Source organism: Myiozetetes cayanensis, unplaced genomic scaffold (assembly GCF_022539395.1).
Source record: "Myiozetetes cayanensis isolate MyiCay16 unplaced genomic scaffold, myiCay2020 scf2-11, whole genome shotgun sequence".
NCBI classification, from domain to species: Eukaryota; Metazoa; Chordata; class Aves; order Passeriformes; family Tyrannidae; genus Myiozetetes; species Myiozetetes cayanensis.
This window is the reverse complement of record NW_026087411.1, coordinates 25,586,565-25,730,743: the sequence shown is the minus strand read 5'-3', so window position 1 is coordinate 25,730,743 and position 144,179 is coordinate 25,586,565. Positions and strand designations below refer to the sequence as shown.

General features: G+C 37.1%; 1 protein-coding gene across 2 annotated transcripts; it reads left to right on the top strand.

Moving 5' to 3' along the window:
• The first annotated feature begins 56,910 nt into the window (after positions 1 to 56,910).
• Positions 56,911 to 143,595, top strand: LRPPRC (leucine rich pentatricopeptide repeat containing). 2 transcript variants are annotated; one of them, XM_050315299.1, is made up of 38 exons: positions 56,911 to 57,047; positions 66,546 to 66,748; positions 68,962 to 69,084; positions 69,761 to 69,882; positions 69,973 to 70,031; positions 70,740 to 70,826; positions 71,293 to 71,419; positions 72,483 to 72,627; positions 73,402 to 73,544; positions 73,829 to 73,934; positions 74,017 to 74,124; positions 79,909 to 80,027; positions 80,661 to 80,754; positions 84,032 to 84,101; positions 87,237 to 87,264; positions 89,447 to 89,504; positions 90,617 to 90,723; positions 90,937 to 91,014; positions 91,340 to 91,393; positions 92,109 to 92,222; positions 93,415 to 93,545; positions 94,855 to 94,940; positions 96,570 to 96,777; positions 104,523 to 104,647; positions 105,205 to 105,311; positions 117,141 to 117,209; positions 117,489 to 117,579; positions 120,115 to 120,257; positions 120,369 to 120,456; positions 124,324 to 124,447; positions 128,084 to 128,172; positions 131,400 to 131,604; positions 133,558 to 133,697; positions 133,860 to 133,975; positions 136,800 to 136,874; positions 138,422 to 138,506; positions 141,639 to 141,781; positions 143,090 to 143,595. In XM_050315299.1, exons 1-38 carry the CDS (start codon positions 56,923 to 56,925, stop codon positions 143,144 to 143,146), a joined length of 4,152 nt encoding a protein of 1,383 aa, XP_050171256.1. In that variant the 5' UTR covers positions 56,911 to 56,922; the 3' UTR covers positions 143,147 to 143,595. The 2 variants fall into 2 exon arrangements, with proteins under 2 accessions (XP_050171256.1, XP_050171255.1); XM_050315298.1 differs by having other exon boundaries at positions 66,543 to 66,748.
• Positions 143,596 to 144,179: the final 584 nt, after the last annotated feature.

Sequence of the window (144,179 nt, the reverse complement as noted above, 5' to 3'; positions counted from 1 at the left end):
TCATTTAATGTAATTTAGGGCATCTTCTCCCATGGCTGTAGCATTTAGGTAATCATTAGCTAAGAGTTGCTGATAGCATCAAACATTGAGCGGTGCCATGCAGACCTACTGCTACATTTTCCAGCTTTGATAAACTGGATGTCAAGATCAGGCACAAGTGCTGATATTTAAATAAAAAAGAAAGAGAGAATTAATAGAAAAAGGAAAGGAAAGAATGAAGCAAGCAAGCTCCAGAGGAAATTATAGGGGTAAAGTTTTTAATTAATTAATTTGTTATGTATAATAACTTATCAAGCACACAAATATGTTAAATTATTTTTCAGCATTCTTTGATTTTCCTACTTCATTGGAAAAAGTCAAATAAAATTTCTAAAAATAAAACTGAAGCATGACAGACTCAAACTAAGCTTGTGACACATGCTTCAGCAACATTCAATACTACTTCAAGGTTTTTGCACAAACATAATGAGACTGTGACTATTTTATAGGTGTATATGTAATTTGTTGACTATATGAATATACACATATTTATGTAATTCTGATATATATAAATATATATATATAAAAATATATATATAAAAATATAATACATTTGAGTTAAACCCAGTCAGTGCTACCTGAGTTAATTTCTATGCATAAATTTCTCCCTTAAACCTATGAAAGTAGCCACTGCCTAGATCAGGCCACTGCAGCAACAGGCAGCAACAGTGGAGGACTGGAGTTGTCAGGGCAGCAGAGATTCAGACATGAGAGACAGAAAGGCTAGAGACACGTGGGTGATGATGAGGTCCACAGACCAGAGCTGTAAATCAAAAATAGCTAAATAAATGCCAGTTGTTTCAGTTTCTTTTTCTGCACACCAATATATAGACTGACTGTGGGCAGTGCTAGTATCTGAGAAAAACCCTATGCAAGTGGCTGAGCAGCTTTTATTTGGTGGGAAAGTGGGAGGCAGTGAAGAGGCAGCAGCACAAATTGTGGATTTTACATGCTTTGGAAATAATCACATCAAACGTGCACGTGAAAGCTGCTGGGTGTCACAGTGCACAGTGCTGAGCTAACATTGTTCTGCTCTCTGAACTGACTGATGAGCAGATTTGACATCTAGCAATGCCAGTCATGGAACATGGTGAGCAATTCCAGAGCAAAAATAAATCCAGCAGGGGCAGGGGAAGGGGGAATACTGGCTACTCAGCATGGTCAAGATAAGGCTAGCTGTGGCTTAGTCAAAGCCACATCTCTGTTCTTTTCCCAGTGGGAGTCTGACAGGGAATTACTCTGTGGTGTAAGGACCATCCTTCCTCAGATGTTACTAATGGCTCAAACCAGCTAATGAAAGGCTAGCGTGTGCTGCAATGTTTGCTTGGAAAGTGCAAGGGCACAGGAAAACAGAGCGAGAAGATGTCTATGCTGCTTTTGGGCAATGGTCAAACTGGGACAACGAGGTGTGTAGGATGGCAGAACTACCTGCAGGACTGTCCTGCACCACGCTACTGGAGCTGAGCAACCCTGAGGCTCCCACTGAGTGAGCAGATGCAAAAGCTCTCCTGCTGACAGCTGCTTTGCTTGGAGGCCAGGACAGGGTGGGCAACCATGGAGCGGACCTGGGGATAAAGACTCTTAAGGAAGTGCTGCCAAAAAAAAGTGCAGTGGAAATCAATGCATGTAAAACTGCTTAATTATACAGTGCTTAATTATATATATTATATCTAAATGTAGAGAACAATGAGTAGGAGTAGCCCATATAAGCTGCTTGCCTGCAAAGTAAAAAAACCCTAGGTACTGCAGTTGGGTAAGAGAATTTCATCTTACATGTTTGTTTCTTCTTTTTCTTTTTCTGGAAACCTGAAAAGCTTCTCTTGTGAATTTGCATAGCCGTCAAGTTGCTGAGGGTAATGCTACTAACTATGTTGCCGAGAGAAGTCCTCCCAAAAGACTAAAACCTGTGGGCTTTATTTCTTTTCACATTACTGATTCATCGCTTGCTCTCCTCCCTGAAGACTTACAGTACGTCACAACCTGACTGGAGGAGCTGCCTGTCATACTTCCAGTTAATCAATGACCTACTTTATTATTACAGTTAAAGCATGGGCTCAAAGAGAGGCTTTTGCATCGAGTGAAAATCTGATCAATAACTGACATGAAGGACATGGCGGGGAACAGGGCTGTGGAAGAGTGAATAGCTTTTGCTAAATGTCATTTCATGGCACCTCCCCTTGGTAGTCCTGTCTATTTTAGGTACAACAGGATGTCATCATTCTGGTTACTCTTTCAAATACAGATGTGCAGATTGTGGAAATATACTGATCACCAAACTGGAAACCTCTCATACAAATATTAGCACATTAGAAGGAAACACAGCAAATTTTGCTTTCATTCTATGACATTTAATTTTACGCATCTTCTTTGATATATTGGCAAGGACAATCCAACTCAGCTGGCCTCAGAAACTTAAGTGGAACAGTGTGTGAAAAAAAAATATTCTACTGGGCAACTCTGTTATAAAACTTGTTTTGTAGGACTGCTATCGTTTGTGGGGACAGACCTGTTCATTTGTGTCTTCTGTATCACAAACACTTAATTTCATTACAAAAATAACCTCCTGTTACTTTTTTAAGAACCTCCGCAAAACTGCCAACATGAAATGAGGGAAATGAATTGGGTTCTCCTGTGTCTCCTGTATCACCAAGAGGATTACTATTACATTTCTATTACTTATACTATATATACACAGTCATGCTTCTGAAACCTCATTTAGTCAGTGGAGTCAGTGAATTTATATTGGTCTCACCAAAGACCAAAACCACCCAGGCACAGACACAGCTAAAGAATGATTTGACATTTGTGTTGTCACTGCCAGGACAAGAGTTGAAAAGGTCTTGAGTTTGACATCTGGGCTGAGTTTGCATAAGTTTCATAACTGAATAATGTCTTAGGTCTTGATTCATCTCATTTGGATGTAAGCAAATGTTTGAGATGATCAGAAGAGTAAGTACTAACATTCAAGTCTGCATAGGGTTAGTCACAAGTGATGGACTGAGTCAGTGCACCTAAAAAGATGCACTTCCTGAAGTCTTTCTCCTAATATCATCTGTCTTTCTCCTAACATCAATATTTAGGCAGGGTAACGTGCAGTACTATCACAGGTGACAGAAAAATACAGGTAATGCCTTTAAAACAGAGCAGTAGTAAGATTAAGGTCACGACTGCTTTCTCTGCTCTTTGGACAGATTTTTGGAGAGAAGAATTGCTGTCATGGTGTCAAAAGCTTTGTATATTAAGACAAATGCCAGCACCTTAGGCTCAGATCCTAAAGAAGCACCTCAATTTCAAATTCTTGCCAATGACGTGGCATTTTGCAAAATAATATTTCACAAAAAATGTACTGGTGTATAAGCAAACCGTGGTTTAAAAATGCACATTAGCTAAGTGATAGCAGGAAAACATAGGAGTAAAGTGTTGGAGTGGTTAAAATGGGTTGCTAGGATGTTACAAGGGTGACTGAGATTGTTCAAAAGTGTCTCCTCTCGAAACTGTAAACATGCAGTTGGGCTGAAGGGTCAAAAGCAGGTAGAAGTTAGCTACATGGCCCTCTGGTGTGACAGAAGTTGGTATTATCTTAACTGTTACGGCTCAAAGGGCTCCAAAGATCAGACAGGCCAAGAATGCCGATTACAATTAAATTTATAGGATAAGATTATGCAGAAAGAAAGACTATTTATTTAGTTGCACACTGAATAATTAGATATGGAAATTAGTAGCCATGGGTCACATATTACCATCATTTTGAGAATAAACTCGTTGTAAGAGCTGATCTAAACTGAAAAACACAAGGAACTGCTGAACAGAGCATAACACATTTAACGAAGAAATAAAATTATATTGAAATGACCACATTCCAGGGAAATTAAAATCTGCTCCTAAACTCTCTTTGTTCAGACTCTCATATGATAAATCTCCCTGAAGAGTGGTTTTCCTGTATGTTTAAGACAGATGAACTTCCATATTGCAAGCTTCTCTCCTATCCCTGCTGCGCAGAGCAGAGCTCCTGATGGCCTGCTTCACCCTAAGTGAGGGGATACTTGTTAGAAATACACAGCTGCTTCCAAAGAAAGCAAACTTATTAGTTGGTTCCTTAATTAAGTGCAACCTAATGGGTCTTTCGGCCCCCTTTTTGTTATTTCTTAAAAAAACTGTCCTGTTCTGTGAATGAGATGTTTTGCACTGAAGTCATGCAAGCAATAAAAAGTGATGTGTTGTTTCTTGTTCCTATTCCCTGTCTCAGTGTGACACAGACTCTGCAACCCCAAGCCCCTCTGAAGCCTTTAAATTTGATGTTGGTAGAGCGTGGTCTCCAGCAGGCTGTCCCTGAATCTCAGCTTCCTCCTTCTTGCACTTCTTGCTCTTTAAATGATTCTCACTTCTGCAAGCACAAGTAGAGAACGTGCCTGAAAAGTCCTGTTTTAGCGACCAAACATTCAAGTTTTTAACAGCTCCTAAAGCTGAGCAGTCACTGGAAATTGAAGCCCCTCTGCATTTCTCCAGCCAGCACCCGTGAGCACCACAGGGAACTGAGATCTACACCTCACCTTCCATGTGGAAGAGGGAAGAATGGAACTGCCTTCTGCACTGATGGTGGCTGAGGACAGGATTTTTTAGCTTTCTCAGACCCAAGTTGCCTTCCCTATACAAAAAGCCTCCATGACCAGTTCAGAACAAGGATAGCATGGCTGGTGGATAATTCACTTGTGCACAAGGAACAGCAAGAACAGGTAGCCCTGGAGCAATGGGGAAGACATTCTGTAAGAGTGAGGAGTATGAGGTGATTCTGGGACTGCTGTTCACATGCTTGGGGTATCTCACAGCCCTTGACAGTGCTTTTCTGGACCACGGCATCCAGAATCCCACACCAGAGATGTGTCTACAGCCGCAGACTCCAAGCTGAAACCCTGTCAAAGATTTAGAAAAGACACGACCTTTTCCTGGTGCTTGTGTCAGATCCTGCATGAGCCAAGGGCTGAACCTCCACCCCGAGGAATTGCCTCCATTTTCTGTGCCAGTGATATTAAACCAAATGGTTACTTTGGTTCACACAAAGCTGTGGAGTTACTCTGTCGTAATGAAGTAAAAAGATCCACTGGAAACGCACCAATGAAAATTACAACAAAGGCCAATTAGGTTCTTTTTTTCTCTTATTCACACAAAGAACATTTTAAAAGGTGAATTGCTGACTGAGGCACCACTCCAGCTGGGATGAGGATAATTTGGGGTTGGTAGCTGTAATAGCTTCTAAGTGAAATTCATTTGCTGCCAGTAGTGCAGCTCTAACTGATTTTCATCTGCACTTTTAATAAGGCAATTACAAAACAGCATAGTCTTTGGCATGCGAAAGTGTCCAAGGCTGGGACAGGAATTAATAATGTAATAGGGTAAGGTACCTAGGGTCTGGATAAAGTGTCCTGGAATTAGAAGTGCTAATGGATTGTCTCACAGATAACTGGGTTGGTATAACAGCGGCCTGCCACAAAGTCCACTCTGCACTTAGGTCACTCCAGAGCCTGGGAGCCAGCCCTAACCTACACCCACACTACTCCAGAAATGCCAGAAGTAGGACTGCTGCAGCCATTTCCCAATGCCAATACTCCTGATGTATCTCACAAAAAAGACGAGGGTTGTGATAAGGAAAACTTTCTGTCTGCTTTTGACAGGATTTGGTGACCTAACATTTGAGCTGAGACTTCCAGTGTTTCAGAAAGGCTGAAAAATCTGATTACAGCTGACGTGAATGCAGAAAGATGTCAAAAAGCCTTGCAAATTTCACGAGTGTTTTGTTGATCAGAAAGAGCTATTCAGCCATCCACAATTCCATACAAGATAGTAACTTACAAGGAGGAAGAATAGGTCAGAAGGAAGGCAGAAATGAATTGTCACTTCGGAAGTTTCTGCTGTGACTAAACATTTCTGGAGAGATCTTTAACTTTACTTCTGATAAACTTAAGGTCTTGGAATACCCTTCCACTGTCATAGAATATACATTCACATAGCATTATAGAATGGTTTGGGTTGGAAGGGACCTTAAAGATCACCTTTTTCCAACAACCCTGCCATAGGCAGGGACACTTTCCACTAGACCAGGCAGCCCAAAGCTCCATCCAACCTGGCTTTGAACACTCTCTTGTGTTTCCCTTTCAGTGGTGGAAGGCTACTATAAGGTCTCCCTGGAGCCTTCTCTTCTGCAGGCTGAACAACACCAACTCTCTCAGCCTGTCTTCATTACAGGTGTTCTCCAGTATTGAGAAATTCTGCTGTGCTATAAAGTAATTATTTATACAAGCATCCTACTTGTGTTACGTGAAGTTTGCAAGTAAAAACACCGGTAGTTGCAGAGCATTTAAAATACTTGGATGTCAGTGAATCAGAAAGACTGTTGGTGTTAGTTATATCCTACGTTCTTTTCTACATATTTTAGTCATATAATATACATGTAGAAGAAAAAAAAGCAACTAGCACTGCTTTCTTTAAGACTTGTAAGTCTTCTTTCCAGCAGCTCACAGTCTAGCCCTCCAGCTTTGGCTGTTTGCCAGACAAGTTAGAGCTGGTATCATGTAGGCTAATGTAACTCTTGAATCACTCACCTATATTTAGATGCTTCTCTCAGAATTGCCTCCAAACATTTAAATAGACCTCACAAAGATGCTTTTCAGGTTTTGTGGCATTTTGTTCTTTAAATCAGACATACGCTTTTGATTAGGCTTTTCAAATCTCTTCAGTAAAAATAAATTAGTATTCATGGTTGCTCATTCAAAAATATTAATTCTAAATAATGCAGAGGCGCTTTCCTAGCATGGTGTGCATTCAGCAACATGGATGCTTGAGTGGCTGGGTGCAGGACCAACATGCAGAGCAGCTAGTTTGTTTTCTCCCCTGGCAGAAACACACACAGCAAAAACCGTGCAACTCAGCATTATATAACCCCGAACACAATGGCTGTGGCAGTATTGTCTCTGCAGGGAACGTGTCCGGAGCTTATCATCGAGAAAGTCACTTCAGACTCTAAGGGAAATGAAAGAGACCTGTCTCTGTTATCTTCTGTCTTTCCTTCCCTGAAGGTGCAGGAGGTGTGGGAAGGGGGAAGAGTCCAGCAAAGCAGGTTTGCAGTCCCATCTCACCACCCTCTTTGAGTGACCCCACACTTGGTCTTTGAGTTGCCTTTCTGAGTAGCTGATGGTATGGTTGTGTTATTGTGAACTATAATCTGAGTGGATCTCTAGCAGAAATGTGCCAATTCACTTTCAGGTGGCAGTCAGGTCAAGTGGCACATCTGACAATCGAAGATTGAAGCTTGGTTGTTCAAAGATTGAAGCTTGGTTGTCAAGACTCACTCACTGTTGTGAAACTGTACGCTCACAGAAAGTCCAGTAGTCTCACATGAACCACCAGGGAAAGGACATGACTCTAGGGCATTTCTGAGCCTCTGGGAAGGAAATCCCATTTTCTGAGTTAAGTCTCATACCAGTAATTTTTCTTTAGGGGATATTAAAACAAAGCTGTCCAAGAGAGGCTAAGCTCATGGATGTTTTGGAGTCCATTATACACTGTACATATTGGTATCTGGTTGTCAGTGTATAGAAACTTTCCTGCTGTAGAGCTTCAGAAACTGAAAGCAAAGGCTATAACTGGTGTGTTTGAGAAACACCACAGAGAAGAATTGTGTAAGCAACCAGTCGAACAAGATATATGAGAATATATATGAATGCTTCGGTTGTAAACAGCCGAGACAAACAGCTCCACAGTTTAATTAGTGACAGGGATGTGCAGTCCCTGCTGCCATACTGAGGGAGACTATATGTTTGTGTGAGAAGCAGAAAATCTGAAGTGAGCTGGAGAGTGTGTTGACCTCCTCACACTCCATATATCACTCTGGGTAGTAACAGCTGACTCCACTCATGTTTTGTCTTCTTACAATGGATGGTTAATATTCACTCACTAAGTGTGGCAGCTACACTGGTTTATTCTATATAATTAACGAGTTTATTCCAGAAATACATACTTTACCATCCCTTAAATTTTTCTCTGAAGCATCTGATATTGGCCAGGGTCAGATCCTAGATTTTTTTGGAAATTCTTCCTTGTTTTATTAAACAAAGTCGTAACATTTTCCTTGCATATGGCAAATAGCCACACTTGAAGCTTAGAAAATAGTATGTTAGCAGCATTTACCCCAAAAGAATCTGAACAAGCTGGAACATGTATTTCTACGTATACATACAGATGTGTATATAGATAAATATATACATATCGGTATGTACATATATATATCTATAGAAAGCACTGTCTGAAATAGTGCATGAGATCCCTAAGGAAAAGCATAGCAATCAGCTAGTGCTGAACTCACCCCATAGCAGCAGAAGGAAGGGGAATTTTGGCAAACTCCTATATAAATGGGGTTTACATCAGTAGCTTCCATGCACAGCATCTCCACTGTGCCAGGCCTCACCTCAGAGTGTGCAGCACTCTGTAGAGCAGCACTCCTAAGTCAGTGCCTTGGAGTTGTGAAGGGCTGAATTTGCACCAGAAGACTGAAGTGTTCATTCATAGCCAGAAGCCCCAGAAAGCTTGCAGTGAAAGGCATGCAGTGGAAGGCGCGGCTGGAGAAGCAAGGAATTAGTGACTCTGAAAGGACAAAACTAAGCCCAGAGTTGTCTGAGAAACTGATTTCTCAGGTCTGCTGAGTTCCATCAGTGTAGCACCTGTGCTTTCTGGGTAGTGACGAAGTCTCAGTGACATGGTGTGTTTGGGAAAAGAGAGGTGAAATGGATTGCCTAGGATGAAGCACTGGGTTTGTCAGTGACCAAAGGATACAAGCATCTTCTGTGAAAACAGCCAGAACCCCAAAAACAGTCATTGTCTGCCTCTGTTTTATTAATTCTTTAATTTTGTAATTCACTATCTTCCTTCTTTCAAGAAGAGAAGCTTCATTATTTAGCTAGAGTTGAATGTGAACTTGGACTTCCTTTTGAACATACATGTTTTACTGAAAAATGTTAATTTCAATTTGGATCTGAATTTTACTTCTGATCACTTTAGCACTTACAAATACTAACCTGGATGAAAGACCTTTACAACTGGCAGCATTTACCCGTGCATCTGAATTTAAAACTACAGTTGACATAAATCCATAGTCTATATCCACACTTTTAGAGATGTAGACTTCCATTTCCCCATGTGGCCTGTGGCCCAAACTACAGCATAATGTTTTCCACATGCCAGAACTGAATTGTCAGCTTTAATAGTAATTTCAGCATCAAAACCATCAAAATGGCCAATGTTGTTCATGGTTACTTCTTACCATGACATTTTGTCTCAGATGGAATTTGATTACTTTAAGCTTTATTGACAAAGTAAAAAAACCTCACTCATTAATTAATACTGCAAGCTGAATGCCAGCTGAAGCATGGTCATTTTTTGTTCTGTTCGTAAAGGCCATTTCTTTTAGTACAATAATATCCTTATAGCATGGTTTGAGATTATTTGTATCAGCTGAAGTCACTATTGAAATTATCCTTTATTCAGTCAGTTTCAGGGGCATTCAATTCTAATTTTAATACCCTTCATCTTTATGCCACAGAGAGGGACAAAAGAGTCCAAAGGAAGACCTAAAAATCCTTGTTCCAGAACTGAGGAGGATTCCTGCTGAGCAAGAACTGGAGAGACAACTGTAGGGTGTTATTTGATGACCTTTGACAAAGTCAGTAGTAGAAGGCATAGAAAGGCACTGCTGATGATTGGAAACAGGCATACCGGGCTAATTAAGCATTGCTGGCAGCAGCCCAAAGTTAGGAGGGCATAAAGTTAGAATTTCTGCAAGAAAAGGTAGAAATGAGGCAAAAAATCCTTTATGATATATCTACCATTTAAGAACAATTGCAATTAACTAAAGATGAGAGCAAAGGACTAAATATAATCTTTAAATTTGAGTGAATTTTCTCACACTATTTTTTCTATTGAACTCCATTCTCCACTATTCATAAGTCGGGAGGCACCACTCTCCTTATAGTTCTTTCTTAGTATCAGTTTCCAGGTAGCGGCTCAGCATATGAGCTATTATTCACCTCTGCACTGCCATTTGCTGCCCTTTCCTTGAAGATTAGTCAAAACATCTGCCCTAGCAGTTTGAATTACCTGACTATGGAAGATACTGCTGTGTATACAGAATCAAGTATGCCCATACCCTTTACAGAGCACATGGAGAAAGAACAACTCACTATTTCGCTTGCAGAATATGATGCACAAGCCAGTTATTGTTGGTGAAGAGATCTCACAATTTTTCTTTTCAATGGCAAAGTGCTTTAAGGGAAGATTGAAAGAAATGAATGGTCCTTATAATCTGCAAAGTAGTGGCCTGTTCTCAGTAGAAGTTTGATATGAAAAGAAGTGCAAGTCACAAGTGGGAGAGGATGACAAAAGAAGTAGGCAGCAGAAAATGCATGGAACAGATCAGGATTGACTCATACAGCTTTCAAGTCTGTGTATTTCTTTGGAGGACTACTAGAAATCTATTTGCCTCATGGACAATTGACTGCTGAACACAGCCTTGCTTTCTGTTTTTCTGCCATTCTCTAGGCACAGACCTCCTTTCTCCTACACAGGCCCTATGAACAAGCTGGGAATGTGCAAAGAAGGAGGAGGGTATTTTGTTACTTTCCTGATCTGCAGGAAATTGGAATTAACCACTCCATCCTTGTGCTTCTCTATCCTTGAACCACATGGATGATCTCCTCACCTTTACAATATTTCTTTGCTACTGAGAATGAAATCCCTAGAGCAGCCAGTGCTGGCCAGATTCACATACAAGAAGCAGGGAAATGATGATCCTCTGCATTTCATAGCCTTTCAGGGACAATTCCTCATCAACCACATGCTGGGAAACCAGACAATTCAGATGCCTTTAAGATATCACATGGAGAGAGTGTGGGTAGAGTTCAGGACTTAGGTAGCCAAAAACAAGAAGAGCTTTCAAGAGAGCACTTAGACTAAACTTTTTACAGCCTGGAAACTTTGACATCTGCAGAATGCAATGCTTAGTTATTCAGCCTCTGTTTACATCTCCTTCAGATCTAGCCATCTGCTACACTTCAGCTGTTGTGTTTTGATGCCAACCTTCCTGTAAGCAGGCTTGCATTGATTAGATTCCATCTAGCAGTGTAGCTGCTTCTCTGAGAAAGCCAGGCTTAGTAGTTCCTTTCTTACTTCTCCTTGGACATGAGAATATTGCTTTCTCATCAGAATCAAACTGACATATCATACATCTACTAGTTGCCCACATCCATTCTTCTAAGTCCATTCATTCGCCAGAAATTCCTACCATGTTACTTCGTGTTGCACTGATGCAGAGTACGAAAGTAGAAGCATTCCATACATGACTGGATATGACAGATTTAGCAATTAGAAGTTCACTTTCTTGTACCTTTTGCTGGCATTTATTATATTCTAAGCAAAATTAGGAGTGGGTCATTTTTAGAGGCTGTACCCATGGGCCTGTGTTGGCTGAGGTACAAAGATTTAGTTAGACTTTATTTTTGCTCTGCTTTTTTACTTTTTATTATCCTTAAATCTGGGAATAAGCAATATTTACCAAATGCATGGATAGTTGAGGAATCATTCAGTAAGCTACTAAATCATAGCCATGCAATGAAGTTTGAGGAGTGGGAAGAGGAAGGGTAGAAAACTTGAAAAAAAATGCAGACAAGTACAATAGATACAGATCGGTGAGAGTAAAAATTTTGTCATTCTAAGATAGTAATGATGTCTTCAGAAAGTAATTTTTAAAGCTAAAGTCTTGAGTTTCTTCTTGCATACCTTGAAATTGTTATTCGTTCATACAGTCAGAAACGTTGTGGAATATATTCCCTGTTTGCCTGAGCAAAAGGAACATCAGGTATTGAAAGACTGGAAGTGTGTCTAGCTTTATTTTCACATTTTATCTCCCTCCCATACCCTTCATCCCTTGTTTCATACTTTTCCCAACCATTACACTTTGTAGGAGTGGCTGTGCCTTCTAAGGACAACACTTAGGGCACTGTGAGCACATCAATAACATAAGCAATCAATAATAATTCTACTGTTGAGCAGTTAATCAGCAAAGTATGTCCTGCAGCTCATCCACAGTAGATGCAGGATCTTAATTCTGAAAACATTTCCACAAGGTTGTTTTCCAAAAATCAGTCAGAAGGGCCATGTTGCGAAGTGTAGCACTTGCATATGTGCTTTTGGGACTAAGGCCCAATAAGCAACAGTTTATTTTAAGCCTGTTCATTGCATTCAGCAAGTAGCAAGACACCATGATTTTATTTTGCTTTGCTTTTGTCATCACAGCAGCTTTCAAGAGTTCTGGAGTGAACTGCTAGTGCTGTTGAATAAACTGCAAGCTTTTATTGACTTCAACTGGACCTTTTAATCATAGTGTTTCTTACCATTATTTTTCAGAAATACTGAAATTTTCAACAGAAGGAAGAAGATGGAAGGATTTATTTAGGCAAATTCCTTTACCGAAAAAATGCCCAGGAATTATAATGTGTATTTTTAATACTGTGATTTGAGTCTGGGCTTCTGTTATAAATCAAATGCACTTCAATATGCACTTCTTCTTCCATCCTCCAAAACCTGGTTACATGTACCAATCAACCTTTCTGTTGAACAAACAATGCATAATACCCACTTGTTCACAAATAACCTCATCAGAGTCTGAAAATACCATTTTTTATTACATGGAGAGTGAAAACCATAATATTAATTTGAGGATTTGTAGTATACAGTCAGTGATTCTCAGTGATTACAGAACTTTACCACCAGCATTCTGGGGAGCAGTCCCTTCTCATGGATTCCCACAGGTATTATTGTTCAAGGCACAGGTCCCACATGCTGTCTTTGTATTGCCTCCTTCAGCTGTTCTGTCACAGCTCATGCTAAAGTATTATTTTCCAGCATGACATCACGAGGAGAGGCTGAGGGAGCTGGGGTTGTTTAGCCTGGAGAAGAGGAGGCTCAGGGGAGACCTCATCGCTCTCTACAACTACCTGAGAAGAGGTTGTAGCCAGGTGGGGGTCGGTCTCTTTTCCCAGGCAACTATCAGTAAGACAAGAGGGCATGGTCTCAAGCTCTGCCAGGGGAGGTTTAGATTGGATATTAGGAAGAAATTCTTTACAGAGAGGGTAATCAGGCACTGGAATGGGCTGCCCAGGAAGTGGTGGATTCTCCATCCCTGGAGGTTTTTAAGATGAGATCGGATGTGGTACTTAGTGCCATGGTCTACTAACCACAGTGGTAGTGGATCACGGATTGGACTTGATGATCTCAGAGGTCCTTTCCAACTCAACTGATTCTATGTTCATTTGCAAATATATCCAAGGTTGTTGACGGAACTTTTATTTACCTTGGCCATTCCAGCTCAGAGTATGCTAGGCAAAATTGGTCCCTATTCACCTGCAGTGAAGAGTTTCAGCCATCTCTTGTTGTAACATTGCATGCAGACATGAAGCTCCTTTCACAGTAATTTGAGATCTCTGCAACTGCACCTATGGGAACGCAACATTTTTGAGGGAGAGGTGATATACCTTATCAAATCAAACAGACAAGGTTTTGGTTCCACAGAGTCTGATCCCAGAAGTCTCATATGGATAGAATAAATTTTGTGCTAGCATAGACTGACCTGTGTCAGTGCCACATAAAGGGAGGGCTCACACAAGTCTGTACCTTTCTTGCAGACTGCTACAGCTTAAAAAAAATAAAAACCTAGTAAACTTTATTAAGCATAAAAATCTATATTTCAGATGTCCTTAAAGCATGGAGGAGACATTTAACAGTTACAAAACATTAGGTATTTTGAACAGAATATGTGCTTATGATGCTACACATTTTTCACAATGTAAACCTCTTTTCCTAGTTCTGTGTTGTTCAGGTTGTTTCACATTATTCACAGGTCCACAGATGAGGTTTCACTATGATGAATCAGTTACTCAAGGCATAGCATAGTTTTGGCACAGCACAGCAAGGTTCTTTAGTCCTGCGATGAGGATAATTTCATTTAATCACTTGAATGAAGTATAACCAGATTCTTTCCAGTGGTTTATAAAGTGATTGCTAATGCAAATGATATTATCTCAGTTTCTTCCTACAGTTCATTGATATTCTCAGTTTCTTTCTACAGTTCATTGATACAGATCAGCAAGGTGTTCCTTGATGTCTTATCCTAAAGTATGAAGAAATTCCTTAGAGAACTCCCTGCAGAAACATATTGCTTTACAACATTATCAAGAATACCTGCCTCTCAGAGAGAAGGATTTTGAGGATAAATGTGGAAAGTCAAAAGAGGAAACACCAGAAAAGACATTTGTTTTCTAAGGACTGCCTCTGCTGATCATAGTCCATATTTTCTTTGCAATGAAGCTTCCAGTCTGGAAGTCTGTGTGCATGTGCAAAGGTCAGGACAGAATGGGGAAGGTTTGGGGTGTATTTCTTGCAGAGCTTATGATGAGAGAAGAAGTAATGACAATGCTCCAGACCTTTCACCTCTAGCTGCTGTATGACCTCTGATTTCTACACTTTCAGGAGCCTCTGGTAGGGTGGTAGAAAGGCAAGTTTTCCACCTTAAGACTGGAGATAGACAGCTACGTGCAGGGACTCCCTCTATTCTCAGCTTCTGGAAATAGAAATCCTTCCCATTCTCATCCTTACTTTGTACCATCCTTCTTAATTCAGATGTTAAGGCAAAGATCCAGAGCCTCAGAAAACAGGAAAAGAGGCCTGTAAATCTCATGTACACAAATCTGTGTAGCAGATTTCACAGGGGTTCATGGTTTCTAAGGCAAATCAAAAAGTATAAACCTGGCTATTTTTGACCAAGTGTTCCCTGACTACAAGTCTATTGACAGAGCCTGCACAAAAATATTGCCTTTAAATGCCTGTGCCTAGACATAAAGAAGGCATTTTGCCACAATGAAAATGAAAATCACTGGCCAAATTAGCATCGTGTGATCTTAGCTTTAAAATGACCCTCATGCTGTATAAACAAGATTACATAAGGGTTCAGAGGTAAGTGAAGCGGTTCAGTAGTGCCATCTTGAGGGAAGCTCCTAGATGTTATGTACAATTCCAGATTTCAGATCACCAGCATTTGCCTGTTTTATTAGCTGGAAGTAAGTCAATGAACTACCTCAGAAGAACGAGGTACAGTAGATTCTGAAATGCATTAAAACATGCCCTTATTAGCAAAAGAGAAGTCAAAGCCAGGACTAATGCATTTCTATTGCTGCAGAAAATTATAGTCTGGGAAATAGAGTTGTAATGTTTTCCACTTTTAGCTGTTTATTGCAAAGCCACTTAGTAATACGAATTAAGCCGTGCAAAACATTAACACTAATTTAGACCATAAATACTTTTGTGTCAGAAGGGAACCAGTGGAAGCAAGGACCTGATGCCTGAGTCTCACAGAACCCTGTTTACTTTTTGTATTCTTTATTTTCATCTGAGGTGCAGACCAGGATCTGTTTATCCTAGTCTGACTTTCAGTAGAATTATAACCATACATCGGAAATCAAATTGATTAATTTATGAAGTGGCAAATGGTCAGAATTATAAAACAGGATGCTTACAATTACGATCTGCTTTGTTTTCCATCCATTCCTATCTTCCCCATCACGTTGGTCTGGAAGTGCCATGCACCATCTGGTAGACTAAAATCAGTAAATGTCAAAAGTGGTTTTCATTTTTCAGATCTGTCAGCTGGTGACAAGTAGGGCAGTTTAGAGATCATGCAGATCTTTCTTTTTTTGTTTACTTGAGAGGGCTCTGCCCTTATCCATGAATATTTTTTCATTTTCTGACCAGAGTCAGAAATGGCAGCAAATGATGGCTCATGGAATTTCTTTTTTTTCCCCCTCCTGTTTCCTCCTTTTAGCGAGAACAGATTTACAGCACAAAAATAGGGCACCATCTTTAATAGCTTAGATGCTGACGACTTGTCACTTGACATGCACAATCACCAGAGCTGACGTATGATTTATTGATTATCTATGAAAGGACAGACAGCTGCGAACTTTGATGCTTCTGTAAATATCACCATCACCCTTGTGCGAATGCATGCAGTGTGTGATCTTACAGCACACACAATTCCTCTGGGCCCTCCGGCTGGAACTAAACACACAAATTCAAGTCACCTCTTCACAAGATCCAAGCACATTCATTTATTGCTGAGCTTACCAGGATCAAGGGTATATTGTGCCTTTAGAAGCTCTGACAACTCCAAGACTGTCACTGGAAGATGCAGGAATGGAGAGGGAAAGAAAACACCTTTCCTTTCAAGGAAAAGTTAAAGGGAGAAGTGAACATCCCCTTGAATGTAAGTGTAGATGACTTCAGAGCAACTGCAGACTGAGATCCTGGTACACTACTGTGATATTCACAGATAAAAGTTGTGGTAAATGCCATCATACTGTACTGATAAGATGCCATGCTGTGACTTTTTGGTATCCTGTCATTATTCAGGGCTGGCAGAATGCTCAGTCCCTGTAGGACACTTTATGTAATGATGTTTTATCCACGTTATGATATTAAGTATGTAAAATACTGATGTTGAACAGTGTGGCCAGTGGGACCAGGGAAGTGACTGTCCCTCTGTACTCAGCATTGGTGAGGCTGCACCTTGAATCCAATGTTCAGTTTGGGCCCCTCACTACAGGAAAAGTTACTGAGGTGATGGAGCATGTCCAGAAAAGGGCAACAAAGCTGGGAAAGGGTCTAGAGAGTCATTTATACAAGAAGTGGCTGAGGCAGCTGCGGTTGTTTGGGCTGGAGAAGAGGAGGCTCAGGGGAGACCTTATTGCTCTCTACAATTGCCTGAAAGGAGATTGAAGCAAGGTGGGGGTCAGCCTCTTCTCCCAACCAGCTCGTGACAGGAGAGAGTGACAAAGCCTCCAGTTGTGCCAGGGGAGGTTCAAGTTGGACATGAGGAGGAATTTCTTCACAGAAAGGGTCATTAAGCATTGGAATGGGCTGCCCAGGGAGGTAGTGGAATCACCATATCTGGAGGCATTCAGAAGTGACTGGACATGGCACTTAGTGCCATGGTCTATTTGAAGTAGTAGTGCTTGGTCAAAGGGTGTACTTGATCTTAGAGGTATTTTCCAACCTAAACAATTCTGTTATTCTGTAAGCAAATTGTTAATCAGCTCAAAAAATAGCAAAGACATAGAAACAAGCTGTTCATAAGTCTCCTTGAATCAATTCCTGAAAATGTTCTGAAGAAGAACACTTTTGCTTGTATCCTTTTGAAGTGTAATTTGCTTGAAAAATATGCAGAAATTGCATACTTTTGATTCAATGTGAACTAAATATTGACTGTGCTCAGTGTATCAATATGTGCCTTCTTTTTTTTTTTTTTTTTTTTTTTTGGTTTGGTTTGTTTGTTTGGTTTGCTTCTTTCTCCTGACTTACATCCTTTTCACTCTTCACCCTGAGTCAGATTCTTAGGAATAAAATTAAATTGGTATCCTCTGAACTACAGCCATTTATGAAGGTGAGTGCCTGTCTTCTGCCTTCATTGTCTTTTATACCTTATTGTTAATCATTCTAGTGTTTGAGGTTAATTTTTCAAATCAATATTACTATAACAGTGTGAAAATGAAACTTCAGTGAAAGAAATACAAGTGCTAGTGCTTATTAGAAGTAGATAAATTTTTCATTGAGAAATATTTTTCTCATTTTCTGAATTTGTTAATAAGTCTAATTTTCTTTACTCACTGTTTCTCTGGGAAACTGTCAGGAAATGTGAAAGGACTCTGACTGTGAAAAATATCTAGGATTATGTTTCTAAGCACTTGGTATGTGATGATTGCGTAGATGTATCAAATTATTATGAACTAAATAAGTAAGAACATTTTTGCTAGGTTTGAAATAATACTTAACTCTTTTTCTCTGTGGAATTAAAAATTATTTCCACCACACATTTCTCCATCAGTACACGATGCAGATAAACAACTACCAAAATTATGATGTAATGTTGCTCTTTCACGTGGTCCTCACTATAATTAAAAGCTCTACTTGATCCTGCTCTGGGAGGAAGGCTTAAGTACATATATCCACACACATATGAAAGGAGGAAATTTGTGAGAAGGCTGCCTTGAAAATATTTGAAAATTTCCATTTTTGATTTATCCTTTCCACAGAAATTACCATAAAAAAGCAAAGCTTAGACAGTGGAAATGGCACTAAATGCAACAAAAACACTTAAGAAAAATACACAGAAAAAAGAAGGAGCTTTTCTTCAGTTAAGTGTTTTTACGAGTATCCCTCACTGCCCTTCCTATTATACGCTATCCAAATAGACTGCTAGAAAATTGATATCGACAAAACATTTGTATCATCTGAGTTTCCTTTAGAATATCCTTTCTCTTCTGTTTCCAAATAACTGATTTGCAATTTGGCAGTTTCATTTAACTATAGCTCTTAAGCTCGCCAGCCAAGTTAGTATGTGAAGTGATTTTTCTAAAGTATAAAACACAACATTCCAGTTGCAGGGAGTTCCCTTGATGCATCTCTTGCCATTTATTTTTAATCCTAAATGTCCACCCTCACAGGAATCGTGTGAAGGATGAATGTGCCACTGTGTTGCCCTGACCCGCAGTCCACTGCCTCAAAACTGAGAATCACCTGCTTTACAGTGTTAGTTGCTCCTACCAGAGCACTGTTTCCCCACAGCAAATTCTGTTCACAGGTTTACTGTTTCGGGCACAGCAGGTGTGGTATTGCACGAGTATAATGATACATGGTGGTGATATCTATTTTGTTGGTATCAAGGTATGACTTTTCCCTTCAAGGAAGAAGCTATTTCCCCTACAAAGGATCCTATTCCATATTCCAGCAAATTTACTGCGCCAATATGGTGCTTTGCAGCCATTCAGAAAAGTTGCTGAACAATGGGAAAAGGAAGAGAGAAAGAACACTCATGGACAAGAAAATACTGAGAGCACATTTTAAAAGTACAGAATGATAAACACTCAGTTTTTCTCAGTGAAGTTCACAGATTTTGAATAATTCAGAAAACTCCTTAGGACTTTGTTTATATTTGACTGTATCTGCAAAACATAAAATTCAAGATTTCCTTTACCAAATGGCACGATACAAACAGGCACCACTGATTCACTGCAGGGAACAGTCTACAAAGCTGTACATAATTCTGAACAATAAAATTACACACATGTTTAAATGAAGACTTAATTAGACATAATGTTTTAACTGTCTCCATGAAATACTGTATTTGATTTGCCATTGCATTTTAACATCAGTTATTTCTGACTCTACATACATTAAAGACTTATTCATTCATGACTGGTTGCAAACAATAATCTGATAAATACCAGCTTTAACCCCTTGCATGACAGCCTAAGAAAATAAGACCCCGATCTTGACTAAGGTCTTAGTAGGCTATAATAAGACAAAATGATACAAGTTTCTCCTATAATTTCTGTCAGAGGTCATCAATCTGTATTCAACAAAACCATTATTGATATTTGATGCCGATGAGTTCCTAGTTCACTGTCTGAAAAAAATCATATGACACATTAGGCCTATTCTTTTTCTTACATGAGACCCATAATTAATAGGGCCAAATCATTCTCCACAGATAATTAATTCTCATATAATTCCACAGGGTGACTGACATTTCATGTAAATACTTCTTTGGATAGGAGGATGCAAAGAAAAAGGGCTTAACCACCAAACACAGTATATTTTGAATCCAGCTGAAGCTCTACATCAGTGTGCTGTTGCAGAGCTGCATCAACACGCTTCCCTACTGCATCCTCCCCCTGTCCCTTTGAAAATGGCTGGAGAAGCAGTCTGTAATTTGAAAGGGAAAGGGAATAACAAGTAATAATCAGAAATGAAATAATCAGAATGATCAAAATCCAAGATTATTGCAGTTTTGAAACCATGTTGCAAAGTGTAATGTCTGTGCAACCCTCCTGCTGTGATAACATCTCCATGCAGTCTGTTGGTGTTTTTAAGCAAGCTGGCTGAGCCAACCCTATACACCAGTGCTACCAAAATGTGCAATCCCATTCCCTCTTCCTCTTCTCTGGAGAGTAGCTCTTCACTGAGCTGACTTCATCCACCAAAATTATAAAAAGTATCAAAAGCCACCTAAAATGCATGATAATCCATTAGAACAGTCCACTGCAGGAGGAGTACTGGGGTTTGCCACAGACATGGTGAGTGTGAGAAGGGGACAAGGGCTTCCCCTACTGCCAGCCGCGACCTGGCTGCAGAGTCCGCCTCCTCCAAACCTATCCCTTGGAGTCTAATACCCACAAAACACCCTGACAACCTCATTTCCCAGCCAAGGACTGAAAAAAATGGAGGGCACAGAGGACAAAAAGCACTCACATGCTTTCTTGTCCCATCTATCTTAGGAAGCAGATGGCAGCACTTTGCATGCCCTTGCAGAGCAGGCAGCTGTGCAATTAGGCATCTGCTTTCTCCTCACAGCAGCTTCAAGCTGAAGCCCTAAAAAACTTCAGGAACATCCTCTGTGAGGCAGTTTGTATTGGCTACTCTTGCAGAGGAAGAGAAAGATACCCTCCTGCCTTATTTCCTAGTCATGTGGGGACAGACACCTTGCAAGTGAAAATTGCTTTTGTTACAGGACCAGCAATGAAACCAGCACATAAAAGCTAACAATCCAAACCCAGCCTTTTCTCCTGGTGACATCACACAGTATGTGTGCCTGCACACCTATCTGTATTTTTAATTACTTTTTTAACCACTTCCAACCACATTTAGGCAAGGGATGGAGGTCTCAGGGATGTTAAGTTCCCATGACCTCTGGCTAGCAAGAAGAGACAGTGTTGCTGTAGTCCAAAGGAAGGGCTGGAGTGAACTAACTGGCTGAGGCTGCGTGAAAGCTCAGTCTCAACATACACGTGTAAAATCAAGCGTCTACTGGCCCCACAGAACCATTATCAGTATGGTTTGATAGAGGCTGGCTATATAAGGCTGAGTGCAATATAAGTCAGCTTTTCTGCTCTGCAGACCAAGAACATTACTTCCCGTCTTACAGGAAGACAGGAAAACAAAGTAATAAATTATCATTTTTTTGCACCTTTGCAAACAGGTTCTTTCTTGTCCCATAAGATATATGAATCAAATACCTCACAGATAAAATACAAAAGCTTTATCTCAACTGTATTTTTATAGAGACCCCAGGATTCATGCAACATTATAGAAAAATCCAAGCATAAATCACAGTTTTTGTGATAATGCTACCTGATACTTAACATGAGGATTTTGGGGAACAAAGAATGCTGGATTTAGCACCATGCTAGTCAACAGAGAGCTCTGTGGTTTCACACTAAGTTTTACTCACTGTCTTTTGGAAACTATTTAAAAATTGATGTGAAGGCATGGGAATAAAAATGTGAAAATACAACAGATCTGTTAGGTCACTAAATCCATCTACATGCCAGACCAGAACAGTTCTCTGTGACAAATCCACCCAGCTGAATTTAGCAGTCTTAGGCAATTGGACAACTAGCACTTTCCCTTACATTATAATTTTTTCAGACCGTATGTTGTGTGCTCCATTTCATTAATTCAACCATATTTTTTCCTCTTCCTTTTAAATAAAGATTGCAGCACTCACATGTCAAGCTGAAGAAGACATTATTCTAACAGTAACATCTAACATCTGTTTTTGGCAGGCACTATGGGCAGTTGGCAGCAGCTCTGCAGTTCCCTCCTTATGTAAATGATCATGTGCTGGTGGCTGTCTAAGCGAACATCGCTGGAAGACAAAGGAAGAAAAAGTCCTTTTCCTTTTACTTGATGCTTACTGTTAGCTAGAACATAAGGAGGTTTGCATGTTGAGCAGACAGCCTCATTTTCACTGTATGTGGGCCAGATCTGGCTTCAGGGGAACCAAAGAGAGCCCTGTACAAGCAGGAATATTCACTAAAATATTTATCAAAGAGAAATGATTTTGGGTCTTATTTATGCACAGAGTTATTTACTGTAAAAAAAAAAGGAATGCTAGGGAATGCTGCCTGACACAGAGGTAGCAAAGAAATTATGATTTGTACGCTCCAGTCCACATAGGACATGTATAAACCTTTTCAAGACTGGAATACATTTCTAAAAGGCAGATTCATTCGATGTAAGTGATTGTTCAGACCTTTTCGATATGCTTGTAGAAGATAGCAAATACAGAGTCCTACTTACTGGGGAAATCTGGCCTTTGCTGGGCATCACATAGGAAGTACATTATGTAAAATTCTCCCTCTCATTTTGTGTGTTGGCTGTTTGATGTATGGAATAAAACGAGGATAACTGGAGAAATTCTGCTCTGTGCTGTAAAAGAAGACAAACCAGAGGTTCCTTTCAGCTTATCTGTATAGATCGCTGACACACAGCTTGTGAGATCTCAGCACTTTTAGCTGCTGCAGAGATAGATACAGTTTTGGAAGACACCACTGCTCTGAGGTGTTTTGGAGATTCTCACAATGCCTCTACTGCCAGACTTTAGGACAGTACTGCCCAGTCTTAATTCAACTGAAATACTATTGGTGGTTGCAGTGAGAGCATGAGCAGACCTAAGGGACAGTGAAGTTGTAAATGAGGTCTTCAACTCCAAGGACCAGGTACTGACCTGATAGCAGTTTCATATTAATTAGCCCAAGGTGTTTTGAGATGATACTTCCATCATCCTGCCTTCCCCTCTCTCTTGTTGCATCCTACCACCTTGTATTTTTGTACTTTCACTGGCACATCAGGTGCTTTTTAAACTGTGGCAGGTAGCTCAGGTGGCCAAACATTGATTCTACAAGAAACATGGGCTCTTACGTCAGGGCAAAGCTCTGTGCTACTGTGCTGCTGGTCCTTAAGCCATTTTAGCAGCTCACACTTCTTGCCTCAGAACTGCCATGCTGATAACTCCTCACATGTACTGAGGAATATACTTTGCAGCTTCAAACTCCGACTGAATACCTCTAATCAAGACTGCATTGCCAGCTACAAATGCTTTTCCCCAACTCTCAGCATACAGAAGATCTCAAAACTGTTAGAATCGTGGCTATGGGTAGCTACATTTAAGTGCTGCCATGCAATTCAACCAGTTGTTTTAAACAAGATCAAATAATCCTAGTGTTTGACATCTGAGTGACATAAACATCAGTATGAGAGGCCAGTTGTGATGCTATGTGGCAGTAAAAGCCCCAAAAGAAAAAGAAAATCATGGAGCTTGAAGTAGTGGATGAAGATCAGTTTACACTTGAGCCTTCCTGTGACGCTGCTCTTGGTAAAAAGCTAATCAAATCATTTTACAATCTACAAAATGCAAAGTTCATGCTTCACCATGTTATATGTGGAAATTTGATCGTTAAAAGGATAAATTTGACATAGATTTGGAGCTGAGGTCTGGGTTCTGTTTTGGCCCAATTCTAAGCTACAGGTTTATTTTCAGCTCCAAATTTTCTACATAGCAGGAAACAGCTTCTTTGGTTAAATGGTAAAATTTAAGACATACAGCTGCTGAGTATGCTCTCTTCCCTCAAACTTCCCTGGTATAGTAAGAATCCCCAGCCAACTCTAGGACTGGCCTTCAACCTGTTTGCAGCAACTATTTTGCCTCTTCAGTAAAATGCTGATAATTTCTCCATTTTCTTCAGGGACATTGGGAAGCTGCTGCTGTGTGTGCACAGGAGAAGCATAGAAATTCCACTGGGAACTTTTTCCACATGTTTACACCAACCTTTCTATCTTAATGCCATCTTAAACTATGCTGAACAATGGTGGGGACCTGCTGTGCATAATGCTGCGAGAAGAGAGAAAAGAATGAGCAGAAGGACAGTAGGAAGCCGAATGGTGTGTGAAAACGAGAATGGTGTGTGAAAACGAGAATATGACTAAGTGACTTACCATTCAAAGTGCCTTTCACCAAATGCGTGTAATCAATTCCAGCGCAGTAGGGCTGGTTAACATTACAAAGGCTCTAATCACGGATTTGCCCAATATCATCTTTCCCAAGAAGCAGCCCCAGATGCCTGAAAAGCATATTCATGAGGTCAGTAACAAAGACTTGAGGTTGGACTACTTCACCTTTATAAAATTATTTGTATTCCAGATTTTAGGTGTCCCTGCTGCAGTGATTGTATCCTCCAGAAGCAAGTAACTTCTTAGTACTTGCAAAACTACTCCTACAAATTTGACTGATTTGACTGTACTTTGCAATAACTGAAATAACAGTACTAAAGGAATTTTGTGTATTTTATTGCATTTGAGTTTTATACAGAATGTAAAGCAATAACATTCACAAGTATGCCTCAAGGAAATAAAACTGTACTTAGAAAAATCACCAAAAAATTATCTATTGCTTTCCAAATTAATTCATATACTCTGAAAGCACAGAAAACAGTAACTTTAGATATTTTAGTAAAGAGGTAAATCCGTGTATTCCAGGTTGCACTAAAAACAATTGTGGCTTTTATGTTCAATTTAACAGGTCCAGAAAATCTGTGAAATTCTCACCAGAACTACTCTAAAATACATTAAATTTGTAACTTTTATTCCTTTATAATTTTACAACTATGCATTCTCCCTTCTATGGAATTTCATGCTCCTTCAGAAACCCAGTTCTCCATTATTTGTTTCCGAAGAAAAATTCCCACCAGCTCTAATTCACATCCAGAAATCGCAAACCAGTTATGAATCTCTAAAATAGGAAGCCTTTTAGTAATTTCTCATTAAATGTATTTGCATTTCTATCTTGAACTGGAGAAAAACCAGAGAAAAACGCCTCGAGGACATTTGATCTGTCCTAGCTTGTTCCAAGCAAGCAGAAGATCTATATGAGCCTTTGGCTTGCATATAAAATAGTCTGTAGAAATGAAAGATGCTTAGAAAATATGCTAGTTTTCTGAAAACCTGAAGCTCTGAACATTGACCAACTGTAGGTATTTTATAACAATCTATAACAATTCCTTTGATATTGAGTTTCTGTTTATTACACTACAAAGTAACATCCGAACTTGGCCTAATTTCTGAAGTTACTTCCAGTACTCATTGCAGAGACAAAAATCTGTCATTAGAAATCTGGTAAATAAGTTCAGTACAATTACATCACGACCATAATAGCATGTGTCTCAATAATTTTCAAGATTAGTGAAAAACACGAGACACAAAAAACCAAACCTGAGCTTCCTTACATAACTCTTCTATTGCCATTTTTTCTATTGTCATAAGGAGCTGCTTTTCCTTGCTGCACTACAAAAGAAACCTCTTCAGATAGTTTTCTGCTGACTACTTCTTTTATCTGTAAATGCTTTCAGTGACGAGTTCAGATATCTATTTTTTTTCTCCAAGCAAAATAATCTTCTGTAGCCTCAATGAACTTGACAGTGAAAAGCACTAAAGTTGGACTACACAGGGTCATATCACAGCTTACTGAGACACATGGGGCCACCAAAAGGAGATAACTGCAGGCAGCACAAGGGTACAGAATGGCTCCTGCCTCAGTCCTGCCTCAAGGTAGCATCTCATGAGTACCCACTTTCCATTTCAATAATCCATCTTTGTATAATATACTTATTGTTTATGGCCATCAAGTAAGGCAGGCAGCCCTCATCCCATTACTATTTTAGCTCCAGGGTAAGGCTTATTTTTCTTATCTACAAAGAGGATATTAAGGAGTGGAATACATACACATAGTTCTCCATAGGCTTATTGTGTTCAGCCTACTACCCTGTCAATCATGCCATTTTTGTTTTGTTATCACTTTTCTTAGTTCAGTGCCATAACCTCAGGCTCTGATCTCATCAGATCTCACAAGCTAAATAGGGTCAGGCCAGGTCAATATTCAGGCAGGGAACTTCCAAGAAAACTCAAATGTTTGCAGGAAGGAGTACTTTTCCACCCATGATGTATTTTTCAGTCTCAGTCAGTACCCAGCAGTACTGAATCAACACCAGTCAATGAAGTTAGAAAGTTACAATAAAAGAATTCAAGACATTTTCAGTGTTGACAGACTTCATGCCTGGAATGAAACTCAGCTTGAGTACATTCTGTCTAAAATAACAATAACATTATTTCAGTGAGATCATTCATTTTTCACCTGCCCTACAAGTCTGTGGTCGCCCTTACTACCTGTCTGCAGATCTTTTTGCCAATAGTGTATTTTTCCCTTAACTGACAAATGGTCACTGAGAGCTCCTAGTTCGGACCTAGTATTATCCCTCTTTCTTCTCTAGGTCTACCACAACTCATAGTGCCACAGGGTCAGGTTTCAACTACCTTATCAATGACTGCCTGCCTCACAACATTGGCGTTTCACTCTATTTACTATACACATCCTTATTAAATTAGCATATTTTAGTTCTCATTTTATGTCATTTGCCAGTGTTGTGTTACTCTGAACAGCCGGAAGCTTTCTGTCCCATTTCTGAGTCAGGTAGATTTATGTGGCAAATAAAATCATTTTCACATAAGTAATTGTTAAACTAAATTGAGACCATTCCGAATAGAAGTAAACTACTTTAGTTATTAGTTTAATTGTAGATCTTCTTATTGTTAATAGTTGTTTAATCAGCTTCACGTTTTATTAGATTAGGCCATCATCCCATGACAATCTATGGTTAGTAAAGTCACTACAAGATAGAACATATGAAGCAATGTCATCTGTCTTTGTGTCGCTCATTGTCTTTCACTGCCATTCTGTATTTTAATCCCTACATTTTGTGATCCTGGTTATAATCTTTCCACTTCATCAGCACTACTGTTTCTCTTATTACCACGTAAGATTTTAATTTTTTTCCCCACTAAATGAGAACTGTAAGTCAGGAACAAGCAGTCAAACTCCTTATGACTTGTTGAGGAAACTTCTACATCTCAGTGTGTTTCCTCCACCTTTATTCACAAAAGGTAGCACCCTCTTCCATGTGGGAGTCATGGGAATATTCAGTAAAATACACTTAACCATGTAATAGTAATAGAACCTGTGCTTCTGATACCATGCCATTACACTAGTTATAAACATTATTCTCAGCTTGTGTTTTCAAAGCATAAATAGATGCATGAGAACTTTATTTTTTTTTTTTTGTTGGAGGCAACATGATCTCATAACCAGGACAGGAAACAGAGAATTGGGATATTTGGGTAATTTATCTTGATTTTGCCACAGCTGTCACTGTTATCTTGAACAAATCACTGTTTCAGACTGTGAGTTCCAGCTTCCAGAGCTTCAATTACTCACAAATAGATAGTCATAGAGTTGAGGAAACAAACAGGCTCACAGGCACATCAGCCTCAGCCAACATCTTCACAACCTTCCTTTGATTACATTTAGACCACCACAAGAGAAGAAGTTACGTAGTGACATTGCCTGCCCCCAGTTTTTATGTCACTCAGTGCCCCTTCTATTAAATGAAGCTAAATATACTAGATATATACATTTCTGAAAATTTTTTTCATACCTTAAATCAACAATTCTGTGTAATGCCATTTGCAAGCACCCAGTGTATCCTTCATAGATAGATGTGACATGTATACGTGCTTATTAACATCTTCCTCTTTGGAAAGCACTGCTGACCAAAAATAGGAGAGCGAAGACAGATACAGAGAAAAGTCCTTCTTAAACAGCTCTAAATTTGGATGACAGAGGCCAAACAATATTCCAAGAATTGAAATAATTTTCAGAAAGGAAGAAGGACTGCATTAATTTCTTTTAAAGTTCATTCTTTGCTTGATTCAGATTCTTTCTCCTGAGTGCACAGTAAAACCATGAGATCAAAATGTTACACAAATTTAGAATTTTCTGGAATTGTAAACAACGAATGGTGAGCTTATTATTTGAAAACAGAGAGGAAAAATTAACAAAGTACAAAAGGCTTTGTAAAATTTTTTCAGAGACACTATGCAACATGTGCCTAAAAGAAGCTGTGTGTCATTTGTTTTCTTAATTCAAGTTTTCTCAGTATATAAATCCTGCTAGAGAGCTTATTGCTTGTTTACATCAAACTTTTGACCCACTAATGGAACTTTACAAAATGCCACAAACAGAAAGAGTACTGAAAGGCTTGAAAAGAATGGGTCCATTGGGATTTCTATTTATTCTAAACAGTTTTATATGTCAACATCAGTCTAAAGTTACCAGTTTTTATCCATTAATAACCACTGACTGTTCAAATGTGTCACAGATTCTGTTAGCTTCCACACTACAAACATGCTGCCTTCTTTGTCAAGAACCACTTTTAGATAAGGGCATGTGGCAGATTACTCTTTCTACTGTTCCTTCCTTGCCATTATGAATCTCAGCATGTTGTCCTCATGCTTTACAGAATTTCACAAGATCCTCTATGTGATGCAAAATTTTCACTTTACATGGACTAAAGTACCCCACGACAATTCCCAAGGGACAAACCCTCATCAACTGACAACACTTAAATGTGAGATACAGAATGGAGAAAACTAATACAGCTCCCATCTTATTTTCACAGCTGGACTCTTATGAATTTTTGACCCCAGCGTGTTAGACATTAACAGGACTGATTTTTGATTCAGCGTTTAAGCTTCACTTTGACTTTTTATTCCCACTGCCAGATGATTACTATCTCTGATCCCACTATGAAAGTTTACCAGTCATAAATCCCTATAATGTATAACCTTTATAGTGCCTTGATTTAGGTTTAATCAGATCTACCAACAAATGGACTCATCTGTTTCATTCTGACAAAGTTGATTTATGTTGACATGTTGACTTTTGTACTTTCCAGTGCCGCATTCCCTTTATTAGGTTTCTGTGTTTGTGTCAGTTAAGACAGGGCTGTCTTTCCTGCATTTTTTTATCCAGCTGAAATATATTTCAGTGCTTCTAAAAATTAGGATGCTGAACTACTCAAAGCAATGCATTTGTTACTAGTGTGGACAGTAAAATAAGGTTTTTTTCACTTCCTGAGGTTTCCATGGTTAGATTTCCTTCTCCCTTTGGTTGATGTAAATCGTCAACTACGCAGGTAAAATTTAAATTACAGAGGTGAAACAGAGTTTAGAAGTAATTGATGCCTAATTATTTTCAAACATTTAGAGCAAATGCTGATACCAAGAGGTACCAGAGTGCAAAAACTACCTCCACACTCTGTTCAATGCCTGCATTTGCCAGGCCAGTGCTCCCAGCTTCCGACAGAAAGCCATGCTTTGTGTCTTGTTTCCACTGCTTCAGCAAGTAGAAACATCTGAACCAAGGTTCTCACTGGGAGTTCATACTCCTATAATAACCCCAGCTGAGTAGAGAAGGTCTGTAACAGAACAGCAGAGGTCTGTAATTGGATAGTAGCAGTGCAGCATCAGTATTTTGTGGCCAGACCTCCTACAATGGAAAAGGATGAGGCAGAAATACCACAGCATTTTCACATGCATTTTCATATAAAACTGAGGTAAAGAACAGCTAAAAATACTTCAGTGAGATGAGGACTTCATGAAAGCTTCTATTCCTGGTGACTAAGTAAAATGCCTTTTTCCACAGCTCAGTGGAGATGGAGAGAAGTACAGAGAAACCCAGTCTGTCTGCACAATGCGTTGATGGCATCAAAAACAATAATTTCATTTCTAAGAACTTCTAAGTACTATACATATAAAGGGCAGTATGTGTTTTTCAGGCATAACCAAAACATGGTTTGAAGGAGATTTTGTAATACCATGGAAAGCTCTCTCTCAAGAGATCATAGAAACATAGAATTGTTTGGGTTGAAAAAGACCTTTAAGATCGCTGAGTCCAGCCATTAATCCAGCACTGCCAAATCCACCACTAAACCATGGCCCTGAGTGCCACATCTCTACACAGCTTTTAAATACCCCCAGGGATGGGTACTCCATCACTACCCAGACTAGTCTGTTCCAGTCCTCGCCAACCCATTCCATGAAGAAATTTTTCCTAACATCCAATCTAAACCTCCTCTGGCACAACTAGAGACCATTTTCTTTCATCCTATTGTTTGCTACCTGGGAGAAGAGGCTGACCCCCACCTGGATACAACCTTCTTTTGGGCAGCTGTATAGAGCAGTAAAGTCCCCCCAGCCTCCTTTTCTCCAGACTGAACAACTCCAGCTCTCTCAACTGCTCCTTGTAAGATTTGTGCTCCAGACCCTCCACCAGCTCCACTGCCCTTCTCTGAACATGTTCCAGCATCTCAATGTCTTTCTTGTGGTGATGGGCCACTTTCCAAACAGACTGTCCCTAGCCCGTAGCACTGCATGGTGTTGTGACCCAAGGGCAGGACCCAGCACTTGGCCTTGTTGAACCATCGATCCAGCCTTTCCAGATCCCTCTGCAGAGCTTTCCCACTCTCCAGCAGATCAACACTCACACCCAACTTGGTGTCAGCTGCAAATTGACTGAGGGGGCACTCGATCATCTTGCCCAGGTCAACGATGAAGATATTAAACAGGACCTCACCAATTCTGAGCCTAGGGGAACCCCACTTGTGACCAGCTGCCAACTGGATGTAAATCCATTGACCACCACTCCCTGGGCCTGGCTACCCAGCCAGTTTTTAACACAGCAAAGAGTGCACCTGTCCAAGTCATAAGCAGCCAGTTTCTCCAGGAGAATGCTGTGAGGAATGGTGTCAAAGACTTTACTGATAGACAACATCCACAGCCTTTCCTTCATCTGCTATGTGGGTTACCTTGTCATACAAGGAGATCAAGTTACACAGGGAGGACCTGCCTTTCATAAACCCACACTGGCAGTGTTTTGCCCCACATCCAATAAAGGATGGAGATTCTCCTTAGTCCTCCTTTTATTAATAATATATTTATAGAAACATTTTTTTATTGTCTTTCACGATAGTAGCAAGACTAAATTCTAGTTGGGCTTTGGCCGTCATCAAGGCCAGTGCAATTAAATCAGAGCTGAGCTCCAAGACCTCACTAGATGTTCAGCCCACAGGACCAGATTAGAGCTAGTCAAATATTCCTGAATCTCATTTTGTGTGCACACTGGAACATTAGCTCCATTCACTTTGCTCTTTAATCCCAATCCCATTCTGTCCCACTATTTCCTGACACAGGCAGAGGCACTTCTTGACACATTTTCAATGTCCTTAAAGCAAAGTGAAACACTTAGCCTCTGCCTAGAGGCAAAGTGTATCACTTTGCTTTAGGAACATGAAAATCTGGATTTTTGGTTCAATGATCAAATCAAAAATCGTAATAAAATAAAGTAAAATTTTGACTTGGATCAAACTGACATAAAGTAATTTTATTTTTAGTTTATGTAATCATTTTCAATCTGCAAGTATAAAGAAAAATAGATGATGGAGATGGAATAGAGAAGGAGGAAAATGTTGAAAATAGTTTTGCATGCCCCTTCTCCTTTTTTTTATATGAATTACCGTTTGCTTAAAAAACTCTACCATTTGCACTCCAATTTCTCCTATTTTCTTTCTACTCAGTGATTTTCAAAATCTGCAGAAAGAAGTAGTTTCAAAATTAGTCTACTAGGTAAGGCGCTCGGACAGGCACAAGTGGCTGTGATCCTGAGGCCAAGTGTGCCATCTAGTGTTGGATATTATTTGTCAAAGGGAAAGCGTCAGTTAATCTCCGCAATGTTTATAATACCCGTAATATATCCTTCAGTCACTTATTGGACAGGCTGCTGATACCACGCTTGGGTATTAAATGTAAGGCTTAAGAATAAGAATAACTTTTCACATCCATGACGTTTGGGTGGTACGCGTGAATAATTTGAGAACGTGTTTTATGTGAAAGCTGCTGATCAACATCCAACGAGCACATTCAAAAAGTAATGAGTCTTCTGAAGAAGAGCTGCACAACGTTATGATAAAATACCTTGAATATACTTTGGCATTTCGATGGTCACTTACTTCAGTAAACTGCTGGAACCGATAGCCTAGTGTGATGTGCAACAGATAGTAACAACATACTTCATACTTTTCCTAAATTTCCAGTAAGGAGGACAATATAACCCAATTACCACCCTCATAGGACAGAAAAACAGTTAATGAAGGTTGAAGACATGCAGACTGCCATGTTTTGTTCTTTTGATTCTTTTCAGCTACTCCATATTCAGATATCAGCTGTCAAATCCACAGCACCATTGACATTCCAGCAGCTCTCTTAGCACAAATACTCTGTTATCACTGAGGAGCACAGACTTCCAACACACATTACCACAGAGTCCAAAACAATTGCTAAAACCTCTCATGGCACAATAAAAACAAGTATGAACACCTGAAATTCGGTGCATTCCCACAAATATCGAAGTGTGAATTCCTTGGGGTAAGGTGTCGTCATTTCTTCAGTTGTTCCATTTCAGGCCCCTCAAATACAGATGCCAGAAAACATTGTGTGTGAGCAGACTTCTTGACAAGAAGTTGTATTTCAGTCAGACATGTGGAAAAGACTGTGACAATACAGGAAAACAATTTAAGCAACTTTCCTCTTCTTGATATACTGCTAAAATAAAGGCTGATGTGAATGCAGGCAATACAGTGGTAGTCAGAGTAAGGGGAGAAAAAGGAGGGTAATTCAGAGGTATTGAGTCACAATTTCCAGTTCGTTTAGTGTAATAAAACAGCACTGTTAACAACTCCAAAGTGATTTTATGATATTTCTTATTCTGTGTAACTTCGACTGATGCCAAAAATGTTGCCCAGATTGCCCTTCTGCGGTGCTGTGCTCCCACCACTCTCCTCATGTCAGGTCCAGTGATCCCATAGCATCAGATTTCACCAGGTCAGAGAGTTCATCCAAATGTAAACCAACTGGGGGTGGAAAAAATTTTCTATCAGATAGCCACCAAAAATTATGCCAAAGTTAAAATATGTGTTTCTTCTCAACACACAGTTTTTAACTTCATTACGTGCCTAAAGATTTTCTTGATTGCAAAAATGCATAGAATATTGAAAAGATGGAAAATTAGAAGATTTCTTCAGTGTGAGTCATTACATTTGTTATCTTCAGTTCAATGTTGTTCATAAATAACCACTGAAGACTCTGAAGTCTGAAACTGAAAGCAAGCAGAAACACTGGGAGGCAGTGAATTAGTAGCAAACTTCCCTGATTAAAAAAACCATTCCTCCATACAGCTAGAAGAGCACCCACACTAACAGCAGCCTTATTCTTCTTCAGGAGTAGGCTGCAAGTCCAAATTGCTCCCTGAGTAGGTTGGAAGTTTCTGTGTACCTTTGGCCAGCAGTGAGCCAGTTTGGAGTTACTGCTTGCATGCCAAGGTCAAGTAGGTAATGCACAGCAATTTGTAATGTTCCTCCCAGCAACTATTTTTGAAGCATGTTACAGCAGCACAACTCTTGAGAGCAGCACATCTCCTGAAGGACATACTACTATTTCAGACTTTGATGTGCAGCACAGATATAAGAGAAATATCATATCCTTTCTCAATTTCAGCACTGATGATCACAGTAGTAATTCAAAGACCAAATCGAGGACTCATTTGCACTGAATATTAATGCAGGTGTAATAGATAAAAAAACTGGCAGGAGTAGTTTTCAGAACAATGCATCTGTCAGCCACAATCTTTGAAACAAATCCAAGTCTAACAGAGCAGATTCTTTCCTTTTCTTGAAAAAGGGACTTAACATGATCAGCTATATCTTCTCAAAAGAAAACATTTGGACTCTTTTTCTTTAATAGACTTTGATTCAACATCAGAATGGCAGTGAATTCAGTGGAGGTAAGATCTTAAATAAGGTTTGGGCATTTAGCTGTCTTTGAAGCTAGGTGTTCGCTTTTGTCAAGGGACTTACTTGACAGCCTGAAGACGAAAGCCTCTTTTCATGCCAAAAATAGAATAAACGCGCCATTTTGGAAAACTGTTCTCCTGGTTTGCCTTGACATTTTGTCACAGAAATCACCGTGAGTTTCACAAAAAAGCTATTTCCCATGTTGTTTGTCTCCTCATCTCTGCTCAAAAGGCCAGTGCAGGTGCTTAACTTATAGTGGGGGTGAGGGCTGCTTCAGATCTAAGTTAACCATTTGTTAAATACCACCGGTCCCTATTGGTTTATATCCAGATCCTGCACAGCAGTAACTCAACTGAACTAAATGGAGTTCTGCAAGCAGAACATTTGACCTGAGGACTGATTTCATCAATGATCATAAAGTAGTCTATCTAGTACTAGTCTTGCTAGTCATTCCATCCACCTGCAAAAAACTGCTTTTAACTGAACAAAACTATGGAACTAAACCTGCTCACAACTTCAATATTCATGTGAACATACATTTCAAAAGCTACAAGGTTAAAATGTGATATTTCAATCGTAAAATAGTGAGAATTAAATAGCCACTTTTATGCATGGATCCTTTAATATGACCCTTTTAGCAAAACCAGACACCTTTTCCTGTCAATCTCCTGAAGTACCCTTTCTCTCTCCTGCTATATTTTGGTGAAAGAATACTTCATGTCATCTCCATTACTTTCATGTTTAATGGCATTGCAATGAAAGAAATGACACCTTGCAGAATTAGGACCCAGAGTAGCATCCCTCGGAGGCTGAGTTTCAGATCATTATTTCTGCTGACACTGTGCAGCTGTTGCAGAGGGGGTTTTTTCTAGGAGCAACTTCGGGTGTTTTTTCATCTTTTTTTTCTTTCTTTCTTTTTTTTTGCCACAGAAATCTTTAGCGGGAAGAGGAAGGCACGGCTTGTTGGATCAGTGATGTAACACCAGCTGACAGGTGGGTTTCAGGGAACTCTCTGGGGCCATGGCCTCTTTAGTGGTTTTACCACTCTAAACTCAATTACAGTGGAGTTTCACGCTCCACAGCAAACTCCAGTCCTTTTTTGATAAAAACTCTACAAAGTAAATAAGTCATGATGATGATATGGGTCTACCATTTAATATTCATTGAAGTACATATGTTTGAAAATTGGAAGCAGAGTTTAATCCATTTTCATATTTATATCAACATGAAGCTTTAAAAAGGATATCTTTCCTTTTCTCAGAGAATCTTGACAATTTGTGGTCTGACAAGATAAATAAAGATGTAAAAAAATCACTTTGAATATAAAAAGACCCAAGGAGATTTAAAATGCAAATCTTAAAATATATATCCTGAATCTATTCACTTTCAAGGGGGAGCATGTCTTCCTTCTGTGGGATTTTCAGTTTGATTGAAATTATATAAAATACTTTAAAGGATCCATAATTATTGATGATATATCCATAATTTGATCACAGTCTATACCTTATTGTAAAGTGCACTGATAGTATAACAGGTAATATATTTTATAAAGGGACTTTCAGATTTATGAGCAATTTTTCCCTTATTTAGCTATATTAGCTTGATGTAACTTTTCTGCCTTTGATATATTTAAAGTCATAGCAATCATCAGAATTTGGTTGCACATAGGTATGACCATTAAGTCAAAACACACACGGTAGTCTCTATGAGAACCACACATAAAACTAGCAAAATAAACAACACATTGGTCTCAAAGAACTTAAAAATTATGATTTGCAGAACTCTATCTCATATAGCATTAAGTTTAATCATTATTTTGTAACATCAGACAGGTTTTACTGCCCACATTTACACACTTCTGAGAGAAATTAAAAGAAAGAGGTAGCAAACATTTCTTTGTCTTAAGTGTTTCATTTTAGATCACCGAAAGATAAATGAGGCTGGTGAAAAAAGAGTTAACCTAATGATGTCGTCTTTTATTTGACTGAATGTTTAAGCCTGGTGCTACGGCTGATGGCACCTTGTTTAATAATGCAGTGCATAGCTTCCTAAGGGGACAGGGCTTGATCTGAAAACTGAATATGGTGCACTCTAAATTCTCTTCCCTGAGGAAGGCTGACTAACTGATAAGTGCCATGAGCTAGCGCAGGGACTGATTCTGTCAAATCAAGCTCAAATGGAAGGCACAATGTAGACTCTTCTCAAGTCTTTGTGAAGTAATTTGAGCAGACATTTGTGACATTAGACAGTGCATCAACTATGGAATGCTGTAAAAGTTCACTGTCTTACTACAAGGTGGTCTTTAGATGACAGGATAAAGAAATCAGTGCAAATTTGTTAATGTAACAACTTGGAAAAGCATGCTAAAAATGTCACTCTATTGGGATATGTGATAAAATGTATAGGGAAGTGACTGCCAGTTGGGTTTCCTTGTGAATCCTTCATTAGAACTCATGTAGAAGGCATAAAAATAGGGAAAGGCAATAAATACAAAATTTGTATTAGGTGCTATCAGCTAAACTTCTGCTTTTCCTGAGCTAACGAATTCCAATTAACAACTAAAACAAGAAAATTCATTGTTCAGCTGTTTGTTTCTCACTTTGGGATTAGTCATTCAATTCAAACTTCCCATACTGAAGTCCTTGAACATCTTTTCTAAATGGGGACTGAAAAACAACAGTTTTTAAAGTCAGGAAGAAAATTGTACAGGTTAAGAAGGAGATAAAGCCTGTTAATCACACGTAAATAATATACTTGTATACAAGGAATAACTTTGAGAGAATCAGCAAGAAAGACTGGAAACCAGAGGAAATTCCTCAATAAATAGAATGGAAAATAGCAGGAAAAAAAGGATATTTCCACTAATAATTCATGTTTATCTAACCCTGTTTTTTTCTTCAAGTAAACAATGGTTTCTTTTCATAAGAAATGAGGAAAATCTCTGCCAGGTTTCCAGTGAAAAATCTGACAAAATGCTAGCTGTGACAATTGGAGATGAAATTAATAAAGGAAATCATCGTACATAAGGAACTGATCTAAGAGCACAGAATAATAAATAATGTTGAAAATAATCATTTCAAGTCTGAGAGAGTTATTAGTGGGTATATTCCAGGATAATTTTAAAAATAAACTTTGTCAAAAGTTCTGTGACCTTCACAGAAAAATGACGAGATGGGTTGACAGTGCTCAGCATATCCCAGAGAAAGACCTGATGACTGGAATAATAAAACTATGAAGAAATGTTTATCATACAACACAAGACTGTGCATTTGGAGACCAATAACAAAATCTATATTGTAAGCTGGGAATCCCTCAGCTGGATAAGGAGCAAGATTCTGGTGTAATGAGTGATGACAGAAGGAGTTGCAGATGACAATCTGATGACAGTGTGAGAAAGGCAAATGATACCAAACTGATTCCAGATTAGACTTTTATGTTGAAGATCTACTAATATCAATGTACAACACAGCTGGGAAGACCCTTTAGGTGACACCTTACAGTGAAGCTTTCAGGTCACCTAGTTCAGGAAAGAATTCCTCGAACTGAAATGATCCTGCAAGAAGATGCTATCTGATGGCATAATATGAGAAGAGAGTGATCTGTTGAGGCTGGCGATTTCTTTTAAGAAATATAAGAAATAAGAATTTTCATTTAACCACCATGACAGGCAAATGAATGACTGTCTGTAGGTGGGCCAAAGGGCTGCTAAAGGAAGCTCCTGTGGAGCTTCTGGAAAGCAACTTCTCATCTGAGTGATGAAAGCAAAAAGGCTGCTGCCCAGCACAGTGATTTTTGACAAGGTTAGGAAGAGAGTTACGAGATGTGCTATATGTGGTCATGTTTAGTGTGAAGACCTAGGAGGTCCTCTGCTTACATTATCTCAGGCTGTAAGAAGCTCTCTGACTCCATTTTTATCAGTACTCAAAGGTACAATTTAGGTCAGTGTCTGAGAAGTGTCCTCAGCCCAAAGTACTATCCAAGTAAATACATTAATAATCTTGTATTAATGGACCATGGGGAGAATTTTCAAAGGCATTTAGAGCCTGCAGAACTTTACAACCAGTGATGTTAATGACATTAAAAAAAAAAAAATTTGAAAGAGGGATCCTCAGCCACCTTGTTCTGCAGAGACAAAGTAAAGATCCAAGCATATTTCCAGTTCAGGTGACACTGATAACTATGAGGAGCAAACTCATGTTCAAGCTTTATATCTTGTAATTCTACATCCCTGGTGTGCAAAAATGTCTGGTTTTCACAGGATTTCTGTAGATTCACCAGGTAGTACGACCAGATTAGTCTGACTAATCTTTTGAAGGGAGTTGTCCTACAAAAACTTTAAATCATTATTTTCAGAATAAGTATTTATATTAAAATTGATCAAGTTTCCAATTGCACTCAAAGCGTTCCCATCAATGAGTCTTAAGAACAAATATTGAAACCCAACAGCCTTTAAAAAAACCCACCAAAACTCTTCTATCAAGTATTTCTGCAAACAGCTGAAAACAAATTTAGTTAAGTAACTTTACTATAGGGCTCAACTCTGTTGCTCAGCTTTTAATTTAATGCCTTCCCCTTCTTAGACTGCCAGCCCAGAGGAACTGAGTCCCATCCAACCAAAAAGGAGGATTAGAAAGTAATGGGGAAAAACCCAGAAGGATCTTTCTAGTTTAGAAGGAAAAAATGAGAAAATCGCAATACTCTCCAATCCAAGGAACAACAAGGGTAAAAAAATACATTTTGATTTTTCAGGGACTGAGGTGGTCTGTCTGTGAAGCAATATGAACCAGTTGTTATTCCACATCTTGAGGTTATAAAGCAGGATTCACTGATTTCAATGTTTCATGAGTAACATCTATCCTGCAAGCCCCACTAGCATTACAGCACTGTCTCAATATGGAAAGAAAGAATAGTCCTTAGAGACCTAATATTTAAGTTAGCAAGATTTCCTTCCCTGAAAAGCTGACAGAGCAACTAATTACATTGACACAGAGCTATTTTTAAGAACACTGATAGAGATGAGATTCAAATAAATCAGGACTGGTTGTACATAGACTCTTGCTTTCTATTTTCTTTAGCTCATTTACTTACTTACTTGTGTTAATTCCTTGAGATACAGCATATCAGTGCTAATGCTCAACTCAAAAGTAAATGCTCATTTTCAGGTAGAGCATTCTGACATACCTGCAGTAAGGAGCTCTAGAGTCCTGCAAAATAAAGTGTAAGTTACCCTGCTTCCTGTGTCAGGGTTTCCAAGGTAATTACATTTGGAAGTAGCTACATAGCAACTGGTATTAGCTAGGGTCCCATTTTGGAATCTGATGTGTGATCATTCTACTGCCAATTAATTTATTTAACTAACTTAGTAATAAATGGTGAAGTAGCTGAAATAAGGAGCATATTATAAATAATGAAACGACACAAATTACTAGATGATAAAATAAGTACATGATGGACAAGAATGATATATTTGTAAAGAACAGTTTCTCAAGTTTGAAATAATTTATGAATCATTATACATGTAATTTTCCTTTGTTGTTTTGCTGCAAAGGAGGTTGTGGATCACAGGAAGAATTCTAAAGAAGTAAGTCTATAAATACTAAGTGATGCTATATATGAGAAACCTGAAGTTTTCTACAATAAGGACATAAGGCAGGGTACCTTTTATAAATAGTGTCAATTGTACACTGATATGTAACTATGCCACATATACTTTCACTAAGGGAGGCCTTCAGGCCTGACTAATGTTGATATCCATTCTGACATTTTCTGTAGCTCGTCCTCAGATCTTTCAGTACAAAGAATTGCAGAGGCTTTGTAGAACTGTCAATAAACTCCATCAAGAATTTCTTCCATAGCTGATTGAAGCAAAAGCCAAAAAACTCAAGACAGCTAGTATAATCAACTTATAACAATCCTGTTTAAAACCAAAGGAACTCTACATTATTGTAAAGATCCATCAGTTTTGATTACCTTTCTCATATCCGTGGAGCAGAGATCAAATACTGGATGCACCTCTGGGCTACAGTCATAATGGTGTCTAGTGTGTGAATAATAAGCTTACTGAGTACTGCAAGTCTGAAAAATCTTTTTAAGATGTCATGCAATATCTCTCCCTTAGTTTTTTAAGACTTCCTGTTGCACTAGTAAGACTGAATATCTGCAAAAATGGAGAGAATTTTTCTATACCTTTCTGTTTGTAATACTATGTTGGAATACTACAGTATAATACTATAAGAATATTGACATTTTAAAATATTTCTCTGCCCATTTAAGACAAATGTTTTTAAATGCATATCTAGAAAATCTGGAATGGGTTTATCATCAAAACATAAAATGTTCACAATTTATTTTAGAAAGTCATTTAAAAGTCACGTTCACACACAATTGTACATTAATCACAAATTAGAAGGGTCACAATATTTAATGCACTGCCTTATGCAAAAGGTCTGATGATGTTCACAACAGACCTTTCCAGCTAATCTAAAGTGATTCTCTTTAAAAACATGAACATCCTCCTAGATTACCACTCATTTTCCTAGGACAAACAGTGCAGAAGTGATGACAGCATCATAAAACTTTTTCCTTACACTTTCCCCAATTTGATAATGTATTGTTTGATAATGTAGTGTCATTTTCTTTCACTGACAGAAAATGGAAGCATCCCAAAGTAAGGCCAGTGGCTACCTTTGAGGCATTTTGCTTTAATATCTCTATGCCTCAGTTTTCCTATTTTAAAAAAATGTTCACAATATTCATTCACACCAGCAGGGTGTTGTAAAGTTAAATTTATTATTGCTTGTAAGATGCTTTTAGAGCATCCAACTGGAAGAATGATAGATATGCAAAACAGAACCTCTTGTAGCTATTATTCTCAGACAATTTCTGTTGAATTTATATAAAAGGAATACTGACTATTCTCAGACAATTATTCTCAAACAATTTATGTTGAATTTCTATAAAATGGAATGCTATTTTTTGAACAATATAATGAAAACTTGGCCATTAATCATGAAAATATGTTTTTGCAAATAAACAGTAATAAATTAAATTGAAAATACATCAGATCACTCAGCCTGATAAGATAATCTGTTAGGATGCAGAAGCACTGGAGATCTACGTCCTATGGACATGTGCTAAATGAACACAAGGCCACAGTCATCCTTGTCTCTTCTTGTCAGTAGAACACGTACAAAGCTTTCTGTGTTTGCTTTTGATGTGCAACTTTCAGGTAAGGAAAAATACAAGACATGGCTTACTAGCTTTTGCTTCTGGTACTTGTCTGTGAATCCTCTCAAATTCACAGTTTTAAAGAAGCATCTTAATACAGTTTTCAGAGCATGAGGAGAGCCTAACTTGCTTATTCCAGCATGTCCAAATCAAATAAAAGCAGGCAAGATGTGCTCTGGTATACAGGACTGAAAGTCAAAGCAGCACAAGTCTGAGCTTAGCACTGGAATCTCATTTACAACTTCAGTCGCAAAACTTTGGATTTTCATTCCCATGACCATCAATTTACTGCTGCAGTTCCCATAGGACAGCTTGACCTCTTTCCACACAAAAAAGAATCCATCCCTCTGCTCAGATATTGTCACTGAAGTTACTGTGAATTAGCCAACACCTGAGTTCTGCTTTTTAATCGCTCTCATCATCCATCCTTACCACTTCCAGTTCTGCACAGGCCCATAATGACTACAATTTAATCAAAATCAAAATTTATATTGAAGTTTTCAGTTCCTTGTAGGCCAGTGAATAAACAGGTCAGACCAGTATACAATATAAAATATTATCAACATTCAAAGTAACACATGAGTTTCTGTAAGGTCTTACCTGGACCAGAGCTACTTGCTACATTAACACATGAACCCAAGGAAGTGGCCAGAATGAACACACACATTTCCAATATTATGAATAAAAGTCAGTGAGACAAAGGAAGACATGTTACTCAGGACCAGAATAAGGAGTTGTGCCATTTTCAAGAAATCTGAGTTTAGAAACATGTGAAAAGCCTTAAAATTATCCATAAATGTAATATTTAATGTAAAACTAAATAGGAGAACTGAACAGGGATTTTTTTTTTTTACTGATACACCACCATCTCACTATCTGCATCTCTGAAGATCTGCACTGTCGTTGTCCAAACCACAACCCTTTTGGGACTCTTCACATATATAGGAGCCAGGAATTCAGTTCTGTAAAGCACCAAATCCGCTGAGAAGGAGTAATTATAACGTGATCCAGGATTATCCCTTCCATTCAAGCTCTCACACTAAGCCCTCACCCGGCTGGGTACAAGGTGGCAGAGATGTGGGTGGGCACACGTGTGCAGGTGACTCTTCCCACTCCCTCCTAACAGACCTGTGCCTGGTGCAGGTGGCAGGAATGGGCAGGAGCCCACCCATGCCAGAGAGACCCATTCTGCTTGCAGCTGAGAGAATAATCCCCTGCAGAGTTCTTTCTTAATTTAAAGATGTTAAGGGGAAAACAAATAATGAATCAGAAGAAAACTAAGAGAAACTGCATTACTTTATCCCCAATTATTTTATATATTTACACGGTGGGGACAGGCAATGCAGGCTGTGAAACCTTGTGATCTGACCCCAGGCAGTTTGGCTTGGCACTACAGCACTTCATTTTCCCCAGGACCAAATGAAATGCCTAAAAATGGCAAGGCTTGCCAAAACATTTATGTTTTTAGCTTCGCTCGGTTGTCTTCACATTCAGACCTCTTTTTTTCTTCTGCCCTATCCCTCTGATTAGATTACATTCCTCTTAGTTGTGGGAGCAGGGATTACGCCTGAGCTGGGAACTGGAGGGAATACAGTAAAGCAGTCTAAAAGGGAAGGGGGAATATTTCTGACATTCCTCCCAGTGAAAGCAAGCAGCAATTGACCAAACACGCTGTACATCCACACTCGGCACTTACACACTGGGTGAAAGGGTCAGCGCTTGATCTCCGTGTTGCCTTATTGCATTTCCCGCAAGGCATTACCTTTGTTGACAGGTTCCATCCTTCTCATCAATGAGGACTGTCATCTGGTCCCTCAGGCTATGCTCTTGACTGCTTCAATTGATCCTTTAGTTTGCCTTTATTTCTGGATGCCCCTGTTATCACTATTGCTGGGATTTTATATGGGCAACTGAGCATTATTGTAAGCCTAAATCATAGCTCCTCAATTTTAAAAATACAAATAATTAAAAAAATAAGGTTGCCCCAAATCCTCTAGCTTTTCTTTTGATTGTGTTTAAAGTTTCTAAGCATTTTATCCCTCTTTCTTTTCATTCCCCCTATGTTAAGGGGGAAATGAAAGACTTTCAACCTCACTGCCAACTACCGCAAAAAAAGAATATATCAGGTAGCAACTGGTTTCAGCCAAAGTCTACAGTGATTCTTACTGGCATTGCAAAGCTTACTTGAATTCACAAGGGGCTTAAAAAGCACTGAGATGGCAGAGATTGTTGTGGCAGAAGCAACTGGAAAATGTCCTGAGATTGAAACACAGACATATTAACATCACCCTTGTGGACGCTAATGACTTGCACTTTGAAATGCCAGCGGCTCATACTGCCAGCTAAAACAAAGGAAAAACCACATTTTTAGTCTCCAAAGACTTTAGATCTTTCCAAACTCTGAGGGCAAATTCAGCCATAATGTATTTTTGCAGTAGAGCAGGGCAGCTCATGCACGCCACTGGGGGAATCATTGCCTGGAGTTGCTGTAGGCAGTGTAGTCGGTATAGCTAAATAAAACAGCAGCTGAAAACCTCTGAGAGGTTAAACTAGTAATGAAGCATTCTATAATGCAATGCAATCAAACCTAAACAGTCTGAAGGCATATCTTGCTGACGTTCACCACCTTTGCCTTTTCCACAGAAATGTATTTAAGGAAACAACCACCAAACGCAAGAATTTCTCCAAGAGTGTTGCAATTTAAATTGACGCATAGTTAGAAAAAATATTTTAATCTTTTGATGAAGTAACGATGTCCTACTTAGACGTTTCTAGATGAGGAGGTCTTTTAAGAGCTTACTAGTAATGGCAGATTGGAAACTTTCTGAAACTCTGAATGTTTAAAGAGCTCTACTTGAAGAAATGGAAAGATACCAGGAAAGGAAGAAAAATGGATGCAATCAAGAGAAGGCTAGAAAAAGGCTTAGAAGAAAATATTTGGGACAAAAAGTAAAAAAAAAAAAAAAGAACCGGTTTGAGTAGGAAAATATCTGTAGGATAGGAAAAATACAGAGGCCGAATTCATCCCCAGTATAAATCTAATGATGAACCAAGCCCAAGAAACTTTAAATGGACTGAGAAAAAGTATATTTCATTCTTTTTGATACTTTTCAACATGTAAAAATAAAGAATTTCAACTTGTGCTTGCTTACATTAGAAATGTGAACCACATGTACTTTTTTTCTTCATAAGTTCCACGGATGGCTAAACAATGAGCAGGATAAGATTTTTGTGCTACATGAATTGCATTAAACCCGAATAACTGAGAAAGTAATTTATACTTTGGAAAATGCATCTTCTTCTAAAGGATAAAAATAACGACTAACTAATGTTAAAGTGTTTTCTCTTCTGCTACTACAAAAATTTAACAAAACATTTTCTTTTAAAAATTTTATAATAAATCAAAAGAACTAAAGTAAAAGGGCTTTCTCTTTCTATTTTCAAATTACATTTAAATTAAATTAAATTAAAACAAATTTGAAAAAAAAGAATGTTTTGTTAAAGTCAAGGGAGAAAGTACTATAAAAGAGGTGAAAAAGCAAAAAGATACAGAAGAAAAACTTTATGTGTTCACCCATGTATCAAATATTCACGGCAGAAATTGGTGTTCCCAAAGAAAACACATTTGCTCAACAAACTTTTGGGTCTTCACCCCACAATTGTTTAGGTATATCTCTATCCTCACATACATCTTAGTAAAGATATGCCCATTATCACTGGCTCTATGGGACAGGGGAAGCTTCTAGCAGCTTCTAACAGAAGCCACTCCTGTAGCACCCCCCTACTACCAAAACTCAGCCACAGAAACCCACGGCAATCCTCTGTGTAAGAGATGCACTCCATTCTTCTTTTGACCTATCCTGCTCATGTAAAAATCTTTTCTAAAAGTTTGAGCTTGAATTTTGTCATGTAAAAATAACATTTATTAAAACTCTAGGAAGATGAAGAGTCTTGACCAGATAGTGAGAGTTAAATGTAAACAAATGTACATGAAAGCTGGTACTTTTCAGCTAGGAATGAGCAAAGTATCAAAGATTCAAACACAACCTGGCCAGAAAAAGTGTGCAGTAGTACTGAACTGCAACAAGCGAAGCACTTTCAACTAATATAATTGTTATTAAGCTTATCCATAAGTCCTTGCACACCCTAAAACACTATTGATGTGTTGTCCTTACATTGAAGTTCTACACAACTTTGGGATGTGACTGCACAAATTTCTTTGTTAGTTAAACTTTTCTGGGGGAAAAGTAGAATGTAAATTTAAAGCATTGTATAGATCACTGACTAAATCTTTGCGGTGCCTACCTGATTCTGTATCAGGCATGTTTTCACTCTGAGTTCTATATATACTTCAAGAAATTATGTTACAATAAAAGTTCCAACTTGTTCATAAATTATATCAGGCTTACCTCCAGAATTGCATTCAGTGCTGAAAGAAGCTAAGTAATACAGTTAATGAAGGTCATACCTAGGATAGGAATAGCTAACAATTGTCACCAGGATCCTTCCCTTTGCTTCCAGTTCTACTCCCTAGCCAAGACACAGGAAAATATGCTACTTGGCCTGACTTCAATTAGAGCATTATAAACCACTGGAACCTGTCAGCAGTACTAGAATCAACTTAGTAGTATTCTACTAAAATCGTCACTTAAATGAGGACTAATAACTCACTAGATCACATTTTAAAAACTGGAAAGATACTGACAGGTTACAATAGCATCAATGCTAAAGCAACACAGGCACCATCAGACTCTTAGCTTTCCATTTCTTCACAAGCCCACTCCTTTTAATCACCTTGTGTTGGCACACACAGAGAGGGACACAAAGATGATCAGAGGACTGGAGCACCTCTCTCAGCAGACAGGCTGAGAGAGTTGGGGTTGTTCACCTGTGGAAGAGAAGGTTCCAGGGAGAGTCTACAGAAGCCTTCCAGTACCTAGCTGGAGAAGGACTTTTAAGAAGGGCATGCAGTGAGAGGACAAGAGGTAATGGCTTTAAACACAAAGAGAGTAGGTTAGATTAGATATTAGGAAGAAACCTTTCACTGTGAGAGTGGTGAGGCACAGGCACAGGTTGCCTGAGAATATGCAGCTGCCCTCTCCCTGGAAGTGTTCAAGGACAGGTTGGATGTGGCTTTGAGCAGCCTGGTCTTGTGGAAGGTATCCCTGCCCATGGCAGATAGGTTGGATCTACATGATTTTTAACGTCCCTTCCAACACAAACTATTCTATGATTTGTATAGTTGTGCAGTGTAAAGGGCTGGGAAGATGATCTCTCTTAAAACTAACCCAGTCTGAATGCAGTCTACAACTTCCTCGTGAGAGGAAGAGGAGGGACAGGCACTGATCTCTTCTCTGTGGTCACCAGTGACAGAACACCAAGTGTATGTCCTGAAGTTGTGTCAGGGGAGGTTTAGGTTAGATATTAGAAAGAGGTACTTCACTCAGAGGGTGGTTGGGCACTGGAACAGGCTCCCTAGGGAAGTGGTCACAGCACCAAGTCTGACAGAGTTCAAGAAACATTTGGATGATACTCTCAGGCACATGGTGTGACTCCTGGGTATGAGTAAGCACTAGGAGTTGAACTCGATGATCCCTGTGAGTTCCTTCCAACTCGGCATATTCTGTGATTCTGTGATCCATCTGGTTCATCAAACAAGTGTATAAACACCTGTACCAACACAAAAGCATGGTACAAGTGAGGACTCAGAAGCAAAATATAGTTTGAGGGAAATATTTTTAATATATCTTCCTTGTTACCTATCTCAGAGTGTTTCTCAGCTCCTGGTGACAGATTGATTCCCCCACAGACATCAGACTGTGTTCACATAACAGCCTCACACTTTGATACACAGTCCATTGCTTCCAACAGAACAACTACTTTCCAATACACAAACATCAAGTATTTACTTGATAAATCAAAATTCTTTTAAACTTAAATTTCCCTGACTCATGTTCTGCCCTTTTCTTTCCTCTGTGAATTTTTCAGGATACACAATAAAACTGGATGATAATGTTCATTAATTAGAAGCATGTGGAAGGATTTAAACAGAGAGGTGGGGATGGGTACAGCATAGCACTGGTCTAACACACTAAAGAAAAATACAGGACCTGATAGAAGAACATATCAAGCTGATCACAGCATTTGATGGTGTTCTCAACACCAGCAATATCTCTCTTCCATCACCTAGTGCTGCCCTGACCCACACAAAGGACATTCACAGGCAGGCCCCACAGAGGTAATGTTGCATCTCCAAGGAGCCTTCCTTTCTAATAAAGTTCTCTTGAGCAGTGACCACTCACTCCAACACACTTGAATTTACATGTGCTGAAACAACTTGGTTATTGTTTATTCTGTACCAGCTGACAACATTATCCAAACAACTGTGTGCAAGTGAACCATTTTCATCACTTCCCACTCCATGACTTTTCTCACTGACTCAAAGTGACCTTTCCTTTAGGTTTAAGGTAAAGTACTAAGCTAAGAACTCTCTCTCTCTGACCTTACTAGACTATGATTTATTTTGCTAACTATTCCTAGCAAATACAGTTTGGTTTTTAGTAGGTAACCCATTCTGAATTTACTGTTGTTGACAAACAATCATTTTTTAATGATCAATTAAAAATCAAACGCTTTATAAAAGTGTGCAAACACAGCTGTCATCTGTATCAACCAGACTGGTAGTCTTTCAGAACAATAACATTTTCATTTGACAAGACCTAATTTCTATGAAATCATGCTGGTTAACATTAACTGTATTCTTAGCATTTAATTCTCTGTTGAAGTCCATTATCAGTTGGCATGTTACTTTCTGGACGTTCTGTGCCTAAATAGCTGTTTTATATTACATTGCCCAAACCATATCTTATCTGCTACAATAGTAGCAGATCATACTCCAGATTCTCTGGAATTTCTCAGATTTTCCTTTAAAATCAACATCTTGGTCCAGACAGATTTGTTAAGAATCTCTTGTGATGACTTGTCTCAACCTCCTTACATTAAAATCATAGAGTCATAGAATGGTTTGGGTTGGAAGGGACCATAAAGGTAACCTAGCTCCAATCCCCCTGCCATGGACAGGGTCACATTCCACTAGACCAGGCTGCTTAGGGCCCCATCCAACCCAGCCTCGAGCAGTTTCAAGGATGGGGCATCCACCACATCTCTGGGCAACCTGTTCCAGTGCCTTACTACTCTCATAGGAAAGAATTTCTTCCTAATATCTATTTCTTCCTTGCTTTCTCTTTGCAATATTGACTACCTGCATAACAATAAGGCATTATATCAGTTATTGGGGCACCAAGAAATTCTGAACAACTGAAGATTTTTGACTGCCTAAACTTCAAACAGGATTCAAGGCAACATAGCATGATTTTCACCAAACCTAGCACAGTGCATGTTGGAGAGACATCTGGTCTCTTGGACGAAAAGTGAAATTTTCCAGGAATCAGATGTAGCCAGAAGCTCCTTTGTATAACGCAGAAGAGAAGGAAGAATCCTTCAATCTCAGTTTGTCCTCCAAGTTTCTAAATCTAGCCATACCATTTAAGATCCGGTTATTTCATTTTTTTTCCTTGCTAACATTTATTCAGCTCAAATATTACAAATATGTGGGAAGAAATTCTCACTGGGAAAGATGCAATATGCTCTTCCTTCTGAAACTAAGCAGTTCTTGCTGGTACTTTCCAAAGAACAGCAACATCCAAGAAACAAAATGAATGGGGACAAAGCTGTTCTTTAAATTTCATCGTAAGCCAATATTCAAAATCAGACTTAGTGGAGCACGAAATTCTTGTCCGAGTCACTGATTTGGTAAAACAATCAAAAAGTGTTTCATGGCTTCATCAGAACATATATTTTCCAATAACAAGCAGAGGATTTTGCAGAGTGAATCCACATTTGAAATATTTCTTCCCGCACCACTAAAAATACCATCCCTTTTGCATGTTTTTGATTAATGCCTTTAAAACGTGAGTTTACAGAAAAACACAATTACTTTTATGCCACGAAGTCACATATTTAAAGTAATTTATTAGACAAACTACGGAAAAGTAAAAAACTGTTTTTTACATAGGAGATATGTTTAAAATGTTAATAATTTTTTCTTCCTTTGCAGAGATCATTTGTGCTGCACCTTGGATAGCCCAATATATTCGACTGTTATTTATTCTTAATCTATCCAGACAGTATCTGCCCCAAGGGAAATATTTGAACTTTGCAGCCTTCACACATTGCAGCAATTGGAAAATATCAGCAATAGAACCCATGTTGCTGAAACAGGTTACTCTCCCAAGTTAAATGATACCCTTTCCAGTAATCCTAACTGAAGTTTTTGAAAACAAATGTTTGATAGAGTTTGCAGTATTTAATGACAAAAGTTTATTTTGAGTAGTATAAAAGCTAAGTAGTTAGGAAGATATAAAGTACTTGCAAACCACAAAGAAATTGAAGCCGTTTGTTAAGCAAACTTGGAATTCACCCTTGGATCTGACTTTCATTAACTGAAAATTTTAATGTCAGTTGAGCTGACATTTTCTCCTCAACTCACTGTGTGCATGCACAGGTCTAGCTAGAAAGATGTTTCACTGCAATGTGCACTTCTTGAGAGGAAAAACAAAAACTCAGATTTTTTTTTTTTTACAATACAACATGAAAAAACCATAAAACCCATTCAAGGGCCTAAATCACCATGGAAAAGGCCACCACTGAACACTACTTATGGCAACTATGTCTGTTTGGATTTAAAACTTTTTAAACTATAGAGTTCAGAAGGAAACACTTTCAGAAAAAAAATTAAAGCCAGGGAAAAAATATAAATTTTCTACACCACTAACTGACACTTGTTTTGTAGCATAATCAGTATTTGCACTTAAAAAAAAAAAGTAAAAAATTATTTCTGTCATGCCTACACAATTGGAAATATTATTCCTCATTTAGAGCATAGCCACACAAACATTTGATTTGGCATCTGACTTAACCAGTGGGGCAGAAGTGCCCAGCAGGGATGATGGAAAAATTAGCAAGAGAATAAAAACTCTCAAAACAGATCTGCTGCCAAAAAAAATTTAAAACTTTTTCTAGCAGGGACTGATCTGTTTTAAGAGGTTCTTGGTCTCTGCCCTTCAAAATGCTTGTTTACACCTCCCTGGATATCTCTGTCTTCTTAGTCTGTCAGGTTTGTGGACCTACTCTGAGGGAAGAGAAATAAGCAGATAAATGCAAGTTCTTAATACGAGAAAAGTTAATTTGATTATTGTTCGTAAAGATAATAATCCAACTACTATTTTAGACAGCCATATTGTATTTGAAGGATCTGAATGAAACTAAATAGTTATTCAGGCAAATGAGCCATACAAATGTATAGCAGTGTGCTGTATCTGTCCCTGGCATGTAAATCAGAGAGGCAGAGATGTGTGAGGTATAGAGGGTTGCATACACCAGGAGATTAAACACTTGTTTTAATGTTATTGGATTAGGTTTTGCAGAGTCTAAGTGGCCTTTGGATTAACCCTTCTAGGTTCCATATGACTAAAAAAATATTCAGTAACTATAAAAATAAATCAGAATAATTGTAAGAAAACCTCAAATATTTTGAACTAAAGCAGTTTAGATGCTCTTTACTTCATCTGCTTTATATCCAGAATATATCAATATTTTTATAATAATATATTTATATATTAATATCCAGAATTATTAATATTTTTCATCGTTTGGGATAGGAGATTTACAGAGACTCAGCCAGTGTGCCCATTGATATAAAAACAGCATCAGGATTCTTATATAAAGTAAAATCTGTAATCTTATTAATCATGTTTTATTATAATTTCCCAGTCCAGCCAGCAATCTATAATATGATCTTCTAATCATTCCACTTTTGCTTTTACACAAAAGTTAGACCATGCATAAAAATCTGAAAAAGGTGTATTACATACTGGAGCTACAGGCAGCTGAAATACAGTTTTACCATTCCTGAAACCTGTTTTACTATTTTCTCCAACTATTTCCTCTCCAATACTCACAGTAGCCAAGCCCTGGGACACGGAATTCTTTGTCGTACAGCATGCCAACAACTAAACTTGTAAAACAAAGGCAATGACAGGAGACATACGGTGTGTGATGCTTATGTGTGTATACATATATATATATATTAATTCTTACTTTGTCATTATTTAAAATACAACAGATTGAAGATACTGAAGGACTACTAATTGGTTATAGATTTCTGACTGGTTTGCAGTTTTCAGTAACAGCACAATATGCAAATCTCTGAGCTGTATGATTCACTGCAGCTCGAAGAATATACCTTCTGACAAAAGCAGCTACCTCAACTTCTCATTTTATGCAGCTTATAGAAAAATTTCAGATGTGACCCAGTTATGTCACAACCATTTTCAAACTGTGATCTTCTGAAAAGTAACTATATAAAAAGAGCACCTTCTTACTCATCAGATCTACTCCCCGTAGATAGCCAGGATAAGATCTGCTGACTGGGTTACAAAAATAAAGGCACTACTACTTATTAAAATTTCTACTAACCTTGCAAAACTAACATAGCTGAGGAGCACAGGGAGATGAATTCTTTTGCATTTTCAGTGGAAATAATTATTTTACAGTGCAATACAGCTATAAAAGAGCTCGTCAAAGATTTTGAGTTAGATCCAACAAAAGCAAACGCATAGTTTTGCCTGCAGAAATGTTTTAACTAACAGATATACACAATAAGGAAAAAATTGTGGCATTTTATTAGGGATTAAGTCAACACTGGCCATTGGAAAGGAATAGTTTTACATGAAAACTGAGCATTCTTTATATACAAATCAAAAGGACTCCAAGCAGCAATTTTCCATTCAAACTGCCCATTATCCGTCTTTCTCCAGTTCTTGGGTTTGCCTTCTTGCTTGTAATTTCAACAAGAAACTTAGATATTATTCCACAAATCCTAAGACCTGGCTCTTTGATTTTTTACTTGCTACTGCTAGTTCCTGTTCTAGTTCCTCAGCTGGATTTTATCACACTCAGGGCACGGCAAACCAATATGCCCAACCAATATGCCAATACCATCAAAGCTGTGCAGCCAGGTTTCCATAACATCTGAGACTGGTTTAAACTTAAACATACTTACAGTATGGACAGTGGAACTTTTTTTGTTAGGGGCAAGAGGGGAATCAATTGACACCAGTTAGTTTGGATCAGCTGGCCTACCCGTGTCCCCTCCCAAGATCCTGAGGAAGGAATGTTACAGTGCTGATGCTGTGCTCAGCAGTAACCAAAACACTGGTGTGTTATCAACACCCTTCTAGCTACCAGTGAAAAACACAGCACTGTGAGGGCTACTATGGCAAAATGAACTCCAGCTGAGCCAGACCCAATACACCCCCAAAGGCATCTGAGCAACAAAGCGTAATCTTAAAACTCCAGGAAAAAAAAATAAACTAAAAAAAGAATCTTCTCATTACCTTCCTGAAAATGAACTGTGCTTACTTTGATCTCGTTTCTGAATGCGAGTAGCAATCCCTTTTTGTCATGGTGTAATCTCAGCAAGCAACTAAGCATCATACAGTTGCCAGCTTGCCTTCCTCTCAGTAGGACAGGGGAAAGAGATTTGGAACGGCAAATGTGAGAAAACTCATGGGCTGAGAAAACTCATGGGAACTCCTGGGGTTCACTGTAATGAAAAGAAAAATAGCAAAAGAGAGAAATAAAACTCAAGAAAGACAAGTGATGCAAATTAAAACAATTGCTCACCGCCAACTGACCAGACAGTCCCCGAGCAGTGGCCCTGCAGCAAACCTTCCCCCTAGTTTTATAGCTGAGCATGACACCATATGGTATGTGATGTTGGGGTCAGCAGTCCTGGCTGTGTCCCCTCACATTTCCTTAAGCAACCCCAACCTCCTGGCTGATGTGGCAGTGTGAGGAGCAGAAAAGACCTTGACTGTGTCAGTGCTGTTCATCAGCAGTGCGTACATCCCTGTATTATCAATGCTGTTTCCTGCACAAATCCAAACAGGGGCTTTACCAGTTACTCAGTTACTTCCATCTCAGATTTCTCCTTCCTTTCTGTCAAACTATTCCGTGTCACATTTCTCCACTTTCCTTCTGAACAACATATATGTTTGTACCATCTCCCCCTCACTTCTGTAGCTCTTAAATATCTTACTTCATTTTCATCCTCTTGCAACGAAACCTGACTAGTTCAAAAACTTGTTGACTTCAGCCTTATTTGCAACTAGAGATTTTTTAAGGAGCACCTGCTTTGCTATATGTAACACTGGCCAAACTATAAGACCTAAAACACACTGAAGTAATAATAGCTGGAGGGAACTTGGGAATCTGGAAAATGTCCCAAATAAGGAAACCCCATTATTGCTAGCATTAAGCAACTCAGGCTCTAAAAATCACACTTTGGGTTTAAAAAAACCCACTCTTTTAACTCATTTTTTTCTCTAAATTCAGCAGACATTCTCAGGTCATGCTTTTAAACTTTTTTCTTTTCAGATGAAGATGAAAAATGAAGAAAAAAGAACAGGCAAAGCTATCAGGTGGTTGGGGCAAGAGGTCTTCCCTACACTCTACAACATGCTTTGTGCTCATCTGATAACCTCCTGCCTTGAAACCTCTAGAGAGGAACTCCACCTTTCCAATAGGGACTTGATGGCTCCACCAGTTAGCACAAGTGCCAGTAGAGGACACCTCTGAGACCCCCAAAGGACCCCCAAAATTCATTCAGACCCCACTACAAGCACAGACTATGACTTTTTCAAAGATTAATATCTCATAAGCCTCCTATACGACATAAACAGCCACAATTCCTGCTACCATCTTACCCCTGACATGCAGCAGCCACATCCAAACTGCCTCAAGGCAATAGTTCTAGGCCCATGCTGATTCTTTTCTGCATGTCCTCTAATGTTTCCTCCAGTGTTGCCAAGACATTTTGGTACAACTTGGATCATTTACTCCAGAAGTTTTTACACTGAGATCCTGGGGATGCATTTAAAGCATAATTTACACTTTGGATTCTGATTTTCCAAAGCCAACTGTAGCATAAGCTACATTAGCTGTTTTATACATATGGGGGGTTATGTGAAAGAAAGAGAGTGAGTGAAGAAACCTCTAATCACCACATTATTAAAACTCCTGCTTTGGAAATTCCTATGACACACTTCAATTCAAGTTTAGAAGGTAATATTAAGTGTTTATGATAAACTCTCAACGCAACTAAGCAGAAACCTTATCAGAACTTAATAGTTCCAGGAGAGGTAGTATGAAGGTATGCAATGCCCATCTACTACCTTAAATAACCAGAGCCATTCTGTGGCCTTTGAGACAATTGGAAGAGTTTGGCCAGAGTCCTTGCTTATAAATCCTCCCCCTCTCCAGCACAGTGTGCCCATCGCCAAACTGCCTACTGGCAGTGGTTCCAAGCTGATTGATGCTGATTTCTCAAACTATGCCAGGCAATTATCTGGCATAGGCTGAAACTATTGTAGAGAAAGGAATCAATACCAGAGATACAGTCCCGCATCCCAGGAACAAAATCTGGCACTATTAATTATTATCCCCAGGGATAGTCTCCTGGAGATTAATGAAATTCCCTGAGCAGAGTGAATCAGGCCAACACTTCTGGAGTATTTGATCTGCCTAGAGGGGAAAAAACAACAAGTCAGCAGAGGATATCTTTTGCTTGTCTGGAGCTTTCTATTAATTCTTTCCTTTGGTGGTGAGACCAACAAACCAGCTTTCCCTAGACTGCTTCCTTTATCCAAGCTTGTCTGCCATATCTTTCCTTCCCCTCTCCCTTAGTTTGGACTCATTCACGTCTGACTTTTCACTTGTCCCATATGTAGCTGACCACAGCTTTTCCTTCTACAATGCCTTTCTTTCCCTAGCTCATATTTTGCAGCCTTCCTAGTTGGAAGAGTATCTTCATCCCCCTTGGGTATGTTTGTGCCTTTGGCCTTTTCCATATATCTGGACCTGCATATTTTATCTCTGGACTTGTATTTTCTACAAATATAGCACAGCTACTGTGCTGAGGACCCACAGCTGTATTATCAAGTTTTTGTCCATACTGAAATCCTGGTGCCTTTCCCATCTTGTGTACGGCTCAATTCAAGCGTGGTATTGCTAGAACAAAATGCTTACTCTTCACCCAATAACCTCTGTGTCTCAGCTTCTACTAATGACACTTCCATACAGAGCTTTCTCCAGATTCTTGCATCCAAATGCTAATATTTTTTCTCCACAAATAATGTATCTAACAACTCATCTTCTTCATCCAAAGAACTAAAACTCTCACCTATACTCCATAAACATTATGTCTCAATTTACTAATTAAAATTCTTCTTTTGATAAATGTGATCTAGGTTCTCTCATCCATTCAGAGAACTTCAGCAAATATAATTTCCTATCTCTCTACTGCTTCATCTATATGACATTTTGAATTAATTCCCCCGGACCTTGTTTCCTTTTCACATCAAGCAAATAGATGTCTTTACCTCTAAACCAGAATCATGTCTATGGCTTCTCAACTGGGCAGTGAAAAGGTAGCTCCTCTCTGAGCAGCCGTGATTTCACATCCAGCTATCCACCTGGATTGTCAAACGCCTTTGCATTTTCTTTGTCGTTTGGAAGAATTCTTGGTCAGCATCTGTCCCACTGTTCTCTTTCTAAATACTTCTTAACCTGTTCTTTATTGATTCAGCAGCAGTGAAGTCTTAGCAAGGAGAACTTATTATTTATTATGCTGACCAGTGTAATTTAATAATTTTCTCTTTTTCTTTCACTTTACCACTTCTGGTCCTTATTGTTAGCAATGTAGACATTTTTTTATTGTGTCACAAGAGTGAGCTTCCAGGGGCTCTAATCCATCAAGTTTAGTGAGCACATAGCTAATTCAGCATAATAATTTGCATTAGGTTTGTACTTAGGTTAAAAAGTTTTGTTCTTCCTCATAAAGACTGAACTCTTTAATCCATTAAATATTGTAACACTGTGATACAGCAGAAGCCACGATAAGCAGTAACATCATAAATATTGCCTTAGTAGCTGTAACTCATGGCTTGGGGCTTGACAGTAAAAACTGTTGAGCATCCGGGACTTTCTAAATAACAAAATGGGTATCTATAACTTATAAAAACTGGGCCCTTCGCATCTTGATGAGGAGGCTTTACAAGTCTTTCCACGTAAAGTGCAGTTGAAAACGACTGGCTGAAGCTCAGATGCGGGTGACAACTCAGTCAATATAAGCAAGCTCAGGAAGAGATTTACTGTTGACATTTGGCTTAATTAAGGTTCTTCCCTCTGCCAGTCACTGCCGGGGGGGAACAAGCGCTGCTTCCCAAGCGCTGCTTCCCTGGAGCGCGGCGCACACGCCGGCCAGCGCCAGGGCAGGACGCGGCTCTTCCCACTAATCGGCCGGAACAGGCAGATTCTCCCTGGCGCGCGTGCGCTCCAGCGGCCACGCTCTGGCGGGGTCTGGAACACCGCACGGGCAGTGCGGGAGCGGCCGCTCCGTCCCGCCCCAAGCACCGCCGGGCTCCCGGGGGAGCAGCACTTGGGCCGCCGTGCTGGGAAAGCCAGGCGGGCAAGAACAGCACGTCCCGCGGAGCCGCACGGAAAATCTCCCGGGAGCCCCCGCTGGGAAAGGCGGCGCTTCCCGGCGCCGCTTCCCGGCGCCCCCTCCGCCCCAGCATCCCGCGCTCCCGCCGCGCGCCGATCCGGGTTGGCTGCCGGGCCGCCCAACCCGCGCTCGCCCGGGACGGCCCATCAGCCGCGCGGGGGGGGAATCAGCGGCGCGCCGGTGCCCGAGCGAGTTCACTGCGAAGCCGGAGCCGGCGACCCCCCCCCCTCGAGGAATGGTTGGCCCCCGTCACGTGGGGGCGGCGGCGCGGCGCGGCGCCGGCGCGCGGCTCACGTGCTGCGGGCGGTCATGGCGGCGCTGCTGAGATCGGCCGGGCGCCTACGGGCGCTGCGCCCGCGCCTCCCGCCGCTGCTCCCGCCGCTGCTCCCGCCGCTCCGCCTGCCCCCCGCCGCCCGCACGACGGGCCCCGACAGGTGAGACCGCGCGCTGCGTGGCGGGGCCGGTGGAGTCGGCGACCTGCACGCCAAGGGCACTGCCGGCCGTGCCGCCGGGCCCTGCGGCGCCGCCCGCCGGGGCTGCCCCGGGGGCTCCGCGGCACCGCCCGGCCCGGCCGCCTCGCCGCGTGTGCGCGGCCTCGGGCTGAGCGCGGGGCAGAGGCCGCGCCGTGGCCCCGCCGGCCGGGCCGCCAGGCGGGACCGCACCTCCCGCCACCGCGTCCGGCTGGGCTCGGAGCAGAGCCCCGAGCGCCCGGGGATGCGGCTGTGGGGGACACACAGTGCGGAGAGGGAGTGGAGGAGCGGGGGGGACACCAGATGATGGAGTGGAGTCGCTATCCCTGGAGGTGTTCAGGAAACGAGTGGACGTGGTAGTTTGTGCTCTGGTGCTCTGGTCCAGTGGACATGGTAGTGATCGGTCGCAGGTTGGACTCGATGATCTTGGAGATCTTTCTCAGTCTAAATGATTGTGATTGACTGTGGGTAACTGCAGAGTTGGAATCTGGGCTTCCTCCCTGTGCCCTCTGACTCCACTTTGTTATCAGGAGGAACACACTAATTCCTTTGCCGTGGTTCCCTCTCCCATCGCGAAGGTAGGATGGGAAAAGTCAGCCCGCCCCATCTGTGGGCATCCAGGCTGTGACTTAGACCACACTAATATGTGGTTGGTGCCCTGCAGGAAGCCTGGAGACACAAACCTTCATTAACACAACTACAGACACTCCAGTGCTTTGTGAGCTGCTAAAATAACTTAGTGCTTTCTCCAAAGGGAGAAGGTTGCTCTGTCCTGACTTTCTAGTGCCGTGTTATAACTCTGAGGCTCCCTCTAAGTCAATGTAACTTAACTGTTCTGGTTTTTTACCAAGACTTTTCTGTGATTCTAAGTAGATAAATATGTTCAACAGAGAACTTGGTGAGTTCTAGAGCTGGTTCAGGAGGAGGAATGGGAACAGACAAGAGTGAGCTTTTGGATCTCCTAGGGGAAGTCTCACTACCAAAATAAAGACGTTGTTGCTACCTGCACTGGCTTTACTACATATCAGTCTTACTCTAGGGCTGTTTTTATTTGGCAGCATGAGTAAAATCTTACCTGAAAAACAACAGCCGGTTTTCTGCTGGCTTTAATCACTGAAATGTATCACATGCTATCAAATGCTATAGTTGGTGTGAAGGATGGAGTAGACTGGTTCAGGAAGGACCAGTGAACTGGGAGGCTCAACAGTTGGCAATAGCACCACACATTTAGTTGTCTGCAAATCATGCATAAACTTTTCTACTTTCTAGTAATTAAATTGTGTTTACCTCAGTGTGAAGCTTAATTCCCTAAATTAATTTGTTTCAAGAAGTGCTATTCATTGAAATTCATGTGAGACTTGATGAAGGACCAAGTGCTTTTTTTCCCTAGTTTTTTCCATTTTTTCCACTTCTGGAAAAAAACTTCAGAAGTGCTTTCTGCAGTGATATTTTGGCTCTAACAGTGATGCTCTAGACCACAAAGTGAAGCAGAAAGGTAACACTTTTGAAGTGAAATTGTGTGTATTAAGCATATAATCTCATTTAGTTTTTTTTACCTTAAGTAACTATTCATTGTTGTTTCTTTTTCTACTTAAGCCTTAATTTCTGGAAATGGACTTCCTTTGAAGGATTAGAATGACACATGGACTACACTTAGGCTTGTTATGCTTACTGTTTAGGTCTCAAGATTTTGAGAGTGAAATACTGTCCACTGCAGTAAATTCCAGAGACTTCATAAAGTTCTAATGGGAATAGTAAGGGTCCTCACACATGTTTAAAGATTAAATAAATAAAAAGGAATGATTATAATGTTGCAAGAGAACTGTGTATATATGTTTACATATGCTTGATATAGTTGCTTTAGCACTGAGCATAACGAAGTCAGTTCAGAGGTGTCTGTGACTGTTTACAATAAAGGCTGCAGAGAAAATGCGGATCTGTTGACTGGGCTAGAGATGTGAAGGAGCAACCATCACATTCAAGCTGAGGTTTTATCAAAGCAGTGTTATTGCTCTGGGTTTTAATCTAAACTTCTTCTGCAAATGGGTTAGGGTAGTAGGTGGATAACGAGTTGCATTGGGCACTTGAGAAGCATTTCATAGCAAATCAGATCTAAGGCAGATTTGCTCTTTCACTTGACCACCTCCAGTATGGAATGTGAAATATACTGAGTTATATGTTGTAACTCTCATGCCATGCAATTTTATTAAGATAAACTGTGACGGACCAACGCAACAAACTTCAGAGCTACAGCAGCAAACTTCAGCACTGCGCTGATTTATGTGGTACAAGTTATTTACTGGAACTTTGTTCACAGAAGCTTCACTTAGGTGAAGAGGTGCCTCAATTTGCTGCTAGAATCTGACTGTCAAGAACGCTGTAACAAACTTGCTCCAGTGGTGAGTGCTTAGAGTAGATTTTGCATTGACATCAGAATTTTTGGGGGGGACTTATTCTACATAACGTAGGTGATTATGTTATGGTTTGATGTTACAGCTTGCTACTGTGGGAAAGTTAGTGCTTGGAGAAGGGAGTATTGGCTCCATTCTTCCCACACTGACCACCTGTTGCTGGCCAGCTTGTCTGGCTCTAAATCAGGGAAGGAGAACAGTTAGGCTACTAAAGCATAGATGATGAAAGTACAGCTTTCATGATAGGAGGAAAACCAAGGAGAATCAATACAATAACAAAAACAAATCAAGCCACCAAACCTGCTCCAGTGTGGACTACTCTCTGTACGGGCCCACAGGTCCTGCTAGAACACTGCTCCTGCACAAGCTTTTCTCTGTATTACCTGTATTCAGCACAAGTCCAAAATCCAGCCCCATACTTGGTACTTTGAAAAAAATTAGCTCCAAAATTAGCTCCAGCCAAAACCGGCACAGAAGGCACCATGTGCTATGCTTTTCAAGTTATCCTTGAAAAGACTCTTACCTTTTGATATGTTGTGGTAGAATGCATAGTACATTTAATTTTTTTTTTTTAATTAGTTGCAGACAAGTTGCTTTTGACTATTTACTATCATACTCAGCAATCCATCACCACTGAACAAAAATGTAGAACTGAATGCTTAATTACATTAGCAAAGTGATAGCATTAATGGTCTTTAAATGCATAAGAGGCATACAGTAAACTCACTTTTGGTAATACGCTGTTGTAATAAAGTTTCACAGGTTTGTTGTAGTTGGTGTGTGTATAAATGCCTAGATATTTCCCAAGAAATCGCAGGAATGTAAAGTTTGGAAAAACCCTCCAAAATCAAGTCCAGCTGTTAAACTAATACTGCCATCTTTACCACTAAACCATGTCCCCAAGTGACACATGTTTTTTGAACACTTCCAGGGATTGCCACCACTTCCCCAGGCAGCCTGTACCAATGCCTGACCACCCTTTCAGTGAAGGAGTTTTTCCTAATATCCTAAGTGCAGTACACAGCAAAGTTTTTTTGGTTTACTTGTGATGAGCCGCTTAGGCAAAATTTTTAGATATTCTCCAGGAAACATGAGATTTCTCAGTCTACATAAAAGAAAATGAATTTTTCTCCCTTATAAGGTTCTACTCTATCTCACTGATACAGATATACAGCAGCCTGAATATTATGGCCTTTTATTATAGGTGATCATAGCTAAGTCAGGGGAAATAGTGTTTAACAGTCTTATTAAGTATGCTGGGATTCAGGTGGTATATTTACCCTTATGTTTAGTAAATTTCACTAATGTGGGTCTGTAGTGCTTTTATGTACACTAATGAAGTATACATAGTTCTTTTAAAGTTTACTATTATTCTACTTTCAGCATGGTTTTATTTTGAGAACTATTTCATACGCCTTTTGCCTTGCTTTTAGTTTAGAAAGAACAAAATATTCAGTACTTTCCTTAGAAAAAACATAGCAACTACCTTATTGTGGCTCTGATAAATGGGGGCAAATATCCATATAGTGACTTCGTAATTCTTTTTCCAATATTTGAACTTGTTCAAGTTTTGCAGAAAGTGAACTTTCTGCTGCAAGGGTTAACACTGGCATCACCTACTTCTAGAGTTTTGGGAGAGATGGGATGTTTTTACTAAGGCTACTGTGGAAGGTATGTTCCTTTAGGAAGTTGAAGGCACTGCCTTTAGTCTACTCTAAAAATGTGGAAAATATGTAAAGTATGTGAGTATGGCACTGGGATTCTCCCTAAACCCTTGGAAACAGAAAAATTCAACGAGCTGACTTGGTATAAGTTTTTCCATGCACACTTGATCTGTACGTAAGTTTTTCTGTGAGTTCATCTTCAGCTGTTTTCCCAATGTTATAAGCTAAATTGGAGGTGAAGAGTTGGCACTTGTGTTGGGATTACAAATGCATGATTGGTGAACCTTTCCTGTGTAGGTGAGGTCTGCAGTTGTAGAGACAAAGCTGAAGATGGTGTAAAGACTCCAGTATCAGAAGGCTACTTCTAACCCCGTGAGTGCAGCAATAGGAGAGCACCCTGTAGAGCTTAATATATCCTTCTGAGCTTCTGTTAGTTCTGAAGGATAGTAAAGAGAAATTACACATTTTGAGGAAAAATGAGATTGCTCATTAAAACTTCAAATCTGAAGTTTATTGCACAGCTTCACATGCTTGTGAGTATCATGTTTCACGTAGAGAAAATCTTAAAATGCCATTTAAAGGTAATTGATGAAAATAAATGCTAGCACGTGTTGCAGCCCTTGCAGAAGTATCTTGTGTTATGCTGTGTAGCACAACATTTAATTCTGAACAGCGTTCATTAAAATAGTTGAGAAAACGTGGTTGCATCGTAAGACTATATAATCTAACATCTAGTACTGAGGCAGCATCAGCAATGTCAAGGTCATGTGACATACATTCCCCCCAATCTTACTTTAATACTCCTACTTGGAAAGTTTGACTGAGTCTGAGGCTTTCCTTCTTGGCATTTGCCACCATTACAGTGTCATCTACACATTTGATACATTTGTTAACTTTTCTGTTATTCATATTGTTACTGAAGCCATTGAACGGACATAGATTGTACCAGTCTTTTCCTAGCTGGGTCAGGAGGTAGCTTCATTTAGACTCCCACACAATATTCCTCATTTTGCAACCAACCACATTTTAATTTTGTATATATATTTAAATTTTTTGTTTAGACAGCTATTTTACATGTGTTTTGTAACTGGAAATACATTGCATCTCCTTGGTTTGCTTATGTGATTGTCAGGTGAGGTGGTGCCAAAAGCCTGTACATCAGTCTGTATTATTTATTACGCTTCTGTTTTTCCCACAACTTCCATAAATTTTTCAAGGTGATTCCAAAGGACTGGAGTATGAGTAAGGTCCATTGAAGTGTCTTTAATATAATGTATCTTAAATGTTTTCAGAAATTACTTAAGTCATTATTCCTTATTCTCACCTACACCCCATCTCCTTGTTAAATTAGTAATGATAAGATAGTTGAAATTTACGTAAAATGGTTGCAATTAGCGTTTCTTGAAAGCTCAACATTGTACGATCTGGAATCTTTTTCCCTCTGAAGAAGTATGTGTAATTCCTAAAATTATCTTTCTTACATTTAGAAGCCTTTCTTGCTGCACTTTTAGGTGACTTTTTGACTGGAAAGGTTAACATGACTGTGATTTTTGTCCTTGCTTTTTTTCTATTCCCCTTAATCGTGATGTTTTTCAACTTCTAGAAATTGGAGATTCCTGATTCATAGATAACTGCCTTGTTAATTGTCTTTTTCTGTTTCATGGGGAGGTTGTGCCATTAGTATAAATTTTCAGTATATGGTCTACTGCATTCTTCTATCCTTCACTTGGTTGCCTGAAATCAAACTGATACTATGTCCCTTAATTAATGTGTTGAATTTACATCTTTTTTGGAAGCTGACTTTCTGGTCTGCTCAGTTTTTCATCTTATACAATAGTGAGCTCTTTTTGTTTGGTTTGGTTTGGTTTGTTTGGGGGTTTTTTTGGGTTTTTGTTTGTTTGTTTTTTGGTAGTTGATTTGTACCAAGTACCAGATTGGTAGTGCTAAGTACCAGATTGAATACAGTAGATCCCTGCAGCTTCTTCCAGCTTTTGAAACCACAGTTATTTTTAACAAAGTCTTACTATGAGATTGGCTTAACATTACCCAGTGCCTTAAATACTGCTAAAAGTGTAATTTATTCAGGTGCTGAAGACCTACACAGGATAAGGTATACCTGAGCGTTACACCAAACTATCAGTATTTCAGAGTGATAGTGAATGCTAGTGAAAGTTTGAGTTCCTCAGGTTGTTTTATACTCTCATACTGTTTTCATCTGTCTGTCTCAGACTGAAGCTTGGACTCCCATGTTGCCATTCCTTAAAATGTTTTCAATCAGTATAAATTAACAGAAGCACCAGTAGCATATTTGATAATAGGGGCATGTGTGTTTGTGTGTAAATGGAAATGCCCAATTCTGCTCATCTTTCAGAAGGTTGAGTGTAGAAAAATAACACTTCATATGTGTGTAATATTTTACAGTGTGCAACTGTAGCCGTCATATATATTGTAATATTCTAAACTTGTGTTATAAATAGCATCATGTTAAATGTTAAGCAGGAGAGTTTAGTAATGAATGAAACTTTAGAGTCCTCTCACGCTGTTAACCAGCATGTGTTGAGCATGCACATATTGTATTTATTATTATACTTAAGCTGATGGAGCTATTCAGGTTCTTTAAGATATTTGTGACTCTTGACTAGTGGAGAATCTTACAAAGCACAGGACTTAAAAACCACACACACCAATTTGTTTATGGTTACAAGTGTGCTACACGTCATAAGATAGAGTTTAATAATTTGAAAAATACTGTAAAGCAATAGTGGGTTTTTATAGAAAAGGACATTTCAATTTTAATCTGAAGCTCAAGAGTTTTGTCCACTTGTGCTTAGATTGTTAATGGAAATCAAAGTATAAATTTCTGTATTACAAAGACAGTAAGCCCTCTCTTGATGCTGGCTTCCTAAGCATTTTTTCCAACCTTTCCGGAGTATTCTGAAAAGCTTTCAAGTAGCTTTTTAATGGATATATAAGAGTAGATGATACCATTTTCTTTTTTTTATCTATATCTTTAAGAAAAATAAAAGAACTTGCAATCATTACAATTTCATTCTTATGGCGATCCACTGGCTAGCTCAAAGTTGAATATTGCTGTTTATGTGTTATTAAAGAGTTATTTAGGTTATAGACATATCATTTGGTTGTTAAACCCAAGGGGAGTTAAAATTTAATATCTTACTGTTATTTTTACCTTGTACTACTGAATTTTATTCTAGTTAGTTTAATGATTTCTGTTTTATGGGAAGTACCCTGTGTCTGATTACATGGTGCAGTAGAAGGAGGAGAAGGAAGGAAAGAAAATTATACCCTTGGGAATACTATTAGGGAGAGATGGCATTACTAATAACAACAAAAAAAGTTTGATGGTGTTAATCTGTCAAGCTGCTTACCACCAGAAGTGGTGTTTCAGTTTTGGTGTCCCCCCCATTTTTATTTTTATTCTTTTGATTTTCTCTGATTTTAAGTACCTATTTCTCAATTTCTTTTTTTTCGGGATAATTCTGGTGGGTTTTGGACATCATGAGCTGTTCCCAGTCTAACCTTTGTAAAAGTGGATGAATTGCTGTTGTACCAAGTTAGTGAGTTAAATAAGCTTAGAGAGGGATCTGACTAAAACGAGAGCTAGCCCAAAGGAATCCCTGGGAAGTTATATCGAGGAGCTTAAACAGACTGAAGGAGAGGATCTGTCCTTTTTTGACAGCCTTTTTTTCCCCTTCTTCCATTCTTTCTTTTCTTTATTCTTTCCCTAGTGAAATACAGTACAGATAATTTGCTGGTCTCTGGAATATTCTTCAGGAGGAAACTTGAGGAGATTGGGCAATGTAAAAATTGTGTGCTTGAAAAAGATAATACCAATAGTAGTGATGTTCCTCAATGTTAAAGGATTTCTTGAAATACCTTCAGAAATCAAATATAATCTAATAAACTGTTTTCATGGCTTCATTAGGAAAGAGATTCTGCTTCAGGCTACTTATAGAACTTAGGGCCTGCTCATTTACCAAGTCAGGGTTTCAAACAGCAAAGAAAAAATTGTGTTTGGGCTACTTCCTGCTCATAAGAGGCAACCACGTGATAAACCACCAGTGTGTTTTTCCTACCCTAGTGATGATTTTTCTGCCATTTAGCAGTTTGCTGCCAATGCTTCTGAAACACTGACCCTGCCACCAGCAAACTTTTTCCCCTCCACTGGACTTCCTCTCCTCTGACCCGAAATGAGCACTGGTTGATGAGAAACAACCAGCAGATACACCTGTGAAAAAGCTTTAGGTATGGGAGATTGTTTTGTAGAGAATGCCAGCACTCCTGACTTTTAGGCTGCCATTTCCACAAAATGTGCACCTGTTACTCTGTAGGACTCCTGGAGCATCTGCAACAGCAGGGAGTACAATTATTTTATTTTAAATTAGTCTAGAGAGCTCACAGAAATTTAGCTGAAGAGCTATCTAGAGAGCCAGAAATGAGAGAGGGCAATTTCAGAAGCTGCTGGATCTTCTTCTTGCCACACAACCAGTATTACTTTCTTTGTACAGGATTCTGGAGGAAGATAGTCTGGTTTATTTTATGCAGTTGTAAGGACAATTGAGAGCAGACTTCCAGAAATGCTTGTGAGAAATGATAATTTCACCTGCACAAGCTGTTCACAATCTTGCTGTGGCACAAGTACCATTTTTGTATTCTTATATGCATCAACTTATTCTCAAAAAAAAGGCAAGCTTGCTTTGCTTTGCTAGGAGTAGTGCTTTATCACTGTTCTTGCTGTCTTAATTTATTTTGAGAAAATAAATATTTAAACAAATCCAGTGTTGATGTTTGGTTTACATGGCAGAATGAAGGGATGCTTCATGCTGGTTATTGTAAATTCTGCAGAATGGAGAATGATCCTGTTATTCCTTAAGCTATTGTTGTCTAAAATACTGACCTCTGCATTAGTTTTTGTGTATTTGAATTGAAAAGAAAGATACGATTTGCTGCCTTGATTTTCTGTGTTCTGGAAGTCTGTGACTTCTTGAAGTGATTTTCAAAAGTGTGTGAGAGCTTTTGTGAGAAGCTGTAATGGGACAATAAGATTTTTATAGCACTTGGATGACTTAAAAATTTTAATTTTTGAAGGAATAGTATTTGAACCATTTAATTCATGAGGTGAATCTAACTGAAAATCTCAGAGAAACAGTTGTCACTGTGAGAAAATGTGCATGGCTATATCTTAAGTAGGAAGCCACTGAAACAAATCACCTGTATTTCTTTGTTTATATCAACATGGAATGTTTTGGAGACACTGTTCAGTAGCAAGAGGTGCGTTATCTTCTTGACATTGTGTGACTGGCGCAGTTGCAAAATGACTCACAAAAGTGTAATCTCTGTTTTTGTGTTTGTTTTTATTTAAGCAGAAATTTTATGAACCAAGTAAGGTTCCTTACACTTGCACATCAAGAGGAAGGAAGAGTTAAAGAAGAACCAGTTTCACAAATTCGAACCAGACCGACCTATCAGTTTGACTGGGCATTAAATAAAGTGGATAACTCTGTCAGAAAAACTGGCCGCATTCCTAAATCTCTTCTACTAAAAATCTTTCAGGAAATAAGCAAATCAGGTAGGTTTAAAGCTGCTGTATAACGACTCAGCAAACCAAGGAAATGAGCTGAAAGAGTTCTAATGTATTTTTTATCTTCAAGCATTGTTTAATCTGCTGCATATGGTGGTGGACAGCCTTTAAATGCTTTAGAGATGTATTTGGCTTTGAATGCATATTTGCTTTTCCAAGTTTTTTTTTCTTTTGTGAAAATGCAGTGTACTTTTAATAAATGTTATCATATTGCCTTGCTTATTGTGGATTTTTTTTTTATCTGATAATGTTGCATTTTCCTCCTGTAACTGTATTGTGCTCTCTGAAAAGGTAATGTATCTGTCCGGTTTACACAGTATATTTTTTAAGTGTCTGTAGTACGCTGTCCTTAAAACATTATTTGTTTTAAAATGGAACTACAACAGGGAAATGTGTAGGTGATCGCTAAGTTTCCACATTACCAGATAACTGTGGTTATTCATGACAAGAAAGCTTTATTTTTTTTAATAAAACAAAAGCAGATAGCTAAGGCATTGTTCATTCTGACAGATTCCATACCCCTTTGGCTAAAGTAGGCAGACTACATGAGTATTTTGCAAACCAGCTTCCACAATTGATGAGGTTTGGTACCAGTTAGGAGGAGTCAATGGAGATGCTTGCTCAAGATACTCACTAAGTACTACTGTCAATATTTACCAATGACAGCATGTGTTTTTTTAAGTTTACACTTTGCTGTGTATCGCTCTGGACTGTAATGGCTTGTGTAGCTGGGATTGTGCTTTTTAAAGCTTTGCATTTCATTGTTTAAAAGCAGTGAATACAATTCACACTCTTTCTGTTGAACTTGTTAGTTTTTTCTTTTTGCTTGTATATCCTTTCTGATCCTGACTGCTTTGGGTTTTTTTTGACATAAAATTTTAATTTTTGCTTGTGGGTTTGCAAGAATTTTATGTCTCTAAACTTCTCTGCAAATAGTTCTTCATGAGCCTTGACTAGTTACACAGTTTCTAGAAAGTCATATTAACAAAAATATTAATTACTCATAGTGGTTTCCTTTGGCTTTGTAACTGTATTTAAAAATAGAAGCATAGAACCTCACAAGAGATTTAACTAGGATGGTGTTAGAATAAATGGCAAATATTTCCATATGAAAAATTTAGTCCTTTTTTATTAACAGTAATGAAACTAATTTAGCAGAAGTGTGGGAGGTTAGTGTTGATTTCTGCCTGTGTTTGTATTGTTCTTCCATTTCTAATTACAACTCGAAAAATGCCTAAAGAAGGTGCTTGCAGTGAATCTCTTGTCCTGCATCTTTCCATAGTCATACTGCCAAACCTTTTCTGTTTTCTTTTGTCTTTCAAAGTACTCAGTCACTGGTTGTAACATTGGCATTATGAAATTGGAGATGTGTTGGCATTTTCGTTGCAGGAAGTAATTGTATGCGGGGATTTAAAAGTTAGTCAAATATGACTTGATGATCATACTTTATAGGATGCTGCTTTCTAAAGAAACTCTTGATTTTTTATTAGAAACTGCTGGGTTTACCTATAAAGATGCAATTAGAAAAAAAATTGCGTCTCCGGCTTATTGAGTAAACTGTGATAGATTCTGAGGTTCTGCCTTAATTTGCCTCAGGAGTAGTAGTGAAATCCAAGAAAGAGATGAGGTTATAGCTACTTTTTCAACATTCTAGGACTAGTGCAGAACTCAGAAAAGGTAAATAATCTTGCATTTTCCTTCACTATTCTCTAGATGTAAATGATCTCATTTATTTTATATTGAGCATGGGCGGAAGTAGAAATGGCGGTTTACATTTACTCCAGTAAATGTATTTTTGGAAAAGTATCGAATTGGTATGAAGTATTTTGACAACTTGGAAATTTATGAGAAAGTTACACCTCCATTAGGATGAAATGATCTAAGGATGTTGAGTTGGGAAATTGAAAGTACTAGATAATCTGAGTTTAGGGCTTTGTGTTGTACTTTTAAAAATTTCTGCTCAGCTGAGCTCATTATTGTACTAAATGACATGTTTTATCACAAATCTTTCTCTTGGTAGTGCACAGTAGTGTCATTGTTTCATGATTTGGGCATCTTCTTCAGTAAAAATCTTAAGTCTTGAGAAAATTGCATTCTGTAGAAAATCATAAAATATCTTGGTGGGTCAGTCTCAAATCTTCTTTCTAATACTGAATGTATCGTTATTTATGAAGAATTTCATGGTTTTGTTCCCCTTGCAGGATCTCCAGGAAGTAACCAGACCTTGCTTTTGTTGCGAAGTTGTGGTGCTCTCTTACCAGAGGTGTTGTTACCTGAAAGAACAGAACTAGCCCATATGATATGGGACAAGATGAAAGAACTGGGTACGTTGGGTTTATTAGTCCTGCTTGCAAGAACAGCAAGGACTTGCTCTGTAATAAAAGACAATGTATTTTAATAGTGTTTAAATGTGGGGTTTTAATAAGTTAGGTTATAATTACTACGGAATAAGCAGTAGATTTTATTATTCAGGTGAGTTTCTAATTCTGGGGGTTATACTGACATCTAGGGGTGTTTAATAAAAAAATCTAAAGATTTTTTTTTTTGCAAGATGCTTAAATTGGACTTTTGCTTGATTTGCATTATTGTATTTTACTTTGCTGTTAGATGTTACCTTGATGATGGGCTGAGTATTCTTAGTGTTACCAGATATTTTGTCAGACGGTGTTTTTATCTTAAGTCAGTCATTTACCTATGTAGATAATGCCTAGATGAACTGCTTTTTGATAGTAAAGCTGAATCTGTGAAATAAATACAGATGAAGAGAGTATGGGTAGCATGCACATGAGCATGGGCAGTGCTCTTGTTATGTTTTGTCCTTTTATAAACACGTGTTCTGTTAAACAGATGTCTGATATTTGAAAGGTAAATAAAAGGAAGCAGTCTGATAAGTTCATACAGAGTAAAATTGGCATGAAATTAATTACCTGATAAAGTTATAAAACCATGTTGAATTTAGAGAACCTACATTCACTGACTGTGGTTGAAACAATTCCTCAGGTGCTGTGTATGACACAAGCCATTACAATGCCTTACTTAAGGTCTACCTTCAGAATGAGCACAAATTTTCTCCGACAGAATTCCTGGCTAGAATGGAGGAAGCAAATGTGCAGCCCAATCGAGTAGGTACCCTTTTATAATATCTCCATTCTTAACAGTAATATCCACTTATTGGTTGGAAATCATTAACTTCACCTTTTTGTTTCTTGTAGGTTACATACCAAAGGTTGATTGCTGCTTATTGCAATGAGGGCGACATTGAAGGAGCGAGGTATTCTTTGAACATTTATGCTTAAAGGGATTGCCACAAAATCTGTTTTTCATATTCCCTGCCAATAATGTTAAAATTCATTTCTGTGTAATTTGTAGAAATCGAGCCAAGCGAAGATGGGGTCTAAGTATATTTTAACCAAGCAATGTAGAGCAGTTTCCTGGACACTGTTGGAATCTACACAAAGCAGAATAAAAATGAGTGGTAGATCAGTGGGTTCAAATCAAGTTGTATTCTCCTTGCTCAGAAATTAACTTGTTTTGCCATTTCTAGAGCCACCATGAAAAGGTATGAGGCTGTGAAGGCTTACTCCCTTTGTGAGAAAATGGCTACTGGGAAAGGCATTTGAGAACAAAGTGGGCTAAGGAGCAAATAGTTTTAATTTTGTCTGTTGTTGTTGCACAGGTTGCTGGACATCTGTCTAACACTTTAATTTTAGCAAGGTTAAGGTGCAACAGTGTAATTCCAGGGCATGAGACATGAGTAAAAGGAAAATAAAAATGCAGGCAAGATAATAAAAAGGCACCCTTCTGTCTGCGTATTTAACAGTGGCAAATACAAATACATTAAAAAAAAATTACCAAATTATAAGCACCTTGTGCAATACCCCAAAAATTAATTGCTCGGTAACATCAGCAGAGCAGCAATAGCTCAGTAGTTTATCTTTTCAAAAGGAAAAATACCCATTGATTGTCTTATGTTTTGCAGTAAGATTCTTGGATTTATGAAGAACAAAGATCTTCCAATTACTGAGGCTGTATTCAGTAGCCTTGTGAAAGGTCATGCAAGAGCAGGGTAATGTTTAATACCTTTTTTTTCTTTCAGTTACTTTAGCTTTACTCACATATAGAGTGATACTGTACAGAAAAATTACATGCTGCAGAGTAGGGTGATGGTTTTGAATAATAGTATATAGAAGACTGTCTACACATTTTTGAAGCAAAACAGAGCTATTTAACAAAGTAGTTTTTTTCCTTGTGTCTGAAATCTTGAATTTCAAGATAAATTACTGTACTTTTATAGTGTTTCAAAAAAAATTGCTGCACTTAGTTCTGAACTTTAAAGTTAAAAGAGTATTTTAAGTAATACAATGATTAAAAGACTTGCACTTTCACTTTCGGGATTTGCTTAGTTAAAATAAGTTTCTCTAAGCTTGGTGCAGTCTTTGTTTCCAGTTCTAATTAATTTAATGAGTAAATGTGGAAGTTGCAATAAGTGTTTTGATTAAATATACTGAGGGTCTTTCTTTGAATTCTTCTAGAGATATGAAGAGTGCAGAAAACATCCTTTCAGTGATGAGGGTGGCTGGTGTTGAACCAGGTGCAGATACGTATTTATCACTGCTGAATGTATATGCTGAAAAGGGTGATGCTGAGAGCATCAAAAAGGTATGGCAAGTTTGAGTTTAAATACAACTTGTTTGATCTTTTGTTCAATATAGCTTTGGAATGCTTGCTATTCATGCAGGAGGAATAATAAAGAATTTTATAATTGGTTTCCTCCTCATCTACAGTAATTAAGAATTTTATTTTTTTAATTGCATCTGAATAGCTGGTTAACTGAAAGCAAACTAGTAATTTCTTTAAAATACTTGTCTTTAGATAGTGGTGCTTCATTCTGAGAAGATAGATTTTCAGTGAGTGATTTAATAATTTAGGGGGTTTTTTTAAAGACAGTGCATGTGAGATATTTATGTATTTATTTATGAAAATAAAAACGAAACCTCCATTATGTTGTTTCCATTGAGCCATTCTTTGGCTGCCATTGAAACCACAGGATCTTTCTGGTAAAAAATAATTTTTTTTGAGAGTTCATACTAACAATTTAGGTATTCATAAGATGAGGCTGCTTTGCAGTCTTTTATGTAGCTGCAAGCTGGGGTTTTTTTTAAGTATTCTCTCTTACATTTTTTAAATCAAAGAAATACTGGGAAAAAATGAGAAAAGAAAATTGGTTTGATCTTAATAAGTAGTATCAGGATTTAATAAGTAGTATTAGATGTAGAGGACCAAATCAAGGAAGAGGATGTGGAAAATAGAATTTTGTTCTGTGAGTTAAAAATTAAATCTTCATCAACCATCATTTTTTCAAAAAAGGTTTGATTAGTTATTCTTCCCTTTACAAAATAATTCCTTTTGGAAGTCATATCACAATAAGAATACCTGTGCTGTTTTCACATATTGTTAGATATTAGAGAGAAACCATCTATTATGTCCCTTTTAGCTGTCCCTTTTTCTTTTTACAGTCTAAAGGTGTTTGAGACTCTCTCAATACTTCTTGGGTATTGTTTCTTTCTTTCTACCACGTTCCATTTATATAAACCTATATTGTTTAAAAAAGAAAACCAGCTTTTTGTTTGTTTGGTTTATTTAATTTTATTTTTGTTCTTAAGTGTACTCTGTTTGGAGTCACTTTGGAGTTGATTGAAGTTAAATTTACTTTGGTTTACAGACTCTAGAAGAGGTTGAGAAGACTGAAGGGTACCTTATGGATAGGATTTTGATGCAGGTGATTTTTAGCCTTGCCAAAGCTGGATATCCACAGTACATCGAGGATATTAAAAAACGCATAAAATTTGAAAGAGAGTTAATTCCAGGTATGTCCTTGGTTCCTGGTTGGTTGGTTTGTTTGTTGTTTGTGGATTTTGTTTTGTTTGTTTGTTTGTTTGTTTGTTTTCAAAAATAGGTAATTTTGCACTTTTCTCTTGAATACTGAGGCAAAAGAATATTTTTTCCATTAGTTTGTGGATTCATTTGTGCTGTTTTAGATTATGTTTTATAAAATTTAAATATAAACCGGCTTTAATGATTTGCACACAAAAATTAATGTATGGATTTTTTAAAGTTTCTAAAATTCATTAGGATTTTATAGGAAAGCAGCAAATGTGGAGTCCTTTCTTCAACCACCACTATGAAAATTCCTGTTGTGAGAGCTCTTTGTGACTGACATGAAAAAGGGATACTAAATAGTGAATATAGTTTTTTATTATCTACATTGGAAGTCACTTTTCTATCCCAGTATGTGTAATCTGATTGATAACTATTAATTATACTTCATCTTTTTTTTTTTTTTTTTTTTTTTTTTTACGTGTCTAGAAATGTGTTTCTCTTAGTTTCTTTCTGTCATGCTGCAGTGGTGATGCTTCTGTACTTTTTGGTTTAGTCTTCTAATAGGAAAAGTGAATTTAGTTGATAAATATAAAGAATTCTGGAACAGGTAGTCTCAAATTTGATTGTTTAATCATATTTAAAAGTATGTTAATGCTACTTCTAAAACATTTGCTTTACTAGCTTTCACTAATTTTAGTAGTTTGATGTGAAATTGTTATGTGCATTTTTAAAATTTTGTTATTCTCTTTTTCAATTGCTAGATGCAATGAACCTGTGTTTGACTTTGATAACTCATGGCTTTGAAGATATAAGCTTCAGTATTTTGAAATCTTTCAGTCATTTATCACGTGATAATATGGACCAGGGTAGCTTCTTCTTGCAGCATTGTGTAAATAGAGATATGGTAAGCAGAATAGTATTACTTTTTTCTTATTTTACTAATAACAATGTATTTGTTTAGTTTATTGCAACTGCGAAGATTGGAAATGGTCATTTTTTGCACAGTTCTTCAAGAGCAAAAGAATAATTTTATTATTTCATATCGACTTTCATAGTAAATGGATTTTCACAAAAGAATTATGTTTGGCACACGCAATAACCATTTTCTAAACATCAGAAGAATCTGACAGTCTTAGCAATTTGAAAAATTGAAAAATATATGAAATTAATTTTTGGAATTCTTTGCAGCCTGTGAAAAAGCTGAAGCAGTTCTGTAGTGAGTTACAAGAAGCAAAAATGCACTCAGCACCATTACCATTTGTTTTGCGTTGTGCTTTGGAGGCCAACAAATCAGGTACTCTGCTCATTTAGTTATTTTACATGTGCTTGTTTAGACTACTTGGTCACTGTTTAATTAATTTTGTGAATGTTTTCAGCCTTGGCCATTGATGTGATGAAGATGATGAAAGAGGAAGGTTTGCCGCTCAGACCTCACTATTTCTGGCCGCTTCTAGTTCAGCATCAGAAAGAGAAGAATCTTAAAGGTGAGTTGTCTGATAAATGCTCCTGTAGCATTATTGCAAACCTAGTGCACAAATCTTTATTACAACACTTGCACGAGATTCATCAGACTCTTGAAATTAAATGAAGACTTTGCTGCGTCTGCCCTTGTTACAAACAATTTTTCCTTCAGAAAGACCTATTTTAAAACCTCCTTTCTTACTTGATCTTGATAGTTCTACAAATTTCACGTCTATCTTTGCACAGAAAGATGTGAGAGAGTGTTTAGTTATCTTTTTAACTCTTCACATTGTTTCTGCCTCCCACTGCTTCCCTGGTTCTTTTTGCTGCTCATGACCTTCTAGAGTTTACTCTTGAAGAAACTGAAATCCAAGCGAAGAATTTAAAAGTAAGGTTATGTTACAGTAGCTCTCTTGGACTGCAAACCTAGTCCATTTTTCAAACCAGCTTCTTGTTATCTGCCTGCTAAGTCAAACGTGAGCTTCTTTACAATCATAAAAACTGCAGGAGAACTTCCATTGCTGAATGTGTGAGCCTGACCTGACAGCATACTGATTGAAGGACAAAAGTGCTCAATCTTTGGGATTCTTAAGTAGGTTTAAGCATTTAGCATACTTTCCCCTGTTACACATGGGGATGTCTACGGGATATGAATAAGAATTGAACAAATATTAAATTTTAGAGTACAGTATCTAATTCTTTGGTTTGCGTTATTGGTAATTCAGAAAGAATGGTATTGTAAAAAGATGCTTTTAACAGAAGTACTTCCCCCTTGGGGAAACAAAAAACTGTCTTTTTCATCTTATCTCACAGTATAATGTGCTTTAGAATGAGATGCAGAGTTGTTAGTGTGACACTGGGTGACAAACAAAATGCACAAACAAAAAAAAAGTGCTTTTAGCAGACTCTTCATATCGCAATTTTATCTTAAATATACAGTCACATTCCAGTTTGGAAGAAATGCTGAAACAAGTATTCCCTAATTGTTTCTGGCTATAAAAATGTCTCAAGTCTTTTTCAAAAAGCCTTCGTGAAAACAATATTCAGTTTTTATTAACTCCTTAGGCTCTGTTCCTGCTAGACTCCTTCCCAAGTTTATCTTCTCCCAGGTTTTCAAATCCTTGAAAGTTCTGTGATATTTTAAAAGTCTGGCAGTGTTGTTTTAGTTAGGTCCTTTGTGACTTACTCAAAGTACAGTGTTGCCAAAAATAAGTAAATTGAAATTGGTGTCATACTTCTCTGGGTGGATACTGCCTACTGAAAAAATGTGCTTTCTGTTGCTCTATGGAAAATGTCACCTCACTAACACAGTTCTACAAGACATTGGAAGTATTTTTAGATTTAGACTTAGCTCCCAAAATTGAAGCAATATTTGAGTGTCAACAGAAACTTAGGTTTTCATATTTTTTTCAGTCTTTGTCAAGATCAGAAGTTGCCTTAATTTGGACTCCTAGTGTAGAAATCATCTATGCTTTGGCTAGTAGTTCGTGCTGGAAGTCATGTAAGCAAGTTGAGAAGAAAACTGATGAATTTTAGCATTTTTAGCCATTTTCGGTAAGCCCTTCTGTCTGCAAAGGCATTGCATACCTATATTTCTGTATGACTGTAAGATAATACTGTGGATTGGCAAACTCATTTTTGTGTCCTGGTACGTAGTGTCAAGGTTTATACTGCCAAGTGGAAGCGTTATTGCTTCCTGCATACCTGCACTAGTCAGTGATTTTTCAGTTTTTAAAATACATTGGATAAGAAGATATCTAATCAATTGCTTCTGTAGTGAAGGACCTGTGTAACTCTTCCTGCTGATCAGTGAAACACGTTGTCTTCTTTCCCATGTGTAAGCTTCCGTTCAGTTTTTTAAAGTTAATAATGAAGAAAAGAATAAATGAGATCCAGTATCTAAAAATAGAACCAATATACTTGAAAAAAAGTAAATGGGGGGAAAAGAAGCCATCCACCCTGAAATTGTTTCATAGAAATAATAGATTAGCAGTCAAACTGCAGTGAGAATCTAAAATTGACAGCAGATAGTAAATTAACAGAATGGTGCTTTCTAGGAACATTGTGAAGTATGGACACTGTATCACATCTCATACCACAAATGAGGTAATAATTAATTTCTCAACAAAGTAGTAATGCCCAGCCTAGTGTGTTTTATTTTGTGTCTTGCTATAGGTAAGGCTGGAAATTGAAAGGAACTTCAAGGAAAAACTATTAAAAATCTGATAAGGTGTAGACAGTGGACTAAATAATCATTAAAGAACACAGAATATAAGCAAAACCCTATCTAGAACTGCAGTGTACAGATGTCTGAATTGGTACATATAGTGTGACCCAAACAACTGCATAATGAGTAGCAATGTTTAATTACACGCTTCTCTAATGTTTATTACAGAAAAACTTGTCACTCAATATCAAGTGAAATTCTGCAGTTTCTGTCTTCTGGAATCATATTTGAAAGAAAGTTAGCAATGGTGGTTAAGAGGAATGAAATTAAACAGGGCCATTTTTACATGCGACCTTAGAGAACCTAACCACTCTGAAACAGCAAACAGTTCTTTTCAGTCGTTTTACCAGGCGAATAATTTCAGGTGGGAATTTCCTTTATTGTACATCCATTATATAAGTTGATAGATATTTATTTCCTTAGTATTTATTAGGCTTTTAGGAGTGGAAAGTGCTTGCAGGGTTTCAAAGATCAATATGTGGTGAATCTGAAACTGTTACTGGCACTGAGAGTGATCTTGTATCAGGTTATGCACTAAGGAAGGCCTAGTGCAAATAAGCAGAAATATTTGACTTAGGCTTGTTATTGAATGTTTTATGCCTCCCCTTCGTCTTTGAGTGGTCATGTTGTGTTTAAAGACAGTTTTTAAAACTCGGTTGTGTGTTTTACTTTTGGGTTCTACTAAACTATTGTTATATACAAAAAAATCACAGTTAGTGAACAATAATTCATTTTTTTACTTAGGAAAATAAGACTCTGGGTCCAGAGGGGAGTAAGGATAGCGATTGCACAAAGTAACTGCTTGAAATACTGTTTTATACAATAGACAGACTTTTCTGACAAAGAACATTCTGAGTGTATCTGAAATTACCAGCACGGCAAAAGTGTATGAAATACTATGTTTTCCAGAATGTCATCACTTTTTGAATTGGAGTTTTGTTTTTTTTCTTTCTTTAGAAAAATGCTTAAAGCCAAATTTTATTGCCCTTGCACATGTAGAACTGTACATAACTGCCTTAGAAATTCCTCCTGTTCTTATGGGACTGCTTTAGGGAGAAGGCATGACTTAACTGTGAAAAACCTGAGAAAAGAAAGGTGGACTAAAATGCAAGGCTCACTTCTCAGTTTTGTAAACATTGTGACCATCTCGTAGTTTGTCTCTTCTGTATTTGTTCTCCATTATACTGATTCGAGATTGGAATCTGTTCTGTTGGGGTGTTTGAATGCTGTTTTCAGTGTTGACAAAAAGAAGAACAGAAGTTTGGCTGTGTTTGGTTCCCTATTTGTGTCTTTCCACTCATTCATTTATTTGATTCTGTATACTCAGCTCCTGCGTCCTTTCATGCAGCAGCTCAAGATCTCAAAAAACCTGTTCTTGATCAAGCAGAAGACTTGACCGTGGGTTTTAGTCATACCCAGTCTTCTGGATGAGTGGTCTCTGAAGTGGGGTGTGCAAGACAATCCATTGGGCTGTGAGCAGGCTGTTATTAAAGAAATATTTTATCCTCTTAATGTTCTATTTTTGTGTATGTTTTATAATGCCCATACTATAGCAGTACAGTGGTACATGTGTGTAATTTCTAAATCAATATGCATGTATTTGGTGGTGTTCTCAGACACCAGTGTTCTAGATGAACGTGACTACGCTTCTGTGTCTCTCTTTTTAGTCTGTTCTTTGGCTTGAAGAGAGAGAAGAGGTTAGTGTATTTTCCAGCATGAGAAGCAAAGAATTTCTAAAAGTCCACACACATAATGCTCAAATCCTGTTTCATGCATGCATTTGACAATTTTATAGTATTTTAATTGAAATGAAATGCTTCAATGCGCTTTGTATTGTGGGAGATGTTTATTTGACTATAAAGTAGTTCTGCTCTCACTGAGGTAGAAAATGTATGCCAGATTGTGTTGGTTTTCATTAATCTTCTGTCTTCCCAAAAACTGTACATCAGCCATCTTAAAAAAAAAAAAAGACTGCCACACATACCTTCATTTTAAGTTTGCAACTAGTTTGGTTATGTGCATTATTGTTATGGTATTCCTCCTTAGTCTGCTTCTCGCTGTTGTGCTGGAGTTCCATTCCTCATACATGCCCTTTCCTGCTCAGGAGCTGTGCCCTAGTCCATCTGCTAGGGAATGAGGATGCTTAACAAGCCTGTTTTTACTCTTGGTCTGGGTACATGTTTGAACTCAAACCTTTCTAGATCACCACACCTTTTTCACTATGGGATCTAGTTCTTGGTCTCCAAACTACTTTTTAGTGATACAGTTATTTTGAAAAGGTTTCAGTGTAAGAGGACTTAATGTAATTTCTGTGAAGTTGAAAATGTGAGCTAGAAACTAGCTGTCAACATTAGAAAGGTATCAAGAAGGACTTAGTGTAATTATTTCTTTATTCATATTCTTGCAGATTCTGGTCCAAAATCAGAGTTTTGTTTAAGGCAAACTTTAACAGATGATGCGACTTTAATCTAGTGTGACTTGCCTGCATGTATTTTCAAGTGCTCAAAGGGAATTCACATTTGATTATTTGCACCATAGTGCACTGCATAAAATATTCATGGAAGTGTCACTTTTCCATAGGTGGCACTCCAGGGCAAAGACAGGGACTTTGGACATCTTTAAAGTAATAAGTATGAAATGCAAGTTGAAAAAAACATATGCTGTTTGGTACTGGTGTCCTGCAGCAACTGACAAATCATTTTTAGACCAGCAAAAAATGATTATACCTGTATTAGTTTTGACAGGGGTGCAGACTTTGCTAGCTAAGGTTACTGTAAGAAGTTTCTGCAAATCAGAAGAGTGTGAGCAATTAAAAAGAATGACACATACTCTAAAACTACACTCCAGTTGCTGGACTATTACTATTTGTTATCTGTTCTCTTCAAATGCGTATCTAGAGAAGTGATACACAGCCCAGTTGTGTGACATGACCTGAACCCTGTAGAAGTTACGATGTAGTTTCACTGGGCTTGGGAGACTCCAGCCTTTTTCTGAATTTCCAGTATGAAGTTGATGTGTTGATAGAGTAATCAACCTATCTGATTACAAACATGTTATTCACTTTAAACAAATCCAGAAACAAATCTTAAATGCTTACCTTGCTAATCAGGGTTGGATATTGGGAACGAAGCTAAGAATCTGTGATGTATTGAAGAATGTGTTTGTATCTTGAATTTGATTGTGTGCTTCACAACATATTTTAGATTTGTTTTTTACGCACAGTAATATGGACATTTTGATATATATAGCTCTAAAAGGTGTTTTGTAAACATGACTAACTCATACATTCTCTGTGTTAGAAAACAACTTTGTATACTAGCAATTTCCAAACTGAACTTCCATGTTTTTTTATAGTATGAGACAGAATAGGAAGTTTAGTGAATCTGTTTTAAGTTTCACAATTAAGAATTCTATTAACATCTAAAATAAAATAAAAATGCAGGATTTTTTATGGTAATTTCAAGGAGGAGACAATTGAGGAGATAACTCTTTTTTTGTAAAGCAACATTTATTTTTAAATGTTGATTCTCAAGTTTTCATTTTTCTGAAATGCTTAGCCTTGCTCATTTTGCCTTCATAGGTGTCTTTGAGGTCCTCAAACTGATGCATGAGTTGGGTGTGGAACCTGATGCAGAAACATACACAGACTATGTTTTTAAAAATTTTTCTGATTGTGAAACTGCTCGTGCCCAGCTGAAGGTGAGTTTATATTTAAAATTTGTAAAAGTAACTATTGCATGGTTTATTATTTTGTTTTCTCTGTGGAGGCTTTAGGTCACAGTAGCTCTCTAAACATGAACCTGGTATGATGAAGCCTGTTCAGAATATTTTAGATTACTTTTCAAACAGTTGTTGCACTGATTTAGTTTATTTACCATGTCTTTCTTTTTCTTCTGCTTTTCTTTTTCTTCTTTAGAGTGAACCAAAATATTTTGCTCCAGACCTAGTAGCATCTCTGTTTCCTGAAGTGGAAAACTAAGAAAATGAATAATGCTCTTTTTTTTAAACTGGGGATTGGAAGTATTACAATTGTTTGTGGAGGATTTTTTTTTCTTTTTTTACTTGCTGAAGAATTGAGAATTGCAGACCAAGTTTAACTGTCCCACTCTTTCTGCCTTTGGTAACTGTGTCTCTTGCAGTTGATTTCAATACAAAATGATTTTTGATTGGTAGCAACTTACTTGGCCAGCCATGTAGACTTCTGTAGAGCACCTTCCCAACAGCTATCAGTACAAGAATGCCGATTTCCTTTGGGAAGAAAGTGTTTAAAATGCACATTATCAGAATGTCTTGCCTGTGTGAAGTTCCAGTGATTGATTGCTTTTTCTCTAGAAAAACGGCTGCCTATTTGAAGGTGTTGGGCTCTGTGTAGCAGAAATAAGATATGAAGCAACAAATGGAAGACTGGACAAAGTTCTTTCTATATGTAAGTGTTCCTCATGTTGCATGTTACTTCGTACTTGGCAGCAGTGTTGATTGGTTGTAGGCTGAGAGATTTACTTGTATTAATATATGAGGTTTAAAGGTATGTGGGAAATGAGCAAAGTTTCCCTCCATGATGACATGCCAGACTGTGTAAAACTACCAGTTCTGAACAGTGGATCATGGTTAAAATCTTGTGGTATTGAACGTGCCACAAGATTTACATGTGAGTTGTTTGCAAATAATCTTTACTGTGGTTGTGATAGGAACATCACACTCCTTGTACATGGAGAGGTTAAAGAAACGGTTTATTTTGCACATTGACTGTCAGGTGGTTGGTGCTGGGATTGCATTTGTGTGCTGCATCAATTACAACAGGGTGCTGGTCTAACGATAGGGCTCTGAAGTGCTGCAGAGTTGTAATGAAAGAACCAGCTTTAAAGAACTGATTGGTACTGACACTGACCCAGGGGTGTTCTGCTGATCTGCTGGTCATGGAAGTTATGTGTGTAAATGTGATCAGTTAGTTAGGTGTTGAAGTTGTAGCAGCACATTTAAGAGTTTTCTTCAAAGACTGTTGTGATGCTCAGTGCTTGCAAAAGTTAATTTATGTCATCAACTGAATGTATGGCATGGGGTAAATTACTTGGTTAAGTAGGAATATATGATTCTCTTCAAAATTTAAATAAATACAGTTTTTCTTTGCCTTGTATACTGAGATGTTAATGAAACATCTAAATTTGGGCTAAAGGATCTCTTTGTAAACAACAGTTTTATGTGGCAAGGCTCAGGGAAAAGCTTAAGCAGTCTTTTGCTGCAGTTGGCATGAACCGTTTTATTTAACAAATACAGAAATAAGTAGTCTATCCACCATGATTCGGGGAAGCCATTGTATTGCAAATGAAAAAGTTGAATAGTTACTAATTAGTGATTTAATTTTGTTAATGGAGATTTATTTTTAATGTTCACCTTACATTTTGCTACTAGTTTCTTATTACAAAACAAAAAGCATAAACCCAACCACTGACCATAAAAAAACCAGGTACCTAAAAATAACTTTATTAAGAGCAATGAAATTTCTTCTGGAAGCTGAAATAGTTTGGGGCTTGGGGTTTTTCCTGAAAAAGTAGACCCACCACTGCACGCTCATTTTGGTTAACTGAAAGAGTCATGTTTTAATGTGTTCTAAGACACAAGTACATATATGCCTCGGTATAGGGTAAATATATATGATATCAAAAGTATGATACAGGCACATATAGTAATGTGCATTCTGTCTTACTGTTATGAAGTTAGTATCACATAGTATGTTATTTAGCCATTGTCTGTGAGTTGAATTTAAATCTTGTAGTGGTATTTCTGTTTACAAAGACTAGGGCTAATAATTCATGGAGAGATATCAAATTTCTTTGAACTTGAGCTTTAAAGGAAGGTACTCCGTAAATAGTTTACCAAGCTGAAATGAATGCTAGTAAATCTAATTAGCACCTATGTGATGATAAGGCACAGATATTAAACAGCTGATTTTTTGTTTGGTTGGGGGTTTTTTTTGTTTGTTTTGGTTTGTTTTTTTTTTCTCTCCTTTTGCAGCATTACCAAAAGGGAAAAAACAGATGCAGCATGGAAAATAGTTTGAGATGGTCTCATCAGTGTAGTCAGAGGAGGCAAAGGCTGGTTATTAATGCTGGCTGCTCTCTAGGTGTATTGATTCAGCTTCTCATGCCCTATAATGTATAGATTTCTGCTACTGACAAGATGAAAACTACGAAGCATCAGCTGAGGAATCTGGCCGCATAAGGCAGCGTACACGAGAGCCGCTTTTTCCCTTTATCATGCCATTCCATTCCACTTCATTGTCAGCCCCTTGATTTTCTCAGACTTGTTTGTTGCTAAGGAAACCAGGTTGCCGATTGTCAGCAGCAGCTGAGCATACTAAGATGCTTTTCTGCTTGTCTTTTTACCAGCAAAAAGTTTAATATACCAGATGAGAATTTCTGCTGAGGGTGTCTTGAAACCAACTTTGCCTGAGATTTTCAAACAAAAAAAAGTATTCCAACGTTTAAAACTTTTAATTTTCTACATGTCTGGAGTTAGACTAAGGAAGTGGTTTTAGCATGTTGTTCCTGCCTTTTACTTTCCAGGTTTCTTTAGAGCTGGTGCTTTTAATTTGGTTCTCTCCCACCATGTACGATATTGCAGCCCGTACTGAAAGGGCCCTGTGCATTCAGGTTTTTACAGCAGTTAGTTCCATTGTGATGCTGAAGTGAGATGATAATCACTTCATAGAGGACATAAATGCACCTACTACTGTATTTTATTTCTTTGCTGGTCTACAGTGCTGAAAGGAGGGACAGCAATTCTACAGGAAGAAGGTAGAATGATTTGGAATATTTAGCCAAGAAATGATGTAAAGATGAGGACATAAGGCATAACTGTAAATGACCTCTCAGGGACATCTAATTTTGAGTGGTTTTGCAGTTTCCTATGTGTTGAAGTATTACTGTAAATATTAACGTTTAGAACTGTGTATTTTTCTCTTTTTATCCCCTTAGGCTTAATTTATTTCAGTGGATAGCAGTTTAAATGAAACTACTTTTTCTCTCTTGTAAGGCCATTTACACTAGCAGAAGCAAACACCTAAGAAACTGTTGTTTTTGGTTTGGTTGGTTTTTTGTTAGTTTGTGGTTTTGTTTTGGTTTTGGTGTTTTTTGTTTTGTTTTGTGGGTTTGTGTGTTTGTTGGGTGTTTTTGTGTTTTTGGTTTTTTTTATTATTATTATTTTTATTTAAAAAATGGAAGGCAAAATTGTGAAACCTATGTTAAGGCAGGTATTCAGGCTGAAACAATTAGCAAACCATTTGCCTCCAGTGGATCTTTTTTTGTTCCAGCACTTATATCTCAAGTTTTCTTTGTTAGGATTGTTTGAGGTTTGTTTTGCTTTTTGGAATTGGTCTTCTCCTTTCTTGCAGATAAAGACACTTAGCTCAATAAATAATTCTTATAAAATGTAATGTATTAACTATGGACATTAAAGGCAATGAAGAGGGAAAAAATCTCTCTGAATATTTGATCCCTTTTGAAATGGAGCAGATTAAGAGCTGCTAAAACCAGGACAGTTTCAAATACCTTGATATTTTAAATTTTGATTTATAAATGTATGTCAGCATTTAGTAAATTAACAAAATAGTTTTTCTAATGACAGTTTATTTACATGACCTACTGAGTTGCAGTTCAGGGATTTTTTTTACAATGACTATTAAGAAACATTTCTTTTATTTTCAGTGTCTTCATCAAGCACACCTCCTGTTGATTGTCGTCTGTTTAGAAACAGTCTGATCTTGGGTTTTAAAAGGTAAGGTTGCTATGTGAATACCTTTCCCCCCTCCCCCACCTCTGTAACAAAATTCCCTCTCTTTTTTGTCTAGTTGAGCACAAGACTGTTCAGTCTTTTGGCCCCCACTCCATGTTTGAAAATTTATAAGTAGCATTCCAGAGGTAGCTGGGAATATTGTTGTTCCTCCCTGTTTTCCTCATTTTCCTCACCTCTGCTATAAATGAGCATACATTTAAAGTATTATATATAGTAAATTAAAAAGAACTTCACTGTTCTTGTTTGTTCTGTGATATTTGCCAGGATATAAACCTTTAGGGGTTTATCTTTATTCACTTTTTTTGTTTATAAACAGCTATACTAATCTAAGATTTCCCTAGTGATTATCACTATTAACCAGTAAAGTAATGGGTTGCTTAATGAAGGCTAAATACCAGTAAGAGCCTAGCATACTCTGCTACATCAGCTATCTTTCTGTGCCCTCTGGGTTAATATGACTCATGACTGCTCACATGTAACACCTGGTCTTGTGCTACATTGCCAGGACTTCACATTCACAGCCATATGGTCCCGTTTTGCAGGGAGGATTCCTTGCTAACTTGCAGGGTTGTCTTAAGCTTTTGCAAGTACATGTGAATTAGCAAGCATTTCTGTCATGCACTGGGGCACTTACCCCAGTCAAACATTTAGGACTGTGAATAAGAGTTTTTTTCAGCATACCTACACTGTAGGGAACCAGGGAGGTAACTTAGTATTACTCAGGACCAGGGTTTGAAGGCTGATTTTGTTCACTAAGTTATTTCCTAAAATTGTGCAATCAGTATGAGTTAGAACTATGTTTAGGTTGAATATTAGTAAACCATAACAGGTGAACATGACTAAAATAATTTCCTAGTAAATTGCATGTTCTGTCTAGCTGATCCTGTTCTACCATGGGAAAAGGAGAAGAAAAAGCAAACCGGTGTTGAAATTTAGTTTGTTAACTGGGCCCTAGCTGACCTTGACATCCGAGGGATAAGTAAAAAAAACTTGTGTTAGATGTAGCAGTGGTATTTTACTATTCCTTGTAGCAGGCAGCCCCAGAATCATCTGCTCCAGATGTATTAATTAAAGTAAGAGATTTTTGGAACACATTTTCTTTCTGTAAGAATAGATATACAACTGAAGCAGTTTTTGCATTGGAAAGGAAACTATGCCAATATTTACCACACACAGCCAACACTAGTGTGAAATACCCCTTCCACTGGGGAACTGTGCAGTTGTTCAGAATATGATTTAAAGTATCTTGGAAATATTACCATCTTGCTAGGAAACTAGTTGCTAAAAATCATACTCTTCTCAAGTGAAACAGTTACTTCATCATGGACACAGTTCCTACTAGTGTGATTTGAGTAGTTATTTGGCATCTGGGCTAAAAACTCGGAATTCCGATGGAAATTTAGGTTGGGGGTGTTTTGGTGAGATTTTTTTGTGTGTATATGTTGGTTTTTTCCTTTTTACTTAAGCTTTCCTTGCCACTTGTAAGTGTGGTGTAAGTTTTGCTTTATTTCTGTAATATTCCTCTTTTGTGAGCCTTTATTGCTCTCTAGCTTCAGAAGCTGTGTACAAGGTTGGCTCTCCCCAGATTTCACCCATATGCTGTTTCTGAAAGCATGGCAACTCATGTTTCATTTTATGTTTTAAACTTAGTGCTGTTTTTAAACTTAGATACAACCTGAACGTGAAACCTGAGGGTATGATAGGATAGAAGGATATTTGTACTTTTTGTAAAAACCACAGCAAAATTTTACAACTAAATGCAGGTTTTGAGTGTTCAAATGAGCAGAGTTTAGGACTGGCGTACCAAAGTACAGGGTAGCAACACCAAGGACACATGAACAATGTCTGTGGCAGACTAGTTTATGGATTTCTGTTGAAACTGCTTTTCTCTACTAACTGCTTCAAAGTATTCCCATTCTATTTGCCTGATGTACCATTACTATTTCAGAGTCAAGTACTTTAGGAAATTGATGCATTTGGTATCTGCAGTTCATTGTCATGCTGTCAGTGGTGGAGTGAGTTCATCCAACAAAGCTTAACTAACCTCACAGATGACATTTTCTTCTCTCTCTCTGTTGGACCTGCATTTGACTCGTTTTCAAGTACGAGTAGCAGTTGCACAAAAAGAATGTATGTTTCATAGGCTTGAACATCCTAACTAAAATCTTAAACTTGTACGAATACTTTAAAGTTTCTGTGCATCTGTTCAGACTGACATCTTATTTTCCTCTCATGAGAATTATAGGAAGATAAAATCAGGTCACAAGATTTTGTTCTGCTGTGTGTGTTAATGCTGTTCTATAGTTGTCGAAAAGTTATAGTTCTTGAAAAGTTACAGCTTCTCGTGAGAATTTTGATGTTCTACAAGTTATAGGAATACGTCAGGATATTTATGCTTCAGAGAACTGGTTTTACATTAAGAGGTGTCAGGGGTTTATACTGTCATGAACTGGTTGACGCATGATTTTTGGTTGTAAGTTCACTATGTACAGAGAAGTGATTTTAGCCAAGTTCTTTTCTGTTTATGAAGGGAAAATTTTGTTTTGTTTTCTACTTTTTAAAATATTATCTGTTTATCTCACTATAATGAACATTATACCTTCAGAGATTTTATTACTTTCTTCTTTTTGCATGGTATAAACACATTAATAGCTGCCTGGAGTTATCTTTGGGTATTAAAATCTAATGCATGGGAGCCTAGATTTTTGCTCTAGCAAATTTCACATATTGTTTGCTATGTAAAGTGCAGCTTTTTTGAGCAAAGCTTACTTTCTTGAATTGCTATATAGAATGAAGTATAAAATAAAAAAATACAATTAAGATATGTTAAAAAAGGGACTAAAAATTAAAACACGTTCTTTCTAGTCTTAAGGGGTCTGTTTGGAATGTTGCATTATTTGAAGTTTTTTAGCAGAAATTATGACCATATGTAGTATAGTAAAAAGTCTAATACTCTGTACAAAATTTAGTTTAAACAGAATGTGGCAACTATTGTATTTCAGTTTTATCTAAATAATAAAATCCTCAGTGTTAATGTTCTCTGCTATTTTAAAGAAAGATACAAGTGTAAAATCATTTTGATGCTTTTAATTTGTTATCCTTTGCTGCCCTCTTCAGCTCAGACGATGTACATCTTTGGAGTAAGGTAAGTGGAGATTAAACTGTAAATAAAATCCAGATTCTTTAGGCACTGCATGTTTATGGTGCATTACTGTAAATCTGAATTCTGAGCCTGATAATTGTAGACCCAATTAATTTGAGCAAGACTTCTGTTAGTGACAGATTGTACAAGTGTGTGAGTTTTCAACTTGGACAGTTAAGTGTAATTGTTAAAAATCAAATGTGGTAGCTTCTGCTACTGCAGTTTTTAGATCAATGTTGTTACAGCAGAAGTTGTGGCTTCTGGAACAAGGTCTGCCATGGTTGTGCTGTCTGACATTAATTCACCTTCCTGCTCTCCCTAAACTTACTTCCTATCCCCACACCACTACTAATAAAATAGTAAGGCACAATTAGTTTTTAAAGTTTCAGTCATATAACTTAAAACACTGAAAGCAACTGAATGAAATCAAGGGGTCATTACTAATCATCTTGCCATCCCTGGTGTGGGGCTACCTTAGAAAGATGCTGCAATATAACTTGGTCAGTAAATTTTGCAGAGCATTAAAATAGAAGAGATGTTGACAGGCACTGCCTGGAATATGGTTACAGAGTTTGGGAAGGGATGCACTGTGCTTTTTGTTTTTATTCTTCAGTAATGTTACTGCTGACTAAGAAAAGTATATTTTAGATTTTGCAAAGAAATCTTGGAATGAAATGGACACTGGGATTTGGAATGTCACTGATTACTGATTTACATAAAGTCAGTGCAGGGATTTTTACATTTTTCTACCATTTACTCTTGTGTGATGATTCTGGTGAGAGGATGTTTTTGTCCTCTGCCTCTCTCCTTCCTTTTTTGTATAAAAACAAACAAAAACAAAAAGGGAGGGCAGGGAAAGAAAAAAAGGGGATCTCTGTTGCTCTTATGAAAAAAATTTTGAAGGACAGTCAGAAAGCTGAATAATGGTGGTCTGCATGTGAAGTAATAACTAGAGTTACTTCTACTCTTCTTCACAATGGGAGAAAGATAATTCTAAAATAAGAAATGCTAACTTGGGAAATAATAGATACTTAGCATTAGAAATAATATCACGCATTCATTTTTTTTTCTATATTCCATCCTTTTTAGTATTCTGAGATTTGATTCAAAAGAACTGTGTTATGACTTTCTTGGATTTTATTGTAGTGTGTGTTCATTTGTCATAGGAAGATGAGGGCAAAAGGGCAGAAGAAAGCTGTAGTTTAACTGTGCACAGTGTCCATGGTGTTGATAGAATGGAAAGTAATAGATAAGATATTCAGTTGCATGTTTGGTACTTTATGGATTTATTTATCCATTTTCATCAACAATTGAAGTTGAGGATTCCTTTTCTTCTGTAATTACTTTAAACACAGCACTTTGACAGTGAGAGTGCATCTCCATCTAACTTGTTTGAGATTGCATTCTAGAATTATGGCAGATAAAACAAAAATTCTTGGAACGCAATTTCAGTTTTTAACTGAAGATTTAAATAATTAAAATTATTTAATTTCCTTAAGAACAGTCAAATGGATTTTTAATGTGATGTAGTTTAGGGTAAAATATTTGTAGGCAGGCTGTGGGGGCTTTTAGGTAAATGCTTCTTTTTCTTTAGAGGAAGTAAAATCTGTGTATTTCTTTGGTTTGTATGAAGGATAAAACGTGTGCTTAATGTAATTGAATGCAATTAATTTTTTTAGTTGCGTATTTTGGCATTCAAAATTGCACTTACTTACAACAGCTGTATTAGTTACCTTAATTCTAGCAGAGCATGATAAATGATGTTCCGTTGTTTTCTATGTATTTGCCTCTTTCAGATTTAAAAAAAAAGCTTTATGGGCCAGTTTCAGCCTTTCAGTAAATTGGAACATAATTGTAGCATCTCCAGGAGTGACACTGGTTAATATTTTCTTTAAGCCGTGTCTTATGATAGGTAACTTTCTGTAGAATGATATATAAACACAACACTAGAGTGTCTCTGTCTTAATGCCATACCACAGAAAGCATTTCTCTTTGCAATATTTTTTCAAGAAAAACCTATTATTTACAAAAAAACCCTTTGTATTTCTTAGGGAATGACTATGATGTGGTAAAGAATAATACTTTAACAGAGAAATGCTTTATTATTTTGAGAATTCAATTTCAGATACTATTTGTCCTTGCTTGCTTCTTTTGGCTGCAATGTACGATTATTCTGTCTTACCAGATAACAGAACTGTTGTACAAGGATGAACGTTATTGCCTGACGCCTCCAGGACCAACTGGTAGAGTTTCAATTTCTATGATTGTAACTTATCCACAAATCCGTTCTTCTGTGTAATGATGGGTTTGAGGGATTACAACAGTAAACACTGATTGCTTCTTTTTGAAAGTGAAATTTGAAAACATGTTGGGTAAAATCCTGATTCAAATAATCAGAGCATATTTTGTGAGATCCATGAGATCTTTTTTTTTTATTTAGAATTACAAACAAATCTTGCTGGTAATGATTTATTGTTCTAAATGTATAGACCAAAATGGAGATTTAGAATGCATACAGTATCAGTGCTTAAATACTTTTAAAAAAATATTAGAAAATGCAGCCTTTCAACCTAGTTTTACTTTTAGTAGCTCTTTTGATTTTGTGAAGCAAAATGTTACTTAATATACCACATCTTCTACTTTGAAATACGTATGCTTTTTTTGGTATAATGTGGGGTCTTTTTAAAAAAGCTAGGTTCCCCCCACCCTCCTTTCAGAGCCAGAGGGGCAAGAGAGTATGGGGACAGCAAACCAAGGCAATACTTGATGCTCTTCCTGTTCTTGTCTACAGGACCCCATATATCTTTGCACTTGAAATCTGATCATCTAGATTTTCCTTGGCTAATAGGCAGTTTCTTCAGTATTAGTTAATTTAATGGTTAAAATATTTTTGTATGTTATTATATTAATATTACGATATTTAATGTATCTTGGTAAGGGAATATAATGGGTAAAATGTACAGAATAAATATGCAAAGTATTAGAAATCTGTTTTTTCTTTTGAGCGATGACAAAATATTTGTGGCAACTATTTGGGGTAGCAGGCAGGAAAGAGGGGGAAGGCCTTGGGCAGTACCACTTCTGTCACACAGTAGTGGAAAAAAATAGATTGAAGTAAGATTCTGTACTGAAAAGCTGTCACTAGGTCTGAAAATAATTAATATTCCTTTCACTCACCAGTTAGATATGTGCTCCCAAACCACATAATCTCTATGCCTCAGTGATCATTGTTGCCATTTCAGAGCCTCTCATCAGGGTGACATCTCACACCAAAATGATTTCTTATAAATTAATCTTGATAACATGACAGTCTCGGTAATTTTAGTGGAATGCTTTCTCTTGTTTTTTTCCACAGAAGCTGTTGGCTATTTTCTTTATCACTTGATTGACAGCATGAGTGACTCAGAGGTACAGGCCAAGGAGGAGCGTTTGAGACAATACTTCCATCAGCTGAAGGAGATGGTACCATTTCATTTTTTGCTACATAATGCCTGTCCTGCCTGACATGTATCTATTAGGTTTGAAATTGCTGCTTTTAAGTACAACCAGACCACTTCTCAATGACATGCAAGAGCTGGAGACTTGAATTACGTCTGAGATAATTTCTGTTAGACAAATTTCAGTTTGGTTGTGTTTCAAAACTCATATAATTTTTTTCCCCACCTCTTGGTACAGAATATAGTTATCCCTACAAGCCACTACAGCGGCATTTGCAGACTGCTGGACTCCTCTCAAGTTCCTGAATTAATTAAGGTCTGTGGTTCTGTAGCAATTGCTTTGAATCTAAAAAATCTGTGAATATATTCTCCTTTGCAAAATAAATATCTTCATGCAGTGATTATATGTGAGTCTTTTTACCTTTCCATAATTTTTCACTGTTGAAGCTGGTTTTATTTCATATGTGAAAGGGATATATGTAATAAGTGCTTTCTCAAGTCAGTGTAATAATGCTGCAGAATACAGCTTTTTTTAACATGGCTGTTACATAATTATCTTGAACATATTTAGTACTATATGCTTACTTAGAGATTGAACTTTTGGGGGGGATTAGTGATATTTTTGTTTTACTGCATTTTAGGATGCAAGGTTACTGTGTCATAAAAAATCCCTGTCTACAGACGACATTCCAGAAGTAAGTAAATTCACAGATAGCTGTACTTGTTCTTACTCTAATAATGCTGTTTGGATATGGGGTTTAGATGAAGTGTAATCGCTAGCTTTCAGATCATGGAAGTATATTAACGTTATTTAAATCTACCATTTGAAGTTCAGAGGTTACTTTCCAGAGTAGGAATAAAGGCTATCCAGATTTTCACATAGACCCAATACTTGACCTTGGAGTTGTCTGAGGTTTCATGCCTCAGTTTCCCTGTCTGGTAAATATTTTTTTGAAAGTTGTAGTTAGTTAACAGTAGTGGTGTGAGGCTTAATTCATGCTTGTAAATTACAGTGATCCACTTGAGTGGCAGGAACCGTATAAATCCATACTGCTTCTAATGGTAGAGTGTCAGGTCTTTACATCCCTGATCTGAGCAAAGTGGAGATGGAAAAAGAAACAGGCTTCTATTCTCTACTTCCCTGAACACAAAGAACTGAGTACGAGAGAAATAGTAATGTTGACCTTTGTAGATATGCGACTTAATGCCTCTTTTTTTTTTGCGTATTCTGATTCAAATCTTCAATTAGTATGTACTATTTAAACAGATAAAAGCACCTTAAATGATTAAAAAATTTCTTCGAGTATGAAAGAAGAGGATTATTTTGTCTGTCTTTTATTAAAGTGATCCGACAAGTTGTTCAGGGAGGGTGTTTTTGCAATTGACATTCTTTCTGTTACCTCCATTTAGAGTGCTAAATCTGACGTGTCTGCTTTGGAGAAGAAACTAGAAAAGCGAAAAGCTGAAAACCAGCCTATTACAGATGTCTTGAAACAACTCATACATGCTCTTTGTGAAGAAGAGGTATCTTAAGCAATGCAGAGATAATTGGAAACACATAGCTATATTTTTAAAGGGACATAAATGACTGTATTATGGAAAGACATAGTTAAGCAAAGACAAGTGCAGTGCTTGAGGTTTCATGGTTTGATGCTTATAAATCAAACATAAGTGCAAAAAGCAATTAAATCAAAAGGTTAACTAATTTCAGCAACACCTTGAATGGCATGTTTTGGGGTTGCTGAAGTTTGTTTACAATAATCTGCAAAGTGAATGATAGTAACAGCTGTGATAGGTTTATCATACATGCCAAATGTCCTTTCAAGCCATGGCTCCGGTCTCTTATATCTAGATTGTCAAGCAACTGATACATGCACTAGTCATTTGCAATTCAAATATTACTAGGTTGTTAATGCAGGGATTGAAATTCCATTTTCCTGCAGGAGGAAAGCTCTTCTGAGATAAAGGGTCTCTTGCCTTCATTCGGCAGGCGTCCAGCTGTAGTTTACATTCATTTAGTGTGTGTCTGTAATTTGTGGGGTATCACCGCACTTTTGTTCAGTTTCTTGTTCAGTATGATCCTGCCTATAAAGCTGTGGATATAGGAACAGTAACAGTCATGCAGATGATAGCACAATATTCTGTGTTGCTAAGAATGCCATTTAGAAAGAGTGATTCTCAGCTGTGGTCTCTACAGTTTTGCATATGAAATAAGTCTAGATGGAAACACCATTGGAAGTTCAAAGTGGTCAAATGTATGAATAGGAATTTATAGCTTTCCGTGGGATTATTAAGTAGTTTCTTATTCTTTAGAAAGTAGTTCTGTTATGTGTTTGACAGTGTAGCAGGTGAAAATTGTTATGAATTTCAGGTAAATAAGAACTATTTAGAATTTGGGTTAATAATTTTTATGGTCTCGGGATTAAAAAAAAAAAAAGTCTAAAACATGCCAGAAATATAAATTTAAAGCAAGAAAAATTACTTAGAAATCTAATCTCAAACTCACGTAAAAGGTGTTCTACAACAATATTAATTTCTGCAAAATAACTTTCAAGCTTAAAATTTGCTAAAGCGTTACAGCAGCGTGTTTTCATATGTGATCTTATACTACTAAAAGCAGTAAAGCAGTCATGTAACTGCACACTGAACGTATAAGAATCATAATGTCAGATTGACTTTTCCTCTAGTTCACATCTTTGCTTTGTTCCTTTTTTAGAATATGCAAAAAGCCCTTGAAGTGAAAGCCAAATACGAACCGGACATGGTTGTCGGTGGCTATGCAGCCTTAATAAATTTGTGCTGTCGACATGATAATGTAGAAGAGGCAATGAACCTGAAAGAAAAAGTGTAAGTACACCGGCACTGAAACATGTCACAGAGATTTATGCTGATACACAGACCTTGTTGAATTAAGTAGGTTGAGTATTAACCCCCTCATCCATTTTTAATTAGTTTTCCCTACCAATGTATGTGCATTTAAAACAGTCATGGGTGTGGGTTTTTTTGAAACAAAAAATTTGCTTTGTATAATTGAACATTAGAAGCAGCTACTTTCTGTGGTCAGTGATTTTTTTTTATTAAATTTATTTTGAAAAAGGAAGATTGCTACGTAGAATGTGTTTTATTTTTATTGTAAACGTACATTGTGTCTGAATTGAAGTTTGGCTTAATTTAAGGGGAAAAAAGTACCTGTATTGTGTGCTTGAAAGCACCAGGAATGTGTTTAGAATGCACTACACCTATGTTGTTTTTAGAATAGCAGCGTTTGTGTAATGCCTTTTTAAGACTGTCAACAAGCATTCTACTTTAAATTTTTATATTCTGAGCTTTGTATCTTGGCTGCAAAAGTTAGCTCCCAGCTAAAACATACTATGCATGACTTGTCCTGGAGCAAATTCTTACAGATGATCCTTCTATTTGCTCGTTTCCTTTTTCCCGTGAAAAGCTCCTTTTGGTCTGATGCTACAGTGAATATAAAACAAGTTACGTGCTACTTTCAGGTTCTCTCATATGCTCCTGCAAAGTACTTGCTTTGGTTTTACAGTGGGTTAGCAGGCAGGTGCTATTACACCTTGCTAGTGTTTGAAATTATGTGAAATGATTGAGCTGTGAATGTCAAGAAATTTGCCACTCTGCAAATAACAGTAGTGTATCGGTTTTGCCTGCACTACTACTCTCGCACAGTCCCCGTAGTGAAACAACAGTGGAGGAATTAACTTTTAATACCTACAGAGAAAAAGCCACAAACATGTAGCAGAAACTTCAAAACAGTGGCCTTTAAACTCTAGTTTCGTTTTCTTTATAAATATTTCTTTATATAGAATGTGGCCTTGTCTCAGCCCTGTGGACTATGTTTTCTTCCCAGGCTTCTGAGAAATACCCTATTTTATGCAATAACTTACAATTAATTAATTAAACAGTCTCTCTGCATCCCAGAAACATAACCTTTGGCTTTCGAGCATGGGAAGGTGTGTAGATAATTTTTGAGTCATGTTTTAATTGTGCATTTTTTAAATTCAGACTTTTCCACTAAGTTGTATTACAATTTTAGTTCACAATGCTGTTGTCATATATATAGTCTTAAAAGTAAATCTTCAAGCTGAATCCATAAAATGTGAACCTCTTTTGAAGCAATTCCTTATGTTTTAATTTCTAGCTTCCCTAAGAATTCACCTGTTGCGCTTGACACTGGAAAGTACATAGCACTGGTAGAAGCCTTAGAAAAGCATGGTAGACTAGAAGGTAATCCATTTGCTTTCATTGTGTGTTTCTGCTATATAATAAAGGTATCTTGCCTCAAGAATAAAAATGTGAGTTGATATTAATGGTATATCATGTCCTGAAAAGTGCTTGAACATTTTGCATACAAATTTGCATGTGAATTCAACCAGAGATGCTTGGACAGTGCAGGCCATTAGTTTTAATGGATTGGCAAGCTTGTCATTTACATTTGCACAGCTCACTGCTTTTTGCATTTCTGCAGCTAGTTTTTATTAGCATTGCTGTTTGGATTGAGTTTGAAGATCATGACTTATGGCACAAATTGCGTATGTGCCTAGACTAATGGCTTTGTTTTTGCTTAAGAAGGTCTGAAGGCTGAACATAAAACCTATAAACATAACCTTCTCATAAGAGCCAAGTACTGCAACAAATAATTTAACTTTTCATAAAGTATATATTTTTCTGTTACTGTTCTTTTATGTGTTTGTTACTGAATTTTAGATTCAATCTGTAAACTGCCTGAAAATTTTGGCTTTTAATGAGTCTCCTGCAAACTGCCTATTTTGTATTTTGCAAACTGCCTATCTGATGTTTGCATTAAGCTGTTAGCTCTTTAATTTCTATAATTTTATCTAGTATAATTCTGTGGTTTACATGATTTGGTTGATCTTTAAAAGAACTCTAGACTGTCATCAACTTTAAAAGGTAATTCTGAATATTGAGTTCTATGATTTTGTAGAGGATTTAACAAGTGTAGTCCAAGCCTAGATGCAAAATGTTAGTGTTTTATATAAAACTCTATACAATAAAATAAAAAAGCTAATGTAATTTTTTTCTTGTAAGATCTTCCTTTGAAATTTGTCTTGGCCTCCTATTAAGCTTATTGTTAAAAAAACAATAAAGAAAGCTGATGTTTTCCAAATCATAATAAATCAGATCGTGACCACCTCTATATCAAGCAGTTTGAAAAGCTTGCTTTTAAGAGCATAAATGTCCCTCAGAAAATAAAATAATTCATAAATGTAGCCAAATGTAAAGTGGTCAAAACATTCTGTCTATTCAATAATGAAGAACATTATAAAAAAGCACTTATTCCGTATACCAAAATGTTTGTTTCTGCCTTACTAATGAAGCTTAATGAACCTAATGTTTTAACATGCAGTCTGTTAGAAAGCTTTCATTGGCTCTCCTTGGCTAATTAGTATCGACACAGCAAACAGGCCCTATCGGTATCAGACCATTAGTCTGGCTGTATATACAGTGTAAACATATCTTTATTATCTGGCCTCGTGACAAGCCATCTGCTGAAGAAACAATGGAGTGATTTAGCAGATGTTAGCATTGAACGATAAAAGCATCCATTTAGTAGAATCTTGCAGCTATAGGGCAGACTGTACAGGGTTATGTGGTGCAGAGTGGGCACACAGTTCCTATCTGTAATTTGTAGTCAAAGTTGCAGCAAAATGATAAAACCATGCTATTGTGGATTTATAATTGTAGTCTCGTTTAGAAATGCAAGTAGTAATTAACTTGAAATCGGCATTATACACCAGAATTTACATTCCTGCTGGGTTTGAAATGCTGTTTTAATAGCAGTTTGTTTTCCCTACATGAAATTACCTAAGGGTCTTTTGTGTTGTTTCATTGTAGATGCTATTAACATTCTAACGGAGATGAAAGAGAAGGATGTTCCTATCTCAGGCAGAACAGTTGCATCTCTTTCCCGCATTCTTAATGCCGCTGCCATGCGAGGTGAAGTTGAAACAGTGAACCGGTTACATGAGACCATTGTTGAGAAACTGGGGTTGGCAGAAACTCCTGTCCTTCATTCCCCTCTGATTACGGTTCACCTTGAAAAGTAAGCTATGTTTGGGCTTCAGATGAAACAAGTTGTGATACTTATTTGTGTTATATGACCTGTGTATGCTGCTCTCACGCATGTTTGGAAGTGCTCACGTGCACATGCACACACATACAACACCAAGAACAGTAGTGAATGATTATGTTTTCCTAATTTAGCTAAGTCTGTTTTCATCAGGTAGACATCACGTATGGGAACAACAGCTGTGTTTTATGGGCACATCAGAGATGAAGTGGCTATACGTTGGAATATGCTTATGAATTAGTTTGTTCTAAAGTCTGTTTGACAAGATAGCTATTCAGAGCATGATAGGTGTAGTCTCAGCTCTCGTGGTTAAGTGGTATGTGTTTTCCCATCAAAACAGCGTTATTTTGCTGTGCCTTCCACTATATCTCAGGTGGGTTGAAGGGCAGTTGTTGAACACTGAAATATTTTTAATTCACATAATTCAAATAATTTGATATTATTGCCAATAGACTGCTATGGTGATGAATTTAAAATTCAAAGGATATACTATCTGCTTTGTCGATTATGTTTGGGGGGTCTTGCCTATAAATACTCTTAAAACCATTTATTAGAGAAAAGGAATTGCATACAGTCATTCTATCAGGAAGTATCTATAATTCCATGTGTTGTGTTCCTTTGCATAAATTTTCATTATGAGGTGTAAAATATTTGAATTAATGTACATATAAACTATATAACAATTTCTAAGAAAAATTAAGCCAAGGGTCTCTTTTCACTTCCTTTACTGTATGTATAGTCCTTTTATTATTCTTTTCTGTGTCACTCGTGTAGTTCCTGGATTTTAAACTCTAGCAGCTAGAGTTGATTAATCAGTTTCTTGAGATTTGGTTCTTGTAAATAAAATACTATTTGTTTAAATATAATCCTTATGGAATAAGCGAGTTTTCCATGATATCATGTAAGTCAGCCATGTAGAGGTTTTTAGTTCTTGTAAGTATTCTGGGTATACAAGGTCTGTTTAACATTTTCTGCCTTGAAAATTCTTGTCAAAAAGGTGTAACTCTTGGTAGATGTATGTGCATTTTCTTCTAGAATTAGTGTTTTAATGTAGTGGTCAACAATTAAGAATATAGTGTACGTCTTTTCAGTCAGCAACTCTGCCCTTGTTACATCACAAGAAAAGGCAGATGTTTATGAAAATAATTTAACTGCAGTCATACGTAACTAATGTGTCAGAAAAATATCTGATATGCTTTGCAGTGTGCAGTAAGAGCAGCTGCATTTTACATAATTGCTTTATGTGCATTGACATGCAGGTTGTACCTGGTGCTACTTGGGTTCTTTGCACTTGAGATGTAGTGTATGACAATGTAGATAAAGATGTGATCATCTGTGGATGAAAAGGGGCACGACAATGAGTGTTATTTTAATTTGATTCCACGTTCTTTTAGATTATAAATGTTTGGTAAAACATTCTGAGAAGTTGGTGTTTTTTAAACAAAGGGACTTGTGATGAGACTAGGTTAATAAAGGAGAAAGTAGTTCAAGACTGTGGAATTGTGTAGCTGCAAGTCATTGGCACGTACCTGTGTAATTCCTATTACATGTCATATATACAAAATACAGTACAAAGTAAGCTCATTTCCTGTGGGTTTTTTGCCACCTTTTGGGTAGAGATACTGATTCCTCTTCAGTGGTAGACAAAAATGGGAAGTTTTTTTTCCGCATAATTTGCTTGGGAGGAATAACTGTATTTCACTGGGATTTTACTCATGGATTTTTTTTTTTTTTTGAAAGTTATGAGTGACTGAAATTTCATTCAGCAGTAGTGCTTACTGTTTGCCATCCTACAGCTCAAGTATCATGCTGAAATGCTGTCATTTAGCTGCAGGTCATCAGCATGCCTCTAAAATTAGCTCTGGGATATTTTTTAATGTTCCACAGCAGTGGTTGTGCTAGTGTTTTGTGTTCTTAATTTATTTCAAACTTTTTAATTGCTTGTAAAGAAATCTATGATTTGCTTTTGAAGATTACAACAATAATAGGTATAAAATGTTTTCATCTACTCCTTTTTTCCAGTCCTGAATATTCTGAAATTCTTGTTAAGTCCTAGTGCATGTTAAACGTGACAATTTGCAGCAGAACATGGAAAAGAAAATAATGTTGATGATGGACACATAACTTGACAAAAGCTAACAAAATTTAGTACAATGGACATTTTGCCTTTAATATTATGAGAAATATTTAACTGAAGGAACTAGAGAGAGAACTCAGACTTACCTTGGGTTTTTTTGACCCTGAGTAAGGGAAACCAACTCACTGCTTTAAATTGTCTTGATTTTTATTTATGACCTTGACCAGTTTCTCAAGACAGTGAAGTAACATTAAGAATTGAGACAGATCACAATCTTGGTCTGTCATTCAAGGTGATAAACCTCTCTTGGACCATATGACAAAAATCCTAGTTTCTTAAACCTGCAAGGATGTAAAGAGCTTGTACGTTTTCTTAAAATACATCTTACTTTTAAACTGGTTCTTCCAACTGCTAATAATTAGAAAAGCTTGTATTACCTTCACCATGTAAAAGTTTTTAAGCTTTTCTCTACCAACTCTCATGGGAAAACCTATTTGAACATGAGCTGTTTTACTGAAGAGGTTTGTGAAGCTGCTCCTGTCCTAAACAATATTGGATAATACCTATTTACAGGATGATAAATTGACAGATGAACTACTGTTGCTTTTTTTTCTTTCCTCCAAGAAAACTGCACAAGAAAACTTCTTGTACAACCAAAAACAGGAATACGTACCTTAAAACCTTGATATGGTTCCTGTTTCTTCATTAACCTAAGTTTGTTTCTGTTCTCCTTGAATAATAAGAAAACATTTTCAAATGGAAAATTTACTAATTCCCTGTATCAGAAGTGTTCTTAAGAGAGGGAAGAAAATTTGCAGGTAAACTACGAAAACATTGTTACAGACCATACGAACAAGATATTTTGTAGTTTTAAGTCAGGGAACACAAACAGTTAATATCTGTATCTTAAATGATCAAAAGGCTGTAGTTGGATTGTTTTTCTTAAAAAATGGTTAGTGTATTTTAATATTTTGATTAGTTTCTTGTGTAGTAGATAGGGCATGAATGCAGTGCCTTGACAATTTTTCTTCTGCTGTTTTCATGGAGTTAAATTCACTTATGGTTCTGTTTGAGATCATTCTGGGGCACGAGTTATTTGACTTTTAAATACACTTTTAAAAATAGGCATATTTTTAAACTAAGTGGTATTTTTAGTGGGGGAAAATATCCCTAGTGGGGAGAGGGATTTTTTTTTTCTAATTTTTAGTGGCTTTATTTCAAATATTTGTATTAAAACCCTTTACGTGTTGCAACAAAATGAGGGATGTTTGGCTCTCTTACTCCATTATTGCAATTAGGAATTTAGCATCATCAGTGCCAAAGGACAAAAGTGTCTCATTTGCCCTATGGGGACAGGACAGTGATAAGATGATTTTTCGTCAAGGATCATTGGGTCGTAATTAAGTTACATTCATGGCTATTGCTTTTTGAAGGATGATTGGTAAATGACAGGCTTCATGTGCTTGCTATGGACAGTGTTCACTAGGGTTTTTTCTCCTTCTGTCAGAAAATCCTGTTGAGTCTGATAATGTAAATGTGGCATTTTATTCTGAACAAAAGAGCAGGGAAATGAGCTATCTTGTCTAATCATTCAGTTGTTTAACACCGACTTCCAGTTTAGACTCAATTGGCTGGAAAGCACTTGACATGTGAAGTTAGTGCTGTTCCGAACGCATGTTTGAGTAAATTTTAAAGTAAGTGACAGCTAAATTGTACCTAGGGAAATTACAAAGCCTTCAACACAGTTAATTTTTTGGGGAGGATTAGTTGTAATTGCAACACCAGTCTCCTTGAAGATTCCTTAGTATAGCAAATGAACAGAAACACATTTAGCTCTATCAAGAGCCCGTTCTCTTTTAACGGAATAATTTTTGTAAAGCTGATTGCACCTTGCTGAATTGACTTCCCTCTACACTAACATCTGCTTCAGATTTGTAGAGAGGGATTTGTTTTACCAGGCTACCCTCCACCCCCACCCCAGAGAGTCCCTTTTTTCTTTCTACCTCTCTAGTGATTTCAGGTTTGAGAGCTTTTCAATCAGTAAACCCCTTAGGTAAATTGCCACTTCACTAAAGCTTTATGCATAATGTTGCAGCACTTCATTCCAATTAAAATCAATATTTGGAGTCTTATTTTTATCAGGCAGACTCTCTGGTTGGGAAAGTTGTTTATTACAAGTAAAAGGGTTAGATTTAGTGCTACATTCTTAAAGCAAGAGGGGAGTGGCTTGTGGAAATTAAAGGGGGCTGACATATCCATGCACATTATAGCCAGTCCTGCTACCGTGTGTTCTGCAGAAACTCTTGACATTTGAGTAATTTTTGCTTTTCACTTAGTTTTGTGTGATTAAAATTGCCCCCACAAATATTTTCTAAGATTGGACCCATAATATCTTGGGGTTTCATAACCCTCCTAAACAGAAACCAAAAGAATCAAATAACTTGATGTCTTAACCTGAGCATCAATTGAGGTGAAAAATAGCCAAAGTTCCTCTTTTGGGACTGCATAAGGCCAAGCATAATGCAGTGATGACTGAGGCTCCTTCTGTCATTCAAAAATAATAGTATATCTTCTTTTTTAAAAGAACAAGTTTCAATGTGCCGGAAAAATACACCTAATCTTTAAGTGGAAGAGGTATTAGTCCTGAACAGATAATATTTGTGAGTGACTTAAAGCTGTAGTAATCTGGCCAACTCAAAATGAAGCATGGATCATCTATGTTCACATTTGAAATACTGTTTATTCCAAACTGACACCCGAAAGCAGATTTTTCCAACATGGCTGTGAGTGTATGGGCTTTATTGCCTTTTTGACTTGATTCATATTAATTGAATAGTAATTTTGGACCAGGCTTTAATGTAGTAGTGTAGTAAGTATCCTTTGGGAGGATAGGATGGTGTTTGACGTGCATAACTTGTTACAGAAAGACTACCAAATATTTTCAAATGTACAGCTGTTTGTTAGCTTAAAATTCTTATGTCTAAAGAGCATTTTCTTAAGATGTGGAAAACCTCTTTTGTGCAGTTCTATTTTTTTTAAGGTTAGCCATAACAAGAAACACACTGGAATGTTACCTCTACTTGAAATTTGAAGCCTACAATGAGTTCCTTATTATCATTTTCTACCAGGACTGTAAAAACTGCTTACAAAAGTAGCTGCTGGTACTTACTTGGAATTAAATGCAGTTTGTCACAATTAAAAAGTACCGCAGGTTGTTGAACAAATTGTACAAGTTCAAGTACCAGCATAAGCTTGATGATTTTTACCTTTGCAGTGGTGGTACAAACAATTTGTTTGTAGAGTCTGAACTTCTCTATCATTTATTGTTTTATATTTGTCTGTTGCCAGTTTTAGCGTGTATCTGTTTTGTAAACCCTGTCCTCTAGTAAGCTGTGGGTGACTGGTTGATGATAAAATACAGCTGAACAAATATATCTGGTTTCAATTGATTCAAAACAGTTGTGTGTAAATCAGTGTGTAAGATACCGACTTCCTAAATGCAGACTTATTCAGCCCCTCTGAGCAGTAAGTACCAGTAACAAGTACAATATTTCCATTTTTGTTGTCTCAGGTCTTCTCCGACTTTTTACTCTGCATGTGCGGTATTAATGCCTTCAGAAGTATACATTTAGAGACGAGAAAACTGTTAATATTATTGTTTGAATGGCATTCCAGTTAGTCATTCATTTATTGATAGCTTTGACCTAAAAACATCCACTTTAATCCTTTAGGAATACAGCCGAGACAATACTATGGCTGTTTGAGCATCAGTCTGAAAAGCTAGATTTATCACTGAAAACTTTAATTTAAATGTATAAATGTTGTTGTGCCTCCCTAGAAATTGAGTAGTTTTCTGTAAAACTGTTTTTTTTAGATGTTAACTGAACTTGCATCTAAAGCAGAAGAAAAATACTGATTACATAAATCTTTATATCTGACTATGGTAGCTACCATAGTATTTCTCTTTTATGACAGTAATCTAGCCTGCAACATCTACTTGCAGTTTTGAAATTAACCTGTAATTTAGTCTTCACCCCAAATGACAAAAATTCAAATGACTCCATGGGGTGCCAGAAGATGCACTGTAAACAGGGCTCAGTAAGGGGGATAAGGTAGAAATCCATCATCTTAGATTCTTTTTAAGAATGCCAGTATTTCTGAACAAAATTAATTCCTCCTGTGTTTTACTCTTAAAAATTTTTAAAATACTTTAAAATACTAGCCTAGAATATGGAAGTAATAATAGTCTAGATAGCTCATTCTTTCAAAAAAGCAAAGTCTGTGCTGCACAGAAATGTAATGTGAGGAGAGGACATCTGAATTGGGCTTGTTTAACAGTAATACCTTGTTTCATTAAGGTTCTGTTGATCAATAATAAAGTTGCTTCAGGAATGTTAAATCATTATTTCAAGTCAGTTTTATTATAGCCTTCAGCTGCTGCTGTAAAGTGATAGTTAAGAAAAAAATTTTTTTCCTTTGTAAGACTCTTGAAATCTAAAATGCAGTCTTACTGACTGTTTGGCTACTTACTACATTTCTGTGTGTGTGATTTTGGTTTGTTTCAGTTTAAACCTTCCCTTTCAAAGAATAACATATTTTTACCAGTGGTTGTTCTCTGTTGTTTTAGGTGTTTTATTTTGGTTTAGTTCTGATTGGGTTGTAATCCTTTGAAGAATGGTCTGCAGCAGATGATTAAATACTGCTAGTTGCACAGTATAGAACATTAATTTATACTTGTTGTTAAAGGTTCCAGATGTGATTGTTTTCATGACTTTTCAGTTTTGCATTTTAACTGTGTACACTTCTGAAGGTTTTAATTATGTATACGTAGGGTAAAATTCAGTGAAGGATTGAGGTATCAAAAATGGAACTATTACGTGTTACTTGCACTTGCTGCTCAAAGACTCCTGAGTAAGTGCATTTAAGGAAGTCAGCGTCTTCTGCACTAATTTACTAGTACATGGATATATACTGTGACATGGGTATGCCACCATAAAATCCATTTTGATACCTTAATATATTGTTGAATCACTTGCAAAAATTATACTTTTGGCAGAAAACATCCACTGCATTCTGACGTTTATATAGAATGGAAAAATGCTAGCCCTTCCGTGGTGTTGAAATGGAAGTACACAGATGATTTATAGCCAGTCTGTTAAGGCATAGAACAAGTATAAAGAGATCTAAAGAGCTGTGGTTATCTTAGTTAACTCTGGAGATCTGCACTGAAACAAACATGTTGTGAAAAAACTGTAAAGGGCTTAAAAATTGAAAATGTCTAAACAGAGGTATTTGGATGTAATATAGTGTGCACAGTATTACAAGCAAAAAAAAAAAAAAATAGAACTCTGAAACAAAAAGTGAAATTTCCGTGGAATTTGGGTTTAGTCAAGATAGTACCTACCAGAACTTAAGAATATTGCTTTAAAAATAAAGTGCGTCTAATGATGAGGACCATTTACACTTTTGTAGTGAACAGTGGTCATGCAATCAAAAGTTATTTAGTCAAGGGGGAGAATACACACTTGGACTATATAGAGACTGCTAAATGAATTTTCTGTGAAATTTTAAAGTGGCTTCAGCATGTGTTGCTCCTTCTCAGAACGTTTGTTTTTATTCTTGTTTTGTTTCATTCCACAAGGGATGACATGCCTGCAGCTCTGGAAGCTTTAACCAAGTGTTATAAGAAGTATGGTAAAATTCTTCAACTTCATAACATCTACTGTAGACTGGTAGAAAAAGGAGATGCTGATCTTCTACAAAAGGGTTAGTTTCATGTAGTCAAATGCTGTCTGGTTCTATGAACTGTTTTCCAGAGGTTTTTCTTCCTGGACTTGCGTATAATTTCTTTCAACTGAAAGACAAAAATTGTTTGCACTTTTATGTATAACTTTAAAGCACTTAAATGATGCCTGCGTTCTTCAGATTAAGAAATTGATTATAATTTTAAATTTAAAACAACTCATGTTTAATACAGCATTGAAGCAACATACCTGTTTTTCAAATAGTTGTGCATTTCAGAAACCTTACATCCTCACTTTCTGTGAGCAGAGCATGCCACTACATAGTCTTGTCTGTTTTGTTGAATTTAATTTAAAATGTAGTGCAAGTAAACAAAAACATTTTTAATACGCTCAAGGTCAGAGCTTCAAGAAATTGTGTCATATGTTGTAATCATTCTGTATGTTTCAAAATTTATCTCCCTGTAGCTTATTCTTGGAGTTTTTTGAGGCTTGAAAAATATTGGTATTAGGAATGTCTGACATAAATATTAAAATGCATCAATATATTTAGTAAATTAATGAGGTTTATCTTCTCTTTAGTTTCAGATTTTATAAGCAGAGAATACGGTGACATGATGGCTCTTTATGATCTCTTCTTCGCCTTCTTGCAAACAGGAAAATACAAAGAGGCCAGGAAGGTCATTGAGGTGGGATTTTAACTATAGTACTCTAATCTTGCAGCTATTTAGACTCTTAATTAGAAACATTTAAAGTTTTTAACCTTTAATTAGACTTGTTCTGATTCATGTTAATAGAATTCAATTCCAATAATAAAAAAAGCTCGGCCAGCTTTACTTTCTATAATTACAGTTCAGAAGAGAGACAGTATGTTGAAATTGTTTCCTCACTTTTTCAAATTTGCTCTTATATATCAAAATTATATTTGCATATTAAATATCGGATTGTGGAACAATTAAATTAAACTGGCATTCCTGGGTGTAAAGTTGCTAATCCTCTTTCCGAAGGAATTCTTTGTTCTTAAAAGCACTGGAATTTAATTTGCTGCAGACCATGCTCAGATTTATTTGTAATGCTTGTCTACAAGTTAATCAGCCAAACAAGTGCTGTCTGCTACTGTTTGGCATTTAATTTAGCATTTCTTCTCTCTCTCCCTTTTCCAGGATAGTAAGCAGCTTATAGGAAGTGGTAGGTGACAAACTTGGTCTATTTAGGATTAGTATATTTTATCTAGACTTGATTGAAATTGTGCTTACTGAAATTGATAAGTCAAAGGGGCAGCTGCAGAGCCTGCCCAGATTGTGATTATTTTTCTTCTTAACACAGTTGTATGTTTTTAAAATGCTGCATAAGTTTTCCAGCTAATGTACGGGAGGAGGCATCTTGCAGAAAAAGTAATACTTTGTCCTCAACATTTTTGTGTTATGTGCATACACAACTCTAACCTGATTTTTCTTTTTGGTCTTTTCCTTCCTAAGACAAAGAATGCTTGTTCTCCTAATTCCTCTTAGAGTATTTGAAATACCAGTTATCCCTGCTTGAATTGTCTAATTCTAGCATATGAAAAATCTTAACTGAAGATCTACTTGTTTGTCTATGGTGGAACAATACTGTCCTGCTGTGGGGTGAAGGGAAAGTGCTAAGCACAGTGCTGAAGCATTGATATTTCTGTTCTGAGAGGGCTTTTTGGAGCACAAAGTCTCATAATACACAAGAAGAAAAAAAATATCAGTAACTGACAGTAGATGACACTGAGGAGTTGAGTTCTTTTTACAGTGATTAAAGCATATAGGAGGTAAAAGGATGAAATCTGAGATTTGGAAGTAAAATTAAAGCTAAATGAGCAAAACTGTTACTTCAGGTGATTTAGCAGCTCTTTCTTTGATAATGGCATTTTATTTCTCAAAATTTATATGGTTGTCTGGAGCTCAGAAATCATGAATAGGAAAGTAAGAAAGTTATCAAATTCTTGGAGCTTTGAAACTTTTGTGATTTTCTTAATTGGTATCAAATTATCTTTGCAGTTATTGAGTATTTGGTAATGGATCGTAAGTTTTAGTAACCACAGATGCTTAAGCATCAAATACCTGGTGATTAAATGGAAGTTTTCCTGCCTTTTAAGCTATTTAAAGTAGGTTTTCTTACTTTTACCTAACTTCTATGAAGTATGAACTATAGCAACATACTGTTGAGGAAAAGCTGTTTTAAATTCTGGAATTATTAGTAGGAAAAGAATTTAGCTAGGAATACTATGAATGTATTTTAGCAGTGGATAAAGTGGCACAAAATCAATTACTATATGGTGCATGATATTTTCAGTATGGTTGTGTTACATGTTAAGTATTTTCAAAGCAATTTTGTTCACAAGGGGAGGGCAGAAATCTTAAAATTGATATTTTGCCAGAGAAGGAAATTGCATTGTTTTAAACCATAGGCAAGTTCCTATTTGCTTTTTTGTTCGTTGGGAAGTCAAAGCCTTAATCAGTATAATGTGGAAGATGGAGTACAGGGTGTTTGTGTATCCTTTTCTCTAGTCCAGTGGGTTTTGTGACTAAATTAGTTCTCTTGATGGTCATCTCAGATAGTTTTTCTATTTTCTTTGCTTATGAAATAGAATTCAGTGAAGGAGATAAACTGGTGCCACTTTTTCTTTTCAGATGCTGTTTCACAGATTACCTTTTAGCATGTACTTTCATCAAGTACTGCTGATTATGGTGGTCACTTGATTTTAGTGATATTGTTTGTTTTGAAAGTATCTGCGGAATTAATAAAGAGTATCTACAAGGGTAGTGATGAAACTGGAAAAAATTTCCTTAGGTGCTAAGGATATGAAAACCTTAAAGGATATGGTTGCTTAAATGCAGTGTTACTCATTGGAGACCACTGCCTCTGCTTGCTCTTGCTATTTTTAGAAATCAGAGGTATTCGAGGTGGTTATGTGGAATTTAGTGACAAGTGCTGCTTTGAAAAACTTGAAACTCAAAGCCCCAGCAATGAGGAAATAACTCTTAAGTCTCAGATCTTTGGTAAAATGTGAGTGGGTGGCAATACTGGGAAAGAAAGAAGGGTAAGATTGGAGTGAGATTATAGAAATTAGGTCAGAGTTGTGTATGTTCCATTAGTGGCCACAAATGTGTTGTGAATGCATATATATAAACTTGCATTGTGGGATATAGCAAGAAAGCTGAAAGCTTTGGGTCTTATCTCCTTGCTGGAAGAACAGCAAGACTAAGCAGAGAATGATAGTATAAAAGAAGGAAAAGGGAATAGAAAGGAAATGAAGCAAAGAATGCATCTGGCCAGTGCTAGAACAACTAGACTGAAGGATGTGGTAGTTTGGCAGTGCAGGTCTCTTCTGAAGCAATGCTAACTGAAAGAGAAGCTGTGACTGAGAAGACTGTGGGAGGAAATGCAGTTTCTGAGGCATCACAGTTTGTATGATAATGTTGCTGGACTGCCTTGTTAAGCTTTTGAAAGTCTGTGCTCTCAGAGGCAATGACTCCAAATAAGGTCGCCTTGGCTACCCTGTGAAGTGTAAGTCTATTTTATTCCAGCTGTGCCTGGAGATTCCTGAGCCCTCGAAGTCATGCTGTGATAGATAGATGTGCTGGTAGACACTATTTTGCTTTACACTGGAAACAAGTTCCACCACTGGGTGCTGTAGTATGTCAGTGCATGATTTAGTCTTCTTAAGTGCACTTCAGCTGATAAGTTAGCTTTTGTCGTGAGTCCATCAAAGATGATCCTGTCAAAACTAAGTTGGCACATCTCTCTTCTTGCCCCTTACCACAAGGTCACATACTAACTTGCTTTCCCTTGGATTGGCATAGCATGGCTTCCATGTGATCAAATCTAGCTCTGGCTACTTGGGATTTTTCCCTTACTTGGAAAGGCAGCTTAATTGCCTTTTGTCCATGAGTTTTGTTTTTCAAAAAAAAAAAAGAGTATGTTTTGACTTTAACTGAACTACATTAAAACTAATGTAGGCTAAAAGAAAGGGATATGAATTTTCAGTAAATGGGATTAGGGGAAAAGTACCTTCTAGAAAAAATATTTACATGAATGTTGTCTTATTTCAAAAATATTTAATCAGATTTCCTCCTGGAGAGAGATCTTATGTAATTATTTCTTGCTGCAGGTAATAGGTTAGAGAATCTAGAATTGCTTGATCTAGTATTCTTTTAAGTGTGCTCTATATATTATGAGAGAATTTTCTAGAGCCTAGTCCCCCAGATCTCTCCAATCTTACCTGTTGGCAGTACTGGACAATTTAAAATCCCTTGTGTTTACTCAGTTATCGACTGCCACTTTATTAACCTAATAGAGCTCATGGTTAAGAGCTGTACTAATGTGAAGATCATCCAGGAGAGTAAGAATGAAAATGGGAATGTTACACCACCTTAGGGGAATTTTACTCCCCCTTTCACCTGTTACTTTGTTCTTTTGTTTTCATGCTGCAGGAAGGTTTAAAGATTTCACTACCTAAAGTAGTTAAAATACAGTTGATATCTGTCATTTTCATTCAGCTTTAATTGTTTTTTATCTCTGAGTTTTGCACCAGGATCTCGTATTTGCAGCTCTGTTACATGCCTGATGGTTGAATATATTTTGACTTGACCTTTTTTCCTTCATTTATTCATGCTGGATGCAGCTATTAAAATACTTGTTTAGTCTGTGTATAATGAAGCCCATGTCCACTCTTGGCCCTTTCTGGTAGAGTTAGAATGATTCATATGTCATTCAGTAATGTAACAGTCCTGCAACAGAGGTTCAAGCAAGCCCATCTATAAATCTGCTTAGTGGAAGTCTAAACTGTGTTTTCGTGAAGTAGAAATGAACACTTCACACCTGTGACTAAATATGCAAGGTTTAAAACTGGTGTTAAATCCATTTCTGCACTGTATAGATAAAATCGTTGCATTTTGTATGAATTTTCATGTACAGCAAAATACTTCACCAAATAAGGCCCACATTCAGAAATATAGCAGGTCACTTGCATTTTTAGTTGAGTGCTTATGGACTCCTCTGATAAGAACTATGAGTTGGTGGCAGTGTTGGACTGTCTTGGTGTTGTCTGAGATAACTTCTTGAAATCTTTCTAGTTCAAATCACATCAGCTGTTAAATTAACAGCTGTTAATTTGTTACCTCAGTGAAAAAGTAAAAGCTCTCATTTCTGCTCTGGTTTTGGTTTTACTCGAAAATGAAGGCTAAGAGGATTAATGTATTTGGAATACAGGGAAATATCTCAGACCTGAATGGCAAAATTTTTCACAAGATCAACCTGTACAGTTTGCTACCACTAGAGGAACCTGCTTTGAAAATGGTGATGGATAGTGCATGGCTTCAGGATTCTTGGAACCAGATTTTAATTAAGTGTGATACTATCTTCATCTTCTGCTCTCATATTAAATGTCATTTATATTTAATAGTTAAATATATCATACCATATCCCACGTATCTCAAGACATTTATGTAAAGAATTGAGGGACAAATGTGAAATAGTTTAATGAAATGTGTTATGATGTGAATAAATGCAGGAAAAGGCATTTGCTGCTGGAATCTGAGACCTGACAAAAGGACTGTTTTGGGTGAGTATAGCGTACAGGAATATATCTATCAACAGATGTCAGGTTAATTTAGGAGGTAAATAGATTTAAGCAAAGAATTGTGACATCCACTGTCAGCAGACCTCAAGATACCAGTTGCCATTGGATTTAATCTACCATAAAAACAATGAGAATATTTCTACTTGATATTGAGAGATTACAACCTTCTTTCATCCAGATTGCTTTTTTTAAGAGTCTACATCATAAAATTGAGTCTTGCTGATTTTATACTGGAGATAAACTATCAGTAGAAGATGCTTTCTTGATTTGTGACAGCAGGATTTAGTGGGGGGTGTTTATGTGTAATTTAATGATGGTTATATCGAGTGTCTGAATTTACCTACGGATACTTATTTTTAGTCCTGTTGAGAAAAGAGTGGAGATGATTAAAACAAAATTTAAATGTTTGTGAACCAAATTGTATTAGATAACAGTGGTCTGAGATTTAGGAATAGTTTGTAGGGGGTGTAATAGCTTTTATTAGAGTAACTGTATACAACAGAGAGGGAGGGGAAAGGCTGAAGAGCTTTTAGGCATACAAGCCCTATAATTACAAGAAAAAAATATTTTTTAATTATTATTATTGAATCCTGGAACTCCAAGAAAAGCATTACTTCTCCTTTGGAAACTGGACTCCAATAGAGTTAGTCATTATTGAACTTACATTTTGTAAGTTCATCCATGCACGTATGTGGGTTAATTAAAAAAAAGGATGCTTGCCAGTTCAGTGCACATTTTTTAGGAGTTCTTAAGTGTTGCTCTCTTAAAGAATAGGAATATGTTTCAAATAAGTAAATTTGGTAAAGGAGATTACTACTGAAAAAATTGCTTGCAGAAAGAGAGGGTAATGTGCTCAGAATATGGGATCATGGCAAGAGCTGTGCTTCTTTGCTTAGCTCCAGGGACTTTCTGTTAGAAGGAAGAGGTTTGTAATGCATTTTTCATTCATCATACAACATAAAACCACATTTCAAGTCCAAGTGCAAACTTTTGCTCCTTTTTGAGTCTAGGATATTCTTGATGATATTGTTTTGAGCGGGGTTTTTTCATGTCTCTTATGTCACCTTTTCTTCCAGTGTGATTATTGTTGTGAAGATCTCTTATTGTCTCATAATAATACTTCACTGCCTGATTTATCTTGGAAATCTTACTGGTAAACATAAAACATTCCAATAGTGATTAAAAAATACTTCAGTGTCAGTTGTTATGAGTAATGATTAAGTTGTAAAACTCTTTCCTACTTTTATTTTACTTTTTTTGGAAAACAATCAAGTTGCCTTACATTTTTCTTAATGTTTGCCTAACATAAAGCAGCACATAGGTCTCTTTCAAGTGAAATAAATCAAGTCCTGAGTATTTACTCAACAGATACTAATTGTGTTGGTAAAGTCAATGAACTCTGAAGCTGACAGAAGTTTTGAGGCAAATACATACTTCAGGAAAAGAACCTCAAACAGTAAAATCTTCTCTAGTGGAGACTGTAAGCTTGGTATTTTCTTTTTGTGAACTACTGCTTTTTATGTAAATGTTACCTAATAGAAGTAGACTGGTTGCTGTCCTGGGTAATTGTAGGATAGGTGGAAAGTATGAGCCTGAATTCTAATCACTCACAACAGGAGAGTTAGAGAGGGTAGGTATGTGGATGTGTCCCTTTGTCTGTCATTAAATATCTGGTGGTGCAAATAAAATATCAAATACACTTTAATTGAGTAGGTTTTGAAGGCATGACTTGCAGTGGAGCAACTCATAAGTTTTAATACTCCAGTACTGTATCAGAGTACTTACCCTCATCAAACATGAAAAGTTGTTATATGGAAGGTATATTTATAAGTGTATTCAGGCTTTCATACACTTAGCCGTTGCCCAGAAAGCTGAACAAGGGTCCAGATATTTCAGATGAGTTTCTTGTTGAAGACAATTACACAGATTGTGATGTGTTTAGTCATATTTATTTCTGGTCAAAGTTGCTTACAAAGAACAAAAGGAATGATGAATTTTTTAGAGAAATCCCATCTTGGTTATGAGCAGTTTGCGAGGTTTTCCTTTTTTTTTTTTGTTTTTTAAAGGAGTAAAGTGAGTGAGGATCTTTCCATGCCGTCACCAAAGAAACCATTTTTAAATCCATGACAATGAAACTTATTTCAGAGTGGGAAATGGACTTCTAGAAAAAGTATTGCTTCCATTGCCAGCCATATACAGCTGTAGCTCTAATGTCATCCTGGTAGAACAGTAACTTAAAGAAGAGCTGAGCTAGAAGAGAACTGAAATGGTTTATTAGACAGCAGATTTGATTGCAACAGGAAAGTTGCTTTTTGATGCATAGATTATAATTAGATCCCTCTGTCTCCAGAGCTGGATCTTTGGTAAACTTATGGACTATTGCATATAATTTGGTATGTTCAGAGCTGATAACCAAAATAGTCTCTTTTTTTCTGTATATCTCACTATGATACTTCACTTATGTTTTATTAGGAGTTTTATAATGTGAGAAATAGAACAAAGTGGTATACGTTCATGCATATAACTCTATTTTAAAAAAGTAAATGTTTTAATCTGTATTTTTTAAAAACTAATGTATTTCTATTTGAAGGTGAAGGAGTGTTTAGTAAGAGGAGAAATCATAATAGAAGGGTAGCATAATTCCATCTTGTCTAACAGGTAGGCTAAGATGGCTGCATAAGGTACAGGAATTTTGTACCTGTGTATTCTTCTAACTTCTGATTAAGAAGTGAACGTATTGCTTAGTAGAAGAGAAGACTTTTGCTGAGAGTTTTAATATTGAGGAAGATTCAAGCAAAACATACAGTGTTTTATGTTGTAAAAAATGTTCAGGTAAGCTACCATGCAAAAACATCCCTGGCTTTGTTGAAGCTGCATGGAATTTGTGAGATTTTCCTAGGTGTTTTTGTGGAATCAGGGAAAAATCTGTCTTTAAATTAAGAACTTCCCATCAAATGTTCTGTTTTCACTGATGCTTATGTTAGGGAGAGCTGTTAGAAATGACATACATCAGTTCTTATAGCTGTCTGTTCAAGGCTGTCTGTTCCAAGAAGTAGTGCATTTTCTTGCAAGACATTGCTTTGGCATTTAAATCTCAGTAACTGGTTCTGGTACTGGTAGCATAAGTCTGTTATGGCTGTTGATGTAACGCTTCATGAAATGTTCTTCTTCCTTCAGCAGCATTAGCTGTCTCTTAGTATTACTGACTTTTTCAGCTACAAAGAGAGGAATGAATGGATCTACCCCTTCAAAGAATACCATTAAAAAGTGCAACATGAACGTTGTTTATAAAATTTGGCTGTTTTCAGTAAGTTTGAATTGGTGATTATAGTAGAACTGTTTCCCTAAGAAAAGAATGAACTTTGCTGAGAAAATACAGGGATTTTGAAGAAAATGTAAACCAGTTAAGGAGGTCAGAGTTAAACTCTAATGGTTGGAATTAGTGTGTTAGTCACAGTGAAGTTACATCAGGAGGGGCCAGAGTAAGTTGACCAGTATATGTAAGAATTATTTTGCCAAACAGTGCTCAGTAGTAATTTGTGAGAGTGCACTGTTGGAATGTTGAAACAGAAGTTGTCCATCTCATGTCATGTATATGCCAGTGAAAAATGCTTCTGCTGGCTTTCCAATAGTTATGCAACCTAAACCAGCTAGAGCAAAAGTGGCACTGTTAGGGGGCAGATTCAGCTAGTTTCCTGAAAGTCGTCGTTTTGAACAAGATACAGGGTTTCTGGTCTGTAAGGTCTGTAAGTTGTCTCTTGTGGGTTTTCTCTCTCAGTAAGTTTTGTGTTTAAAGAGCAAAAGTTTGGTTTAGGCAAGTAGAGAGAAGTGAATAAATATTTCTGTGTGTCTTCTGTAAATCATTTAACTTTTTGTCAGAAGGGGTGTTTTTGAAAGCAAGTACTGTTGCTCTATTGGCTGTAAAAATTATAAAATGCTAATGTAAGCAGAATTTGAATGTTTCTATCATTATCTAAAAATCTAGAAAAACATCTAATAGATTCCTCTCTGACAGGTCAGTATTTTCCCAAACAGTCTGTTTTCTTTCAGCTGTAAGAGATAGAAATTACCTCAAATAAAAAGGGTAGTACAGAAAATCTGGTGATTGGACTCCTTCAGTCACCTGTCTGGAGCGACTGGTTCTAGGAAGGAGGAGAACAAATCAAATGCTTTTAGAGCCTTAGGATCACTGCATTTACATGATTTTTGAGTGCGGCTTGACTAGAGTTCTTCCCAAGATGCAGCATATTTTTTCCCTTTCTGGTTAGTTTTCCTTTCTGTGTGTGAAGGTACAGAATTGGTAAATAAACTGGTATAGGTATAAATGTAGTATAATTATTGTAGAAATGTGGAATGTGCTGACTTGGAAGGGACCATCGGGACCATTGAGTCCAACTCCTGGCCTTGCACAGGACGCCCCAAGAATTGCACCACGTTTAAGTTGAACCTCAGAAAGATAGTAACAGAGTTGATAAGAGTATGGACTGGTTTCTGTAGGAGATATGATGAAGTAGGTAAGTTCTGCTTAGCCTAGAGAAGGAACAGTGAAACTGGGAATTATATACTGCCATTGAATTGTATGAAATTGAGAAGATAAAGAAAAATCACTTGTGCATCATCTTCTAATACAAAATCTAGAGGTCTCAAATGAAGCTATGAGAAGTTAGGCTGAAAACAAACAAAAAGTAGTAGTATTTTGGTTGTTTTCAGCAGAAAGTAGTGGAGGCAACGATTTGCAAAAAGATCTGTGGTGTTACAGGGGCATCCAGAAAAACTCCTGGAAGAGAAATTGCTTTTTAGAAACACTGTGATCCACTGAACCTCAGGTAGTTGGAGAGCGGAAGAGCACTAAAGGGAAAGTATTGCTGTGTTTTCTGACATTTTATATTCTCCCTATATTCATTGTGTTAGGGAGAGGATAGCAAGCTTTGGTTTGGTACAGTACAACTGTTTTATATTCCAAGAGAATGTAAAAGCCAGAAAACCTCTGTGTTTAGTTTATATGCTGTATGAATTGCCGGAGACTTTCAAAAGGAAAAAAAAAAAAACAAAAAAAAAAAACTAAAACCCACAAAAATACTTTAAGACTCAATAATAGATTTTTTTTTTTTAGTCCATTGAAACAAGCAAGATCAAAATTGTAAATGGGAATTTGGAAGAGTAATTAGAGTAACAGTTTTTTCTTTTTTTCTTTTTTTTTTATTCCATGCATTTTTTTGTTCTGTATTTTAGTCTGCTCTATTGTAGAAAGACTGCTTGCTGCTAAATGCAATGTTTAAAATTCCCTAAGATTGTAAGGGATAAGCTACAAATATGGACTATCAGGCAAGCCCTGGAGATTTAGTTAATCTGACCTAGATGTTCTTTTGATGATTGAGACTTGCAGTATGTGAAAACACTTCTCAATTTCAAAATGAAACACAAGGATATCTGTTGTATAACTCAGCTGTCCTTGTAGTGACAGACACATCAATCATTTCTGAACAGGAAAGGATTTACTATAAAAAGTTTGTAGGTTTGGTGCTGTTGAGTTCATTGGCATTCGGATCAGCAATGATATTGGAAGTTGTAAGTGAATTCAGCATTTGAATTTTACCATGTCCTAAAGAGGATTAGCTACAAATGCAGGCAACATACTTTTTTCTTTTTCATTTTCAAGAGCCTGTTGTGTATCAAGAGCCTGTTGTGTAAGATGTTAATTCTTACTTAGTTTTCAGCATATTTTATGTGAAACTGCTTGTAGCTCTTGAAAAAGCACTGAACAGGTACCTATAAATATAAATAACTGTGAGGAGGACTAAACTGAACAAACAATTAATTGGAAAAAAAGCATGTACCTGAAAAGCAAAACTGTGTTTATATATACCACTTTTGAATACTTGAGAAGCCAGTATTTTTCTGTAACCTCTTGGGTAGAGACTATTTTTTAGTACAGCTAAACACATAGAGATGCTCCATGTTGAGGATCTGTGTAGTTAGTGTCCTAGTTTTTGCAAAACCTTACAATGACTGCATAAAATGGTTTGGGTGATTGGTAGGATTATATGGCCTAAGATTTACTCTGCAGAACACTGTTTCCTGTGTATTTAGCAAATTTTAACAGTTTTGATTGAAGTTTTGTATGCTGGTTTTCTGGTGTATGCTGAATTATTTCAGAAGGATGGAATGGTAATAATTCTGCAATTGGAGAATATGGGAAAAGAAAATTATTGTATTTAATAGTGTTGGTAAATTGAATTTTTCAATAGTAATGTTTCCACTCTTTTCGAACTGGGACTTAATATTTCTCAGAGCTTTTTGTTCAAATTGCCTCTTCTATGCAAAGTAGCATTAAAATTTTGGAAGTTGCACTTCACATTTAAACAGTAGAGATTTCTTACGATATTAACAGCTAAAAGCCTTCAGGAGTCAAAACGTGTTTCTCTGTACGGTGAACAGACATTTCCTTGGAATTACTTTGAGCTATATTAATGTGAATCTGGACACCTGAAATGAAAGCCAGATCCTCTCTGTAAATGATCTTTGTGCTAAAACAAGATAGTATAAAGCAATTAAATCCATGTACTCTGTGTGAGGGAAGGGTAAGATGTGAAAATGATTGATGCTTTGCACACTTTTTTTTTCCTCTAACTTTTTTTAGCTATGTTGGACATGAGTCCTAGAGTGCTTGTAACACGTTTCTTTAAGAATTTTGACTTTTCCTTTCTTTATTTAAGAGTTTATTTTAGTGGAGGAACTACTATTTTGGTTGTGGTCTGTGGTGCTGAGAAGGTACAATGTGGTAGTCTGTACCAAATGGAGTTCAAACAAAAGCCATGAACTTCTATTATGAATGTATGTGTTATGTTTACTTTTCCTTAGAATGTTCTATGTGAAGTAATGTGTTTCTTCTTGTGGAAATACTTTACAGACTCCTGGCTTGAGAGCACACTCTGGAAGATTGCAGTGGTTTGCAAAAAGGTGTATATCAAATAATCAGGTATGTGACTCGTATGATGTGTTCTGTGGAACTGTCATTATATTCCAGGAAAAATTGTTTTGAAATATTTCCTCGCTTGACTTTTATGCTTGTGAAAGGACATGTGACAGGCTGATGAGGTGAACTTAATGCTTGGTGTAAATGCTGTTGTGTACTAAAAACAAATACTATTTTAGCTGAATGCATGCAGCTATCTATGTATCTCGGTATGTGTGCATAGATAGAAAAATAATTGTTTGGCTGAGGTGTAACTATGTTCTTCCTTCTTTCTTTTGAAAGATGGAAACTTTGGAACAGTTGGTAGAATTAACTCAAAATCTATTTGAATGTGATCGAGATGAGATGTACTACTACCTGCTTCAACTGTGTGGTAAGTGAGCTTGAGATCTCTTCCATGGTATAATCTGTTTTCTTTCGTGGATGGGGATAGGAAATAACCCTGGAGAGAAGTTATGTCTTGATACGCAGTTAGTCTGGGTACCATTTCTGAGGCCTCTTGCAGGTGAGGGGAGGTCAGGTTTTTGTTTTTACCTAAACACTTATGTAGCACTTACATAGTACAAGCCTTCCAATCTGTGCTATTGTCTTGTGTTGTAATGTGAAAGTTAATTCTGTTTTGGTTTTCAGTATGCTTAAAGAAGAAAACCTGCTTATCTGTTCTCTTCACAACTAATAAAAATCTCTGGTCTCCTGGTTTGTAAAGGCTCATATATTTATTTTATTTACCAATTTTTCACCAGCAGCCACAGCCTAACTTTCGCATCATTTATAGGAATGGAGCAGTTTTTAAAAATTAAAGTTCATTTCTTTGGGATAGACACATAGGATGTGTCTGTAGTGGTTTTCATTCCTCTCCTCTGTATTTTTCAGTCTGTGCTGGTTTTGTTATTCAATGTATCATAAAAAAAATTTTTGAAGCCTTTACTTATTTTAAAGTCTTGAAAAAATGCATTGTTTTAAAATTGGATATGGAACACTAAATAGTAAATTGGGACATAAAGCATTATAGTGATTACTATGTACCTGGGTAATACTTGTGTGTGTGTGTGTGTGTGTGTGTATTAATGACCCATTTTAGCAATTTGATATATTTGGTAATGGGAAAACTTTCTTTTGAGCTTGAACTAATTTTAGGCTGTTCCCTATGTATATGACTAACACTAGCAGTGCTCTAATGCTAAATAAAATATTATTCAAACCATCTTTTTTCTTTCTATATGGTAATGATAGAGACCTCTCGAGCTGGAGAGATGAGTAGTTCCATAGAAAAATGACCAGAGACCCCTTGAGAATTTTGCTGCCTTTCATTTCCTGAAGCCTTGGAAAGCTTCAAACAGAATTGTAGCATTACCTAATTCTGGCTTTGCCCATACTGGTTCACCATCAAAAATCAAGTAGGCCTGAAAATCAATCTTGTCTCAACAGGGAGGGAGCCTTCCTATTTCTCTGCTCATCCTGTTCACCTCTGGCAGTGACTAAGTCTGACAGTGTGCCTGCTAGGAAGAGAATCTAAGAAGATACAGTTTATCAAATTCTGTCATGCAAAATCTTCAGTCTTCTTTCAGAAGACAGAACCAATTCCATCTATTCAAAGAAGTGGAAAACATTTGTAGGTTTCTGTCACCACAAAAGACAAAACCCATCCACAATCCTGCTTTCAACCATTTTAGATTACCTATCAAAGCTGCCCCATGCACAAGGATAGTAGAGTTGTCATTGTGTTCCTAAGCCATAACTTTTAGGCCTATAAAAAAAAGAACCTACCATCTAGTCCAAGAAGTGATCGAAAATGGTGAAAACAAGGCATTTGGTTTTTTAGAATCACAGAATAATTTTTGCTGGAGAGAACCTCAGGAGTTTTAAGCCTAGCCGTTTCCTGGAGCTAGGACAGCTCCAAAATCAGATCACATCATGGCCTTTGTTTAGTTTTTAAAGTTTTGAGTGCCTCCAATGGTGGAAATCAAACAGCCTCTCTGGACAGTCTGTTCCAGTGCTGGATCATTCTCAGATACTCCATTGCTGCAGCTTTTAACCAACCATCACTTGTCATCCTTTACTGTGCACTTGCAAGGAGAGATTGACTCACTCTGCTTTGTAGCTGTTAGTTAGGTAATTGAAGGCAGCAATTGCATTCCCTGTTAGCCTACTTTTCTCCAGGCTGCCCAGAACTCATCTTCTTTGACTTCCTCTCCTTCCTGATCTGCTCCGGCCCCACAGAGGCATAGAATATCCCGAGTTGGAAGGGACCCACATGGCTGAATTTGCTCCAGTTGCTAGGATCTCTTACAGTTGTGGAACCCAAAACAATGACAGAAGCAACAGTGAAGAATTTACAAAGTTTGCATGTATGGCAGGAGAATTAAACCTGATTCAAATGAAATGCCAAGGCAGTTTACTGGGAAGGACGTTTCTGCTTTAGAGAGCTCATTTTTACTGGGATGTAAATCAGTGGTGTCTGGTAGTCGTAAATGCTTCACAGCTGGTGACTGCAAAGCTAGAAAATGTAAAGGCAACAGGAGAACACCTGCTTAGGTAGTCAAATAGTAGTTAACTGTTTTCCTGAAGTCCAGATTTTTATTTACTTGCAGTGATGCACATATAGATTTCAATTAACAATCAAGAATAATAAAACTGATGAGCTGGGAGGATCAGTTCTGCAATACTTTCTATCTAATTTCTCATTCATTTGAAAATTCATGTAATCTTTAGGTTTTTTTCTGTTTACATCCTCTGGTGTCCTCAATGTATTAAAATAGTTCAGAAGTTCTCAAATTGATGCTCATATGAAGCAGAAGTACATGACTAATTGATTAATTATTTTCCAAAGTCACCTTTTTTGAATTACTTTAGATAAGTATGTACACTCTAAATGTGCTTTTATGTGAAGATTTTAATCTTGTTTCAGAGAACAATTATGACTGGAGGAAGGCTGAAGCTATTTGGACTAAAATTCAGGAAGAAAATATTGTTCCTCGTGAGAAAACACTAACTTTACTTGCTGATATATTTGAGAAAAATGGTCAGGTTGTTCCATTTGAAGTACCTAAGGTAATTGGAGTTTAACTTTCCTGGCTAACATCACTTTTGAATATATTTCTTCTCATAAAAAAACGTTAACAGATAGCATTACATTAACTTAAATGTTTGTATCTTTTAAAGGTTAGGCATGAAGACAGCCGAAGTTTAAGTGCTGCTATTGAGGAAGAAAGAGCAATAAGGATGCTTTGCAAGAAAAATAAAGCAAAAGGTAAACTGAAATCCACTGGGTTTTCTTCCCCTTCCACATTCATTTTATGGTTTCAATTACTTGCAGCGCTCTTTGTGCAAACTTCTCTGTCTCTGATAAGAACAGAATTGATTTCTGCGTTTATGTTTGACTTTTATATAGAAGAGAGGAGATTACTTCAATGCAGTTCCTTTGGCTTAATCTGTATTTAATCATTGGAAATCCATTTGTATCCATCTCATCCCGAAGCAGGGTGACAGAGTCAGAAATAGCTTTACTGGACCTTGCAAAGCAGGGTCAGAATCAATCACAGAATGGGTTGGAAGGGACCACAGTGAGTTGCGTGGTCCAACTTGCCTGCTCAAGCATGGTCATTCTAGAGCACATGGGACAGGGTTCTTGAGTAGCTCTGGTGGGAGAGACTCCATAGCCTCTCTGGCCAGTCTGTTCCAGTGGTGGGTCACCTGCACAGTAAAGAAGTTCTGCCTCATGTTTGGGTGGAACTTGCTGTGCATCAATTTCTACCCATTGCCTCCTGTCCTATTGCTTGGCACCACTGAGAAGAGCCTGGCTCCAAATCAGTCTATTTCTGGTATTTGCCAAGGAGCAGAGCATTGAATATTCTGGAAATCCCTATTTTGTTCATCTGTACTATAGTAATTAGGTACCTCCCTTGAAAGTGGTTTAGAAAATTCAGTAGGTTTAAAGAGTTTAATTTTGCTGAATGAGGAAAATTTATAAAACAAGACACCTAGTAGTTCTCTGAATGTAAGCAGTACATTTTACAGCTTGGACACACAGTTTTTTAAACTTTGAGTTTTTAAAAGAAGAATATATCAGTCATTCACACGTTTAACTTACATTGTGAATAAAATGACCCCGTAGAGTTATTCAGTCTAAATATTCAGTCTGTATAGATGAGGAGTCTGAAGTTGAGTCAAGACATTCTGTATATAGCCAGTGCAATATCATGTTAAGAATCATGAGTGTTATGGCACCAATAAAGTTAATGTTTTCAGGAGATTCTTCATGCTGGTAACTTTTGGGAATCATACATAAATGAGAAACATTTTCACCTAAAATCAGGCAAAATTAATGGAATGTACTTCAAAACATTATCACTAGAGAAGTGTCCTGTGCCTTTGGTATCATAAATCAGGTGGAGAGCAAGAGGAAACTAAGTATGCCTTGGACTTTGCAGGAAGACTAGTTTAAAACAAAAATATAGAAACACACTCTGTGATGACATTGGATATTTAATTTATCCATAAACCCCTTCTGCATATTCTTTTATTTGAAGGTGCAGTATTTGAGAGGAGTTGGTCTAGAGCTATTGGGAATGAAGGGGAAAAAAAAAGACAATGTTGGAAAACAGTTCCTCTCTTGGGAGACCATTGTCTTTGCCTTAAAGAAAACCTAAAAAGACTAAGCTGTTGGGTTTTTTTATATAACAGTATCATGTAATTTTGGTGTGAATGTAATAGAGCAGCTTTTTGATGGGAAAAAGATTAACTCAATCTAGTTATGTAACCGTTTCATGAACTTACCAACTCTGACACGTGTTTTGATAATCTATTCTCTGGAGTTTTTGATTTATGCAAAGTCATATTTTCATTTTTATCTTGATTCCTCAGTGAAAGAACTTGACTCTAGGGGATCATGTTACACATATCCCAAACAGTCACAATTGCTGAAACAGATTTGACTGTCTTGAGAGCTGAGACTTTCTTGGCAAGTTGTCACTTTTCTAACAAATCTTTCTACTTGAAATAGCTGGTATAACACAATATTATTTTAAAACCAAGAAATTTCTCTTTTGAATGCTAATATACTTTTAGATGCCATCTGAAGAAGGCATAAACTGATAATACTTCAAACATGCTACTTGCACTGATGCAAAATAAATTTAAGAAAATAATCTAAATATATAATCATTCTGAGGTTAGGACTAACATACACAGCAAAACATCCTAGAACAGGAAAACAAAACTAATAGATTTTTTTAGTTCTTCATTGAAATAGTCATTAAAAATAATAATTAAATATATTTCCTTATAGAAAGAGATGTTACATTTTATGGACTGTGATAATTAATGGTATCATGTGCTTGATGTCATGTCCACTAGTGGCAAGTCTATTTCTATACCCAACCAGTGGAAAGCAATTCTTAAGCACAGGGTGAAATTCTATCGCAGTTCAATCTAACGACAGCAGAGCTTTTGTAGGAGTCTCTAAACATAAGGAATTTTTGCCTTAAAAAAATAGATTTTTAACAGGCATTTATGAACAGAAAGAACAAACCTATCACCAGTCAGCTACATTTTTGTAAATCATTAGTTGCATTTGTAGCAGATTATACCAACCAGAGGTTTATTGTTATTGTTGAATGTGGTTACTAGTCTGCTGGTACCTCGGATTTCAGAACCGCTGAAGGCAAAAAATGTCTTTCCCTCTGAATTTAAATGGGAACAGTCTATGAATGCTGGTGATTAGCATCTGAGCAGGCAAGAGAGTTCAGCACATTGCTGCAGGCCAAGCTTAACTTCAGACCTATAAGTAAAAGTAATGAAGGATTTAAAGACCTCTCCTGTGTGATCCTGTTGTTGTTTCATTGGTCTTTGGGTCGACAGTGCAATCACTATTGTAATGTCAATACTGTTATGAGTCATACTCATATGTCACTCTTGTATACATGAAACACACACAGAAGTGAATTTAATTTTTACTGTGATATTCTTATCCTTTATCTCCATTCATATGTATTTTTAATGTAGTTCCAAGCATCCAAAGTAGATCATGAATGGCCATGTTAATTCTAATCATTAACTCGGTGTATGAGTTGGTGTGATGTAAATAACAAATTTTATGTATAGTCATTTCTGTGCTTACCTTTCAGGAGGTTTTTATGTATACTCTTTGATTGAAGAAGTTTAAGATTCAAACCAAAAGGCATATCAACAGCTTTGGTTAAAAGTCCACAACACACTGTAATAAGTGTAGTTAGTGTAATGCTTCTTGTGCCATTAAGATTCAAATGAGTTGCCCTCATCTTTACTTTCAAAGTGTAAGAAAAAAACTTGATATGTAGCTATGAAATTTGTAGTGACAGTCCAACTCTTTCAGGACTAAGTTGTAAAGGTTATTGTGGCTGTGATTTGAATTAGCAAATGGATTATTTTATGAATCATTAAATGAAACATGCAGTCACAGTTTAGACGTAAAAGATCGTTTATCGTTCTTAACACATCTTTCTAGTGCATGTTACAGTGTGGATGGCAGTTTTAGCTGCATGTTTATAGCTGTATAATCTTGTTTCAGAAAAATAAATGACTGAAAAGTGTGCTTATCATTTCTTCCCCCTTTTTGGTAACATCTTTTCATACACTGACAGTTATTGTGAATGCATGAAATAAAACTGTTAATCAGTCAAACAAATGCAGTGTAGTTTACTTGTTAAATATCTGTATATTTGTAAATTGTATGTTTTGTATAAATCCTGTCGTAGCCAAATAATTTGATCTCCCCATATTGGAGTCGCCTCCTATATTATCTGTTAAATGCTGTTGTGATCATGCACCAGATGCTGTAACTATATACCCCAGAATTAGGTGTTGCTTTAAAAATCCCAAGTCTTCCCCTTCTAACCAGCTATGTTGGTATTCAAGCAACAGCCACGTGTAAAGAAAGAGCAGTAGCAAACTTATTCTTCTGCAGAAGTATGTGTCGATTGTTGTATACAAAGCTGTGATCAGCAGCTTTGGGCTTAAAGATGTAAGCAAAGGATAAATAGATTTTGGGTGGACCTTTTGCAATGAATAGGTGATTTCTTTCTGTGATCAACATTATCACAATATAACATTTCTTTTTGGCTTGCTTTTTCTTCTTTAGAGGCCTACGATATTTTCATGAAAACGCAAGGGAAGGATGAGTTTCCGTATCGTTTTTACGACACCTTTATAAGAGCATTGTTAATGCAGGATTGTCTTCAAGAAGCCATCGAAGTGAAACGCATGTAAGGCTTTTCTTTCTTTGGGGGATTTGGGTTGCTTTGGAGAGGGCAGGTAAATAATTTCTGGATCATTTTCAGATAAGTCCTTGTCTTCTAATGGGAAAACAGGACATGACTAGCGATTAGGAGCTGTGGTAAGAAATACACTAGTGTTTCACAGGGCTATATATCATATTTTTAGAAGGTACTAGAGTGTCAGTATGTACTGCTAATAACTTATTTCAACTAACAATGTGAACAAATGTACTTGGCATCAGAGCTGAAAGTCTACCCTTCTGGCAGTCTGCCTTTTCCTCTTTGGAGCAGTATCCAAACAGACAAGATTCCTTCACTTAGCTGCCCGTGAGCCTTCCCCTCAATGCCTGTCTTACCCTACCCACACTTCCTGGCAGCTGGCTGCCTGCCAAATGCAAAATGGTATGTTTGACTGTGATGCCAGTGGCTAGGAGATGACCATAAACCTTAGATCCAACTCTTACACTTATGAAATAAATCCAACCTGCTGTCATGAACTATTAGAATCAACAGAAATGAATTAACCTTGAGTGAGTTGTATGGTACACCCTTTGCTTTAATTATTGCCTGTAGTGTGTGTTCTGGTCATGTTTATGGGCTTCAAATTACAAGTGTTGTGGCCTGTCAGTGTAGAGTTAAGAAGAACAAAAATTTAAGTTTAAGGATTTCAAGTCTTTTGGTTTCTTCAGCAAAAACAAGACCAGTAGTTGTCTTCAAGTGTGCTCACTGACTGAATACAGTGAATTTGAAAGTGCCTGTAGGTAACTTATCTGAGGCATAGAGCACTACAAAAAAAATCTAATACTTTTTAGAGTCAGCTTAGTTTTTGATGTCCAGGAACAGTGTAGTACAAAATGATATTTATTATTTTCATGTTTTCTTTAAAAGTGTTTAGACTGAAGAAATATCTTTCATTGAAAAAGTGTTTGAGTTCTGTATTCAGAAGAACAAATAATGTTTTTTCAAATAGGTCACAGTAACTGGGCTTTATGATAAGGAATGTTTGTGCTTGCTGGATATATGGCTTGTATCAAGGGAAAACTAAAACAGCTTATCAAATTAAGCTCCCTGTAATGGAGGCAACTGATAAATCTTTACAAATAGAAAAAGATGGAGAGGAGATGTTTTAGGATTACAAAGACTGTTGATAAAATTTAGCTAGTTTGTTTCACAGAAAATACTCAGGTATCTAAAGATGTATTGAAAGGTTCTGCAGGGCAGAAGTTAGAAACACTCTACTGAAGATTTGTAAATGGATGGACTTCACCCTTGCTCTACTGCTTGAAATACACTTGTAAAGAAGATGCAAAAGTAATGCATGTTACCATCAGCAATTTGCAGAAAAGAGCAGAAGGAAGGTGGTTTCTTGTTGCTAGTATTTTGGTGATTCAGAATTCCCACTTTAGATAAGTGTTGTAGGAAAAAAAAAAATTGGAAAGACTAAAAAAGTTGGAGATGTGTTTTATAGGACTAAGCCTCGGAACCTTGAGATATTTAAGAGTAAAGTAAATAGGATTTTATGAGAGGTTCTATTCTTGGTCACTGGTCAAAGCCAACCATCATCATAACCCCTGTGCTTTTCAGAACTCTCATACTCCATGTTGTAGCATAGAAATGCCAAATAATGACATGCTAAGAAGCCTGTAACAGCTCACTGTTGCATTAAGACAGAACATGCTTCGTCTTGGTGTTGTTCATGATGTATCCGTGTATCTTTTTTCTAGTAACACAATCATGCTTATATTAAGCATTTTCAAAGGTCTGTAAGTTTTAAATAATTCACTGAAATGGAGAAAGTGATTTTGTATGTGCCTGTGGTTGAGAAATAACAAATGTCTGTATTTTGCACACATTTCTGAGTGCTTCACAATTTTTCCAAACTCATACTACAGAGAAATTACTCTTACAAAGTCTAAATGTGTGCACTGGCCTGAAACCTGTGCAGCTCCTAGCATTTGCATAAAATACTGTTACTCTTTTTATTGTTTGAAGCCACATTTGAAATGTAAATAATATTTACAGAGTCCAACTGTGAACATTAGCATAGGCAACGAAATAACAATTTTTTTTAAAATTTAAAAAGGTACAATAATTTTAAAACTTCCCTCCTGGTATCGGAACTGAGAAAGTTCCGTGAGAAGGGGATGTGGAAGAAGAAGGAAATAGCATTCCTACTCTGCGTTTGGAAAAAAACAAACATTAAACAACTCAGATTACTGATCTGTTGGTCAATCCAAGTGTAGTTGCTTTCACATTCTAGAACTGTTTTGAGGAATATTTACTGCATGTAGTCCAAGAAGTTTTAAATAGAAATTTAGGAGTATTGGAATGATGGATTAGTTCTGTAATAGTAGCTAACATCTATTTAATCACACTAAAGATTGGAAGATTGGAGAAAGTAAATCCTTTGTTATATGTAATTTACAGTCTCATGCATGAATTGTTGACTTAAGGGCTTTGACAGATGGGACAAAGGGAAAAAAAAAAAGGCGGAACTGAGCAGTGGGTGCTTAGGCAGGGATTAAGGGGATTGGTTGGGAGAGTAAGAAAATCCCGAGTCCACTGACTGCATTTGTGAGCCTGGGAGGCTGAAAGTGACTGAGAGGATAGTCATATTGTGTGCAATGTGAAGGATTTTCTTGGGATTGAGGAGAACAATTTAGCAATGACCCTGCTTACCTCCCAATCCGCTCAGCCCCTAAGTTCAAGTAGGTAGGCTGCTCAGTTGTTTGCCACAAGATGATCAGTGAGGTTTATCTTGATTGCTGATATGGTAAATGGTAATGCCCCCCTTTGCTCTATAGAGATTTTGTAATCTAGAAATGAACATTTGTAAAGTTATCCTTATATATTAAAAATGGGTCTTGGCTGTATGTCATTTAGGAACAGGAACATTTTGTAGTATAAGACCAATGTGATTGCTGGTTAGTCTCTCTTGACTAATTTCCAGAGTGTTAGAAGAGCTTTAGCAAGGTCATTAAAGATTGTCTTTGTTACATACATTTGTGAAGTTTTGTATTAGAGGAGATAAAGAATTGATAAGCAAAATACGATTTTAATGTGGCTAAGGCAGCAAATGTAGTATGTTCACTTTAAAACCTGTATACATCTAGATGACAGAAATTTGAAAATTAATCAACCAAATGACATGGTGTTAGTTCATAATATGCTTTAGTTTATGTTTAAAATATACAGTGCTGAAAATAAATGTTTCATTTTTTATTGCTGAAAGAATAGTTTTATATTTTATAATTATGGTGACTATTGAAAAAAGAAGAAAAAGTATCCAGCTTAGGATATAACAGAACAATGCAGGGCATGCAGTTATTTTAGTCATCTAATATGTCAGCATTCAAGAATCTGAACCGATTGTTTAAAAAAAATCTTGTACTTTGTTTCTTTTGTTGCTCACTTCCAACTTTGTCATCTGTCAGAATGCAAAAAAAAATTATCCTTCTATAACCATTGACAGGATAACACAAAAGCTGTCTCCAGGTCGATATTTTGCAGCAATATTTTTAACATACGAACAGTAGTTTTTATAATTTCACCTTGGTGCTCAACCATTTATTATCGTATCAGAAGCATGTCAGTAATTCCTTTCTAAATGTCTGCTTCTTTTAGTGCTGAGACCCACATCAAGGGCTTCACACTGAACAGTGCTGCCAGCAGCCTCCTCATCATATCGCAAGTTAGGCGGGATTATTTGAAAGGTATGTCACAATGCTTGACCTTTACGTCACATTAATGCCTCTGCAGATTTTTCTTGTAACGCCCTTCGAATACTTGGATAAAGGAGTCCATTTAGCAAATTACCTGCTTATCAAGAGCCTTTTGTGGTAGCTGAGAGACGTAAATTACTGTACATGCATTTATAATACAGCTTGAATATGAATGTACTTGTCATTTGACCACTTAGTCCAGTTTCCATTCCATTTAACACAAGATGGGTTTTCTTAAGATGAATCACAGCTCTTCAGACATGCAAAATTTGTGCTCCAGAACGAGAGAAAGTACAGGCTTTCAAGTGCGTTAAAATTCACAGCACAAGTCATTTTGCTTTGGAAATTAACATACTTTAGAGCATCTGAAACAATTCCCAGCAGTTGTTTCTTGCATATTGTGTTGGTTGTGTGAGATACCAGATGAGTTAAATTGACTGTTAAATGTGCGTGATTGTGCACTAAATGATTATAATATTGATTTAAAAACTTAATCAAATACTTTTTAATAGTTCTCAATACCAACAGTAACAAAATATTCGGTTTGGTTTTCTTTTTAATGTAACAATGATGATAGGAAAAATAATGGTGGCTGAAGAGTACGTAAGAGTACCCAGCAAGATGGTGGGTAAAGTTTACAGTTGTTTTTAGTTGTTTGCTTTGATTGCTTTGCAGCCTGGAGGTCGGCTCCGCAGTGTTACACTTTCCTCATTTAGTTGTGCTGTAGAACTCTTGCGAGAGAAGAAAACTCTGCCTGCACATAATCTTAGGTGGAGTGCAACGTGGTTTATCCCAATGCAAAGTCTTAAGTACAGTGTTGATAGGTACTTTTGTCAGTACATTTAAGCATTAAAGCAGCTGTGTAGGACTTAAATGTATTATTTGAGTCGGGTATTACAAGGCATACCAGAAAATCCATTTTTGATTTTGCCATCATTTTATTTCATTCCATTTTGTGTAGCTGTAGTAGCCATAACCATGTAACATCAGCTATATTAGAACACTCAAGGTGAGCGTTTAGACACATCTTCTCACTTGTACTCTTTCTTTCCAGTAGTTGATAAACTTGTCTTTTTTCAAATGCCTTCCTCATTCAGTCTCCAGTTCTACATCATTACCAGGTGTCATCAGCTGAAGTATTTTGGTGAATGCAATTGCTTGTCCTGCTCTTGGCAGATCTTTTTTTCAGCTTTCAGGGCTGACTTTCCTGTCTGATTTTTTTCTAATAAATGTTCTCCTTTTTCTTCTCCAATATGCCATAAAGTTTTGCCAGTTCTTCCTTACTACTGCACACCAAAGTTCTTCCCTTCTTCGGAACATCACTGCTGTTTCTGTAATCTACCAATCTGTTGCACTAACTATATGGGACTTGCTGTACTCCAAAAAGCTTTCTTTTGCACAGTACAAAGTTGCTCAAGAAGTTTGTGGAAATTACATCACTTAGCAAAATTTTATTTTCCTTTATCTTGTGCATAGAACAAGCTTTACTCTGTTAATTTCATTGAATAGTCAAACTTGATCCTTGTTTCTATTTTAATTTGAAAGGTACTTCCTCTCTTTTTCTAAGTGAAACCTTTAAAATGCAAGCTACTAAATCTTTCAACCATACTGGTCATTTTCTGAGGCTCATAGATTACCCGAAATATTATTGGGCACAGTGCTTTTGTCATCTTTTGTTGGTGAGCTCCATTTGACCTGCATTCTGTTGATGGCTTTCACTTGTGTAAACCTGCTTGCTTTAACACTTCCTCATATAGTTCACCACATTATGTGCTGTGCAGTGTGGTATAGTTCAAAGTTTTTTATGTAGGCCCCTAAGTATACTCGTAGGAGCTCTAATACCTTCTAGCAAGACCTTGGTAAAAACCAGGTTACTTTAAAGAGTCACAACTTGAGATTCACAGTAGGAAATTTGCAGAGTTTATGGAAGAAAGCATTTTGAAAGGTGAGTGGTTGGGTTTTACGAGCATATAGTTACCTACAGAATTACCCAGTATGCTACTAGTACGTAATTTCTTGAAGTAGTCTTGCACGTCGTCAACTTCCAAATCTTCCTCTGTCCTTGTTCTTGAGAAGGCTGGTCGTGCTCCATGCTAGAGAGAGGTCCACACTTACAGTCAGGAGACAACTTGAACACTGGCATGTGGTCTGAGATTGAGTTTTAAATGTTGTGAATCTTGCCCCTGATGTATTTGCTCCTTTTTTTTCCCCTAAGAAGAAGGAGGAGGGCAGAAAGAAAATTTCCTGTGAAGGAAGGCTAGGCATACAGGATGTTTTTTCTTATTGTCTTGTAAAAGGTAATACTTGGTTTCTGCAGTACCTGAATATTGAATTGGAATGCTAATGCTGTGGAGTTCATGTGGGTGTATATTATGTTAGAAGTGTTATCCCTTGGTATTATAATTATCATCTGTGACTAATCCTGCCTATGCTGGTAAGGAGTAAGAGGTTTTTACCAGAGGGGCATGTCTTTCTGTGTGTGTTTGCTCATGTATAACATAAATTGACAAGAATTCTACTTAGAGAAATGAGGGTGACTTCATCTGCTCTGGGTTTGGAGAATTTGTGCCAGATGGACAGAGGTCTACTTTGTGTTTTTAACATACGTAATTGCTGTAATCTTTGGAGTTTTTGAGGTAACTGCTGAATTCTGAGTTTTTGTTCTTATTTGGAGGCTTGTGTCCTATACTTGTATTTAAAAAATAAATTTTGGGAAACAAAGTTTTGATGCACACATCAAAAGACAAATCTCAATATTATACTTCAGCAGTTTCAATAATGAACTACATTTTTAAACTGTATTTGTTCTTAAGTATTCAACTTTTTTTCTTTTTAATCAAGAAAACTGATTATACTTTTGAGAAAAAACAAGCTGAAAAGGTCAGGACTTTGAAGTCATAAGGAAGAGACATGTATAGCATAGCTGATTTTTTTTAAACTGGTTACTAAAAAAATACTGAAATCTTTAAAGTAACTTAATGTTTTTCATTTATTAGATATTACAGAATTTTAACCTAAGTTACTGTTGAAAGTTTTTATTTGTATGTGTATATATTCAAGTTGGAATTCACTATAGTGATTTTGGGGCTGAAGTTTGCCAGAAGAATTTTTTTCTGTACATGTGTTTTAAACGGGTAGGATTAATGATACCCAGCAGCATGGTTGCCTTCTGAACTAAAATCTGATTTCTGCTTCCCTTGTTTCTTTACCATTGTTAGATGCCTTGGCTGTTTTAAAAGGAATGCTTGACAGTGGTACGTTGCCTTCTAGACCAGCAGTTACTGCTCTCATTCAGGCTCTGGCAGAAAAAGGAGATCTAAAGAACCTCCAAGCACTTAAAAACATGCTGGGAGACACCACAAAATCAATTGGTCTCTCTGCCTCACTAATGGCTAATGCTATTGCATTGGCTCATTTGAAAACGTAAGTATTTCTAGGAGTAGTGTATGTAATTCTTTTCTGCAGAATGGTGGGAAATCTCTTCCATTATCCATTTAGTTCTGTTTCCATTCTTACGTTGTCCTAGATGTTAAAATTCTGGTCCAGTTGAGTGTGCAGTGCAGTTCTGTTCTGGTATTGTTCCCCAAACAGATTTGGGGCTGAAAATAATTTAATGAAATACAGGGATAACTGTGAAGCATTTGGGAGAGTATAAAGTCTTCTCTGGTGCTGTAATTTAGCTTTCACACCTTTGTTCTAATGTACCTGTAAAGAGTGTCCTTGGTGTTAGATCAGAAGCATCTGTGGAATCTGAATGTAAAATTGAATTACTTCATCAGTGTAAACGTAAAATAATCTCAGAATTTAGCACCCACAGATTATGTATATAAGACTTGATTGGAAACAAAAACCTACTACTACCTGTTCCAGTATTGAAATGACATGACAAAGTATTCTTGTGTTTACCTTCAAAAGATGAAAGATAGACATATGCCTGTGGAGTGGGATTTTTTTTTTTCGGGAACCAACCTTCAGGAATCCTACATGTTCTGTTATTTTATTTCAAACTAGTTATTGAGGTAGACACCCCCCCACCGAATCTGACTCTGCAGGAAACTGTAGAACCCTGTAGTACATCACAAATACCCAGTTGCCTCAGTCATGCCACACCAGAGAGAATAGTCACTGGAGTGTTTGGAACTGCAAGAACACTTAAATTGAAGGAGAGCCACGCAGGCCTATTCCAGTAGTGAACTTACTATATTCCAAACACTGAAAAAAGATTCGGTATATAAAGGACTGATCCTGTAAATTTTTAGATCTGGGTGGTCCTGGGCACATGATCCTAGTGCATGGACTTAAATTAAACACTCCAGATAGGAGAGATACTTTAAGATTTTTCTTATAAACTATATATTCCTTTATTTCCGTGTCATAAAAGTGTTGCAAAGTCAGGTTGTGTTCTTAAGATGTAGGTTGGTGACAAGAATAAATTAATAAATTGCTGTATGCAGGCAGAAGTTAAGCAGCATCAACTTTTCCCCATACTGAAACTAACTTGGATGTATGAAGAGACTTGGCAGCATAAATAATACACAGCCTGTATATCCTTAACTACCTTGCAGTCTGTACCTTGAGAACTCTGAAAAACTGGTTCTTACAGATATTTTTAGTATGCGTTCATCTACTGGTAGGTTCATGTTTCTGATACAGTTTTCAAAGCGTTTTTCATAGCTCTCAAATGTGCTGTGTTTCTGCTTCACCTAAAAGCATTCATCGTGCTCAGATTTCTTTTTCAATTAAATTAGTTTTTAGAGTAGACTGATAAGAGATGTTGTCATTTGAATATTTTAGAGTGCTGAAAGTAGAGGTTACACTTTAGTGAACACTTTCTGCATGATTTTATTAGCATTTGCTCTACTTAAGCCTTAAGATTAAAAGCATTTAGATTAATGTAATGACCAAATGACATTTAGGATTGTCTTTTGCATCCAAAAAAGTAGGCATTGGAAAAATCAGGTAAATAATTAATTGAATAGCATAAAAAAAAACAACTTATGTTGCGTACATTAATTATTCAGATACCCTCCATTAATATTTGGATTTTGCCTTCTAGATTTGCAGGACACATTTTCCTAAAGCAGCAAGCTGAACTCCTCTTTCTTAAGGAGGAAAAAGTGTGTCCAAAATACTTAAACTTTGTACAGGGCAAAGGCCATTAAAGTTTTTATGTGTGGCTTAATTTATTCATTCGGTCATAAATGATTTCACTTTTACAATATCTAAATGAAATAATTTTTTCCATTAATATTTTGCTATCAACTGTTCCTGGGAAATGTAAGCTTGATATAGAAAACAAAAACTTTAATATAATTGCTTCTTTAGGTTTAGAAATCTCGATTTCAGAAACTGAGCCAGTTCAATCTCTTTTCCTAGCAATGACCTTGATGCTGCTGTGGAATACCTTGAGCCTCTGCTTATCTCTGGTGCACAGAATCCTGATCAACCTGTCAGAAGTATTTCCTATTTGTTAAGAAAAGTGTCTGAGAAAGGATTAGAACCAGCTTTGGAAAAATGTAAGTTAATTGCAATGATATTTAAATATTCTGAATAGACAGAGGTGTTATGAAAGAGCTATTACATGTAAAACCTGCTCAGTCAGCATAAATCATGCCTGTGAAGTTTACAAAAGTGGCTTTTCAATCAAAGATTTTCCTTATGTACCCATCATTTTGCAGTTGGTGTGATGGCAGAACGACTGGCCAGTCAGTTTGGAATTTACAGACCTGTCACAGATCTTTTCCTTCAGTATGTCAGTGCAGACAGAGTGGATGATGCCAGATCGTTGATACAGGTAATGACATAACAAGAGAGGTACAGAAATGCTTAGAGCTCTTCAAAGGTTAACTGAGAAATTGTCAGAAAGAGGTGTCGTATAGCACAGGCTGGTACTGGTATGCATTTGAATTACAGTGGGAGTAGCACTGCACAATTTACACTGCTCCAAACCGTGAGCTACCATCAGTATTCTACTACTGATAGCAGTAGGGGGTGCCAGAGTCAAAGGGGGTTTGTCTTCCAATACTGAGAAGGAAATAAAGGAAATATTTGTATATTGCAAATACTTTGGTAAGTTTCCTGCAAACCATTTCCTTGCAACTTCTCACCTGATTTGTCAAGTGCTGTCAACATAATATCTTTCAGCTGTACAGTTTGCAAAACAGAAGCAGGCAATGTGTGCTTTTCACGGACTTGGTTGCTCTAATATTGTAAATGCTGTATTCAGAGTTTAATAAGAACTCAGTTTTCTTTCTATTCATTTGAGTGTCACAGATGCATTAAAACCCAAATGTTGGTCTCTGGGTCACAGTCTCAGCTGAGTTAGGAATTGAAAGAGCTGCGTTCGTGCCATTTGTAGAGAGCTCAAGGCAAAGACAAGCAGAGGTGGGATGAACTGTGGGTGCTGGGAGCTGCTCTGGCAGCATGCACAAACAGACCCTGTCAGGGAGCCTCATCCGAGCAGGTGACAGTCCAGCAGTCGTGCCGATGTGTGCGCAGCCTCCTGCCTCAAATTGAGGCCTCTTATCATCTCCTGGTAGTGCATGCTACTCATTTACCAGTTCTTAAGTATTTTAAACTGTTAAAGAAAAAGCTCTGCTCCATCCATCAGATATTTCATGGTATTCCGAGACTGGTTTTTGAACAGAATGCATACCAAAAAATGTGTTTGGTTACTACAGCATGAGCTTGTATTATTTGTGTGTTCCCTTACTTTGTTTATTGCTTTACCTAGCTGGTCATCTGAGTATTAAATTAAAAGGAGACTCTACAACTTTGATATAAAACCTTCTTGGGAACATCAAAATGAAAAAAAAGATCTCAAGTTATTTTACTCTTCCTGATTTTTTGATTGAAATTAATGAAATGGAATGAGGAAATTAAAATTGATTACAGTTTCTTGCTTTTGTGAAGATACAGGTTTTTGCATTTTTAAGTAAAGTCTGCATCTTCTTAAAATTTTCCAAAATGTGGAATATTTGTTTGTATATTCCTAAAACTTACTACAACAGCATCCAAACATTGGAATTAAATTCATGGCTACAGCATACTTTAAATAACATTGTATATGCTGTATCTTGGGGGAGAATTTCTTCATGTGAAGAATACTTGGTGCTTAGTGGATTTTCACAGATAAGCTTGAATTGAAAAACTTCTTGTATATGAGAAAATTTGAATTTTATACAGTGCAGGAAAAACTTCAACCTGTGTTAAACATTTGTGACTGCTGTGTAGATCAAGTATTCTACTAATAGCTAACTAGAGATAGGAATAATCACTCTCCAGTGTTATTTTTTTTTTTTGAAAAGTAAACCACAATCTAAATTAACTGTTTTTCTTGTAATAATCTGAAATATTAGTATATACATGGAGACTCCTTCCTTTCAAAAATGCATGTAGGAATCTGTTGAAAAGTTCATCAAACGGCAGCAGTGTCTTTTGTACTGTCTGTAGAGAGAATGCTTTTGCTGCTGAAAGTCAAAAGTGGTTTGATATTTTTGATGTGGAAGGGAGCTGTGGTAAACATTTCTCCCAACTGGACTCTTTCCTCTCAGAGCATCGACTGGCAGTAGATGAGAATGGTGATAAAATGTTGCAAGTTTCTCCCGTCAATACTTTGCCTCTATTTAGCACCATAAAACCATTTTATTGTCGGAACAGTACGGATACATTTTCGTCTCTTTGCCTGATGAGATGAGACTTCACACCTTCTCACCTGGACCTTAAAGACCTTGTCGAACCATATTTCTCATACAGAACATTCATAATGACAAAGCCCAAAATTTCTTGTTTGCATATGTCTGCAACACTAATTGATTGTAGGAAACTCATGATGTGTGTATTTTTATATGCACAACATTCTCTTGTTCCTGTGCCTTTTGGTACTGATACACTGCAGCTGGTAAAAAAAAAAAAGCATTGTGCATTGTAAGAGTTTTAAGACTGACACCTTTGAGGAACATACACTAAATATTGTCTTGTATATTTTATTTTGACCTTGTTTCTATAATAAGATAGATTTTTGATTTTTATCTGGTCCGTCTCAAACTTTTCTGAGTTCAACTTCTCTCTCAAACACTGTCTATTACAGTTAAAGCCTTTTATAAAATAGAGAGATTGAAATCAGTCCTTTGTATGCATAAGTGTAGGTAATTATACTTTAAAGAGAACTTGCTTTGTACATTTTAATTTTTATAAAGAAACGAGCAGTTATCTCCCTGACACCTTATTAAATGTATAATTAACCTTATGATCCCTAGCTCACTTGTGAATGCTTGGCAGTATAATTGGAGAGGAATAGTGTTTCTCTTTTTCATTCTTTTGCAGTCCTAAATCTCATTTTTGTGGTATGTTGAAGTATTAGTTTAATTCTTTCCCTTATTGTTTTAAACAAACTATATCTACCATTTTAAAAATGTTTACCAAAGAGGTGCATGAAATGAACTTGTTTTGTGGTTGGTTTTTTGCTTTTCTTTTTCAATCTGATGGTCAATTATTTACCCTGTAAATAGGTAATATGTTAGGATATTATTTTAAGCATCTGTAATTGGAAATTTTCGCCTTTTTGTTTATCACTAACCTACTCACGTCTGCTACATTAATGATTTCTTTTTCTTCAGAGGTGTGGTGCAATAGTTCAGGAGAAGAGAACTTTAGGGAGTTTTATGTCTAGAGCGGCATCTAAACCTGGACAGGTATATTTTTTTTTATGTATATAATTTTGTATGTAGAAGAATACGATTTCATCAACCTTTGTTAAAGTGTTTTGGATCTTGAACTTCACTGTTGACAGCTTTATTGGGTTTCTCAGGGAGGGGGGAGGTTCATTTGCAGAGCTGGTTGCATTTCAAGGAACAGTTTACATTATGGATCATGACGGAAAGGAGGGTGTACTTAATATTTTCTATTGTTTCAGTGATTTCCTACATTTTTTATGTTACACAGTATATCCTATAAACATCGTGCTTTAAATGTTTTACTGCATTTTCCGGTTCACCACCTGAAATACTTATTTTATTGGCTACACTGTATGAATACAAATGCAAGTTAAAACTGCCGTCTCCCTCTAATGATAAAAATGCCTCTATGTTTACATTAAAAGACACATTTCATATCATTTGTTATGGTGGTTTGGACAGGTATCTGGTTTGAGCATCTGTTTGGATTCCTGGCTTTGTGCTCATTCCCTGTAATTCAAAATGCTCTCATTGATGTTCTTGTTGTACTCCTACCCCTCCCTCCTCTCATGGCCCCTCAAAGTAAACAAAAAACCCAGACAACCAACCAAAAAAACACCCCCCAAACAAACAAAAACGCTAAAAGCAATCAAAAAACCCCAAATCCAACATTGAACAACAATAATAAAACCAAAAAACAAACCCAAACAAACAAAACCACAAAAAAAACCACCCCAAAAACCACACATGCATGCAAAACTACATTGATTTTTCTTTCATAGATGAGCAGCATCAGGAGACAGCTAACACACAAACTAGAATCAGTATTTTTCAAATGAGGGAAATGCACATTTATGTTTTGTGGAAATTAACATTCAGTACTCAGAGATTAAAAGTTCTTCTCTTGAAGTGGGGATGATAAATATGATTATAATAAACACTATCATTTGGTGTCTGTAGAAGGAACTAAAACCTTGAATGTTTTTAGTTTGTCAAGCAGAAATTTTAGTAACACACTGAAGTTAGTAGTATGTGATAAAGATGTTAATAATTTCAATAAACTGTCTTTAATTCAAGACCTGAGAGGATTTGAAACTGGAATCAGAGGTTGAGGGAGGGAGTCTCCAAATTTAAACACATTAGTTAGTGATCTGATGCTTTTTAAGCATTGATCATAGCTACCATTGACCTCTAGGTCAATGAAGGCTGCTGAGTGTTCTGCAGTTTTTTTTAAATTGGTTGAAATCCTTACATATTCTCATTAATACATTAATTACTTACTTGGAAAAAAAGAGACAGTAATGTTTAGGCTTCTTGAATATGGATTTTAGTCTCATATTAGTCACAATTTTTGTAACATTTCTTTTACTAATTCATTTCTGCATACAGAATTTTGGGAAGGAAGTTATTATGTCTGCTTTCAGTCGCACGGGTCCATTCCTTTATATCAGTACACTTCATTTCACTTAAAAGCTGTGAAAGCATTGTTCTAATTTTGGTGATTCTGGTTTGTTCTTTAAGATTTCAAGTTCATGTTCTTTTTGTCTGTGCATTAAATTTCACAGGCAAAGGTGATTGAAAGACTTCTAGAACTGATTCCTGAGCATCTAGATCCAGAAGTGGCATACCGTTACCTCTTGAGATGTTACGGTAATTTACTCTCCTTGGAATAGTTTTTTTTTTAGTAAGAGCTCTTGAGACATTCAGAAAGGTCATGGAAGGAGTCATAAAGATGTGCTTGGGTATCTGAGGTTTTTGTTGTTTAAGTCTGTTGGGTCTGTGTGCCATCCTGTTTATTAGGATGGAAGAGCAACCAACTGACACATAGAGGATAAGCAGAGGCTTCATGGAATAAAAAGGAATCCATCCTAACCCATGGAGAAAAGTACTGTAGAAATGAACGGCTTTTAAAATCAATCTAGCTTTTTTCCCCAAAAACATGTAGAAAGTATATTGGGTCATTGTATGTGTGTATGTAGTGGCCAGTTGTATCAGTAACATGAAAGGATCCTACTGTTATTAGTGTAGATTTTTATACATGTTGTAATTTAGCCAAAGTTAATGTTCCAGGTGCCTTCATTTGAATTTACATAAATAGTTGATTTGAAGTGCTCATCTTTATAGTTAAAGTCAGAAATGAGCACCTCTAAAAAAATCAAATTTCATTTATTTGCAAGACTCAGTCTTCAAAAAACAGGACATGCAAGCCCCTATGGCAGCACTCAGTTGGAAGCTTGCACTTCTGTGCTGTAGAGTTCTTTGCTCTGTGTACTCTATCATCCTCCAGTTTTATTACAGGGATTAAATACTTTCCACATGTGTGAATCAAAAAAAATACAATGACAGCAGTCCTTGTGCTCCAGTCTATCACAGAGGAGATAAATAGGTAAAATACTTCAAGTTTAAATCCAAGGTCTGGCGTTAAAGGAATAAATCCTTTATTATATTTGAATCAAGTTGTAGAAGTTCCCATGATGTGGTATCTAACTTACAAAATTGCTTAGAAACATTCCAAATAGCAATCACTACCAAAATCGTTTAGCCCCATAGCTTTGTTCACAGCAGGGTAAGTTTTCTAACATGTTTTTATAAAACAAAAAATGCCCTTCTGTCACCACCTCTGTACTTGCTGCTTTACACTGTCATTAGCTCTTTGCTGCTTTTACCTGAGTACAAATTCTGTAAGTGAACTAATCAGCTTTTTCAGTATTCTTCCCAACTACCTCATAGTACAGCAGTTTCACAAAGAGATTGCAGAGAATCAGTCACTTGCTCTGTTATCCCTGAAAGAGTGATTAGAGTGTATCCAACATGTGAAGCCACACTGTTATGTGAACAGATGGCTGCTGTGCTCTTAGGCAGAGATGTAGGTGGCTCATAGCAAGTTCTAGAGGAGACATTCAGTACCAGCATGGAGAGTTTTAAAAGCTGTTCTCAGGTTACTCTGTGCAAACATCTCACCTGTATGAGACATTGATCACTTGACTGTTAAAGTGATCATCAGCAAAATGTTTAGTGCAATTAGAAATCAGAAGGCTGTGCTTAGGTTGTTTTCTAGCCACGAGGGGTAAAAATAAGGTATTTTACATAAAAGAAATTTATACATATATATATATATCTCTTAAAATTAGTGAGCTTTCAAACATGGTTTCTTATTTTGGGCCAAGGCCAACCTTGTATTATCATAATTTTCAAGAGAACAAAGGATTCTCCTTTCAGGCCATTGTTATTTTTAATTAGTTAGAAAGGGGAATGAAACATAACAGAGTACTATTAGTACAGTTTCTTGCTGTTGCTGGATATCAAAATAAATGGACAAATAAAATTATAATTGTGTTTATATGTTTAGCAGAGATATAATAGAGTGTAGATGGCATATATCAGATGTCTGTGACAGAACAAATAGAAGGACATTTACTTCTTTCCTTGTCCTGCGATGTGATCCACTGGCAGGGCTAGCTTTCCTTTATCTGGTGAGATGCATAATCCTTTGCTGTATACCTTCTAGAAAAAAGAAATATGTAAAATCACATTTGTGGGGTCCATTAAATGCAATCTAAGTATTAGCTCTTTTTGTTGGTGTTTCCCATACAATAAATCTATTTTAAAGAAATAGAAAGTGAACTATTTCTATTATGCTTTCATTAAGCCGTCATTTCCTGCAGTTTTTGCAGTAGCCTCCCACGTTCAAAAAGGAGCTCAGCCACTTGCCAGATGTGAGTGGGAAGCTTTTTCTCACGAGAAAGGGACACAAGCTATCCATTTCTGCATAATTACAGCTTTTTTCTTGTCTTTTCTTTATGAACCATTGTTTTTATAGCCCCTGTGGTTGCGAAGATGGAGTTTCCAAATGCGAACAACTAAAACCTAAGACAGCTCTCATGCTGCAGGTGTTTGCATTTTCCCAAGCAGCACAATGAATTCAACTGGACATGATGGCTTTCATGTTGTTCACAAGGTGCTAGGAACAGTTGTACTGTTTCTAGGACCCTAAGGGCAGCGGTGAAACTGTCAGGGGTCACTTATCTTTCATCCTGATGCTTCTCAAGGAAATATCTGAGCAGCAGAGAAGTCGATGGTTAAGCATGAGTCAATGTAGTAGGAGGAGTTCCTCCCCTCTCCCACTTCAGAGGAAGGAGAGGGGAGCTAGAAATGAATACTGCTTTAAATAAATGAAGAATGGATTAGTTAGAACCTGTTGGAGGGGATGGTGCCTTTCATGGAATATCCAGAAAAATGTTGTTGGTTACCTAAATATTTAAGGTTTGTAAGGAGTTAGTAGGTCAGCAAAACTTTTTTCCTGCTCAATAAGATAAAATGGATTTTAATTTGGGTTCTAAAATGTTCATATGACCTTTGTTTTGTTTGTTCCTTTAGGTTATAGTTTTGATGTAGCCAGCACCTGAAACCGTAACAGTATTCTGCCCTTACTTAAGGGAATTAAATTCTGTTCTAGAGTCCTCTAGGCTAAATTTGGGTGGCTTACGTTTTAGCTTTTGTTTTTATTTTTTATCATTTGTGTGTTTTCACTGTGCAACTCCTTTGTGGTTCCAGCACATGCTTGAAGAAATTGATTATCCAGCCTCAGGTGAAAAGGAATGGCTGTGTGTTCTGTTGTCTGATGTGAATTGTCAGTAGGATACAAAGAATATCCAGAATATTGTATATTACAATATATAGAGTGTGTTTTGGCAAGTAGTAGGAATGCATGACATCATGGACGCAGGTGAAAAGAGAAACAAGTAACCACTGGGATTTTTTGGGTTTTATTTTTCTCCTCAGAATTGGATGGGGATGTTGCGTCTGTAAAGGCTGTGTATGAGAAAACAAAAGCGAAGAATATACAGCTGCATGAACTATCCCTGAAGTCTTTAGCAGTTTTTCTGAAGAAAGTAGGAGAGCCTGTCCCTTTCACTGAACCCCCTGTGAGTATTTCCTAATTAAGAAATAGATCTGCAGAGTTGTGTATGTTCAGTGTTAGTAAAACAAATTGCATGAATAATTAAATAGGGACCAGGTCTCTGCAGAGACTCCTCAAAGGAGGTAATGTATGAAGTCCTGAGTGTTGTAGGAGCTCTAGTAATCTTGCATTGGATTTGACTTCAGGAAATAAAACCTCTTGGGGCTTACGATATTTAAACTACCTCATTGTTATCAGGCACTCATCTACAGGTGTACCTTTATCAAATTTCCTTGGGGCATTTATCTAAGCAACTCAACTTGAAAAGACTCATAGAATGGGTATTTCATTAGCAATCAATGGCTTTTAGTTTTCATTAATTACCTGTTTTGTGTCTAGCACAAGTTGCTGCACTAGGAGAGTGGGACTTTAGAACTGTAGGAATTATTTTCCTATTGCAGTTTTGCTTCTAGCTGCCTGGCCAACATATGTATGCAACTGTGCAAATCTGTGTTACTTGAGGGTGGCAAGTGGCGTGATGCTTAATCTGTCAGGACTGCAAATAGTTGTACATAATTTCTTTATCTGAAAGTCTATTTGTACCACTTTTACAAAGCAGATTTTTAAGACTTACTATATTTTCCCCTTCTAAGCAAATTTTTAATTGCTATTTTCTCGCCACTTTTTATATGCTAAATAAATGTTTTTCTGTGGTTCTGTAAAGACCTGATTATATACCGTTTCTCCATATTGCTTCATGATAAATATGATTTTTCTTTTCTAATTTTATAGAGGATTGGAAAAAATTTTGGCATAAAATATGTGGTTTAACCTTTCAACAGCTATGGTGTGTTTTTCTGCAGCTTTGACATAATTTAGAATCTACTTATTTTTTTGACTGTGAATTTAAAACCTAGAATGTCTGTTTCTTATATGTAGCTAGTTAAAATAAGCGTGTTTTTTTCAAGTCAGAGATGATTCATTTTCTGATTTCCCTGTTCAATTTTTCTCTAATGCAGCTTGGTCTTTAAAAGCGTCTCAATTTTTTTGACACAATTGCAGATTGCAGTTAAGAAGTATTTTCATTTTAAAAATGAAATTGATTATATTATTGCATTTAGTAAGAGAAGCTTCATTATGCATTTTTGGCAAGGTTTTCCTTTTCCTTTTATTCACTCTCTCTGGTATTTCTCTTAATTATACAGACTTCAATACAGATCTAGTTTTGCATGACAGAGAATAATAGATTTTGTCAGGACATAAGACTTTGTTCAGAATTAGTAACTTCACAGTTGAAACAATGTTGAACTTGTTTATTCTACTCTATTTATAGGAGACATTTAAGTTTTATGTGGAAAAATGGAGGAACAGAAGACTGGAAGCATCGTGAACAGACGGTTTTATGATTTAGTTGTTTATGAAATTGTTTAAATATTACATTCAATAAAAAAATTAAAAAGTATGTTGTCATGTGTAATTTTTAATTTAAGTCTGTGACTAACAGCACTTTCCTTAACTGCAATTGATAGAAACATTCACTAATAGAAATGCTGTTAAAATTGCTGATGTAATATCAAGATGCAGCCTTCTAGGATATTCCGTTTTGGTGTATGATCTGCTTTAACTTCTGCTGTCGTTCTGCTTGTGTTGATTTGTCAAATATGTGTATATCGAGAAGGTTGCTGGAGGGGTGTGTAACTGTAACTGAAGCAGACTGTCCTATCCTTTGTTCTTCTTTGCCTGGTCAGTGTACTTTGGGTGAAAGTATAAGGGTAAGGCACGTCATCTCAGGATTCAGCTGTATCTACGTAAAAAATAAATACATTTTTATAAGTTTTCTCCCAGTTGTACTTTCTTGTGTTAAGTACCTTGTTATGGTGTTTGATAATACATGGAAGGAGACAAAATACTTCAGCCTCTTACTCTGGCTTGTGTGTTGTAGTTCTGTAGCATCTTCAGTTCATTCTCATAACTGTTAGTCCAGCTAATTTTATGGGTACAAGAACTGCATATCCATGCAAATATGCCCTTTAAACAAAGCAGTGCCCATTATTTGCAGGGTAGCAGTTTTTACTTGCTGGGAGACGAGTAAGCACACTTCATTTGTAGGAATATGGGAGTAAAGTTACTCTGATGTCGGGAGTTGTGTGGCCATGAAAATAAGACGTGTATAAATTACAAACATGAAACAATAAATAGAAAATACAGCCATTATCTCTGTGAATTATGGTGGAAACTCTCATATGTGCACTGTGGTATAACTAATGGAACACATTGCCTATGCAGTACTTTCAACAGGTTTTAATGACATGAAAGCTTGTTTCTGTGCATTTCATAACTTGTTTTATTAATCTTTATATTTTCAACCTTAGCTTAACCTTAATTTTTTTAGGTTTTCCCACATAGGCAAAATTGTGGTCATT

Bases quoted from the DNA above. Each gene is read 5' to 3' on its own strand.
- LRPPRC (XM_050315298.1), top strand. From the start codon at position 56,923: ATGGCGGCGCTGCTGAGATCGGCCGGGCGCCTACGGGCGCTGCGCCCG. The intron at 70,827-71,292 runs GTAATGTTTAAT...GAATTCTTCTAG, and splicing joins AAAGGTCATGCAAGAGCAGG to AGATATGAAGAGTGCAGAAA. The intron at 117,210-117,488 runs GTATGTGACTCG...TTCTTTTGAAAG, and splicing joins GGTGTATATCAAATAATCAG to ATGGAAACTTTGGAACAGTT.